General features: G+C 53.0%; 7 protein-coding genes and 4 pseudogenes across 7 annotated transcripts in view; 9 read left to right on the forward strand and 2 right to left on the reverse strand.

The window, feature by feature from the left end:
- The first annotated feature begins 6,747 nt into the window (after positions 1-6,747).
- On the forward strand, positions 6,748-13,738 carry LOC147601507 (coiled-coil domain-containing protein 183-like). The gene is made up of 16 exons (XM_086744685.1): positions 6,748-6,768; positions 8,106-8,239; positions 8,791-9,089; positions 9,191-9,312; positions 9,472-9,549; positions 10,309-10,473; positions 10,610-10,714; positions 10,914-11,036; positions 11,416-11,544; positions 11,688-11,748; positions 11,838-11,938; positions 12,218-12,378; positions 12,718-12,877; positions 13,022-13,147; positions 13,396-13,492; positions 13,629-13,738. The coding sequence occupies exons 1-16, from the start codon at positions 6,748-6,750 to the stop codon at positions 13,736-13,738; spliced, it is 1,992 nt and encodes a 663-aa protein (XP_086600811.1).
- An 8,154-nt stretch (positions 13,739-21,892) lies between these two features.
- On the forward strand, positions 21,893-23,871 carry LOC147601508 (ubiquitin carboxyl-terminal hydrolase 42-like). The gene is made up of 6 exons (XM_086744425.1): positions 21,893-22,034; positions 22,481-22,591; positions 22,667-22,769; positions 22,918-22,985; positions 23,147-23,217; positions 23,785-23,871. The coding sequence occupies exons 1-6, from the start codon at positions 21,893-21,895 to the stop codon at positions 23,869-23,871; spliced, it is 582 nt and encodes a 193-aa protein (XP_086600551.1).
- A 6,254-nt stretch (positions 23,872-30,125) lies between these two features.
- On the forward strand, positions 30,126-38,240 carry LOC147601509 (N-alpha-acetyltransferase 20-like). Its single transcript, XM_086744686.1, has 7 exons — positions 30,126-30,175; positions 30,368-30,392; positions 30,467-30,557; positions 31,741-31,876; positions 36,014-36,159; positions 37,550-37,637; positions 38,085-38,240. The coding sequence occupies exons 1-6, from the start codon at positions 30,126-30,128 to the stop codon at positions 37,633-37,635; spliced, it is 534 nt and encodes a 177-aa protein (XP_086600812.1). The 3' UTR covers positions 37,636-37,637; positions 38,085-38,240.
- A 2,315-nt stretch (positions 38,241-40,555) lies between these two features.
- Positions 40,556-42,403, forward strand: LOC147601510 (fibrinogen-like protein 1-like protein pseudogene; annotated as a pseudogene).
- Positions 42,404-45,775: 3,372 nt separating this feature from the next.
- LOC147601511 (fibrinogen-like protein 1-like protein pseudogene) lies at positions 45,776-48,342 on the reverse strand (annotated as a pseudogene).
- A 15,289-nt stretch (positions 48,343-63,631) lies between these two features.
- On the forward strand, positions 63,632-70,622 carry LOC147601512 (coiled-coil domain-containing protein 183-like). The gene is made up of 16 exons (XM_086744687.1): positions 63,632-63,652; positions 64,990-65,123; positions 65,675-65,973; positions 66,075-66,196; positions 66,356-66,433; positions 67,193-67,357; positions 67,494-67,598; positions 67,798-67,920; positions 68,300-68,428; positions 68,572-68,632; positions 68,722-68,822; positions 69,102-69,262; positions 69,602-69,761; positions 69,906-70,031; positions 70,280-70,376; positions 70,513-70,622. Exons 1-16 carry the CDS (start codon positions 63,632-63,634, stop codon positions 70,620-70,622), a joined length of 1,992 nt encoding a protein of 663 aa, XP_086600813.1.
- An 8,154-nt stretch (positions 70,623-78,776) lies between these two features.
- LOC147601513 (ubiquitin carboxyl-terminal hydrolase 42-like) lies at positions 78,777-80,755 on the forward strand. The gene is made up of 6 exons (XM_086744428.1): positions 78,777-78,918; positions 79,365-79,475; positions 79,551-79,653; positions 79,802-79,869; positions 80,031-80,101; positions 80,669-80,755. The coding sequence occupies exons 1-6, from the start codon at positions 78,777-78,779 to the stop codon at positions 80,753-80,755; spliced, it is 582 nt and encodes a 193-aa protein (XP_086600554.1).
- A 16,684-nt stretch (positions 80,756-97,439) lies between these two features.
- LOC147601514 (fibrinogen-like protein 1-like protein pseudogene) lies at positions 97,440-99,287 on the forward strand (annotated as a pseudogene).
- Positions 99,288-102,659: 3,372 nt separating this feature from the next.
- LOC147601515 (fibrinogen-like protein 1-like protein pseudogene) lies at positions 102,660-105,226 on the reverse strand (annotated as a pseudogene).
- A 15,290-nt stretch (positions 105,227-120,516) lies between these two features.
- On the forward strand, positions 120,517-127,507 carry LOC147601516 (coiled-coil domain-containing protein 183-like). The gene is made up of 16 exons (XM_086744689.1): positions 120,517-120,537; positions 121,875-122,008; positions 122,560-122,858; positions 122,960-123,081; positions 123,241-123,318; positions 124,078-124,242; positions 124,379-124,483; positions 124,683-124,805; positions 125,185-125,313; positions 125,457-125,517; positions 125,607-125,707; positions 125,987-126,147; positions 126,487-126,646; positions 126,791-126,916; positions 127,165-127,261; positions 127,398-127,507. Exons 1-16 carry the CDS (start codon positions 120,517-120,519, stop codon positions 127,505-127,507), a joined length of 1,992 nt encoding a protein of 663 aa, XP_086600815.1.
- An 8,154-nt stretch (positions 127,508-135,661) lies between these two features.
- LOC147601517 (ubiquitin carboxyl-terminal hydrolase 42-like) overlaps positions 135,662-136,994 on the forward strand; it is a 1,979-nt gene continuing 646 nt past the window's right edge. Inside the window, exons 1-5 of the mRNA XM_086743219.1 lie at positions 135,662-135,803; positions 136,250-136,360; positions 136,436-136,538; positions 136,687-136,754; positions 136,916-136,986. Of these exons, the coding sequence (XP_086599345.1) occupies positions 135,662-135,803; positions 136,250-136,360; positions 136,436-136,538; positions 136,687-136,754; positions 136,916-136,986 (495 nt within the window). The remainder of the gene's footprint in view (positions 135,804-136,249; positions 136,361-136,435; positions 136,539-136,686; positions 136,755-136,915; positions 136,987-136,994) is intronic.

Raw genomic sequence — 136,994 nt, forward strand, 5'->3', positions numbered from 1 at the left:
ACAGGTTTTACTTCCATAACTAGGGACAAAGGACAGTCTCTGGATGCCCAGGTATCGTGGTTACTCTAAGGTCTCTTGGGCTATGGCCCCACCATGCATTCTTCTCCCATCTGTAACAGTGACAGTGTCTGGGGTGGGTTGGGTAAGGGCCTGGGTGCTCTGGGCAAATGCAGAGGCCACAAACCTACAGGAGGCCCTTGATTCAACTATAGGATTGTTTTGGAGGGTGTGCTGATCCAGGAGGATGAGGGTAGGGTGTACTGACCTTAATAAATGTGGTCTGACCAGGCCCTCTTTGCTGCCATTGAGGTAAGATGTTTTCCGGCACTGGGGAAACAAGTGGTTTGCTGAGGCAGGTGGCAATGTGATGGCCTCTCTTGCCATCTCATTGGGATGTGATGGCAAGATGTGAAAGGACCTCTGGAGATCTCCTGGTCCAACACCCCCCTCAAGAAATATCAGTGACAGCAGGCCACCCAGGAAAGTGTCTGCTTGGGTTTTGAATATCCCCAAGGATGGAGACTCTAGCCCTGGGCAACCTATGCCAGTGTTTGGTCAGCCTCACAGTGAAAAAGTATTTTCTTGTGTTCAGATGGAACTGCCTATACATCAGTTTGTGGTCATTGCATCTTGTCCTGGCACTGGGCACCAACTGGAAAGAGCCCAGCTCGCACTTCTTTGTTCTGTCCCTTCAGGTATTTATACACACTGATAAGATCCCTCTCTGAGCCTTCTTTTCTCTAAGCTGAACAGTTCCAGCTCTCTCAGCCTTTCCACAAAGGAGAACTGCTCCAGTCCCTTCATCATCTTTGTGGCCCTTTGATGGACTCTGTCTAGCATATCCATGTCTCTCTTACACTGGTGAACCCAGAACTGGACTCCAGGTAAGGTCTCACCAGTGCTGAGCAGAGGGGAAGGCCTCCTTCAACCTGCTAGCAACACTACTCCTAGTGCAGTCCAGGGTGCTGCTGGCATTCTTTAGCATGACCGTACATTGCTGGCTGATGGTCAGTTTCTTGTCCACCAGGATCTCCATGTCCTTCTTCACAGACCTGCTTTGCAGCTGGATGGCCCCAGGGTTGACTCCAGGAGTATACCACTGGTGACTGGTGTCCAGCTGGACTTTATGCCACTGATCAGCACTCTCTGGGCCTGTCCATTCAGCTGTTTTTCAGTCCACCTCCCTGTTCACTTCTCTAATCCATATTTTGCCAGTTTGTCTGTTAGGAGGTTTTGGGAGACAGTGTCAAAAAGCTTACTAAAATCGAGGTGAACAATATCCACTGCTGTCCCCTTATCCATCATGCGAGTGTCATTGTAGAAGGCTAGCAGGTTACTTAAATACAACTTTCCCTTTGTAAATCTATGCTGACTAGTTCAGATCATCTTCTTGTCTTTCATGTGCTTGGAAATGGTTTCCAGGACTAGCTGCTTCATCACCTTCTGAGGATCAAGGTGAGGCAGACTAGCCTGTGGTTCCCTGGGTCCTCCTTCTTGCTCTTGAGTAACATTTACTTTCCTCCAGTCTTCAGACACTTCTCCCAGTGGCCAGGATCAATCAAAGATTATTGAAAGCGGCCTTCCAGTGACACTGGTCAACTCCCTCAGCATTTGCAGGTATATCCTGCCCATGGACTTCTGTATGTCCAGTTTGCTTAAGTATTCCCTAACCTGATCCTCTTCCAGCAAGAGTATGTGTTACTTGCTTCAGCCTTTCCCCTGATCTCTTGGGCTTGGGATTCCTGAAGACTGGTCTCCCCAGAAAAGCAGAAGTGAAGCCTTTTCCATGTCCTGTGTCACCAGGGCCTCTGAATGGAGATTCAGCAGCAGATTCACAGGAATTCCCATTTTCCATAGTATTCCTTTTGTTTATTTACTTGTAGAAATCTTTCTTGCTGCCCCTCACCTCTCTTGCCAGATGCCACTCCAGGCCAGCCTTGGCTTTCCCAGCCCCATCCCTGAATTGCTGGACAGCATCTCCTTATTCCAGCAGCCATCATACTCTGCTTCCATCTGGTGAACGCTTCCTTTATATGTGTAAGTTTACTCAGGAACTCCTTGCTCATCCACACAAGCTTTCTGCAACTTTTGCTTGATCTCTTGCTTGTTTGCAGAAAATATAAGAAAAGCATAATATAAACATATATAATAAAATCATGTCCCCTATCTCCATCTACTTTTTTGCTTTTGGGGTGAGAAGTGTGCTGGTGGTCCCCACTTCCATAGATTCCTCTGCTGGGGGTGGCAAGGTAGATGGTGCAGAGCATGGCAGATCACCTCTCAGGATGCTGGTACACACTCTGATGCACTGCCAGCCTCCTCTCCAAAGTGACAGCCAGGCCTAAGAGCTGCCGCAGTCTCTGGGGAGGGTCCACTCTAGCCATCTCATCACTGAGATTCTCAGTCAGCCCCAACCTGCAGCGGGCCAGAAGGGCTCATTCCCCTTTGGACAGTCTCAGGAACTGGATTTTGTGCTTGGCAGCTGATGGCTTCTGTGCTAGAGCTCCAGCCAGGCTGGTTGAGCTGCTGCTGTACAGCTGGGCCCTGCGCCAAACAGCTCGGAGCATACAATAATGAGTCAGGGTCCTGGAGGACAAGGTCACTGTGCTCTGTGTAGCAAATGACCATGTAGCAAGCCCTCCGCTGTGAGACTGCAGCAAACCAGCTCCCTCTCTGCCCTTGGCTGCTCCATGCTGTGCTGAGCCCCTCCAGCACTTGCCAGGGCCTGCCATGGAGAGGAGAAAAGAGCCCGAGAGGTCTGAGAGGAAGGGAGAGCCTATGCCCAGTGGTGGCATCTTTCTGTCACCCTCCTTTGCCAGCTGTGTATGCTCCTGTTATCAGCATTCAGGGTGGGAACAGCTTCATCCCCTTCCCTTTACTTCACACAGCCATCCACCTGAGGGAAACCTGTAACTGATTGCTTGGGACTGAATGCAACAGTGGGATATGGGACATCTTCGACTAGATCAGGTTGCTCAGAGCCTCATCCAACCTGGCCTTGAACAAGCTGTGTGGTGCTGTTGACACGCTGGAGGGGAGGGATTCCATCCAGAGGGACCCTGACAGGCTGCAGAGGTGGGCCCGTGCCAACCTCATGAAGTTCAACCAGGCCAAGTGCAAGGTCCTGCACCCGGGTCGTGGCAATCCCAGGCACAAATAGAGGCTGGGCAGAGAATGGATCGAGAGCAGCCCTGAGGAGAGGGACTTGGGAGTGATGGTGGACAAGAAGTCTAACATGAGCCGGCAATGTGTGCTTGCAGCCCAGAAGGCCAACCGCATCGTGGGCTGCATCAAAAGAAGCGTGGGCAGCAGGTTGAGGGAGGGGATTCTGGTGCTCTGCTCTGCTCTGGTGAGACCCCCCCCCCCTGCAGTGCTGCGTCCAGCTCTGGAGCCCCCAGCATCAGGAGGACGTGGAGCTGTTGGAGAGGGTCCAGAGGAGGCCACAAAGATGATCAGAGGGTTGGAGCAGCTCTGCTGTGAGGCCAGGCTGAGAAAGTTGGGGCTGTTCAGCCTGGAGAAGAGGAGGCTCTGGGGAGACCTTAGAGCAGCCTTCCAGTGCCTAAAGTCCTGGACAGGACAAGGGGTAATGGTTTCAAAATAGAGGGAGGTAGATTTAGATTGGATATTAGGAAATTTTTTTTTACAATGAAGGTTATAGAACACTGGAACAGGCTTCCCAGAGAGGTGGTGGAAGCCCCATCCCTGGAAACGTTCAAGGCCAGGCTGGATGAGGCTCTGAGCAACCTGATCTGGTTGGAGATGTCCCTGCTCCTTGCAGGGGGGTTGGACTAGATGACCTTTGAAGGTCCCTTCCAACCCTAACCATTCTATGATTCTATGATTCTATGATATAGGCGTACTCTGCATATACTGCGTTTGTTTTTCTGGTAGTTGTTTCTTTCTAACGTAAGTCTAGGTACATATTAAGGCCACACAGAGCACTGGAGACACTGTGATTTTTTTTTTCTTCAAGTAATCATATACCATTCTTCCTTTACTCTTTGGCCATTTTGTTACAGGCATAATGTCTAGAAAATCTCTAGCAATAGTTTATCCAAGTTACTGAATTGAAGTCAGCTGGGTTATAAAGTGGTATCAAAGTAAATATGTGATAAAATGCTTTTAGGCAAACAATCAGAGGAGAAAGTAACTTGGCATTTGGAGTGGCTATGACATCAGAAGGTATCTTTGATACATCAGTATCAAGAGAAAGCTTTCCTACAGGTAGCAGTCTGACCTTCCCTTAGTGCTAGCTGTTGAAATGCAGGGTGAGGAGCATCAAAACTATGTTTTGGACTGCTTATGTGCTGCGTGGTACCCAGTTATTCTGGACGCAACCCCATAGACTTCTATATGCAAGCCCAAGACCCCAGCTCTCTATCTCCAGCCTAATCCAGATTTTATCACTCTCTGGTTCTGTTTTCAGACTGTTCCCATTTGCACATGTCACCTCCAGCGCAAGAAAAGCAATTGCAGAAATGTTGGTCCTCAGGGATGGATCCAGGTGTCAAGCTCCCATAGTCTGAATCCAGGCATCGGGAATCCCCTGGGGGACCCTGTTGTCCATATCTGTGGGGTGTCCGGAGGTCACTGAGATCTGGGATGCTCTGACATTGCCAGGTGGCCCTGGGAGGCAGAAGGAGGAATGAGAAAGAGGAGGAGAGAGGAGGAGACCCTTATATCCCCATCTTAGGAGGGGTGATCATGGGGCATCTAGGGGGACCAAGGGACAATTGATGGCTCCTGGGGGCAACTGATGGGTCTAAAGGTGAAAGTATGTGACCCTGGGGGAAAGTGGGGGCATCTGGGTCAATTGACTGTAACTGGGACCCTGAAAGGCACAGTGAGAGGTCTGGGGAAAAATGGGGAAAAGTGGCAGGGTCTTAGGGGAAATTAGGGAATCTGGGGGAAGCAAGGCAGCCTGGAGTTGTCCTGGATGCAAGGGAGGGGTCCTGGAATGGGCCAGAGGACAATGGGAGTCACAGGGGGAAATAGGAGGCCCTGTGAGTTTAGGAGTCCCGGCAGCCTACAGCTGCCCCTGGACACCTGGGTCCCGTCACATTTGTAGGGAATCTCAAGAGACTGAGGGTCCAGAGGGAGTTCTGGGAGCCCCTGGTCTGCAGGGGGCTCCAGAAGCATGGGGATTTTGAGGGTAAGGTTTACCATGTCAGGAAGACTCACACCAGCAGCAGGACGAGCGCCATGGAGCCAAGTGCCAACACCAGCCTCAGCCATGCTGTGTGGTGTGGGGCCATCCTGCTGTGGGGCAAGCACAGCGCAGCGCTGAACCGAGCCTGGAGTGCCAGCTCTGCTGCCACTCTGACACTGTGGGGACTCAGGCACCTTGGGGCGCTGTGCCCCAGGGACCGGATGTCCCTGCAGCACCTGCTCCAGCCACAGACCTCACTGCCCGCAGAGAAGCCAGGCATTGGGAGCTCCTCCTCCACTCCATCTGTCCACCATGGACACAGGTGTCCTGGCACCCCGCTTACACCCCCATGCACCCCTCTCCCATGGACCCAGGTGTCTGTGGTCCCACTCCACCCCACACTGCTCACTGACCCCAAGGCACTCAGGTGTCTGGGCCCACCGTTGAGGTAGAAGTACTTAAGAACCATGCGCTCAGAAGGGACCCCTCGGGGACAGGCAAGGATTTCCGAAGTAGGGTCCTGAAGGGTCAGACCAAGAGCTCCATCTGCAATCCCATGCAGCTCCTCAAACATTGACAGATCTTGTGTGTGCATCTGAGGCACAGAGGAACACATCAGTGCAGCCTGGTCCTCCGGGTACACGAAACAGCAGACGTGTGCATGCAAAGGCACCCGTGTCCTGCACATGCTCGTCATGTCCCCTCCATGCTTCTTGTCCCCTTTGCTCATGCAGGTGTTGGATACCTGGAGTACCAGGGGCACTTAGTGAACAATCCAGACCGAATGGAATTGTTATGTTTGTGAGCAGCAGGCCTCAAGGACATCACTGAAGCCGCTTGTGAGAAAGTAATGAAGCCGCCTGTAAGAAAGTACTGAAGCCACCTGTGAGAAAATAATGAGGCCGCCTGTGAGAAAGTAATGAAGCTTCCTGTGAGAAAGTAAACGAAGCAACCTTGAGAAGAAGGAAAACAGCTGGCATACGTGACTGGGGGCTGAATGTGAAGCAGGGTGCAGGTGGAGAGAGCCGTGCGTGTGAACATGGAGACTTAACGAATCATATTTTAGCTAGGAGCGCGTGCATGATATAGTTAACCAATTAGTAGAGAGCTTGCGTATGATACGGAATTAGAAGGGCTATATTAACCGGGATGTATCAACAATAAATTGGCATTTGCTTGATCATATTGGTCATCAGCAGTGTCCGTTACTTCCGCGTCAACACGCAGGTGCATGCCCCTCATGTCCCACACATGCTCCTCATGCCCCATGTGTGTGCACACAGAGATGCACAAGCAGAGCATACAGAAAAGTCACTTCCTTCACAGACGCGTACACACAAGTGGACATGGATCTGCAAACACACAAGCGACCTGCCTCTTGCTTGTGTGCACCCTTCACATGCATGAGCATTTGCATGCATCCTGTGCATGCTTATACACATGCTACTTATAGCACACACACCTACTGTAGAAGCAATACCTGCATCTCTTGACAGTCCTCATGCCAAGTGCACAACTGTGTGCGTGCAGGCGGTGGGACCCATGCCCAATCCTCTCATGAATATCTACATACACTTTTGCACATGCATGTGCAACTCATGTCCTTAGCAAACATCCAGGTAATGGGCAGGTGGTGGGGGGTGTCGCAAAGGGTGCGTCGCAGTGCAGCGTAAGGGCTGGGGGGGTGCTGAGCCCAGCTTGGATGCCCATACCTGGGCAGTCCAAGAAAAACTGGCAGTCCATGGGATAGCGGGTCACACGCTGGAAGATGCAGGCACTGGCTGGTACCCAGGGAGGAAGAGACTTGGTGGTCCCAGGGGGATGTTAGATGTAGTAGGGGACAGGGTGTGGCAAGATAGAGGGATAGGCACTCACCACAGGGAGGGACGCACGTTGGAGCTGGTGGGGAGGCAGCAGCTTTAGACTGGGGATCATTGTGGATCCACATCCCTGTGATAAGCCGTAAGGGCTCAGCCTTTGTTCAGCCCAGAAGGGTTCCCTGGGGGCCCAGGCCCTAGGGTGGGCCAGGTTGGGGGTGCCCTAGGGTGTAGATGTCCAGAGTGGGGGGGCCTGTGACAGTCCCTTGAGTGGAGGTCCTGGGTGTTCCCCAGGGTGGGAGTTCTGAATGGGTGATAGCACTGGCCCTGTACCTTTCTACAGCTGGCTCACCTTCACCCAAATTAGAATCAGAGAACCCTAGAATAGTTTGGGTTGGAAGGGACCTTTAAAGGTCATCTCGTGCAACGCCCCCCGCCCCTGCAAGGAGCAGGGACACCTGCAACCAGATCAGGTTTAGGGTGTCTCTGCACACGCCTCGGCCCAGTCGTGCTGACGGGGTCGTCACCTTTGGGGAGGGATGTGTGCATCACCCCTTCCTCCGTCCCACTGCAGCCGCTCACCGCTCCTGCACCTGTTTGGATATTATTGAATACCAGACTAAAGTCCGAGAAGATTTACACGAAGCCCTAGTGTTTGAAGGGAAAAGACTTTTTATAGATGGCTCCTCTAAATATTTTAATGGAAAACACTGTAGTTAGCCGTTAGGGCTTCCCTTTATCGGGAAGAACCTGTTTGTGGATCTTGCTGAAAGTATAGCGGGAGAATTGGAGGTTACCAACTGTTGGGTTTGTGGGGGTCTTCTAATGAGTGAAGAATGGCCATGGAAAGGAATCAGTTCAGGTCCCCTCCAAATTCAAAGGTTTTCACGACACACTAGTCCAGACACACGCAGGGTCTAAGGGAGTGACTGTGAATTACTTGAACCTTCAAGCGCCTGTCATTCAGAACAACCAGCCATGCCTGTGTTTCTATATGCATTCATTCACAAAAGCAACCAACTAGTTTCAATATTTTCTTAACTGGTTGTTTCCTGGGCTGCATCCCCAGCAGCGTGGCCAGCAGGTCGAGGGAGGGGATTCTGCCCCTCTACTCTGCTCTGGTGAGACCCCCCCTGCAGTACTGCATCCAGCTCTGCAGCCCCCAGCATCGGAAGGACGTGGACCAGTTGGAGCGGTGTGAAGCGACAGGGGATGAACTGACCATCACCCCCATTCCCTGTTCTCCCCTGTGCCGCTCGGGGGGAGGAAGGAGGTAAAGTTAAGCCCGGGAAGAGGGAGGGGTGGGGAGGAAGTTTGTTCTCTGTCTCATTCTCCTGCTTTGGTTTTAATATTTTTCCCCGCGTTGAGTCTGTTTTGCCCATAACTGTGACTTTAAGGATCTCTCCCTGACCTTATCTCAAACCTCAAGCCTTTTCTCTTATATTATCTCTCCCTATTCCCTCGGAGGGTGGGGGGAGTGAGAGAGAGACTGCGTAGCTTGGTCCCGAACAGGGCTCAACTATGACGCTAAGGAAGTCCAGTTTCCAAAGCTACATATCTAGGTAGCAATAGACTCCTCTTGGCATTTGAAATAAGCTGGCAGATGGGAGGTGAGCGCTGGTAGTGTGTTTGGGGGTGTGTGTACACATATTGTCCCTGAAATTGCCCTCGCCCTGGTGGGGCTTGGAGGGCTCGCTCGTCTGGGCAGGTGCGACTGCCGTAGCCACGGTGACGGGAAACAGAACTGGGGTCCACGCTGCCCACTCTGCCTTTGTTACCTCAGAGAGCTCAGTGGCTGCTTCTGAATGAACCTGTTGCCTGCAGAAGCAGAGAGGAAGGGCTGTGGGTGTCAATGGCCAAGTGGGAGGCGACGGCTGAGCAGAAGGTGTGCGGCGTGAGGCAGTTGGAGGTGCCACAGCAACGGTTCCACGGCCACCGGGAGCTCAGCTCCGTCCGTGGTGACAGCCCGATGGCGACGTCTCCACGGGGCAGTGGAGCCGCAATGGCTGCCGCGCAGGTAGCCAGGTCGGAGGGCGAAGAGAGGAGTGCCGGTGCCGGGCAGGGCCGGAAAGCAAAGCCCAGCCAGCGTGTCCAGGAGCTGCGCGCCATCTTGGCCTTGCAAGGTGCTGCCCCTTCGGTTTGGCGGGCGTAGCCCAGGGTGAGTGGGGGCTCTTGGTGCGCCCATCGTCCTGCATGGTACCAACACCACCTTAATGTCCTGCAGAGCAAGGGAGGAAGTTTCTCACGCAGTCACGTGAGGAAAAGCTCAGTCAGAACAGAGAGCTGCTCCCCGGCCTGCGTGAGGTTTTGGAGGAGGACGCCCATGCCCTGGGCATTGCCCAGAAGGTACCGACAGGTCCCGTGTGCTGTGTCCCTGCCTGGTGCTGGTCCTGCAGAGCCAGCTCCTGCGCCGGTCCTCTCCGGGAGCAGACTTTGCAGGGCAGCAAGAGGACGTGACCATCCCCAGGCTGGCGGTGATATTCTCTGCCCCTCTCCTGCCCACAGCGCAACAAGCTCACCATCTCCGAGGCTTGCGGAGCGCAGAAGCACTTGGACGTTGCTTTGGCCAGGAAGACAGTGGAGGTAACAGCAGGGTCCGGTGGGCGTGGGCTGCTCGCAGAGGGTCGGGGCTCCGGGAGCGCTGGGAAGAACAGGGTGCACAGCGGAGGGACGTGGTCCTGGCACAAGGACAGCCCCACAGGGCTAGTGTGGTGCGACACAGGGTGTTCACGTCTGTTGCCATAGGTCCCTTTTCACCGTGGGAGCTATCCACACGTGTCCTCCTTTAGCCCCCTCAGCGGATGCTTTGCTCCAGCAGAGCTCCTCGCCTTCCCACTCTGTGTGTCCCCAGGGCTGCTCGAATTCCTGCGGGCTCCAGCTGCACCCCTGGGAGAGAGATGCCGTCTCTGCCCTCGGCTGCCTGTCCCAAGGGTATCACCTGGTCATAAGGCCATGGAAATAGAGGCGCCGGCCCCGCGGAGCTGCCTTTGCCCAGGGGCCTCTTGCAGGGACAGAGTGGCGCCACCGCTCTCTGCCAGCTTCTGCATCTAGGGCACTGGTTGATTTTCTTGACGCCCAGCCCCCGGTCTGCGTTACACGGAGTCCCTAAGCCCGACCCGCCGCTGCCGTCAGCAGATGCCCACCTCTCCCTTATCCCAGTCAGCCCCCCAGAGCAAACCGCTCCCAGATCCCGTCCTGCCAAGGGAGTGACAATGTCCCGGACCAACATCCCAGCGTCCCCGGCTCTACCTTGGGAGGAGTTTTCCAGGCAGGACCCTCTTCTCCCTCGGGTGTCCAGTGAGCCCTGTCTCCAGCCTGGCGGACTCTCGTGCGCCCATCCAGGTGGGCCAGGAGAAGGTCCGGGCCGAAATCTATGACCGAGCAAACGTGTGCAACATGCTGCTGTACCAGATGAGGCAGCGCAGCCAAGTGCTGGACGAGCTGCAGCAGAGGTGGCAGCGGCAGCTGCAGGCTGCCGCCAAGGATGAGAAGCGGCACCAGGCGCAGGTGCAGGTAGCCAGGACCCCTTCCCAGGGTGGCAGCACCCGGCGGGGGGCTCGAACCCAACCCCTCCGTTCCCCGGGTGGGCACTGGGCTCAGCACATGGAGTCATCCCGTGTCCCCCCACCCGTCTCTGCCCCAGGCAATTTGCCAGCTGGAGAACAACATTGAGAAAATGTTCACCGCAGTTCACACGGGACAGACGGTGACCGCCCTGTACTTGGCAGTGCGGGATGTCCTGAGAAAGGTGAGCTCCCCTTCCCTGGGCCATCGGCCCTCCCACTCCCCCTTGCAAAGGCAATGAGGTGCCCCAGGGGCTGCGCTGGTGGGATGTCCTCCTGGCTTGGTGAGGTCCTCCTGCACCCCTCCATCCCCTGTCACAGCGCCAGGGACCCCCAGGGCTCCGTGAGGTGACATGCTGTGGCTCCCTGTGTCCCCTGTCCCAGGAGCTGGCCCACCTGCCTCCGCAGCTGGACCTCCTGTGCGGGATGGCTGAGCTGTGCCACGGGGAGTTGGAAGACATGGAGCTCATAGCCTTGGATGCTCTCAAAGCTGCTGATGTAACCAAGGTGAGATGGGGCAGGGCATCTTGGGGCCCTCTCCCACCCTCCAGAACCCACAGACAGCAGCACGCGCCCGGGCTGGTGAGTCTTCCTGCAATAAAGAGCAAAAGAGACTGAGCTGGGCGTGCCTGCAGCAGCCAGGTGCCTCCATAGCTCCTCCCATGTCTTGCTCTTGGGCCGGGCCGCCCTGGGGTCAGCCAGCCTGAAGCACCAGGCGTGGTGAAGGCAGCATGCTCCATCCTTCAGCCCTCCCCGCCCTCCTTCCACCCCAGTTTCCTACCCAGCCCATTTACACGGGGGGTCATTTTGGACGCTGGCCATCCCAGAAGCTTGGCAGGTCCATGCCAGCTTGGCAGCCACTTCTCCCTTCCCTGATGTGCTCCAGGAGGACATGGCCGAGATGAAAACCCGGTTTCTCGCAGAGAGAGACCACAGGTATCGCTCCCTGGCCACCCTGAAGGAGCACACCAAGAGGCTCTGGCTGAAGGAAGCAATGAAAAGGCACCAGAGAGCGGTGAGCTGGGGGCAGCCGGTGCAGGCAGGGCTGCGGGCAGATGGCAGGCATCAGTGCCAAGCCCCCCGTGGGTGTGGGGGCTGCAGGGCCAGCTCCCCCAGGGTGCTAGCAGCTCGGGGGGGTGACAATGAACATCCTTGCAGCACGGCACTGACGAGTTCACCGTGGACAACTCAACCCTGAACCCAGATGACCCACTGGTGGGTGAGTGCCTGGTGGGGTGCGGGGGGTGGGGGAGCGGGACGAGGGCGCAGCTGCCGGCATCCTTCTGTGCCGCTTTCCTCCCACCACAGGTGCCACACTGGAGGCCACCAAGTCCCGGCTGGGGCACGAGGCCTGGGTGACCGAGAAGATGGAGAAGGCCAAGGCTGCGGCGCAGTGCTCCTGCCTCTGGGTAACGTAAAAACCTGTCTCTGCTAGAGAACCCAGCGCTGCTCGAGCCCCGGGGAGCCAAGACCTCTCTGCTCTCCTTGTTTCATTGCAGGGTTATCTGCTCTGCTCTGTCCCTGGAGCCCCCCAAAGCCCCTCTTGTGCAGGCAGAGATGGAGCTGCCTTTCTCCACGCCACGAGGCTGAAGTGGTCCATGGAGCAGAAACCGCTCCGAGGCCATAGCTCAGATCCTGCACCCTGCAGGAGCACCCTGGGCTGAGTCCTCATGCTTTCCCCTGGCTAGGACATCCCCATCAGGCTCCTGGAACAGCAGAAGTCCTCGGTGGACATGGAGGCCTACCTGAAGGAGTGCAAGGAGAAGAAGCAGGCGCTGGAGCAGACGCTGAAAGAGCTGGAGCTCAAGCAGGCGGAGCTGAAGTTTGGCCAGCCCCCCGGCACAACCAGGTACTGCTGGCCTCGGCCCAGTCGTGCTGACGGGGTCGTCGCCTTTGGGGAGGGACGTGTGCATCACTCATTCCTCCGCCCCACTGCAGCCGCTCACCGCTCCTACACCGGGAGGTTTTCTGAGCAGGGTGCTCCCCCAACTCTGGTCCTGGCAGAGCAGCCAAAGCTGCTGCTGCGGCAGCAGGACCCTTGCTCCTTGCCTGGCGTGGGAAGTTGGGTTGCCAGCAGCATCTCTGCTCTGCAGTTGGAGCGGGGACAACCTGAGCAGCTTTTGCAGCAGGTTTAGGGTGTCTCTGCACACCTGTGCAGTTGTATGGATGTGAATGTGGTTGGCTCCAGGATACTGGAGGAGGAGCTGAGGATGAAGCTGCAGCGGGAAGAGGCCCGGCTGGAGCGAATGCGAGCCCAGATGCTGAGGAATCGGGAGCTCCTGCTGGAGTTTGAAAACGGCATTGACAACCTCTTTGTCCGTCTGCATGGCATCACCATGCCCGGCCAGGTACCCACGTGGCCCTGGGGTGAGCACGACCCCGGCCGGTGCTCGGTGGTGCAACAGCACAGCGCGGTGACACTTGGGGCAGCCACCCTCACCCCAAGTGGTTCATTTTCCCCACCAAGGTTGTTGTTCTCTCTCTGACTCCAGGATGATTCTGTCAAGGCCAGGAGGGTGGAGGAGAAGCTCCAGCACTGTGAGCAGAAGCTGCAGTACCTGGTGCAGCGAGTGGCCGACCTGCCCACACACAGGCAAAGCCCTGACGAGGAGAACGAGGTGCGCCGGGACTCAGTCCTTGCTGTGGTCTTTGGGGACCCACACGGGGTTCTCCCGCATGGCCCATCCCAAGCCGTCCTCCCAGCTGGGAGGATGGAGGTGGCCCCAGGGAAGAGCCATGGAGCAGCTCAGCCCCAGGTGGCCCTGGGCACTGTGGGGCATCCCCCGCAGAGGGGCATGGAGGTGGGGTGCCCCTTGGGTTGTAACTCACCTCCCCGTCAGCAATTACCCCAGGATGTCTTTCACAGACTTTTGTGAAGGTCAGAAACATTCTGGAGCAAGCAACCGCAAACGATGCACAGAACCTGAAGGTTTGCTTGAAGGACATAGGCAGTAGCGTCCAAGGTAGGAGAGCACAGCGGGGACACGTCCCCCAGCGACTGTCGCAGCCCCTGCACGCTGGGATTTCTGAGTGTCTTTGCCTGTCTATCTCCCACTGTCCCAGCAGACCCCAACCGCTCCTCTCCGCTCTCTCCTCCAGACCCCTTTGATTTCGGTGACAAGGACCATGACCTTGTCCTCACGCGGGAAGACATCAAGAAGCAGGGGCTGCACGTGATCGAAAGCAAGAAGAAAAGCAGGAAGAAGTAGCGGTTGCGTCATGAGAGCCTTGGATGCCCGAGACCACCAGTTATACCCTTTTCCTGGCACGTTTAATAGAGCAGATCTTTTTCATTCCTCCCAAGCCTGCGGTAAAACTGGCACAGGGGGCCTAGGTCAGTTCTGTCTCCCGGGACGCATGGGGGTCAGAGCCTGAGGGGTGCTGAGCTGGGTTTGGAGGCAGCCCCATCCTCCTGTCCGTTGCCCAGCTGCTCTCCCCGCAGAGGTGGGGATGGGCTGGGGTGGGGACTGCTTTGCCGGCCAGCGCAAAGCTGAGGGCGAGCTGGCTTTCTCCCCCTTCGTCCTGTGGGGCCAGCACCTTCCTGCGACGTCTGCCCCCCAGGCAGCTCTGGGACACCCATGGGCTGGCGTGTGTTTGAGGCAGCTATGGGGCAACATGGGGCAGTGGCCAAGACCTGGACGGGTATCGGACCCGAGGGTGGGTGTTGTGGTGTCCGTGCATGGGAGGGGAAGGGCAGAGCCTGCCTTGGAACGGAGAGGGAAATCTGAGATGAAGCCCTTAGACTGGGGCTGCCTGACCTGTCATAGCGTCACTGAATCCTAGAATAGTTTGGGTTGGAAGGGACCTTTAAAGGTCATCTCGTGCAACACCTTCAACCAGATCAGGTTGCTCAGAGCGCTGTCCAGCCTGGCCTTGAATGTTTCCAGGGATGGGGGGGATCCACCACCTCTCTGGGCAACCTGGGCCAGCGTTTCACCACCCTCGTTGTAAAAAACGTCTTCCTTATATCCAGTCTAAATCAAACTTCCTTCTAGCTTAAAACCATTACCCCTTGTCCTGTCACAACAGGCCCTGGTAAAAAGTTTCTGCCCATCTTTCTTAGAAGCCCCCTTTAGGCACTGGAAGGCCACCAGAAGGTCTCTGCCGAGCCTCCTCTTCTCCAGGCTGAACAGCCCCAGCTCTCTCAGCCTGGCCTCACAGGAGAGGTGCTCCAGCCCTCTGATCATCTCTGTGGCTCCTCTGGACTCGTGCCAACAGGTCCGTGTTCTTGTGATGCTGGGGGCTCCAACATCAGTGGGAGGCGGTTGGCAAAACGCAGCCAGCGTGTCCAGGAGCTGCGCGCCATCTTGGCCTTGCAAGGTGCTGCCCCTTCGGTTTGGCGGGCGTAGCCCGGGGCGAGTGGGGGCTCTTGGTGCGCCCATCGTCCTGCATGGTACCAACACCACCTTAACGTCCTGCAGAGCAAGGGAGGAGGTTTCTCATGCAGTCACGTGAGGAAAAGCTCAGTCGGAGCAGAGGGCTGCTCCCCGGCCTGCGTGAGGTTTTGGAGGAGGATGCCCATGCCCTTGGCATTGCTCAGAAGGTACCAACAGGTCCCGCGTGCTGTTAGAGGCAGCGGGGCCGAGGGCCCGGCTCTCGCACGTGGGGAGGCGGGAGGGTGAGACCAAAAACCCCACCAGTCAGGCTTAGGGGCCTGCAGGAAAGGATGCAAGAGTCAAGTCATTGGCCCCACCAATCACGCCTGTCGGGAGAGCAGCACACGGATGACTGCTGTGGTCTTTGGGGACCCACACGGGGTTCTCCTGCATGGCCCATCCTGGCCAAGATTCCCCTGCAGCCGGTGGTGATGAGCATGGTGGAGCAGGTTGTCCCCCTGCAGCCCATGGAGTTCCACGGAGGAGCAGAGATCCACCTGGAGCCCGTGGAGGACCCCACACCGGGGTGGGGTCCGTCAGCAACTGGCTGAGTGTGTGGAGTGTGTGGAGCTCTGCCTGGCGATGGAGGAGGAGCTGACAGAGAGCTTATGGGTCAAGATTAGATGATGGGGATGGACAGGGGACATTACGGTGGGGGTCTGTTACAGGCCGCCTGGCCAGGAGGACAGAGCATATAAAGTGCTCTATAGGCAGATAGGAGCAGCCTCACGGTCACAGGCCCTGGTCCTCATGGGGGACTTCAACCACCCTGACATCTGTTGGAGAGACAACACGGCAGGGCACAGGCAGTCCAGGAGGTTCCTGGAATGCGTGGATGACAACTTCCTCCTGCAGGCGATAGAGGAGCCGACAAGGAGGTGTGCCATGCTCGACCTTGCGCTCACCAACAGGGAGGGTGCTCACCAACAGGGAGGGTGCTCACCAACAGGGAGGGGCTGGTGGGGGATGTTAAAGTAAAGGACAGCCTTGGCTGCAGCCACCATGACATGGTGGAGTTCAAGATCCACGGGGCAGCAAGGAAAATACACGGCAAGCTCTCTGCCCTAGACTTCAGGAAGGCGGACTTCGGCCTCTTCAGGGACCTGATGGGCCAAGTGCCATGGGAGGTGGCCCTGGAGGGAAGAGGGGCCCAGGAAAGTTGGTCTATATTCAAGGAGCACCTCCTCCAAGCTCAGCAGAGGTGCATCCCGATGAAAAACAAGTCGGGCAAAAAGGCCAGGAGGCCGGCCGTGGATGAGCAAGGAGCTCCTGGACCAACTGAAAGTAAAAAAGGAAGCCTATAGAGGGTGGAAGCGGGGACAGGTAGCCTGGGAGGACTACAAAGAGGCTGTGCGAGTGGCCAGGGATAAGGTAAGGAAGGCCAATGCCCTGGCAGAACTGAATCTGGCCAGGGGTATAAAATGCAACAAGAAGAGCTTTTATAGGTACATAGGGGACAAAAGAAAGTCCAGGGAAAATGTAGGCCCCCTCCAGAAGGGAACTGGTGTCCTGGTTACCCAGGACATGGAGAAGGCTGAGGTTCTCAATGACTTTTTTGCCTCAGTCTTCACCAACAAGAGTTCCTGTCCCACCGCCCAAGCTGTAGAAGGTGCAAGCAGGGACTGCGAGGATGAAGAACCGCCCATTGTACTCAAAGAGCAGGTTCGGGATCATCTGAGGAACCTAAAGGTGCACAAGTCCATGGGACCTGATGAGATCCATCCGCGGGTCCTGAGGGAACTGGCGGATGAAGTTGCCAAGCCACTGGCTATCATATTTGAGAAGTCGTGACGGTCTGGTGAGGTCCCCGATGACTGGAAGAGAGGGAACATAACCCCAATTTTTAAAAAGGGGAATAAGGAAGACCCAGGTAACTACGGGCCAGTCAGCCTCACCTCTGTGCCTGGCAAGGTCATGGAGCAGATTCTCCTGGAAACCATGCTAAGGCACATGGAGAGCCAGGAGGTGGTTGGTGACAGCCAACATGGCTTCACCAAGGGCAGATCGTGCCTGACCAATTTGGTGGCCTTCTATGACGGGGTGACGGCATCGGTGGACAAGGGACGAGCAACTGACATCATCTACCTGGACTCGTGCAAAGCTTTTGACACTGTCCTACACAACATCCTTCTCTCTCAACTAGAGAGACATGGGTCTGATGGACGGACCACTCGGTGGGTAAGGAGTTGGCTGGATGGCCACACTCAGAGAGTGGTGGTCAACGGCTCAATGTCCATGTGGAGACCGGTCACGAGTGGCGTCCCTCAGGGGTCCATGCTGGGCCCGGCCCTGTTCAACATCTTTGTTGGCGACATGGACAGTGGGATAGAGTGCACCCTCAACAAGTTCGCCGACGACACCAAGTTGTGTGGTGCTGTCGACACGCTGGAAGGGAGGGATGCCACCCAGAGGGACCTTGACAGGCTGGAGAGGTGGGCCCGTGCCAACCTCATGAAGTTCAACCAGGCCAAGTGCAAGGTCCTGCACCTGGGTCACGGCAATCCCAGGCACAAATACAGGCTGGGCGGGGAATGGATGGAGAGCAGCCCTGAGGAGACGGACTTGGGAGTGCTGGTGGATGAGAAGCTTAACATGAGCAGGCAATGCGCCCTTGCGGCCCAAAAGGCCAACAGCATCATGGGCTGCATCAAGAGGAGCGTGGCCAGCAGGTCGAGGGAGGTGATTCTCCCCCTCTACTCTGCCCTGGTGAGACCCCACCTGGAGTACTGTGTCCAGTTCTGGAGCCCCCAACACAAGAAGGACATGGACCAGTTGGGGAAGGTCCAGAGGAAGGCCACGAAGATGATAAAAGGGCTGGAGCACCTCTCTTATGAGGACAGGCTGAGAGAGTTGGGGCTGTTCAGCCTGCAGAAGAGGAGGCTCCGGGGAGACCTGATCGCGGTCTTCCAGTACCTCAAGGGGGCCTACAAGAAAGATGGGGAAAGGCTGTTTAGTAGGGCCTGTTGCGATAGGACGAGTGGTAATGGTTTTAAAATAGAGGGGGGTAGATTTAGATTAGAAATTAGGAAAAAATTTTTTACGATGCGAGTTATAGAACACTGGAACGGGTTGCCCAGAAAGGTGGTGGAGGCCCCATCCCTGGAAACGTTCAAGGCCAGGCTGGATGAGGCTCTGAGCAACCTGATCTAGTCAGGGATGTCCCTGCTCCTTTGCAGGGGGGTTGGACTAGATGACCTTTGAAGGTCCCTTCCAACCCTAACCATTCTATGATTCTATGATTCTATGACCGCAACCCCCATTCCCTCTTCCCCCCTGCGCTGCCCGGGGGGGGAAGGTGGTAGAGATAATGTTAGGCTTGGGAAGAGGGAGGAGTGGGGGAAGGTTATCTTGTTCTCTGTCTCATTATCCTGCTGTTTGTAGTAATAAATTAAGTTTTCCCCAAGTTGAGTCTCTTTGCCTGTAATGTTAACTTTAAGGATTTCTCCCTGTCCTTATCTCAAACCTCGAGCCGTTTTTCTTACATTATCTCCCTCTAGTCTCTTGGAGTGTGGGGGCAGTGAGAGAGACACTGAGCAGTCTGGTCCGGATCAGGCCTGAACTATGACACAAGCCTACACTTAACTAAGATTAATTCTTTGTTGATTTTAATGCTAAAAATTACACTGGCTTATAGATAAGAAGCATTCTAATGAAGAGGGAGTCCCTAAATGTTTAAAACACATGAGCGGTACAAAAAAGTATAGGTAACCAATCAATTATTTTATTGTGGTTATTACTTTGTAGAAAATGCCCCTTGTACTTCTAAGAGGCGTGCTGGCTGTGTTAGATACCTAGCACTCGCCACTGCCACTACAGATTGAAAAGAAATGAGTATCTCAACTCAGTATGTTGATTGGCTCTTGCATAGCGGGTAAAAGAACTTCTGCTTTGGGGAAAACTGATGGCATGAGGCACATCAGTTGTAAGAGAGAAGTCAAATCCACAATAAATTGTAAAAAGAGTGGGTTAATGAAGTGTAATGTTAAATGATACAGTCGTTTAACAAGATTCAATGGCAAGGTACACTGCATTATTTACTGCATACAGGACAAGGTCAGACAAAATTGTCAGGGAGATCTTGCCGTTTAGCGGTGCGTTTCAGAAAGGGCCCCTTACTTTCGAAACTCCTAGTCCCAGACTTTATCAACTGTTAATGTCTAAAAGACTACATATGCACAATGTAGTCTTTATCATCTTAGCAAACCTTTCAATGTTAGGCATCCTGTTAATCCTGTTGTGGCAAGAAATCGCTCAACTCCGAGGAGTAACCTTGAGAGGCATCCCTACTGTTGGCGTGCAGCTCACTCTGCTAGAAAAGAGCTCAATGATTCCTCGGATGCCCCTGATTGATAAAGTATGATTGACTTGCAGCTATAGTTGCATGTCAGCAAGATATCTGGGCCACTTTTCCACAGAGACCTTGGATACCATGTTCCCATCCGTCCCGGTCTCCAGCTTCAGCAGCATGCAGCCATCACAATCCCCACTGGTGTTTATGGCTTAAGTGGGCTGGGGAGCACACAGCCCTAAATTGTCATTCACAGAATGCCAGGTGTATTCCCCGAATCCTGTGTCCCCAGCCTCAGGGTCCTCAGTCATTATTATTGGGGTGGTGTTTTGGTTTTTTTTTGGCAGCCACAGGACTCCCTCCCTCTTTTCCAGGCAAAAGATGCCCTTACAGATGATGATGGTCTTGAAAGGCCTCTTCTTGTGGCTCCCAGTGGCTCTTGGTGAGTTTGCAGGAACAAATACCTGAGAGCAACACCCTAGCTGTCAGCTGTCATCTGGCCAGCTTTACTTGTTGGTTGATACGGCTGGAACTGTGGTGGTCCAAGTGCTTCCTGAGCATGTGCTTGACTGTAACTGGCTTTTGGACTACCAGGAAGATGGACAGTCCCCCAGGTCACGTTGCTGCTCTGGCTACTGGACCAAATGGCTTGCTTAGTGTGCAAGTCTCCAAGAAAAGGGCACGTGCATTTCTGAGCCTGAACTGGGGATTGCCGTACAGGGGGACTGGTGGAGAGGTACATCTCCTGACCTATGCAGCTCAGTGCTCACGGAAGCAGTGAGGGAAAATGGTGGGGCACCGAGTAAACCTCAAGATCATGGCTGTGCCGTCCCCTCAAGCCTGAGGTGATGCCTACCGATGACAAGATGACTCTGGGTGAGATGAACTGCAGGACCCTTACTGCCAGTGTGGATAGAGTGAGCAAAGGGACAGATAGAGGTGGGTAACTCTGGTGTTCCAGCCACCTCCTGCAAGGGAGTCTTGCTGACAGTGCTTGAATAAATTCTGTTGCTTCGCTTTTTAAACACTTAGAACAAACATCTAAATGCCTAATAAATTGTATGCTGCAACTGTAAGATACAGTTTAAGCAGTAAATTATAAAACTTTAACTTTTATAAGTTTTGATTTATTATTTAAAAAAGAGAGACCTAAGACATGCCCCATGTGATTTTACTTTAAGAAACAAAAAAAAATCCCCAGCACTACAATGGAAAGGCTACCAAAAAGACAGGCAAATTTGCTAATGCCTTTGACTGTATCGAAGCATGCAGAGGAACACACTTTTATGGTATCTCAACTCTTAAAAACGGAGAACCCAAAACCATGCACTACGACCAACCGTAGAAGATTTGCATGGGCTGCCATCAACTTTTTGGAGACTGTGCTGACTACGTGAGGTGCCCGGGCTGTGGTAGCTGCGTGGCCACTGTATGTCCCCATGCGCCTCCGTATGGCCCCGTGTCACAAAGAGGCAGTGATGCGGAACCCGCCTGGTGCTTGTGAGCTTGCCTGGCCACACCTTGGTATCCCGGAAAGCAGGCCAGCAAAAGCTAGTTGGACTGAGCTGGCCTTCGGGATAGCTCGGCTCCTTCCTTTGCTACTTGTGTGGCTAGTCTTTTCCAACCGCTTATCGTTTACTGTCCGCTTCTCCTCAACTTCCATCCTCTTCCAAAGGCGATTATCATTTGACTTTCAGGACAGATAGGGGAGAAAAGCATAGGTTGGTCTAGACCTTCCAAGGTGCAGGCTGAGCTAGTACACCCTTATAGGCTGGCCAGATAAGCATATGGGGAGAGTTCCAGTTTGCTAATTGTTATTTCTTTACCGTATCCAAGGATAGTGAAGTGGGGGAGGGGACAGTGTAGTCTGAGGCATTGGGCTGATGACAAGAGGCCCATCCTGAGTGAAGCGGTAGGCAGGGAGAGAGAAAAGGAGCACAGCAAAGGCAGCTGTTAAAGTAATGGCCGAAAGCCGGCCCCTCCTGCGTACAAGGTGGGAAAGTGTGGGCTGGAGAACCAGAGGGCTCTGCTGCTAACCCTGGCAACAGGCAAGCAGCAGGTCCTCGTCAGAGAAGGTGACACGCAGTACAGTCTTTCAAAAGGGCCTTCATCACTGCTGTCAACTGAATTCCCATGACAGGGACAGTAGGGCTGTCAGCCTGTAGCTCTGCTGCAGTTCCAAGTACCACTGAAACACTTTTGATGGTGGTTGCTGTTCTGTGGGTTGCTGTTTTAAATCATTTTCCTGAGGTGCAATCATTTCTTTGCAACCAGGTGACGGGACTGGCACTGATCTTCTCTTTCTGCAGCATGTCCTTTGTCCTCCAGAGCTTTCCCCTCTGTTCCTGAGAGGAGCGATGGCTGCAATGGGAAACGACTCCTGTGAGTAACAGCCTCACCCGCAGGCTTGGACTTTGTGAGTCCCCAAAGGCAACAGACGTAGCTGGTGCCCGATCCCTGAATGCTGATGTGCTGACCAGCCTAGCGTGAATTCTGGGGCATTTCCTGAGAGCAACCATGCTTCTGGGTTGGAGGTTCTAGCTGGTTGTCCTGCGTGCTCCTGTACAGAACTCGACTTTGACCATATGCTTTCGTGCAACAATATCGTCTCATCTCTTTTCAAATGTCATTTCCCTGCAGTTGTTGTGGAGGGAATGGCTCCTCCACAAAGAATCCTCTTTCCTCCGGAGAAGATTTGCATGGGCTGGCAGCAAAGACAGAGAGCTGGAGCAGGACTCAAGAACCTGGGCAATACATGCTTCCTGAACTCCGTCCTGCAGTGCCTGACGTACACACCCCCTCTGGCCAACTACCTGCTCTCTCGGGAGCACAGCCGGTTGTGTGAGTGCTTTTATGAACATCTCCTTGTAAATCTGTTGGGCACTTCCCAAGGAGTCCCACAATCTGGAAGCTGATGGAGGAGAAAAGCAGCCACTTCTCTGGCCATCGCCCAACTTGGTGTTCTTTGGACACTCAAGCCTAGAAGCCACTTGTCGTATCTAGGTGTGTTCATCTTCAGAGAGCCACCTCTTCCTAGCCCTGGGTCTTGGTCCCTATCCCTGCAAGTTATACTCTCCTTGCTTATTGCACAGAAAACTTCTGTCAGTTTAGCATCCCTCTGCAGAACGTTTTCTACGCACGAAAATGTCCCGGGCTTGTTGGGACATTGGCACCCTGGGAGGAGAGGGGCGGAGACTCTTCTTGTAACTTCATGATCTCCGTTAGGTTTCCCATCGCTATGGACATTTTGCTAACCTGAGAAGCTTACTTCCGCCCTCCCTGTTCAGGTCACCAGCAAGGCTTCTGCGTGATGTGCAGAATGGAACAGCACGTTACCAACGTCTTGCATTCCTCAGACAGTGCCATCAGGCCTTTGGCACTCGTCAGTGTTCTCACAAGTAAGTAATTTCAGGTGCTTTGACATGTTTTCTTCCCTTCTTGTAGGACAGAACTACTAACTTCTTCTTTCTTAGGAATAGGAGAACACTTCAGGTTTGGAGTACAGGAAGACGCCCACGAGTTCTTACACTGTACTGTCAATGCCATGCAGAGAGATTGTCTGACTGGAAGCAGCAAGTAAGCAGAAGCAAGTTACCTTTTCAGTGTTCATGAGCCCTTTGGACTCCTTGATGTCCTCCCATCAAGGAAAAGCTTACACCCAGTGCTTTCAGACAAAGCAAAACTCTTGGAGGAGATAACTGTCTGCCTTTCCATTTGTTCCCAGCTTGGACATCTCTTCTCAATCAACTACCATCATTCATCAAATATTTGGGGGCTTTCTGAGATCCAGAGGTACTTTCCCACAGCTATTGCTCTCCTTGCAATTGTCTGTGCCCTTCTGTCTGCCTGTGACAAACAGCTGATCATGTGACTGGCATAGCAGGTATGAAGAGTGCCTACCAACACGGTCAGTCGACCTCCTCTATCGCTGAGCGTTTTGTTTTGCCTTCCAGTCGCGTGCTTGAGCTGCAAAGCGGTTTCCAACTCGTACGAGGCCTTCCTGGATATGCCTTTGGCTATAGAAGTAAGAGGGTTTGTAACTGTGATTCAAGACGTTCCAAGGCCCCTGTAGCTTTCCAGAATCAAGGCAGTTGTCTTAAAAAACGTATACTGCAAACACAAGAGAGCTTGCTGGTGGGGGGGAAGCGGAATGGACGGTGTCCTTCTGGTGCGGCCATGGCAGTGGTCTCCCTGGAGGTGCTGGCTTTAAGCTGGACAAGCACGCATTGTCCTCGCTGCACCCTTGACACACTCTCATCCTTGTTCCCTTTGCCCTCCCTCAACACCCAGTCTGACTCCCAGGCTGATGGGTTGTGTTGTCTTCATTATTGATGACCCTGCACACCATCGGTAGCCGAACCGTGCGGTGCCTCAGAGAGGTAGCTCTTGATAGCCCTGGGAATCCCTGGGAATGGAGGAAAATGTGCATCACCATATCCTCCTTCTGCCACCTGCTGGACGCTGCTTGTGGGTTGACAGTGGGTCTCCTCAGCATCAGCTACCTGGCTCTCCTTGTCTGCTCCTAGTAAGTGTTTGGGCGAGGGCGCAAACACCTACCGCAGCTCAAGGCTCTCCTTTCTCACTCCTCCAGGCAGCCTCGTCTCTCATCGCAGCTCTGGAGGACTTTGTGAAACCCGAGCAGCTGGATGGTGAAAACTGCTTTAAATGTAGCCAGTAAGATGATTACTAACGACATAGTAATACTAGAGCCTACGAGAAGGTGCTCCATGTCATCGAGCATAAGTTATCTTTTCACATTGGTTAGATGCACGAGAATGAGACACGGACGGTTTTTAGTATGGCCTTATGGTACTGAATAGCCTTAAAATCACGTAAGGATGTGTGAGAAGATGTGAGAGCTTGTCTGGCCTTCTGGGGCGGAGAAAGGGTGCATTTCAGCAGCTGGCTCTGTGCTTGGTTTCAAGGTGTGACAAGATGGTTGCCGCCTCCAGGAGGTTTACAATCCATCGCGTGCCCAAGATTCTCACGGTGTGTCTGAAGAGGTTTGAAGCTTTCACCGGCAGGAAGATCAGCAAGGTGTGTACGCAATTGGAGTGCAACCTTCTTTTCCTGGAGCAGGAGATCTCTCAAAGCAGCAGGCTCTTTCAGAAGCTCTCGTGTTCATGAGCCCCAAAGATGCATTTATACCCCTCTGGCCCCTGGTCTTGGAAGGCTATTTCATCTGGTATTTCAGGATCATTTGTGAGCCCTCTTTGTCCCTCCATAGTTTGTGGAGTATCCCGAGTACTTGGATCTTCGGCCGTACACATCTCAGACAGCTGGAGAACCACTCCTCTACTCCTTGTATGCTGTCCTGGTGCATAGCGGTGGCAGCTGCCATGTAGGACACTATTTCTGCTACACAAAGGTAAAGAGCGACTTCCTTCCTAGCAAGGGAAAAATGTGTCCTGGGGAAGACAAACTCTCATGCTAGTGTTACCGGCAGCCCAGGTTTTGGGGGAGAAGGTCTCCTTACCAGCTGGATTGGATTTGTTTTGACGTACTCTTGGTTCTATAGTTTTTCTGCCTGGGGTTTTGTGGGGAAGCCACCTGCAGATACCAATGCCTTCTTTGCAGGCCAGCAATGGGCTGTGGTACAAGATGGACGATGAGAATGTGGTTCTTCACAACATCAACACAGTTCTCAGGCAGCAAGCCTATTTACTGTTCTACGTCAGGTAATGACAAGCGTCAAACTGTGCTCACAATACGTTTCCTTTTCGTGGTGTTGCTCTTCTTCTTCACCTCATCTTCCTGAGTGTTTCTGTCATAGGAGACAAAGACTACCTGCATTGCTCAGTGCCGAGGTCTTGCTCTGACAGGGGCGGACCTGGTGGGAAGACCTCAATCAAATTTTTATTTGTAGTCTTGCTTATGTCTTCTCTTTGTCATAGAAACCACCCCAAGAAAATGACTGAACCCCGGAGGAGACTGTAAGAAAGGCCCTAAATGCAGATAAATTGTTTCCCTGCAGGTGCTCTGATTTGAAAATTGAAGAAAGGGCTTCTCCCTCACCGGCCCCATCACATGCCCGTTCCTTCCTCAGCCAATGGGCAGCCGGCAGCAAGCAGGCGGGACCTGTGGGACCCCAGGCTCTGCCTGGTAGGACTAAGGTACGTCTGAGGGAGGTGGGTCTGGGCACCAGATGGACACTGAGTTTCTTTCTGGGTCCTTGGCATTGCTCTCGTTGCCCTCCAACACTGCAACTTTCTTCCCAGTTGCAACGCTGCTCCCTCTCAAAGCATCCCGCCTAGATCCATCCCGTTTGTGCGCCTTTGGCCCTTCTGCCTTTGCAGCCCTCCAGGAGAGCTTTTGGGAGGCCCTTAGCTGTCCCCTCACACCCACTGTTCTGGTCCTCTCAGGAGGAAAAAGCAGGATGTTTTCACTGCTCTCTTTGCAGGACATGGCGGTGGGCATGGAGGACTCTCCAGAGGACAGCAGCTCCTCCACAACAGCCAGCACCAGCCAGCTAAGCTGGGCAGCTGCACAGGAGGCATCTGCAGGCTGGCCATGCCCCCACCTGGCCACACAGGCTCAACATGGCCTCCTGGTCCATTGCCAGCCATGGGACCGTGTGCTGCACGCTGTGCAAGAAGACGGCAAGAAAGAGGAGCATGCTTTGAGCCCTTCTTCTTGCTGCCAGAGGAACAGGGCCAGGGAGAGGGCCTGGAGCAGATCACCGCAATGGGGCAGGGATCTCTACAGCAGGTTGCTGGTCAGCATGGACTACGAGCATTCAGCAGGGAGGAGGAGAAATAGTCCTCCTAGCCATCTCCGTGCTCGCAGGCATGACACAGCTCCAGGACTGTCCAACGGCAGCTTCCGGTTGGCCCCCATGGACGGTGTTGCTTGGGAGCAAACCCTGCCAATGCAGAGTCAGTGGGGCACATCCCTGCAGTGGGGCTATGATCTCCACAGCCGGTGTGTGGAGTGCAGAGACTACAACCCGTTAGTGAGCAGGAGGAAGAGGAAGTGGAGAACAAGTCCTCCACACTGTGCCCAGGCCCCAGGGGATGATATAGCACCAGGACCCTCCAAAGCCAGCTCGAAGTGGGCTCCTGCACCCAGGGCTGCCAAGGAGAGCACTCAGCTGAAGCAGAGAAGGTGGAGCAGATCCCTGCAGCGGGGCTATGATCTCCGCAGCCGGTTCGTGGAGCACACGGACTACCAGCCGTCAGCCAGGAGGAGGAGGAGCTGCACAACAAGTCCTCCCCATTGTCCCTGAACCTCAAGGGAGGATGCAGCTCCAGAGCCCTTCAACGCCAGCTCCAAGTCGGGTCCTGACCCCAGGGCTGCTCAGGAGCAAACTCAGCTGAGGCAAGAGAGAGTACAGCAGATCCCCGCGGCAGGGCTGTGATCTCCACAGCCACTTTGTGGACACTACGGACTATCCATGTTCCACTTTTGGGATCAACTTGCAAAAATAACACTCGTTTGGTACCAACAGGTAGAAAAGCAAAAGCCAGAATTAAAACCACTTGTTGGCATTGCGTATGTAATTTCTGAGGTGTTTTCTTCCCTGTAGCTTTTGTGGCAGTTGCTGGAAATACCCAGTGTGGGAGATTTATGTCTTGGGATCTGGAAAGCAGTGTGCTTGCCTGTGCCCATCTTGCAGTCTCTTCATTCTAAATATGGAATTCAAGTCAACCTCAGGGAAATGGGCTGGATGAGCCGACAGGGAGGGGGACTTGACACCGGATAAACGTCCAGGCCCAGAGGGTGCTGCTCAGCGGCACCAAGCGTAGCGTGAGGCCAGTAACTGGTGGTGTCAGCCAGGGATCGGTACTGGGTCTCATCAGCGTGCAGAAATTCTGCTCTGAGCCATGGAGGATGCAAGGCTGGCGATTCTGTGAAAGGGATGCCTAGAAGAGGATCCAGCCACCAATGCTGCCCCCCCTCAGGCGGCCATCGACAGCTCCAGCAGGAAGCTGCAGCCCGTGGAGAGGAGCCCAGGCCGCAGGAGGCTCCTGGAGGAGCTGCGGTCCGTTGTGTGAAGCATTTCAGTGGTGGTCCGAGTAGGGCCACTCTGGGCAATTACAAGCTGCACACAGCCGTGGGAACGCGACCTTGGAGAGGGGAGCTAGGAGGGTTGTTATCTCAGAGAGGGGAGCTAGGAAGGTAGTTCTTGAGCAGGATGTTGTATCCGGGAACAGCTGTTCGCCTTTCTACTACGTCGTTTTGTTTGGTTTTTTTTCCTCACCTCCCTTGAGGTGGTGTCAACAAAGTTCTGGCTTGTTTCTCAAGCCAAGTGGCAACCAAGGCAGGAGACTGTTGGCCCCTGCCCGGCCTGTGGCTCAGCTGCACCCAGCAGCCAGGAACGGTGGGGAAAGGGTCTGTGCTGCTCGTACCAGGGGTGCCCTGAACCGGTGCTACACTGGGGGTAACTGTTTTGGGCTGCTGATCAGAGCCTCCTCAGCTGCCTCTGGCCCAGCTCACCTTGCCTTCTCCTCAGCCTGCTTGGGCCTCTGCCCCTCGGGCCCCAGGCCGGCTGTAACTGACAGGCCACCCTCTGGCTCTGCTGATTGGCTCTGCTGTGGCCAATGGCACAGCTGTTGCCAGGCTGCCAGTGAGAGCCCGGGCCTCCCCTCACCAGCAGGAAGATCAGGGGATTCACAAAGTCCAAGCATGCGGGTGAGGCTGTTACTCACAGGAGTCATTTCCCATTGCAGCCATCGCTCCAGTTACGTCATGGTAAAAGTCGGCGTCGCTGTTGCGCCTCCCCGGTGGGCACAGAAGGGCCTCCCGGAGCTCCCCGGAGGTGGGGACGCATCTGTCTGTATTATAGGGTGAGCGGTGACTCGTCCGGAGGGCAGTGTCAACCAAGGGCTGTTAGACGGTGTGCGAGACCGAGGTGGCTGAGGCAGTGAAGGGGCGAAGCACGGTGGCTGTAGTAGCCGGCACTCTAGCGCTGGAAGGCTGGGGCAGCGGCAGACGGCCGAGGAGGCGTGCGGAGCGTGTCCACAGCTCCCCCAGCCCCCAAGAGCCTGATGATGTGGAGCGGGCGAGGCGGCGGCACTGCTGCCTGCTGGTTCTCCGTTTTCCCCCGTGTAAACCCCACGTGGGCGGCCAGCGGGGTGCAGGGTCTCCCGGCTTGCCGGGGTCTGGAGGGCTCGGTGAAGGGACTGCATAGCATGGGCCAAGGTGGTGGCACCTCGTCCCCAGTTTCCCTGGGGCATGTGTTTCCCCACGGGGCAGGGCGAAGACCGGTGGCCAGCAGCGCTTGATCGGCACTCGAACGCTGAAAAGTCCGGGGGGGCAAGGCCTGCTGTGGCTTCCCCCGGGCTCCCCGGCAAGGTCCCCTTCACGGGGACGGGCGGTGGTGGCGGCACCTCGCCCGCTTTTTTTTTTTTTTCCCTGTCACTCTGGCCTTAAGCTGGAAGCCCGCGAAGCAGGGCAGATCGAGACCAAACGCAGATGGCCCCGGCGGCATGTGGAGCCCGCCTGCAGCTTCCCCTCTAAGAGCCCAATGACGGTGCGGGCGAGGCGGCGTCACCTCGCTGTCTTTTTTGCTGGCGTGAGACAAGCCCGGGCAGCCCGTGGCATCTGGCCTGCCCCGGCTTTGCCAGTTGGCCCTGAGGGCTCGGCAATGGGACTGCGTAGCGCCGGCGGTGGGTGTCAGCTGGAAACCGGTCCTTTTGTTTTTCCGCTCATTTTCTGGCCTTAAGCTGCCCGCCGGACCCCGTGGCCAGCAGCCGCGGGCAGACGGGACGGCCGGGGAACATGGAGCCTGCCGCAGCTTCCCCCGGCCCAGGAGAAGCCTGGCGGCGGCACGGGCAAGAGGGGGGACGGTGCCTTGCCTTCCTTTTCCTCCGGCCCTAAGCTGGAGCCCGCCAAGCGGGAAAGAGGCACGGTGGTGGCCAGCAGTTAAATGCAGATGGACCCGGGGTGTCGAGCCTTCAGTGGCTTTCCCCATCTCCCCAATACCGGGCAATGGCACAGGTTTGAGACTCTGTGCCACCTGGTTTTCTGTGTGGTACTTTTTTTTCTTTTTTTCCCACCCCACACTTCTCACTTCTCATAATGCCAGGAAACAGATGATACAAAAAATTTGGAAGCAGTTATGACTTGTAAAAAATAAGCTATTCCATCTTCTCCAATGAACGGTGTTTGACCTTATTAAATACTGAAAAGCAAGAAAAAGATTATAGGTGGTGGTCTCTATTTATTACTCCCTCTTCTTTAGATAGAGAAGTAGCTGGAAACACTAAAGGAAATAAAGCTGGGGCTAGTAAATCCCTAAATCTTACAAATAAAAGAAGTTAAACAGAACAGGTAACACTACATTAGGACAAAAAGTACATCCTGCAGAATGATAGCATGCCACCTGCAGCAGCTAATCAAATCTAACTCTTCATGTTGTTTTTATTTTTCATCTCAAAGGCTGTCATTCTTCCCTGGGGTCTCAGCCTTCCAGGCCCGCCTTACACTCGGTGGCTCCTCCTTTTCTGCTGGCGTTGCAGCATCACGAACCGGGTGAGGATTCGTTACTGGAGTGGGGGAGGCCGTTTCCGTAACTGCAGAAAACGGAATGCCTGCTGTGTGTAAAGGGGCCGGTAGATTAGCCCGACTACAACAGTAAAAAAGTTGCGGTGCTGCTCTCCCAGCTCTTGCCGGGAGGGCAGAGATAAGGCGCGGCGCGGGGGAAAGGGGCGGCCCGCTGGGGCTGCTCGAGCAGAGGAGGCCGCTTTCCGGTACTGCGAGACCGCCCGGTTCCGAAGGGACGATAACGCCCAGGGAACCCAGCTGGCAGCCCCTCGGGGCTGCGGCTGTCCCGGGCCTGGCCCCCGGGCCCTGCTTGGGGTGTCCCCCGGAACCGCCGTCCGAGCGCAGCCCGGCCCCGCCGCTTCCGCTGCCGCCCGTCCGTGGCGGAAAGGGCCGTGTGCGGCGGAGCGCTTCCGGGGCGGCGGGGCCGGCGGGAGAAGCGGCGGCAGCATGACGACGCTCCGCGCCTTCACCTGCGACGACCTCTTCCGCTTCAACATGTGAGCGCCGCCCGCCCGCCTCTCCTCTCCTCTCCCCGCTCCCGCCCGGCCCCGGGGAACGCGCTGGCGGCTCCCCCTTCCCGCCGCCGCCCCCTCCCCTCTCCACCCCTCTCCCGGGGGAGCTCGGGGCGGCCCTCGGCCGGCGGGCGGGTCCCGGGCCCGTGGTGAGCGTCGCTCTCCGCCCCCCCGCAGCAACCTGGACCCGCTGACGGAGACCGTATCCTTCCCGCTGCCGCCGGGGAGGGGGCGCGGGGCCGCGGCGACAGCTTGCTCCTTAACCGAGCGCCGCAGTACGGGACACCCTTCTACCTGCAGTACCTGGCCCACTGGCCCGAGTATTTCATCGTCGCCGAGGCGCCCGGCGGGGAGCTGATGGGTTACAGTGAGTGCGGTGCGGTGCGGCGCCGGGCTGGCCGGCGCGGCCGTCCCGCGGCGTTGCGTGTTTGGGGGGGGATAGCGCGGGAGCTTTTCGTGCTCTTCGCGTTTTCCAAATAGCTGGCGGGGAAGAGGAGCCTTGTGTAGCATCTTCCCGCTTCATACGTGTCTGAGGGTGTCCACAGGCCTCGCAGCAGCAGTTTCTGGTTTGACGTGCCCAGCGCAGCAGGGACTGCGGTAACCTCCGCCCAGGGTCGTGCAGGTGAACGCGTGTGCGCCTTTCTGCCATCCTGGAACTGGGCCCCTGCACCCCGCGCTGGGCTCGCGCGCTGTCAGCCATCAGGGAGTACAGATGCTGGGCTGGGGTTTTGCATGGGCCTGCGAGGGAGAGCTCTGGGTCTGGATGTCAGTTGCTTCTTTGCCGTGGAATACTTGTGTTTCTCAGAAATTATTCCAAATAGAGCTGGTGGTCTGTTTATTCCTTCCAGCATTTGCTGTGCAGAAGGTTTCTCTGTACCCACCACATCAGTTGCTTATTAGCAGTGACTGGGATGTTTATGGGAGTCCCGTGTGGAAGTATGGAATACTCGAGTGAACTAACACTGGTTTGGCTCTGTGTAGAAAGGAGAGGAACTGTAAAGAAGCCCCCCAGAACAATGTCCCTCTTTTTTTATTTTCTTTTTTTTTTCCCCCTCCCTTAAACATACTGTGTTTGCAAGCCTTAGCTTTCTGCTGCCAGCTTGGCAAAATGTCCCAAGCTCTGTTCTCTCTTGGTCACCAAAAGTCTCCAGTAGTTGTCGGGATGGTGAATTAGCTTTGGGCCTCTAGCCCTCCGTTCCTCCGTTACTTTAGTCAGGTCTTGAATTCAGCTCAGGGAAAGACTCATGAGACTTGCTCAAAACTCGGATTTGGAAGTCATTCCTCAAACAATGAATTTGCAAAAAAAGTTTTGTTTTGTTTTGTTTGTTTTTTTTTTACACTGGTCAAGAGACCACTGTAATACTTGAGCAAAATGACATTTTTAATGGTTGCTGAATCGGAGCAATAACATAGAGATCCCTCTCTGAGCCTTTACCACTGTCATTGCAATGTTTGTTTCTACGCTGTTTGGTTCTTTTGTAAAGATGTACAGCTGTGGGTGGTGCATCATTCCAGAGGCGCTACCGCGCTGATGCTCTGTATGTTCACAGTCATGGGTAAAGCGGAAGGCTCTGTGGCTAGGGAAGAATGGCACAGACACGTTACTGCTCTCTCTGTTGCACCAGAATTTCGACGGCTGGGTTTGGCTGCTAAATTGATGGAACTACTGGAAGAAATTTCAGAAAAGTGAGTACTATGCTTATCTTTACATTTGTCTTTTAAAGTGATCTTTCTACAGATGCATGTCTGTGGCATAGATATTTGATTTGCATGAAACAGACCCAGAATTTTGCGTTGAGTAGTGTTCTGATTTGCTGAAATTCCCCATAGCTGGAGAACAAGAATTATGAATGTTGCTTGGTGGTTTAAAATCTCAGGGTTTCTCTGAAAGCTGCCTTGCTAGGATGAGTCGGAAGTAGCCTGAATTCCAATAGAGATACTATATAAAAGATCCTTTTCTTGGCAGGAAAAGAGCTTCACTAAGCATCAGCACTGTTTCCCACAGGGTCTCCAACATAGGTGTTCAGTAATCGTGGGCTTTGTGCAATTCCCTCAGGCACAAGCTTGGAGCAATTTTGTACGGCAGAGAGAATCTGAGCTTAGTTTTCATCTCGTGTGTGGTTACGTGTACCCGCACAAACTTTAATTTAGCGTCAAATGAACCCACAGGGAAATGTCCCCACCTCATGCTAATAGGGCAACAGCACTGTAGTTGGTAAAATCAGAAAATAGTATGATTTTCTGAAAAATCTGCCTTGTGAGGAGAAGGACTGTCTCCTGTTAGGCAACTGAATTTTGTGGCTGATTCCACTGCCCCACCTATGCACTTTGAAGGAGGTGCTCCTTAAGCCGATGCAATCTAAAATGTGGATTTTATAGAATCATAGAATGGTTAGGGTTGGAAGGGACCTTCAAAGGTCATCTAGTCCAACCCCCCTGCAAGGAGCAGGGACATCCCCAACCAGATCAGGTTGCTCAGAGCCTCATCCAGCCTGGCCTTGAACGCTTCCAGAGATGGGGCCTCCACCACCTTTCTGGGCAACCTGTTCCAGTGTTCTATAACTCGCATCGTAAAAAATTTTTTCCTAATTTCTAATCTAAATCTACCCCCCTCTATTTTAAAACCATTACCCCTTGTCCTATCGCAACAGGCCCTACTAAACAGCCTTTCCCCATCTTTCTTGTAGGCCCCCTTGAGGTACTGGAAGACCGCGATCAGGTCTCCCCGGAGCCTCCTCTTCTGCAGGCTGAACAGCCCCAACTCTCTCAGCCTGTCCTCATAAGAGAGGTGCTCCAGCTCTTTTATCATCTTCGTGGCCCTCCTTCCGACCTTCTCCAACTGGTCCATGTCCTTCTTATGTTGGGGGCTCCAGAACTGGACACAGTACTCCAGGTAGGGTCTCACCAGGGCAGAGTAGAGGGGGAGAATCACCTCCCTAGACCTGCTGGCCACACTTCTCTTGATGCAGCCCAGGATGCGGTTGGCCTTCTGGGCCGCAAGGGCGCATTGCCTGCTCATGTTAAGCTTCTCATCCACCAGCACTCCCAAGTCCTTCTCCTCAGGGCTGCTCTCAATCCATTCCCCACCCAGCCTGTATTTGTGCCTGGGATTGCCGTGACCCAGGTGCAGGACCTTGCACTTGGCCTGGTTGAACTTCATGAGGTTGGCACGGGCCCACCTCTCCAGCCTGTCAAGGTCCCTCTGGGTGGCATCCCTCCCTTCCAGCGTGTCGACAGCACCACACAACTTGGTGTTGTCGGCAAACTTGCTGAGGGTGCACTCTATCCCACTGTCCATGTCGCTGACAAAGATGTTGAACAGGGCCGGGCCCAGCACAGACCCCTGAGGGACGCCAGTCGTGACCGGTCTCCACATGGACATTGAGCCGTTGACCACCACTCTCTGAGTGTGGCCATCCAGCCAACTCCTTACCCACCGAGTGGTCCGTCCATCAGACCCATGTCTCTCTAGTTTAGAGAGAAGGATGTCGTGCGGGACAGTGTCATAAGCTTTGCACAAGTCCAGGTAGATGATGTCAGTTGCTCGTCCCTTGTCCACCGATGCCGTCACCCCGTCATAGAAGGCCACCAAATTGGTCAGGCACGATCTGCCCTTGGTGAAGCCATGTTGGCTGTCACCAACCACCTCCTGGCTCTCCATGTGCCTTAGCATGGTTTCCAGGAGAATCTGCTCCATGACCTTGCCAGGCACAGAGGTGAGGCTGACTGGCCTGTAGTTACCTGGGTCTTCCTTATTCCCCTTTTTAAAAATTGGGGTTATGTTCCCTCTCTTCCAGTCATCGGGGACCTCACCAGACCGCCACGACTTCTCAAATATGATGGCCAGTGGCTTGGCAACTTCATCCGCCAGTTCCCTCAGGACCCGCGGATGGATCTCATCAGGACCCATGGACTTGTGCACCTTTAGGTTCCTCAGATGATCCCGAACCTGCTCTTCGAGTACAATGGGCGGTTCTTCATCCTCGCAGTCCCTGCTTGCACCTTCTACAGCTTGGGCGGTGGGACAGGAACTCTTGTTGGTGAAGACTGAGGCAAAAAAGACATTGAGAACCTCAGCCTTCTCCATGTCCTGGGTAACCAGGACACCAGTTCCCTTCTGGAGGGGGCCTACATTTACCCTGGACTTTCTTTTGTCCCCTACGTACCTATAAAAGCTCTTCCTGTTACATTTTATACCCCTGGCCAGATTCAGTTCTGCCAGGGCATTGGCCTTCCTTACCTTATCCCTGGCCACTCGCGCAGCCTCTTTGTAGTCCTCCCAGGCTACCTGTCCCCGCTTCCACCCTCTATAGGCTTCCTTTTTTACTTTCAGTTGGTCCAGGAGCTCCTTGCTCATCCACACCGGCCTCCTGGCCTTTTTGCCCGACTTGTTTTTCATCGGGATGCACCTCTGCTGAGCTTGGAGGAGGTGCTCCTTGAATATGGACCAACTTTCCTGGGCCCCTCTTCCCTCCAGGGCCGCCTCCCATGGCACTTGGCCCATCAGGTCCCTGAAGAGGCCGAAGTCCGCCTTCCTGAAGTCTAGGGCAGAGAGCTTGCCGTGTATTTTCCTTGCTGCCCCGTGGATCTTGAACTCCACCATGTCATGGTGGCTGCAGCCAAGGCTGTCCTTTACTTTAACATCCCCCACCAGCCCCTCCCTGTTGGTGAGTACAAGTTCGAGCATGGCACCCCTCCTTGTCGGCTCCTCTATCGCCTGCAGGAGGAAGTTGTCATCCACGCATTCCAGGAACCTCCTGGACTGCCTGTGCCCTGCCGTGTTGTCTCTCCAACAGATGTCAGGGTGGTTGAAGTCCCCCATGAGGACCAGGGCCTGTGACCGTGAGGCTGCTCCTATCTGCCTATAGAGCACTTCGTCCGCTCTATCCTCCTGGCCAGGCGGCCTGGAACAGACCCCTACCGTGACGTCCCCTGTCCGTCCCCATCCTCTAATCTTGACCCATAAGCTCTCTGTCAGCTCCTCCTCCATCCCCAGGCGGAGCTCCACACACTCCAGCCGGTTGCTGACGTAGAGAGCGACACCCCCTCCTCGTCTCCCCTTCCTGTCCTTTCTAAAAAGCCTATACCCCTCCATGTTGACGCTCCAGTCGTATGTGTCATCCCACCACGTCTCCGTGATGCCAATGAGGTCGTAGCCCTGCTCGTGTGCAAGCATCTCCAGCTCTTCCTGTTTATTCCCCATGCTGCGTGCATTGGTATAGAGACACTTCAGCTGGGCCCCCGACAAAGCCGACTTGCTGGCTGGAGTGACAGGGCTGCTATTGGATCACAGTTTAGGTTTATTTGCACTTTTCTGTGATCCTTCCTCAGCTTCTGGACCCTCGGTGCTGGCACTGGCGCCATGCTGACAGCAGTGGGCTGGACTGTGCTCCCTCTTCCCCAGCAACACCAGTTTAAAGCCCTCCGGATGAGCCTGGCAATATATATATGTGTATATATATATGTACATATAAAAAAATTCTTATGCTAAAATTGAGATTTTTTTTTTTAAATAATTTCTTACAGATATGAGGCTTATGTGGGTGTTTAGCTTGTCCTGTTCTTCCTGTTCGTAATTCTGAACCTACTGGCTAGTGTAGAAGAATGGTCGTGTGACAAAAATAAAATGGGATTTGTGCCTATACAGGATTTGTTCCTCGGTAAAGGAGTGCGCCTGTTGTTATTGCAGCGTGAAAGATGTTTGATTAGCGCACCACGTGATCAGACCTGTCTTGGTCTGATCACGAGTTAGGGGCTATTATTCAGAAATACGTTAATGTACTATTCCTTACTGTGCTTTCTTGTTTTTCATTTTTTTCAAAGAAAGGGTGGATTTTTCGTGGATCTTTTTGTGAGAGTATCAAATCAGGTTGCAGTAAAAATGTATAAGCAACTAGGCTACAGCGTGTACCGTACGGTATTAGAGTACTACCCTGCTAGCAGTGGAGAGCCAGATGAAGATGCTTATGGTAAGTACTTGTTCTGCCTCAAGCTGAATGGAAAGAGTCTCATGTCAAGGTTTCCTGGGCTTGCTTGTATGATTTTTTTTTTCTTTTTCCTTTTTTTTTTTTATGTGAAGCAAGTTCAGATAGTTGTTGATGAAGGGGATTTTGCATACTCCTTTAGATAGCTTTTCATACTGAAGATTACATCAGTTGCAAAACTTAACCTCGCAATTTACACATTTTGTAGCATCTGTGGCAAAATAAACTACAAAACAAGAATAAGTTAGTAAGTACAAAGACACTTATCCTGTAGGTAAGATGAAAATTAAAATGCAGTTTTTAATCTAATTTTTCTTTCTGAGGGGCCCACACCCAGTGGCTGGGCTTTTTGCTGATGTTACTTGGGGAAGGAATTACAGTGCTTTCCTCGTTTCTTCCCATAGCAGCGACTTGAAAGTTTGTTTTACTCAAATGTCTGACTACAAATTTAAAAGTGTCAGTGGTCAACAGTGGCAGAGAATTGGTTGGCCTTTTCAGCTTAAAAGCGAAGGAACATGGAAATTTAAGTATATTAACGTTAATTCTGTCAATAAAACTGAAGTACCAGCTGCTTCCTCTTTCTAGATCTTTCCTTAAAGTATTCTCCCCTCAGAGTTACACGACCATGCTGTGTATCTTTTCTGTTCTTGCACTGTTCATTTGATACGCAGGGGCTGCGGACAGACATCTACTGTTGCTGCAGACACCTTAAGTCACATTTTTGTCCCTTTAGCCTAGCATTTCCTTTCCATTTGGTTGAGTTTCATGCAGTGTTATATTCCAATTGATAATGTAGCCACTGAACATTAAGGTCATCAGACTATCAGAGTGCGTCCAGAGGAAGGCGACCAAGATTGTAAAAGATCTCGAGGGCAAGACTTACAGGGAGCAGCTGAGGTCACTTGCTTTGTTCAACTTGGAGAAGAGAAGGCTGAGGGGTGACCTCACTGCAGCCTACAACTCCCTCAAGGCGGGCAGCGGGGAGGGAAGGGCTGATCTCCATCTCTCTGGTGACCAGCAATAGGACACCAGGAAATGGAATAAAGCTGCATCGGGGGAAATTCACATTGGACATTAGGAAAAGACTGAGAGAGTGGTCAGTCACTGGAACGGGGTTCCCAGGGAAGTGGTCACGACACCACGCCCGTTAGAGTTGAAGGAGTGTCTGGACAATGTTCTTAGTCATATGGTTTAGTTTTAGGTAGTCCTGCAAGGAGCAGGCAGTTGGACTCGATGTTCTTTATGGGTCCCTTCCAACCTGAGATATTCTATGAAATCTTCTTGATTAAAAATGGTCTTATTGTAAGAGAAAATATGGCTTTGCACAATGACTGTCTTATTACAATAGCTTTTTTTTTTTTTTCTTTTGCCACAGATATGAGAAAAGCTCTTTCCAGAGATACGGAGAAGAAATCGATTATACCTCTGCCTCATCCCGTGAGACCAGAAGACATTGAGTAGCTGTAAGCTGTGATTCTCAGGCAACTCACTAAGAGCATCAGGTTCCTTCTCCCCCTAGCCCCCAAGAACTTATGGATAAGAAATCTTTGGGTTGATGTTTTTCACCATGGAATACCAGAAAGCAATACCGAGAAGCGTACTAATGCCACTTCTGTTGGTAATGTCTGCATACTGCTGCACTTTGCCCATTCTTTTTCCTCTCAAATATTGGACCGTGAGAGACTATTAAAATGGGATTACCTCGTGTATGATGTTTTCTTGTTTTTCCTTCAAACCAAAAATACCTGAGGTCAGTAATAATAAAAACTCTTTCTCTTGTTCATGACCAATGAAAGTAGCGTACAATACCCAAGAAGCACAGCAGGAAGAGGACCATGTAATAATACTTGCATAAAAGATAAACCTCTTATACACAATGTAGAAATGTCTTTCCCCCTTTCACGGCACAGGCGCAGTACTAAACGTGGTTCACTGTCGATTTGAAAAAGCCACACAACCAAGGCAGTCACGGCTTTCTGTCCACCCTGGACCAGGTTCAAGATCAATTCTGTGTTCTGGGTACCCATACACACCTTAACATGCTGCGTCCGCTGGAGTAATCTGCGGTAAAGGTTTCTTGTTTTCTCATACTCCTTTTGCTCAATTTCAAAGTCAATGTAGGATTTCCAAAGAACCTGCAAAAGAGAAGTCTCTCATTATGTTCACAGCATCTTCAAACAGCCCTATAACACTGAGATCACTGACATAATGCTTTTTTTTGTTTTCCCCTTGTTTTAATGGAGGAGCATGGATAAATGTGGAATTTGTAGCAATGAAATTCAGACATAAAAGTGTTGACTGTACAGATAGGATTAAGACTAAGTAATATCAAATCTTGTGCACATAATCCATTTAGCTTAGTCCTGTAAGCGTGTTTTATCGTGGGTTTTATAGTCCTGTGTACCCTGTCAAGAAAGACGGTAGCTTAGATGAGACACAGGCTAAGCCACTCTGGTAAGCAGTTCTGTTCAAGATGATAGACTGTTTACATTTTAATTAGCCACACTGTGTAATAAGTACTGTCGTTTTTTTTCCCAATTTTCTTCCATTCTTATATCCTGCTTTCCATCCCTTTTCCCTCTCACTTTCTGTCCAGTGTCCTGTCTCTCATCTTCTCTTACTCTGTCTGCTCCCCATCTGTATCCCATTCCCCATCACTATTCTGCTCTCTCCTTTCTCTCTTTTCTATCTTTTAAAAAAGTTTCCTGTGCCTTTATTTTCTTTTTTTTCACTTCCCCCATTCCTCTGTCTTGTGCCATGTCCCATTTCTGGGTCCATGGAAGTGACATTAGGAGTGACAGGTTGTCTGAAGCATGTCCCTCTGCCCATTTCTGTTTTCTGCATTCTCCGTCTCTTTGTCCCAATCTGCATCTCTCTCTGTTATCACGCAGTCCCTCTCCCCTGTTCTCTGTCCTACTTTTTCTCTCCATATGCCACATTCCCTGTCCCCATCTTTATTCTTCCTTCTTCCTCTCCTTTTTCTGTCCTTTTGTACTGCTCCCTAACCTTATTTCTTCCTTAATCTCAATGTCCTTTTCCCTGTACCTTTCTGTCTCTGCTTCTTAGTCCTCCTCCCTCGTCTTATTTCTATCTTTATAACCCTCTGTCCTGCTCGCCATCCCTCTCTCCCTCCATTCTTCTCTGCTGCTCCTTGCCCGTGTCTTTCTCTCCCCTCCCCAGTCATTATTTATCTCCCTCTGTCCTTGTCTCCCTCTTTGTCTCTCTGTCCCTCTCTACTGCTCTGTCCTGCTTGCTGCCCCTCTTTCTCTCATTCTGTCCCAGTGTCCTGCTCCCTGATCCTCTTTCCCACTGTTGCTGTATCCTTTTGTCTGTCCTCTCCTCACCCCTCACTCTGTTTCTCTCGTGCTCTCTCTTCCTTTTAAATTCTCTCTCTGTCCTGCTGCCCGTGCCATTGTTTCTTACAGCATCCCTCTGTCCTGCTCCTTGCCACTGTTGTTTTTCAGTTCCTCTCCTGTTGTGCTGCCCATCCCTGGTTTTAGTTCATCTCCATCTTGCTTCCTATTCTTATTTTTTTTCTGTCCTGCTCCCACTCGCTCTTTCTGCCTCTCCTCCTCTGTCCTTGCTGCTTCTTTATCTGTCTCTGTCCTGCTGCCTTTTTTTTCTCACTGTGCATCTGTCCTTCTTCTTGTCTGTGTCTTTCTCTTGCCATCCCGTTCCTTGCCTCATGCATTCTCACAATGCCCCCCTGTCCAGCTGGCTGCCACTTTTCTCCTTTCTTCTGATGTCCTGTGCCCTGCTCCTCATTTTTGGCAGCCTCCACCTCTGCCTAGCAGCCCAGCCCAACAGGAGCCAGTCAACCGACCATGCGAGACGAACATAGCTCTGGAAACGGCTGCCGAGGCATTCCAGGGGCTGGGGGAGCGTTGGCTGCACCTCACTTCTGGGGCTGAATAAACACTCGCCGTGTCCTTTGACTTTCCGGCTGCGTTTCTGCTCCCTGTGCCCGGGGCCAGGGGCTGTGAAGAGCCCATGGGAGGAGGTGATGCAGTGTGGGGGTCAGGCGATGGCCCCCAGTTCCTGCCGGGCTCCAGCTGTGGGCTGGGGCTGGAGGAGCCCCAGGTGCGGGCAGTGAGGGTGATGGAGGCGGCCCCTCCCTGTAAAGGGGTGGGTGCTGCTGGAGGGGCTGGTGCTGCCCTGCCCCGGGTGGCTGTGGAGGGGCCAGTGCGAGCCATGGGAGGACTTACTGGCTGTGGACAGGAGCTGCTGCAGCGGGAAGCTGGAGAGGCTGGTGAAAGGTAAGGAAGAAAAAAACAAATGCCGTCTGACTGGTATCTGCCTCCTGCTGCAGCCCAGAGGGAGCCTCCCTCTCCAGGTGAGGAAGAATTCCTCTTCGTAGCCGGCGGCAGGCCAGACTGGCAACATGCACCGCAGGGTCTGTATGCAACCGAAAGCGCAGGACAGGCACGTGTGTGCGCGTGAGGCTGTGTGTCCTCAAAGCCTCCTACTGTAAGAGTGTAAGACGCCAGTCTGTTCTCTTAAGTGGATGACAGTGAAGTGACCAGAGGTACAGAGGAGGAAGGGAGGGTGGGGTGAGAGAGAGAGAGAGAAAAACTCATCCAAACCGTCAAATTCTCGCACCAGATCTGAGAGCAGGAGAAGCAATGGGTCCTGGACCAGCAGCGTTGTTTCATCCCTCTTCTGCATCCTCATCCCTCCCTGCCTCTCCCTCTCTTTCTCTCACTGCTGTAGGTTTTTTTTACTTCCCTATACCTCTCCCTCTCTCCTGCTACCTCTTTGCTTTATTTTTCTCTCTGCTGCCCATTTTTTTTCCATTTATCGGTCTGTCTTCCTATCACAATTTTCAAAATTTCTCCTCATCTGCCTTTTAGCCTTTCACAGTTCCCACCCCCCATCTCTCTATGTCCAGGTCCATGTCCCTGATTTTTCAGTTCCTCTCTCTCTGCCCTGTATCCTACATACACCTTTTCTTTCTTACATTAGATTAAGTTATTCCAGGTCCCTGTCCCTTTGTTTTAATTTCTTCCCTTTCTGTGCCATAGCCCACTTTTGTCTGTATCATTCTCTCTCTGTCTGGCTCCCTTGGTCCCTCCCCTTAGCTCTTTGAGGTTTTTTGGTATTTCTCCGCCCCCCCCCCCCCCCCCAACAACCCCTGCCCTCCTGTCTCATGCCCTCACTCCCCCCTCCACCCCTGTTCTGCCTCCCTATATTCCACCCTGACCCCCATAACCCCCTCTGCCTGCAGACCCTGGGGTGATGCCTGCCCCCCACCACCTGACACCTCCCACCTGCTTCCCTGCACCTCACTCCCATCTCAGTTGTTTTAATTGATAATTTGCAATTGTTTTCAGTTTTATCACTTGTCTTTCTGGGGGTTTATTGTTCTCTATTTGTTATTTTTTTACTCTTTTCCTCACAAGTGGTGGTGGTGGTTTGTTTCCTTTTAATTATTAAACTGTTTTCATCTCAACCCATGAGTTTCCTCACTTCCACCCTTCTCATTCTCTCCCCCTCCCACAAGGGCAGGGGCAGAAGACCAGCCCCAGCGGGGTGTATGTCATCCAGCCAGCAAGGTCACCCCCCCGCGTGGTGTGGTGCGACATGGACACCGAAGGCAAGGGCTGGACTGTTGTCCAGAGGAACTCTCATGACACTGAGATCACGTGGAAGCAATCCTGGACTACATACAAGTATGGCTTCGGGAATGTGCAGGGCGATCACTGGCTGGGCACCGAGTATCTGCACCTGCTGACGCAGCAGGGCACCTACAAAATCCGCTTCATCGTGCGGAACAAGGCCAACGTCACCCATTACGCCGAGTACGACATCTTCAGGGTGGAGAGCGAGGATAGCGGGTACCCGCTGAGGCTGGGCAGGTTTTCTGGTGATGGGGATGACTATCTGACCAGCTATCACCCCAAGAAGGGGGGCATACATGACAACATGAAGTTCAGCACGACCGACAGGGACCAGGACCAGTACAGCGGGAACTGCGCCAACAGCTACGGGGGCTGGTGGTATGACCGGTGCCAGAATGTCCTGCTCAATGCCAAAAAACACATCGTTTGGCCAGGATTCTGTGATAATGGCAACTGCACGTCCTCCCTCATCCTGGTCAAACCCACAGATGTGTGCTGACCGTGCCACAGTGCCCAGCCTCCTGGCAGTTTGTGGGAGTGCTGCCGTCCCCAGCTCAGTGCCCTGTTCCCGTGCCTGCCAACAGCCCTGTGCCAGCCCTGCTGCATGTCCTGCACTGCCTGCGGCTCCCGCACCGTCACCAGCTGAACGACAGCAGCTCTGGGGCTCAGGAGCGATCGCCCAGAGCCCCCAGAACGCGGGTGACTTCACTCAGTGCTGCGGTGGTGCCTGGCACTGGGACACAGGCACTGGTTTGGGGTGGGCGCTCCCGCTCCTGTCCTGGGGAGGGGAGACAGTGCAAGTTCCTTCCCTGTGCGATTGGTGTGTCCCTGCTTTGCTCAGGCCCTGCTCCCTCCCCGGGCCCCATACGCCCCACAGCTCTGCTACCCATGGTGGGAGAAATCATCTGCAATAAACCCTGGAGCCAAACTTTGCTGCCTCATGTCTACCAGCCGTCGTGACACTGCACACACGCGCGGGAGCAGTTGAGGTTGAGGTGGTGGATCTAGGGGAAAGTAGGTGTATGATGCAGATCCTCTCCTAGGCAAGGAGACACGCCTGCTTAAAGGATGCCCCATCTCCCTGGCATGTGCAGAGCTCACCTCTCACAGGGCTGACATGGTGGCTTCTGGTTTCAAGATGGTTTGCTCAGCCAGCTGATTCTGCTCCCTGGCTGAGCTGGTGCAGAGCTGGCATAGAATCATAGAATCATAGAATGGTTAGGGTTGGAAGGGACCTTCAAAGGTCATCTAGTCCAACCCCCCTGCAAGGAACAGGGACATCCACAACTAGATCAGGTTGCTCCAACCTGGCCTTGAACTTTTCCAGGGATGGAGCCTCCACCACCTCTCTGGGAAACCTGTTCCAGTGTTCTATAACCCTCATTGTAAAAAATTTTTTCCTAATATCTAATCTAAATCTACCCCCCTCTGTTTTAAAACCATTTCTCCTTGTCCTATCGCAACAGGCCCTACTAAACAGCCTTTCCCTGTCTTTCTTGTAGGCCCCCTTGAGGTGCTGGAAGACCGCTATCAGGTCTCCCCGGAGCCTCCTCTTCTCCAGGCTGACCAGCCCCAACTCTCTCAGCCTGTCCTCATAAGAGAGGTGCTCCAGCCCTTTTATCATCTTTGTGGCCCTCCTCTGGACCTTCTCCAACTGGTCCACGTCCTTCTTGTGTTGGGGGCTCCAGAACTGGACACAGTACTCCAGGTAGGGTCTCACCAGGGCAGAGTAGAGGGGGAGAATCACCTCCCTAGACCTGCTGGCCATGCTTCTCTTGATGCAGCCCAGGATGCGGTTGGCCTTCTGGGCCACAAGAGCACATTGACTGCTCATGTTGAGCTTCTCGTCCACCAGCACTCCCAAGTCCTTCTCCTCAGGGCTGCTCTCAATCCATTCTCTGCTCAGCCTGTATTTGTGCCTGGGATTGCCATGACCCAGGTGCAGGACCTTGCACTTGGCCTGGTTGAACTTCATGAGGTTGGCACGGGCCCACCTCTGCAGCCTGTCAAGGTCCCTCTGGATGGCATCCCTCCCTTCCAGTGTGGAAGCATAGCATGCAGCGGTTCTGTGCTGCTTTTACTTTTTTTTTTTTTTCCTGAAATATTTCAATGTTCCACAGCACTAGCCTGTACCGTGAGCTTTTCTCCCTTCAGTACGGTTGTTTGTTACAGCTGAGCACAGCTGTTGTACTTAATTCTGTCTGTGGTTTAATTCTTAGGTCTCTGGATGCAATATTGCTTCCAATGGCTTGTTTCAGCCACTGGGCACTGAACTGCGGCTGGAAGATTACGATTAGCCAACAGGGCCAGCAAAGCCCAGCGTTTTGCAAAATCCTTGCCCATAGTTTGCCCCTGTCCATTACTGGGTGGTTGGGGAAAGGGAAGAAACCACGGATTGAGGTGTGGAGAGGGTGGTGGGCTCCATGAGGGTGTGAGAGATGTGGGTCAGTCAGTCCCATAGTACTCTGCTGCACAGGGGGAATGTGGCTATGGATCTCCTTTGCAATGGAGGCAAGTTTCAACTTAGGATTCAAAAGAAGCCACGGTTCCTCTCCTCTTTTTTTTTTTTTGTAAGAAAACATGAGCTTGAGGAAGGCTTGTGGCTGTGAATCCTGAACAACTTGGGACTCTCAGGCCAAGATCTACAGCTGAGGTCCCAGGGCACCCTGCAGAGCTATAGCAGGGTTGCGCCGGCAGCCCTAACTGCCCTGGAGGCCTCTGTGGGCCTGCAGCCCTGATGCATGGGGAGATGAATGTATGAGGGTGCTGCTTGTTAAGAAAGGCTTCCCAGTTTGAGCTATGCAGCACATACAGATATCACCACACTGGAGCAAGCCTCTACAGACCCAAGCTGATCCAGGCCTCTTAAAATTCTGGGATCCCGGCCATGTCAGGCTGCCTCAGCTTTTAAACCTGCCCCAGATGTCCCTGTCATGCAGTGCTGTGTGGCTTTGCAGTGCTGTTGTCCCTTTCTTCCCTGTCCACTCTACCAGTTACCTTCCACGGCCTGGGCCAGCATTCACAAGGTTAACACGGCAGGGTGGTTGGCTCCAGGTCATGGCTGATAGGGCTGAACTGGGCTGATGCCTGCCTCCTACCCTCAGTGCTTGCTCTTGGCCATGTGGTACTGCATTCCCTTTTTGAAAGATGCTCACCTTGAAACACAACTATCTTCTTTAAGTGAAAGTTTTGTCTTTAATTCCTCATTTAAGCCTAATGAAAAATTTTCCCTTTGAAAGTCTTTTCTTACTGCACAGGAGCCTCAGGTCTGCTCCTGGCAAGAAACTGGCAGCAGTTACAAGAAGTTCCCAAGCAAATGAAGGATATTTAGGCATGTCTGTGAAGATTCTGAAAACAATTTTATTCTGCAGGATTGTTGTAGGTTAGCCCTGCTCTGAACCAAGCTACGCAGTCTCTCTCTCACTCCCCCCACCCTCCGAGAGACCGGGGGAGATGATATAAGAAAAAAGGCTTGAGGTTTGAGATAAGGTCAGGGAGAGATCCTTAAAGTTACCGTTATGGGCAAAACAGACTCGACTTGGGGAAAAATAGTCATTTATTTCTCAAACCAAAGCAGGAGAATGAGACAGAGAACAAGATAACCTCCCCCCACCCCCCCTCCCCGGGCTTAACATTATCTCTGCCACCTCCCCCCCCCCCGAATGGCACAGAGGGGGAAGAGGGAATGGGGGTTGCGGTCAGTCCATCACACGTTGTTTCACGCCGCTGCTTCATGGTCGGGGGAAGAACTCCTCACATTCCTCCCCTGCTCCTTCGTGGGGTCTCTCCCATGGGCCACAGTCCTCCGTGAAACTGCTCCGGCGTGGGTCATCTCTTCCACAGGGTGCAGTCTCTCCAGAACGGCTGCCCCAGTGGGGCCTCCATGGGCCACAGCCTCCTTCAGGCACCTGCCTGCTCCGGCATGGGGTCCTCCCCGGGCTGCAGGGGGACCTCTGCTCCTCCATGGGCCTCCCCGGGCTGCAGGGGCACAGCCGGCTCCACCATGTTCATCACCACAGGCTGCAGGGGAATTCTGGCCAGGAGCTGCATTACTGCTCCCCCTCCTTCTGCACTGACCTTAGCGTCTGCAGCCGTTCCTCTCACAAGAAATTCTTCTCAACAGGCTGGCAGACGCCTCTCAGAATCTCATTCACATCCCATCTTCTCTACTCTTTTTTTTCTGTTTTCCCCTTCTTAAATCTGTTATCGCAGAGGCGTTATCAGGGAACATTCTGCTACCAATCGGCTCGGCCTTGGCCAGCAGCGGGTCTGCCCTGGGCCCCGCTGAGTCCACTGGATAAAGGGGAAACAACTTCTAGAAGCTTCTTACAGAAGCTGCCACCGTAGCTCCCCTCACTGAATAAAACCAGGACATTCCACCCCTCACCTCTGTGAATTTGTGCATGTCTGTGCAGATTCTGAAAACAATTTTATTCTGCAGGCTAAAAGCAAAGCAAGAAGAGAATAAGACCTTGCTGGATCAGGAGGGTTTTAGGTTTCTGTGCAGTTTTCTCTCCAGATGGAAAATGTTTGGAAACTGCTGTGTTTGTATAAAGACTTGTTCTACTAATGATCCCTAAAAACCCACCACAGGTGAAAGGCTAGAGACAAAGCAGGGAGCTTTGCTACTTTTCAGGAGAAGAGGAAAAGAAAACAGGTCTTCATATACAGGAACAACTCGATTCACCCCCAGTCCCCCAGCCAGCAAAATGGGTCCCAGCAGGACACTGGTCTGGCCGTGTGCCTGGTGCAGACAGGAGAGGAAAGAGTACTAATGGTAGGGAGCTGGTTTGATGAGGATGGCAGAAGCTTTGCAGTTCCCGTTGCACAGGCTGCCCCACTTTATGGCCCCCTTGACGTTCAGCTGTACGGAATAACATGCCGAGTACCACCACCCGCCCCCAGAGCGGGAAGCGCAGTTCCCTCTATAAGTGTCCTGATCCCAATCTTTTGTGGAGAACTTCATGTTGTTGTGAATGTTCCTGGGATTGTCTGAGTCCATGGCATCCTCCGCTGTCCCCGAGTACGTTCCCAGCCTCAGCCGGTACCCGTGGGACTCATCTTCCACACTGAAGAGGTTGTAGTCTGCAAACTTTGTATTGTTTGCGGCATCCCAGATGACAAACCTGACCTGGTAGACTTTCTGCCTGGAGATCTGATGGATGTACTCAGTGCCCAGCCAGAAATCAGTGTGCACGTTCCCAAAGCCATACTTGTAGGTGCTCCAGGACTCAGCCCAGGTGATCTCCGTGCTCTGCCGGTTCCTCTGGATGACCGTCCAGCCCCCGTCTGTTGTGTTCATCTCGCAGTACACCACGATGGGGTGCAGGCCTGTGGGCTGGATGACGTAGACGCCACTGGGGCTGGCAGCAAGGACCTCACTGCAGTCCTTGGGCAAACCTGCAGTGGGAGAGAAGGTGATATAACAAAAGTCTGTGCAACAGGACAAGACCATGTTTCACCCTGTGGCAGGGAAGAGGGACATCTGGCCAGAGTACCTGGGGGATAATCAGCTGTCCCAGCCCAGAGAGGTGAGTGTGCTTGGCTGGAGGTGAGAGTAGGTTGGCCTCAGCCCTCTGTTCCATTTCCATATGGGACACCTAACAGGAGGCAGCCTCAGTGAAAGGCACCAGACCCACTGGGCTCTGCTGGTATCAGACCAGGAGACTAAGGACACTAGTGGGCTGTTCTGGGTCTCCTGAAAAGGGATTGTGTCGCTAAAACCGGGTCACGCTGAGGAGGAAGGTGAAGAGGACCTTGCCTCTGCCTGTGACTGAGGGAATGGGTGAAAAATGACCCCTTCAAGCACACAGATACCCTTACCAGTCTGCACAGTGCGTGCGCACACACACACACGCACATGCATGCACAAGTGCAGCACTGCAATCTGCATGAGGTACACCTCCTCACATCCACCATCCTCAGTCCTGGAGCGGGGCCAGGGCTAGGGACAGCGTAGGGCCCTTCCCCACCCGGAGTTGGCTGCACATGAGTGCGCAGCACTGGGTCCCCCCTGTGCTGGCAGGTGTGGTCTCCCCATGCCTTCAGCTTGCTTGCTGCAGGACCTCCCACTGCGGTAAGGTCATCCTGACAGGTGGGCAGAGCTCCTCTCCACAGCTGAGCAAAGACTGGGGTTGATGTTGCCTCTCCCCAGCGTGCCTGCCTGTATACACTATGGAGGTGGTTTTTGGATCTGAGGCATGATGACACACCCTCTCCCAAGTGTCGCTTTACCAAGCCTCCACTGGCCCAGAGCATGGGCTGGGGCTGCTCACTAGCCAGGGCTGACCCAGACCGAGGAACTGAAGGGGGTTGGTGAGAGTACTGCGATGCCCATGGGATGCTACATACTGGTTTTCTTCAGAGCACTTGCCGAAGTGTTGGAGGGAGATTTCTTGAAGATGTTTAGGGTTTGTACACGCATGGAGTGGCCTGGGGCAGCCAAGACCAGCATGCAAGCAAGGAGTAGGAGGCACTGGGCTGCTAGAAAGGGAAAAGATGGAGAAAAGATGAAATGTGACCCTCCCTCCCGAGAGACGGGAAATCCCATGGCTCCAGCATTGCACAGTGTAACACGACCATGTGAGATGCAGGAGTGCACCAAGCATGCTGAGCAGCATCAGACTGGTCCATGGAAGCTGGAAAGCTTGCCAAAAGGCTTCAACTCTTTTGCCCTAGGGATAGAGAACCTTGCCTTTTCCCCTTGATTAGCTCCTGAAAAGTCACGCATGAGATAATTTTGGGTGGAGTGCCACTACCCTCCACAGTGCGCAAAGACCAGTGCACAGAGCCTCTCCCTACGGCTGGGCTGCCCCACCTGTGCTCCTCCCGTTGCTAGCAAGGAGCGCCCGCTTCCCAGCCCCGTACTCACCCACGGTGTTCAGAGAGGGATGCCCTCAGGAGCACAGAGCTGTGGAGTGGCAGGTCTCACAGAGGCATTTGTAGAGTTCCCTGCTGTGGGCGGGGTGAGTGGATCCTAACCCCCCGCTCCCGGCTTTCTTCCTTCTGGAGGAGGAAACTGGGCTGGCTTTCCTCTGTGCCCTTAGAAAACACCAGCTGAGATGAAGGTGCCTGTGGCTCTAGATGCATAGTTTTCTGAGCTGCAAAGAAAATAACTCCTGTGCCAGCAAAATTTCTTTGAATGGTCTCTTCTGTGAGTGCTTAGCTGCTTGGATTGAATTTCCCCTGGAAACAGCATATTTGGGACCTTTGAAGAGTGCAGCTCAGTAAATAAACACTTGAATGCCAGTCACCAGCCAGTGTGGAAAGCAAACACTGGGGATGTCCCCGCCTCACACCATTACAGCAGGGTGCTGCCAGGTCAACTGCTTCTTGTCTAATGTGCTTGTGAGAAGCCCAGCCTAGCTCTTGGTGGGGAAGTTAGAGCAGTCTTGAGACTCCCAGAGAGACTGACTGTTGTGGGACAATATTTGGAGTGGCTAGTTTTTTCTAGACTGCATGACAGCAGGCAGGTGGTCCCCATCTGGGGGAAGCAGAAGAGGTCTCTGTTCCACATTCCCGATCTGCAAGGATGCAGCTGAATGGGTCTGCTGACAGTGGCTAAAAGGTTTCTGTAGGCCAGTTGAGATAGCTGTGGTCTCTGGGACACTGGGTTTGGGAGACTGGCCATGCAGGATGGATGGCTGCAGAGTAGAGCAAGTGTCTGCCCAGGAACGGAACTAAACTGGGTAGATGTTGGATACCTGGAGTACCAGGGGCACTTAGTGAACAATCCAGACCAAATGGAATTGTTATGTTTGTGAGCAGCAGGCCTCAAGGACATCACTGAAGCCGCTTGTGAGAAAGTACTGAAGCTGCCTGTAAGAAAGTACTGAAGCCACCTGTGAGAAAATAATGAGGCCGCCTGTGAGAAAGTAATGAAGCTTCCTGTGAGAAAGTAAATGAAGCAACCTTGAGAAGAAGGAAAACAGCTGGCATACGTGACTGGGGGCTGAATGTGAAGCAGGGTGCAGGTGGAGAGGGCCGTGCGCGTGAACATAGAGACTTAACGAATCATATTTTAGCTAGGAGCGCGTGCATGATATAGTTAACCAATTAGTAGAGAGCTTGCGCATGATACGGAATTAGAAGGGCTATATTAACCGGGATGTATCAACAATAAATTGGCATTTGCTTGATCATATTGGTCGTCAGCAGTGTCCGTTACTTCCGCGTCAACAGGTGGCGCCCGAACAGGGACCCTCAGATCGGCGTTGGTCATCCCGACGGAACCGAAATAGGAAAAGAAGAGGGGGCGGAAGCCGGTCGAAGGCGAGTGCTGCCCCGGCACTCGGGAAGTCGCTATAGCGCAAAAAGGTACAAAAGGTACGGAGGGAATCTCGTCTTGGCCAGGCGAGCGGCCGGGGAGGAGATGGGGTCCACACTGACCAAAGAGGAGTCAGCAGTGGTTAAGCTCCTCCAACATATGCTCTCTATGAGAGGACTGAGTTATGACTCGGCCGTCCTAGAAGCTTTGCTGCAGTGGGCAAAGAAAAGGGAATTAATCTCCACAGTTGATGATGCTTTTGAACTCCCGACATGGGAGAAGATAGGAAAAGAGCTGTGGGATGAAAAAAGTAAAGGATCAAAGGAGGCGAGCAAACTCTCCACCGTGTGGAGGCTAATTAACGAAACATTGATAAGCATGAAAGCCGAACGTTCAGTTGCCACATCTGCTTTTGTGGCCTTAACTCCAGCCGGCAGGTCCACCTCCGCTACTAGCATGCCGTTCTCGGGTTTAACGAGCCCTGCCGCCGCCCCGGCTCGTGCTGAGGGTGGGGGGGTTCGAGTCCCAGCAAGGACTGCAGGAGCTGCAGCCACAGCCCCTATAACTATAGATATACAAGCACCAGAAGGAAAAACTGCCGAAAGCCTTTCACCATCAGATGTACCACCACCAGGCACCCCGCCACACTGCGCCAGTGCAGGCTCAGAGTCACGAGCCTTTTCGCCGGCGCCAGCAGCTCCGGTTTATCCCCCGTTACCACCTTCTTCCCTGCCACCACGGCATGAGGAAGAGGGGGATGAACATTCATCCGGCTTGAAGGATGCACAGCTGCAAGAGACACTAAAAAGGCTAGAAGCCCTAGAGGTTCGCCTAGAAGCGTCGCTGGGAAACTTGTCAACTCCTTCGCCTGTGCCACATCGAGACCTGTCAGCATCCAACCTATTCGTTCCGAACGGAGCATCGGGTGAGATCAGTCTTTTTGCACCTTTGCAAGGGACGCCGGCGGGAGGGGCCGGGGTTTTGAATCCGATAGTGCAGTGGAAAGAGGTGATTCGAGGTGCTTTGATAGAAGGAGAGCCTTTGCCCATGGCATTTCCAGTTGTGACCAATAATACTGGGAGAAGTGTGTGGCAAGCATTAGACTGGAAAATATTGAAGGAAGCTAAAAGTGCAGTTACTCAGTATGGGCTAAAATCATCATATACTCAATCTGTGTTGCAGCATATTTTTTTTTGTCACAGTTTTTAACTCCTTATGATATTAGAATGATTGTCCAGATGCTTTTGCTACTGTCACAGCAGCTGCAGTTCTTTCAGTACTGGCAGGCTGCTTGTGATAGGGCACCTGCAACGCCTCGACAACAGGGTGATCCATTATTCGGGGTGCAAACTCAAATGCTGATGGGAGTGGGACCCTACACACGATCTGATTGGCAAGCGCAATTTGCTACCGAAGTGTTACAACTGGGCCAAGATTTGGCTTATAGAGCGCTTGCTAGGGTGTATGATGAAAAGTCCGGACCTGCCGTTACGTCAGTAAGGCAAGGTCCCACAGAACCATATGGGAAATGTATTGATCGGTTGCACACCGCAATTATGGCTCACCCTGATCTGGATGATGACATGAAAGCAAAGTTCTTAGATATGCTTGCCTTTAATAATGCTAACAAAAAAAAAAAAAAAAAAAAAAAAAAAAAAAGCCTAAGAGAGCCCTTAAGAGCCCTTAGTGTGCTGCCAAAAGGATCTAGTACAGGGCAACTGCTGGAAGCTGTCGAGCGAATGTTAGAACAAGAAAAGGCTCCGGTCATGGTTGCTGCTGTAGGTGCAGCCGTTAAACCGTTGATATCAATAAAGCAGTGCGTGATTAACTGTCTGTAACCCCCATTCCCTCTTCCCGCCCCCCATCCCTGTCCCGCTCAGGGGTCAGGGGAGGGAGGTGGAGATGGTGTTGGGCCTGGGAGGAGGGAGGGGTGGGGGGAGGTTGTCTTGTTCCTTTTTTCATTGTCCTGCTTTGGTTTTAGTGATGGTCTGTTTTTTGCCTGTAGCGGTGGCTTTAAGGATCCCTCCCTATTCTTGTCTTAAACCTCGGGTTTTAGTTTTCTTTCCTCCTATATGCCCGGGGCCACAGCCGCCGCCAGGCGCCCCCACCCCCCCGCCCCTGACGTGGTTAACAGATACTCCTGTCTGAGTCGAGCTTTGTATAAGTGGAAGGACCGTTCCCTCTTATAACATGGGGGAAGGGATACGCTCATGTCTTTACAGGAGCAGTAAACAAGTGGATCCCTGTCTGTCTCATCTGCGGGTATTTCAGAACATGTTTGATTGACCTGCCAGATACCGGTCGGACAGCAACTCTGTGTAAAACAGCAGCAACCACGAGTGCTGAGTGCTAAAACTACAAAAGATGGAACTTTTTGGGATCAGTAAAGATGGACTTCTGTCTATTTTTTAACTATTCAAGAACTAATGTTTCTAGAGGGGTAATGACTGTAAATGCTTTAAGATCTACACATTGCAACGACACAGCATGACGTAATCATGCGAGCACATATCAAAATCCAGACAGCATAAAAGACCTAAACGAAGCATACATAGCATTGAATCTGATTGCCAAGACAATACAGAGTTTTGGAAACTAAGTAAAATTATTGCTGCTTCAGTCTTTACACCTGGTGTGGCAAGTGCCTAGGCATTAACTATGCTAAATAAATTGGACTGTTGGCTTGCTAAGCAAATAAATACAACTGCATCGGCACTATTAACGCTGTTAACTGATGTAGATTCTATATACTATGCTACTTTATAAAACAGAATCGCTGTTAGCCTGCAGAGCACATATTTGACAGGCCTTGTTGTATGCACTGGCCATGCATGCAGCAACACCTAGTCAGTACTCTTTCACTGAATCTGCTGAGGGGATAAACAGAGGTGGCTCGGAGCGGAGGGGAGAGGACAGACCCAGAGCACACTTTATTTACAACAGGGGACGCCCTGAAGGTGCTGCGCCTGTCTCCCTTCTCTGCTCTGACCCGGCTGATAAACAGCCTCTTGCTCAGCGGTGTCTTTCGCATAGTTGGGTTAGTAACAGAATAGATCAGCAATAGATTTTTTTATTATTATTAGCACAAAATCATGACTGTCAGGATTTTGATGGGCTTTGCTGCATGAATCTGTCTGATCATTCGGAATCTATTCACAAAAGTATTCAAAACTTGCAAAAAGGAGTACAAAAACAGCAACAAAGTGATGGTTTTGATATTCAGAAATCTTTTGGTGACTTGATATAAGCTTGTTACTAATAGTTGTGGGATGCTTATTCATTCCTTTTATATATGTATTTTGATCTATATTCTGTGTCTTAAAATGTGTGCAGACTTTAACAGATAAAGCGTTGAAACAAGCCTCTTCTCCTAAACAAAGAAGGGGGAGATGTGGTATTTCGCTGAGCCAGTATGGTATCAGTGAAAGCACACCGACCTTGAGGGAGGAATGCAATCATGCTCTCAGGAAGAAAGCCATGGAATGAGAAGGGAAGCTTTAAGATACAAAACATTGTTAGCAGAATTTATGGCTTGTTTCAACAGAGGCCTGCAGAAAACTAGTCATTGCTCTTATAGATAAGTTACTGGAGTTGTTATATCTATAATAGTAGAAGAATGTTATAGTAGAAAATTACTAGAAGGTAGTGAAACTTAGCTTTGCTTCATAATCATGAATATGTATAACGTGTGATCAGTAATTTTATTAACTAAGCTTGTGTGTGGCATAATTGGGTGGTTGCTGTCCTTGGTTAAAATCGGAATTGTGATACTAGGCATCATACTAGGCATAATCATTAACATACCATGCTTGCAAAAAATGATTAACAACTCAATACAGACAATCTGGCTAATAAAAAAAAAAAAAAAAAAAAAAAAAGGGGAGATTCAGTAGAGGCCTACATGAACCTAGTTGATATTGTAGTAAAATAAGGTCAGGAGTACCAAAAAGGGCCATAGGAGGACCATGTTATTTTGGAAAATTGATAGTGTTTGCTCCACCTATGAGAACATTACGGTATCATACGCGAGCAAGAAGATCGCTAAAAGTATTGACTCCCCATTGTGACGGCAATTTAACCCTGTTGGGTACAGCTGAGCGGATAGCATTATCTTTATTTGTTCCTTGGGCAGCAACTGCAAAAACTTTAGCTAACTTAAATAAATTAGCTTGTTGGGCACAAAAGCAAATGAATTTAACCTCTAGCATGTTATCAGGATTATTAGAAGACATGGATAGCATGCGTCATGATATTTTTGCAGAATCTAGCAGCCATTGATTTTTTGTTATTAGCGCATGGACATGAAGATTTTGAAGGTATGTGTTGCATGAATGTTTCTGATCACTCTAAGTCGATACGCTATCAGTTGGCAGAGTTATGATGCAACATGCATGCAATACAAGTGGAAAGCAGGTTAACAGACTGGTTGAAATCCTTGGGGGTCACAGGCTGGCTAAAAGATTTGATAGTTTATGGGTTGGTATTATTGACGGGTTTGCTGTTGACACTGATGATTTTGGGGTATATTTAAAAATGCTTTGTGAAAGCTATGGAACGTATGATGAAAGTGGGTCTGGATTGTTCAAAACAAAAAGGGGGATTTGTTGGATACCTGGAGTACCAGGGGCACTTAGTGAACAATCCAGACCGAATGGAATTGTTATGTTTGTGAGCAGCAGGCCTCAAGGACATCACTGAAGCCGCTTGTGAGAAAGTACTGAAGCTGCCTGTAAGAAAGTACTGAAGCCACCTGTGAGAAAATAATGAGGCCGCCTGTGAGAAAGTAATGAAGCTTCCTGTGAGAAAGTAAACGAAGCAACCTTGAGAAGAAGGAAAACAGCTGGCATACGTGACTGGGGGCTGAATGTGAAGCAGGGTGCAGGTGGAGAGGGCCGTGCGCGTGAACATAGAGACTTAACGAATCATATTTTAGCTAGGAGCGCGTGCATGATATAGTTAACCAATTAGTAGAGAGCTTGCGCATGATACGGAATTAGAAGGGCTATATTAACCGGGATGTATCAACAATAAATTGGCATTTGCTTGATCATATTGGTCGTCAGCAGTGTCCGTTACTTCCGCGTCAACAGGTAGATGCTAGGCAGCAACGGGGATCTGAGCATGTAGGGAGGGGAGTGGAGAGGTCTGAGCATGCACACAGGCGAAAACAGAAAGCTTGACCCTGTGTTCATAGGGAAGGAATGGGGGAGATATGAATGTGCACGGCGGGAAAGTGGAGGGGAACTGAGGGTGCCCAGAGGGACTGGAAGGGATCTGACGTTGGGAATCTTAGGAATGGAGTACCCACAGAAGGGACAAGTGGGACCTGAGTGTTGATGGAGGGCAACACTGGGAATCTGAGGGCACTTGTGGAAAAGAGAGATGTGAGTGTGCAGAGAGGGGAGAAGTCAGCACTAAGCAGGCACTGAAAGGAACAGAGGAAATCCGAGTATTCAAGAAGGGGAACAGAGGACATCTGGGTGCACACAGAGGGAAATGGAGGACACTTGAGTGTACAAGGAGGGGAATGGAGAAGCTATGAAACAGCTGGATAGGAATGGAGAGCATCTGAGAATGCTTGGAAGTGGACAGAATGAGTCTGAGGGGATCTAGAAGCACCCAGAAGGGAACAGAGGGAATCTGAAAGCATGGTTTGGATGTAAGGCACTCAGAAAGGATAGCGGGGACTGGGGGGTGGGGACACAGAGGGGAGTGGAGGAGACCAGAGCATGCATGGGTGGGAACTGTGGGGTTCCAAGGCACAGGTAGGGAAGCAGAAAGGATCTACAAGCACTCAAAAGGGAATGGAAGGTAATCGAGGGTCCACAGAGGGGAACAGAGGAAGCATGAGCATAGAGAAGAATGGAGGGGACCACAGTACCATGTGGGAGAACAGAGTTGCATGGAGGGGATCTGGATGCATGTAGAATTGAATGAATGGTTTTGGTGTACCCTCTGATGCTCCCCAGGGTCTTTTATTTGCCCTCTGGTGCAATGCAGAGGCTTCCATTTGGTCTCTTGTCCCCTAAGAATCATTCCATTTACCTTTTGGTGCACCCAAAAGAAGGTGTATGTTCGGAGGGCTCTGATTTCCCTCCTGTACACCTCAGACTCCTCTGTTTGCATTCTGGTGCTGCCTAGAGCCCCCCATTTTCTTTGCAGTGCATCACAGTGTTCTACATTTGCTTTCCTTTTCATGCCAGAGCCCTCTGTATGCCCTCAGGTGCTCCCCAAGCCCTCACCTGCACTCTGTTTCCCTTTGCAAATCCTTGTCACCCCAGAGGCCCTGGGTGATGCTGAGTAGAAAGTCAGGATAAGACTCCAGTCTGGAGATAGTGACAGTCCATTCCTTGCTGGGGCCACAGACCAAGCCTGCCTGCAGAGATAGGGAAGGTCTGAGGTCAAGCCCAGTTCTGTCCCATCGGGGCAGAACTGGAGGAATGAGGCTTGGCACAGACATAGCTGCTGCACAGCTGCCATGTAGCCAAGAGTAAAGATGCAGCTTAAAAGCAACTCTCGAGGAGGAGTGGGCCGTCTCTTCTAGCTTTTTTCACAACAGTCCTTTTCAGTGAAGGAGCTAACTTTGGACATGGCCGGCTAAACTCCTTAACTCAGCAAACTATGCTCTGAGAAGGTGGAAACGACTCAAGGGCGCTGGCATTGGCCCACTCTCACAAGCAGTAACAGGGGAATCTCTGCAACAACCCCGGCAAAGTCCTGTGGTACGGGAAGCAATGCCTGATGGTTCCTAGGGCCAGCTCCTGCCTCAGGATCTAGGTCTTCCCTTCCAATAGGGAAGCACAAGGATCCCCAGTGCCAGGTAAAGACAGGTTTTACTTCCATAACTAGGGACAAAGGACAGTCTCTGGATGCCCAGGTATCGTGGTTACTCTAAGGTCTCTTGGGCTATGGCCCCACCATGCATTCTTCTCCCATCTGTAACAGTGACAGTGTCTGGGGTGGGTTGGGTAAGGGCCTGGGTGCTCTGGGCAAATGCAGAGGCCACAAACCTACAGGAGGCCCTTGATTCAACTATAGGATTGTTTTGGAGGGTGTGCTGATCCAGGAGGATGAGGGTAGGGTGTACTGACCTTAATAAATGTGGTCTGACCAGGCCCTCTTTGCTGCCATTGAGGTAAGATGTTTTCCGGCACTGGGGAAACAAGTGGTTTGCTGAGGCAGGTGGCAATGTGATGGCCTCTCTTGCCATCTCATTGGGATGTGATGGCAAGATGTGAAAGGACCTCTGGAGATCTCCTGGTCCAACACCCCCCTCAAGAAATATCAGTGACAGCAGGCCACCCAGGAAAGTGTCTGCTTGGGTTTTGAATATCCCCAAGGATGGAGACTCTAGCCCTGGGCAACCTATGCCAGTGTTTGGTCAGCCTCACAGTGAAAAAGTATTTTCTTGTGTTCAGATGGAACTGCCTATACATCAGTTTGTGGTCATTGCATCTTGTCCTGGCACTGGGCACCAACTGGAAAGAGCCCAGCTCGCACTTCTTTGTTCTGTCCCTTCAGGTATTTATACACACTGATAAGATCCCTCTCTGAGCCTTCTTTTCTCTAAGCTGAACAGTTCCAGCTCTCTCAGCCTTTCCACAAAGGAGAACTGCTCCAGTCCCTTCATCATCTTTGTGGCCCTTTGATGGACTCTGTCTAGCATATCCATGTCTCTCTTACACTGGTGAACCCAGAACTGGACTCCAGGTAAGGTCTCACCAGTGCTGAGCAGAGGGGAAGGCCTCCTTCAACCTGCTAGCAACACTACTCCTAGTGCAGTCCAGGGTGCTGCTGGCATTCTTTAGCATGACCGTACATTGCTGGCTGATGGTCAGTTTCTTGTCCACCAGGATCTCCATGTCCTTCTTCACAGACCTGCTTTGCAGCTGGATGGCCCCAGGGTTGACTCCAGGAGTATACCACTGGTGACTGGTGTCCAGCTGGACTTTATGCCACTGATCAGCACTCTCTGGGCCTGTCCATTCAGCTGTTTTTCAGTCCACCTCCCTGTTCACTTCTCTAATCCATATTTTGCCAGTTTGTCTGTTAGGAGGTTTTGGGAGACAGTGTCAAAAAGCTTACTAAAATCGAGGTGAACAATATCCACTGCTGTCCCCTTATCCATCATGCGAGTGTCATTGTAGAAGGCTAGCAGGTTACTTAAATACAACTTTCCCTTTGTAAATCTATGCTGACTAGTTCAGATCATCTTCTTGTCTTTCATGTGCTTGGAAATGGTTTCCAGGACTAGCTGCTTCATCACCTTCTGAGGATCAAGGTGAGGCAGACTAGCCTGTGGTTCCCTGGGTCCTCCTTCTTGCTCTTGAGTAACATTTACTTTCCTCCAGTCTTCAGACACTTCTCCCAGTGGCCAGGATCAATCAAAGATTATTGAAAGCGGCCTTCCAGTGACACTGGTCAACTCCCTCAGCATTTGCAGGTATATCCTGCCCATGGACTTCTGTATGTCCAGTTTGCTTAAGTATTCCCTAACCTGATCCTCTTCCAGCAAGAGTATGTGTTACTTGCTTCAGCCTTTCCCCTGATCTCTTGGGCTTGGGATTCCTGAAGACTGGTCTCCCCAGAAAAGCAGAAGTGAAGCCTTTTCCATGTCCTGTGTCACCAGGGCCTCTGAATGGAGATTCAGCAGCAGATTCACAGGAATTCCCATTTTCCATAGTATTCCTTTTGTTTATTTACTTGTAGAAATCTTTCTTGCTGCCCCTCACCTCTCTTGCCAGATGCCACTCCAGGCCAGCCTTGGCTTTCCCAGCCCCATCCCTGAATTGCTGGACAGCATCTCCTTATTCCAGCAGCCATCATACTCTGCTTCCATCTGGTGAACGCTTCCTTTATATGTGTAAGTTTACTCAGGAACTCCTTGCTCATCCACACAAGCTTTCTGCAACTTTTGCTTGATCTCTTGCTTGTTTGCAGAAAATATAAGAAAAGCATAATATAAACATATATAATAAAATCATGTCCCCTATCTCCATCTACTTTTTTGCTTTTGGGGTGAGAAGTGTGCTGGTGGTCCCCACTTCCATAGATTCCTCTGCTGGGGGTGGCAAGGTAGATGGTGCAGAGCATGGCAGATCACCTCTCAGGATGCTGGTACACACTCTGATGCACTGCCAGCCTCCTCTCCAAAGTGACAGCCAGGCCTAAGAGCTGCCGCAGTCTCTGGGGAGGGTCCACTCTAGCCATCTCATCACTGAGATTCTCAGTCAGCCCCAACCTGCAGCGGGCCAGAAGGGCTCATTCCCCTTTGGACAGTCTCAGGAACTGGATTTTGTGCTTGGCAGCTGATGGCTTCTGTGCTAGAGCTCCAGCCAGGCTGGTTGAGCTGCTGCTGTACAGCTGGGCCCTGCGCCAAACAGCTCGGAGCATACAATAATGAGTCAGGGTCCTGGAGGACAAGGTCACTGTGCTCTGTGTAGCAAATGACCATGTAGCAAGCCCTCCGCTGTGAGACTGCAGCAAACCAGCTCCCTCTCTGCCCTTGGCTGCTCCATGCTGTGCTGAGCCCCTCCAGCACTTGCCAGGGCCTGCCATGGAGAGGAGAAAAGAGCCCGAGAGGTCTGAGAGGAAGGGAGAGCCTATGCCCAGTGGTGGCATCTTTCTGTCACCCTCCTTTGCCAGCTGTGTATGCTCCTGTTATCAGCATTCAGGGTGGGAACAGCTTCATCCCCTTCCCTTTACTTCACACAGCCATCCACCTGAGGGAAACCTGTAACTGATTGCTTGGGACTGAATGCAACAGTGGGATATGGGACATCTTCGACTAGATCAGGTTGCTCAGAGCCTCATCCAACCTGGCCTTGAACAAGCTGTGTGGTGCTGTTGACACGCTGGAGGGGAGGGATTCCATCCAGAGGGACCCTGACAGGCTGCAGAGGTGGGCCCGTGCCAACCTCATGAAGTTCAACCAGGCCAAGTGCAAGGTCCTGCACCCGGGTCGTGGCAATCCCAGGCACAAATAGAGGCTGGGCAGAGAATGGATCGAGAGCAGCCCTGAGGAGAGGGACTTGGGAGTGATGGTGGACAAGAAGTCTAACATGAGCCGGCAATGTGTGCTTGCAGCCCAGAAGGCCAACCGCATCGTGGGCTGCATCAAAAGAAGCGTGGGCAGCAGGTTGAGGGAGGGGATTCTGGTGCTCTGCTCTGCTCTGGTGAGACCCCCCCCCCCTGCAGTGCTGCGTCCAGCTCTGGAGCCCCCAGCATCAGGAGGACGTGGAGCTGTTGGAGAGGGTCCAGAGGAGGCCACAAAGATGATCAGAGGGTTGGAGCAGCTCTGCTGTGAGGCCAGGCTGAGAAAGTTGGGGCTGTTCAGCCTGGAGAAGAGGAGGCTCTGGGGAGACCTTAGAGCAGCCTTCCAGTGCCTAAAGTCCTGGACAGGACAAGGGGTAATGGTTTCAAAATAGAGGGAGGTAGATTTAGATTGGATATTAGGAAATTTTTTTTTACAATGAAGGTTATAGAACACTGGAACAGGCTTCCCAGAGAGGTGGTGGAAGCCCCATCCCTGGAAACGTTCAAGGCCAGGCTGGATGAGGCTCTGAGCAACCTGATCTGGTTGGAGATGTCCCTGCTCCTTGCAGGGGGGTTGGACTAGATGACCTTTGAAGGTCCCTTCCAACCCTAACCATTCTATGATTCTATGATTCTATGATATAGGCGTACTCTGCATATACTGCGTTTGTTTTTCTGGTAGTTGTTTCTTTCTAACGTAAGTCTAGGTACATATTAAGGCCACACAGAGCACTGGAGACACTGTGATTTTTTTTTTCTTCAAGTAATCATATACCATTCTTCCTTTACTCTTTGGCCATTTTGTTACAGGCATAATGTCTAGAAAATCTCTAGCAATAGTTTATCCAAGTTACTGAATTGAAGTCAGCTGGGTTATAAAGTGGTATCAAAGTAAATATGTGATAAAATGCTTTTAGGCAAACAATCAGAGGAGAAAGTAACTTGGCATTTGGAGTGGCTATGACATCAGAAGGTATCTTTGATACATCAGTATCAAGAGAAAGCTTTCCTACAGGTAGCAGTCTGACCTTCCCTTAGTGCTAGCTGTTGAAATGCAGGGTGAGGAGCATCAAAACTATGTTTTGGACTGCTTATGTGCTGCGTGGTACCCAGTTATTCTGGACGCAACCCCATAGACTTCTATATGCAAGCCCAAGACCCCAGCTCTCTATCTCCAGCCTAATCCAGATTTTATCACTCTCTGGTTCTGTTTTCAGACTGTTCCCATTTGCACATGTCACCTCCAGCGCAAGAAAAGCAATTGCAGAAATGTTGGTCCTCAGGGATGGATCCAGGTGTCAAGCTCCCATAGTCTGAATCCAGGCATCGGGAATCCCCTGGGGGACCCTGTTGTCCATATCTGTGGGGTGTCCGGAGGTCACTGAGATCTGGGATGCTCTGACATTGCCAGGTGGCCCTGGGAGGCAGAAGGAGGAATGAGAAAGAGGAGGAGAGAGGAGGAGACCCTTATATCCCCATCTTAGGAGGGGTGATCATGGGGCATCTAGGGGGACCAAGGGACAATTGATGGCTCCTGGGGGCAACTGATGGGTCTAAAGGTGAAAGTATGTGACCCTGGGGGAAAGTGGGGGCATCTGGGTCAATTGACTGTAACTGGGACCCTGAAAGGCACAGTGAGAGGTCTGGGGAAAAATGGGGAAAAGTGGCAGGGTCTTAGGGGAAATTAGGGAATCTGGGGGAAGCAAGGCAGCCTGGAGTTGTCCTGGATGCAAGGGAGGGGTCCTGGAATGGGCCAGAGGACAATGGGAGTCACAGGGGGAAATAGGAGGCCCTGTGAGTTTAGGAGTCCCGGCAGCCTACAGCTGCCCCTGGACACCTGGGTCCCGTCACATTTGTAGGGAATCTCAAGAGACTGAGGGTCCAGAGGGAGTTCTGGGAGCCCCTGGTCTGCAGGGGGCTCCAGAAGCATGGGGATTTTGAGGGTAAGGTTTACCATGTCAGGAAGACTCACACCAGCAGCAGGACGAGCGCCATGGAGCCAAGTGCCAACACCAGCCTCAGCCATGCTGTGTGGTGTGGGGCCATCCTGCTGTGGGGCAAGCACAGCGCAGCGCTGAACCGAGCCTGGAGTGCCAGCTCTGCTGCCACTCTGACACTGTGGGGACTCAGGCACCTTGGGGCGCTGTGCCCCAGGGACCGGATGTCCCTGCAGCACCTGCTCCAGCCACAGACCTCACTGCCCGCAGAGAAGCCAGGCATTGGGAGCTCCTCCTCCACTCCATCTGTCCACCATGGACACAGGTGTCCTGGCACCCCGCTTACACCCCCATGCACCCCTCTCCCATGGACCCAGGTGTCTGTGGTCCCACTCCACCCCACACTGCTCACTGACCCCAAGGCACTCAGGTGTCTGGGCCCACCGTTGAGGTAGAAGTACTTAAGAACCATGCGCTCAGAAGGGACCCCTCGGGGACAGGCAAGGATTTCCGAAGTAGGGTCCTGAAGGGTCAGACCAAGAGCTCCATCTGCAATCCCATGCAGCTCCTCAAACATTGACAGATCTTGTGTGTGCATCTGAGGCACAGAGGAACACATCAGTGCAGCCTGGTCCTCCGGGTACACGAAACAGCAGACGTGTGCATGCAAAGGCACCCGTGTCCTGCACATGCTCGTCATGTCCCCTCCATGCTTCTTGTCCCCTTTGCTCATGCAGGTGTTGGATACCTGGAGTACCAGGGGCACTTAGTGAACAATCCAGACCGAATGGAATTGTTATGTTTGTGAGCAGCAGGCCTCAAGGACATCACTGAAGCCGCTTGTGAGAAAGTAATGAAGCCGCCTGTAAGAAAGTACTGAAGCCACCTGTGAGAAAATAATGAGGCCGCCTGTGAGAAAGTAATGAAGCTTCCTGTGAGAAAGTAAACGAAGCAACCTTGAGAAGAAGGAAAACAGCTGGCATACGTGACTGGGGGCTGAATGTGAAGCAGGGTGCAGGTGGAGAGAGCCGTGCGTGTGAACATGGAGACTTAACGAATCATATTTTAGCTAGGAGCGCGTGCATGATATAGTTAACCAATTAGTAGAGAGCTTGCGTATGATACGGAATTAGAAGGGCTATATTAACCGGGATGTATCAACAATAAATTGGCATTTGCTTGATCATATTGGTCATCAGCAGTGTCCGTTACTTCCGCGTCAACACGCAGGTGCATGCCCCTCATGTCCCACACATGCTCCTCATGCCCCATGTGTGTGCACACAGAGATGCACAAGCAGAGCATACAGAAAAGTCACTTCCTTCACAGACGCGTACACACAAGTGGACATGGATCTGCAAACACACAAGCGACCTGCCTCTTGCTTGTGTGCACCCTTCACATGCATGAGCATTTGCATGCATCCTGTGCATGCTTATACACATGCTACTTATAGCACACACACCTACTGTAGAAGCAATACCTGCATCTCTTGACAGTCCTCATGCCAAGTGCACAACTGTGTGCGTGCAGGCGGTGGGACCCATGCCCAATCCTCTCATGAATATCTACATACACTTTTGCACATGCATGTGCAACTCATGTCCTTAGCAAACATCCAGGTAATGGGCAGGTGGTGGGGGGTGTCGCAAAGGGTGCGTCGCAGTGCAGCGTAAGGGCTGGGGGGGTGCTGAGCCCAGCTTGGATGCCCATACCTGGGCAGTCCAAGAAAAACTGGCAGTCCATGGGATAGCGGGTCACACGCTGGAAGATGCAGGCACTGGCTGGTACCCAGGGAGGAAGAGACTTGGTGGTCCCAGGGGGATGTTAGATGTAGTAGGGGACAGGGTGTGGCAAGATAGAGGGATAGGCACTCACCACAGGGAGGGACGCACGTTGGAGCTGGTGGGGAGGCAGCAGCTTTAGACTGGGGATCATTGTGGATCCACATCCCTGTGATAAGCCGTAAGGGCTCAGCCTTTGTTCAGCCCAGAAGGGTTCCCTGGGGGCCCAGGCCCTAGGGTGGGCCAGGTTGGGGGTGCCCTAGGGTGTAGATGTCCAGAGTGGGGGGGCCTGTGACAGTCCCTTGAGTGGAGGTCCTGGGTGTTCCCCAGGGTGGGAGTTCTGAATGGGTGATAGCACTGGCCCTGTACCTTTCTACAGCTGGCTCACCTTCACCCAAATTAGAATCAGAGAACCCTAGAATAGTTTGGGTTGGAAGGGACCTTTAAAGGTCATCTCGTGCAACGCCCCCCGCCCCTGCAAGGAGCAGGGACACCTGCAACCAGATCAGGTTTAGGGTGTCTCTGCACACGCCTCGGCCCAGTCGTGCTGACGGGGTCGTCACCTTTGGGGAGGGATGTGTGCATCACCCCTTCCTCCGTCCCACTGCAGCCGCTCACCGCTCCTGCACCTGTTTGGATATTATTGAATACCAGACTAAAGTCCGAGAAGATTTACACGAAGCCCTAGTGTTTGAAGGGAAAAGACTTTTTATAGATGGCTCCTCTAAATATTTTAATGGAAAACACTGTAGTTAGCCGTTAGGGCTTCCCTTTATCGGGAAGAACCTGTTTGTGGATCTTGCTGAAAGTATAGCGGGAGAATTGGAGGTTACCAACTGTTGGGTTTGTGGGGGTCTTCTAATGAGTGAAGAATGGCCATGGAAAGGAATCAGTTCAGGTCCCCTCCAAATTCAAAGGTTTTCACGACACACTAGTCCAGACACACGCAGGGTCTAAGGGAGTGACTGTGAATTACTTGAACCTTCAAGCGCCTGTCATTCAGAACAACCAGCCATGCCTGTGTTTCTATATGCATTCATTCACAAAAGCAACCAACTAGTTTCAATATTTTCTTAACTGGTTGTTTCCTGGGCTGCATCCCCAGCAGCGTGGCCAGCAGGTCGAGGGAGGGGATTCTGCCCCTCTACTCTGCTCTGGTGAGACCCCCCCTGCAGTACTGCATCCAGCTCTGCAGCCCCCAGCATCGGAAGGACGTGGACCAGTTGGAGCGGTGTGAAGCGACAGGGGATGAACTGACCATCACCCCCATTCCCTGTTCTCCCCTGTGCCGCTCGGGGGGAGGAAGGAGGTAAAGTTAAGCCCGGGAAGAGGGAGGGGTGGGGAGGAAGTTTGTTCTCTGTCTCATTCTCCTGCTTTGGTTTTAATATTTTTCCCCGCGTTGAGTCTGTTTTGCCCATAACTGTGACTTTAAGGATCTCTCCCTGACCTTATCTCAAACCTCAAGCCTTTTCTCTTATATTATCTCTCCCTATTCCCTCGGAGGGTGGGGGGAGTGAGAGAGAGACTGCGTAGCTTGGTCCCGAACAGGGCTCAACTATGACGCTAAGGAAGTCCAGTTTCCAAAGCTACATATCTAGGTAGCAATAGACTCCTCTTGGCATTTGAAATAAGCTGGCAGATGGGAGGTGAGCGCTGGTAGTGTGTTTGGGGGTGTGTGTACACATATTGTCCCTGAAATTGCCCTCGCCCTGGTGGGGCTTGGAGGGCTCGCTCGTCTGGGCAGGTGCGACTGCCGTAGCCACGGTGACGGGAAACAGAACTGGGGTCCACGCTGCCCACTCTGCCTTTGTTACCTCAGAGAGCTCAGTGGCTGCTTCTGAATGAACCTGTTGCCTGCAGAAGCAGAGAGGAAGGGCTGTGGGTGTCAATGGCCAAGTGGGAGGCGACGGCTGAGCAGAAGGTGTGCGGCGTGAGGCAGTTGGAGGTGCCACAGCAACGGTTCCACGGCCACCGGGAGCTCAGCTCCGTCCGTGGTGACAGCCCGATGGCGACGTCTCCACGGGGCAGTGGAGCCGCAATGGCTGCCGCGCAGGTAGCCAGGTCGGAGGGCGAAGAGAGGAGTGCCGGTGCCGGGCAGGGCCGGAAAGCAAAGCCCAGCCAGCGTGTCCAGGAGCTGCGCGCCATCTTGGCCTTGCAAGGTGCTGCCCCTTCGGTTTGGCGGGCGTAGCCCAGGGTGAGTGGGGGCTCTTGGTGCGCCCATCGTCCTGCATGGTACCAACACCACCTTAATGTCCTGCAGAGCAAGGGAGGAAGTTTCTCACGCAGTCACGTGAGGAAAAGCTCAGTCAGAACAGAGAGCTGCTCCCCGGCCTGCGTGAGGTTTTGGAGGAGGACGCCCATGCCCTGGGCATTGCCCAGAAGGTACCGACAGGTCCCGTGTGCTGTGTCCCTGCCTGGTGCTGGTCCTGCAGAGCCAGCTCCTGCGCCGGTCCTCTCCGGGAGCAGACTTTGCAGGGCAGCAAGAGGACGTGACCATCCCCAGGCTGGCGGTGATATTCTCTGCCCCTCTCCTGCCCACAGCGCAACAAGCTCACCATCTCCGAGGCTTGCGGAGCGCAGAAGCACTTGGACGTTGCTTTGGCCAGGAAGACAGTGGAGGTAACAGCAGGGTCCGGTGGGCGTGGGCTGCTCGCAGAGGGTCGGGGCTCCGGGAGCGCTGGGAAGAACAGGGTGCACAGCGGAGGGACGTGGTCCTGGCACAAGGACAGCCCCACAGGGCTAGTGTGGTGCGACACAGGGTGTTCACGTCTGTTGCCATAGGTCCCTTTTCACCGTGGGAGCTATCCACACGTGTCCTCCTTTAGCCCCCTCAGCGGATGCTTTGCTCCAGCAGAGCTCCTCGCCTTCCCACTCTGTGTGTCCCCAGGGCTGCTCGAATTCCTGCGGGCTCCAGCTGCACCCCTGGGAGAGAGATGCCGTCTCTGCCCTCGGCTGCCTGTCCCAAGGGTATCACCTGGTCATAAGGCCATGGAAATAGAGGCGCCGGCCCCGCGGAGCTGCCTTTGCCCAGGGGCCTCTTGCAGGGACAGAGTGGCGCCACCGCTCTCTGCCAGCTTCTGCATCTAGGGCACTGGTTGATTTTCTTGACGCCCAGCCCCCGGTCTGCGTTACACGGAGTCCCTAAGCCCGACCCGCCGCTGCCGTCAGCAGATGCCCACCTCTCCCTTATCCCAGTCAGCCCCCCAGAGCAAACCGCTCCCAGATCCCGTCCTGCCAAGGGAGTGACAATGTCCCGGACCAACATCCCAGCGTCCCCGGCTCTACCTTGGGAGGAGTTTTCCAGGCAGGACCCTCTTCTCCCTCGGGTGTCCAGTGAGCCCTGTCTCCAGCCTGGCGGACTCTCGTGCGCCCATCCAGGTGGGCCAGGAGAAGGTCCGGGCCGAAATCTATGACCGAGCAAACGTGTGCAACATGCTGCTGTACCAGATGAGGCAGCGCAGCCAAGTGCTGGACGAGCTGCAGCAGAGGTGGCAGCGGCAGCTGCAGGCTGCCGCCAAGGATGAGAAGCGGCACCAGGCGCAGGTGCAGGTAGCCAGGACCCCTTCCCAGGGTGGCAGCACCCGGCGGGGGGCTCGAACCCAACCCCTCCGTTCCCCGGGTGGGCACTGGGCTCAGCACATGGAGTCATCCCGTGTCCCCCCACCCGTCTCTGCCCCAGGCAATTTGCCAGCTGGAGAACAACATTGAGAAAATGTTCACTGCAGTTCACACGGGACAGACGGTGACCGCCCTGTACTTGGCAGTGCGGGATGTCCTGAGAAAGGTGAGCTCCCCTTCCCTGGGCCATCGGCCCTCCCACTCCCCCTTGCAAAGGCAATGAGGTGCCCCAGGGGCTGCGCTGGTGGGATGTCCTCCTGGCTTGGTGAGGTCCTCCTGCACCCCTCCATCCCCTGTCACAGCGCCAGGGACCCCCAGGGCTCCGTGAGGTGACATGCTGTGGCTCCCTGTGTCCCCTGTCCCAGGAGCTGGCCCACCTGCCTCCGCAGCTGGACCTCCTGTGCGGGATGGCTGAGCTGTGCCACGGGGAGTTGGAAGACATGGAGCTCATAGCCTTGGATGCTCTCAAAGCTGCTGATGTAACCAAGGTGAGATGGGGCAGGGCATCTTGGGGCCCTCTCCCACCCTCCAGAACCCACAGACAGCAGCACGCGCCCGGGCTGGTGAGTCTTCCTGCAATAAAGAGCAAAAGAGACTGAGCTGGGCGTGCCTGCAGCAGCCAGGTGCCTCCATAGCTCCTCCCATGTCTTGCTCTTGGGCCGGGCCGCCCTGGGGTCAGCCAGCCTGAAGCACCAGGCGTGGTGAAGGCAGCATGCTCCATCCTTCAGCCCTCCCCGCCCTCCTTCCACCCCAGTTTCCTACCCAGCCCATTTACACGGGGGGTCATTTTGGACGCTGGCCATCCCAGAAGCTTGGCAGGTCCATGCCAGCTTGGCAGCCACTTCTCCCTTCCCTGATGTGCTCCAGGAGGACATGGCCGAGATGAAAACCCGGTTTCTCGCAGAGAGAGACCACAGGTATCGCTCCCTGGCCACCCTGAAGGAGCACACCAAGAGGCTCTGGCTGAAGGAAGCAATGAAAAGGCACCAGAGAGCGGTGAGCTGGGGGCAGCCGGTGCAGGCAGGGCTGCGGGCAGATGGCAGGCATCAGTGCCAAGCCCCCCGTGGGTGTGGGGGCTGCAGGGCCAGCTCCCCCAGGGTGCTAGCAGCTCGGGGGGGTGACAATGAACATCCTTGCAGCACGGCACTGACGAGTTCACCGTGGACAACTCAACCCTGAACCCAGATGACCCACTGGTGGGTGAGTGCCTGGTGGGGTGCGGGGGGTGGGGGAGCGGGACGAGGGCGCAGCTGCCGGCATCCTTCTGTGCCGCTTTCCTCCCACCACAGGTGCCACACTGGAGGCCACCAAGTCCCGGCTGGGGCACGAGGCCTGGGTGACCGAGAAGATGGAGAAGGCCAAGGCTGCGGCGCAGTGCTCCTGCCTCTGGGTAACGTAAAAACCTGTCTCTGCTAGAGAACCCAGCGCTGCTCGAGCCCCGGGGAGCCAAGACCTCTCTGCTCTCCTTGTTTCATTGCAGGGTTATCTGCTCTGCTCTGTCCCTGGAGCCCCCCAAAGCCCCTCTTGTGCAGGCAGAGATGGAGCTGCCTTTCTCCACGCCACGAGGCTGAAGTGGTCCATGGAGCAGAAACCGCTCCGAGGCCATAGCTCAGATCCTGCACCCTGCAGGAGCACCCTGGGCTGAGTCCTCATGCTTTCCCCTGGCTAGGACATCCCCATCAGGCTCCTGGAACAGCAGAAGTCCTCGGTGGACATGGAGGCCTACCTGAAGGAGTGCAAGGAGAAGAAGCAGGCGCTGGAGCAGACGCTGAAAGAGCTGGAGCTCAAGCAGGCGGAGCTGAAGTTTGGCCAGCCCCCCGGCACAACCAGGTACTGCTGGCCTCGGCCCAGTCGTGCTGACGGGGTCGTCGCCTTTGGGGAGGGACGTGTGCATCACTCATTCCTCCGCCCCACTGCAGCCGCTCACCGCTCCTACACCGGGAGGTTTTCTGAGCAGGGTGCTCCCCCAACTCTGGTCCTGGCAGAGCAGCCAAAGCTGCTGCTGCGGCAGCAGGACCCTTGCTCCTTGCCTGGCGTGGGAAGTTGGGTTGCCAGCAGCATCTCTGCTCTGCAGTTGGAGCGGGGACAACCTGAGCAGCTTTTGCAGCAGGTTTAGGGTGTCTCTGCACACCTGTGCAGTTGTATGGATGTGAATGTGGTTGGCTCCAGGATACTGGAGGAGGAGCTGAGGATGAAGCTGCAGCGGGAAGAGGCCCGGCTGGAGCGAATGCGAGCCCAGATGCTGAGGAATCGGGAGCTCCTGCTGGAGTTTGAAAACGGCATTGACAACCTCTTTGTCCGTCTGCATGGCATCACCATGCCCGGCCAGGTACCCACGTGGCCCTGGGGTGAGCACGACCCCGGCCGGTGCTCGGTGGTGCAACAGCACAGCGCGGTGACACTTGGGGCAGCCACCCTCACCCCAAGTGGTTCATTTTCCCCACCAAGGTTGTTGTTCTCTCTCTGACTCCAGGATGATTCTGTCAAGGCCAGGAGGGTGGAGGAGAAGCTCCAGCACTGTGAGCAGAAGCTGCAGTACCTGGTGCAGCGAGTGGCCGACCTGCCCACACACAGGCAAAGCCCTGACGAGGAGAACGAGGTGCGCCGGGACTCAGTCCTTGCTGTGGTCTTTGGGGACCCACACGGGGTTCTCCCGCATGGCCCATCCCAAGCCGTCCTCCCAGCTGGGAGGATGGAGGTGGCCCCAGGGAAGAGCCATGGAGCAGCTCAGCCCCAGGTGGCCCTGGGCACTGTGGGGCATCCCCCGCAGAGGGGCATGGAGGTGGGGTGCCCCTTGGGTTGTAACTCACCTCCCCGTCAGCAATTACCCCAGGATGTCTTTCACAGACTTTTGTGAAGGTCAGAAACATTCTGGAGCAAGCAACCGCAAACGATGCACAGAACCTGAAGGTTTGCTTGAAGGACATAGGCAGTAGCGTCCAAGGTAGGAGAGCACAGCGGGGACACGTCCCCCAGCGACTGTCGCAGCCCCTGCACGCTGGGATTTCTGAGTGTCTTTGCCTGTCTATCTCCCACTGTCCCAGCAGACCCCAACCGCTCCTCTCCGCTCTCTCCTCCAGACCCCTTTGATTTCGGTGACAAGGACCATGACCTTGTCCTCACGCGGGAAGACATCAAGAAGCAGGGGCTGCACGTGATCGAAAGCAAGAAGAAAAGCAGGAAGAAGTAGCGGTTGCGTCATGAGAGCCTTGGATGCCCGAGACCACCAGTTATACCCTTTTCCTGGCACGTTTAATAGAGCAGATCTTTTTCATTCCTCCCAAGCCTGCGGTAAAACTGGCACAGGGGGCCTAGGTCAGTTCTGTCTCCCGGGACGCATGGGGGTCAGAGCCTGAGGGGTGCTGAGCTGGGTTTGGAGGCAGCCCCATCCTCCTGTCCGTTGCCCAGCTGCTCTCCCCGCAGAGGTGGGGATGGGCTGGGGTGGGGACTGCTTTGCCGGCCAGCGCAAAGCTGAGGGCGAGCTGGCTTTCTCCCCCTTCGTCCTGTGGGGCCAGCACCTTCCTGCGACGTCTGCCCCCCAGGCAGCTCTGGGACACCCATGGGCTGGCGTGTGTTTGAGGCAGCTATGGGGCAACATGGGGCAGTGGCCAAGACCTGGACGGGTATCGGACCCGAGGGTGGGTGTTGTGGTGTCCGTGCATGGGAGGGGAAGGGCAGAGCCTGCCTTGGAACGGAGAGGGAAATCTGAGATGAAGCCCTTAGACTGGGGCTGCCTGACCTGTCATAGCGTCACTGAATCCTAGAATAGTTTGGGTTGGAAGGGACCTTTAAAGGTCATCTCGTGCAACACCTTCAACCAGATCAGGTTGCTCAGAGCGCTGTCCAGCCTGGCCTTGAATGTTTCCAGGGATGGGGGGGATCCACCACCTCTCTGGGCAACCTGGGCCAGCGTTTCACCACCCTCGTTGTAAAAAACGTCTTCCTTATATCCAGTCTAAATCAAACTTCCTTCTAGCTTAAAACCATTACCCCTTGTCCTGTCACAACAGGCCCTGGTAAAAAGTTTCTGCCCATCTTTCTTAGAAGCCCCCTTTAGGCACTGGAAGGCCACCAGAAGGTCTCTGCCGAGCCTCCTCTTCTCCAGGCTGAACAGCCCCAGCTCTCTCAGCCTGGCCTCACAGGAGAGGTGCTCCAGCCCTCTGATCATCTCTGTGGCTCCTCTGGACTCGTGCCAACAGGTCCGTGTTCTTGTGATGCTGGGGGCTCCAACATCAGTGGGAGGCGGTTGGCAAAACGCAGCCAGCGTGTCCAGGAGCTGCGCGCCATCTTGGCCTTGCAAGGTGCTGCCCCTTCGGTTTGGCGGGCGTAGCCCGGGGCGAGTGGGGGCTCTTGGTGCGCCCATCGTCCTGCATGGTACCAACACCACCTTAACGTCCTGCAGAGCAAGGGAGGAGGTTTCTCATGCAGTCACGTGAGGAAAAGCTCAGTCGGAGCAGAGGGCTGCTCCCCGGCCTGCGTGAGGTTTTGGAGGAGGATGCCCATGCCCTTGGCATTGCTCAGAAGGTACCAACAGGTCCCGCGTGCTGTTAGAGGCAGCGGGGCCGAGGGCCCGGCTCTCGCACGTGGGGAGGCGGGAGGGTGAGACCAAAAACCCCACCAGTCAGGCTTAGGGGCCTGCAGGAAAGGATGCAAGAGTCAAGTCATTGGCCCCACCAATCACGCCTGTCGGGAGAGCAGCACACGGATGACTGCTGTGGTCTTTGGGGACCCACACGGGGTTCTCCTGCATGGCCCATCCTGGCCAAGATTCCCCTGCAGCCGGTGGTGATGAGCATGGTGGAGCAGGTTGTCCCCCTGCAGCCCATGGAGTTCCACGGAGGAGCAGAGATCCACCTGGAGCCCGTGGAGGACCCCACACCGGGGTGGGGTCCGTCAGCAACTGGCTGAGTGTGTGGAGTGTGTGGAGCTCTGCCTGGCGATGGAGGAGGAGCTGACAGAGAGCTTATGGGTCAAGATTAGATGATGGGGATGGACAGGGGACATTACGGTGGGGGTCTGTTACAGGCCGCCTGGCCAGGAGGACAGAGCATATAAAGTGCTCTATAGGCAGATAGGAGCAGCCTCACGGTCACAGGCCCTGGTCCTCATGGGGGACTTCAACCACCCTGACATCTGTTGGAGAGACAACACGGCAGGGCACAGGCAGTCCAGGAGGTTCCTGGAATGCGTGGATGACAACTTCCTCCTGCAGGCGATAGAGGAGCCGACAAGGAGGTGTGCCATGCTCGACCTTGCGCTCACCAACAGGGAGGGTGCTCACCAACAGGGAGGGTGCTCACCAACAGGGAGGGGCTGGTGGGGGATGTTAAAGTAAAGGACAGCCTTGGCTGCAGCCACCATGACATGGTGGAGTTCAAGATCCACGGGGCAGCAAGGAAAATACACGGCAAGCTCTCTGCCCTAGACTTCAGGAAGGCGGACTTCGGCCTCTTCAGGGACCTGATGGGCCAAGTGCCATGGGAGGTGGCCCTGGAGGGAAGAGGGGCCCAGGAAAGTTGGTCTATATTCAAGGAGCACCTCCTCCAAGCTCAGCAGAGGTGCATCCCGATGAAAAACAAGTCGGGCAAAAAGGCCAGGAGGCCGGCCGTGGATGAGCAAGGAGCTCCTGGACCAACTGAAAGTAAAAAAGGAAGCCTATAGAGGGTGGAAGCGGGGACAGGTAGCCTGGGAGGACTACAAAGAGGCTGTGCGAGTGGCCAGGGATAAGGTAAGGAAGGCCAATGCCCTGGCAGAACTGAATCTGGCCAGGGGTATAAAATGCAACAAGAAGAGCTTTTATAGGTACATAGGGGACAAAAGAAAGTCCAGGGAAAATGTAGGCCCCCTCCAGAAGGGAACTGGTGTCCTGGTTACCCAGGACATGGAGAAGGCTGAGGTTCTCAATGACTTTTTTGCCTCAGTCTTCACCAACAAGAGTTCCTGTCCCACCGCCCAAGCTGTAGAAGGTGCAAGCAGGGACTGCGAGGATGAAGAACCGCCCATTGTACTCAAAGAGCAGGTTCGGGATCATCTGAGGAACCTAAAGGTGCACAAGTCCATGGGACCTGATGAGATCCATCCGCGGGTCCTGAGGGAACTGGCGGATGAAGTTGCCAAGCCACTGGCTATCATATTTGAGAAGTCGTGACGGTCTGGTGAGGTCCCCGATGACTGGAAGAGAGGGAACATAACCCCAATTTTTAAAAAGGGGAATAAGGAAGACCCAGGTAACTACGGGCCAGTCAGCCTCACCTCTGTGCCTGGCAAGGTCATGGAGCAGATTCTCCTGGAAACCATGCTAAGGCACATGGAGAGCCAGGAGGTGGTTGGTGACAGCCAACATGGCTTCACCAAGGGCAGATCGTGCCTGACCAATTTGGTGGCCTTCTATGACGGGGTGACGGCATCGGTGGACAAGGGACGAGCAACTGACATCATCTACCTGGACTCGTGCAAAGCTTTTGACACTGTCCTACACAACATCCTTCTCTCTCAACTAGAGAGACATGGGTCTGATGGACGGACCACTCGGTGGGTAAGGAGTTGGCTGGATGGCCACACTCAGAGAGTGGTGGTCAACGGCTCAATGTCCATGTGGAGACCGGTCACGAGTGGCGTCCCTCAGGGGTCCATGCTGGGCCCGGCCCTGTTCAACATCTTTGTTGGCGACATGGACAGTGGGATAGAGTGCACCCTCAACAAGTTCGCCGACGACACCAAGTTGTGTGGTGCTGTCGACACGCTGGAAGGGAGGGATGCCACCCAGAGGGACCTTGACAGGCTGGAGAGGTGGGCCCGTGCCAACCTCATGAAGTTCAACCAGGCCAAGTGCAAGGTCCTGCACCTGGGTCACGGCAATCCCAGGCACAAATACAGGCTGGGCGGGGAATGGATGGAGAGCAGCCCTGAGGAGACGGACTTGGGAGTGCTGGTGGATGAGAAGCTTAACATGAGCAGGCAATGCGCCCTTGCGGCCCAAAAGGCCAACAGCATCATGGGCTGCATCAAGAGGAGCGTGGCCAGCAGGTCGAGGGAGGTGATTCTCCCCCTCTACTCTGCCCTGGTGAGACCCCACCTGGAGTACTGTGTCCAGTTCTGGAGCCCCCAACACAAGAAGGACATGGACCAGTTGGGGAAGGTCCAGAGGAAGGCCACGAAGATGATAAAAGGGCTGGAGCACCTCTCTTATGAGGACAGGCTGAGAGAGTTGGGGCTGTTCAGCCTGCAGAAGAGGAGGCTCCGGGGAGACCTGATCGCGGTCTTCCAGTACCTCAAGGGGGCCTACAAGAAAGATGGGGAAAGGCTGTTTAGTAGGGCCTGTTGCGATAGGACGAGTGGTAATGGTTTTAAAATAGAGGGGGGTAGATTTAGATTAGAAATTAGGAAAAAATTTTTTACGATGCGAGTTATAGAACACTGGAACGGGTTGCCCAGAAAGGTGGTGGAGGCCCCATCCCTGGAAACGTTCAAGGCCAGGCTGGATGAGGCTCTGAGCAACCTGATCTAGTCAGGGATGTCCCTGCTCCTTTGCAGGGGGGTTGGACTAGATGACCTTTGAAGGTCCCTTCCAACCCTAACCATTCTATGATTCTATGATTCTATGACCGCAACCCCCATTCCCTCTTCCCCCCTGCGCTGCCCGGGGGGGGAAGGTGGTAGAGATAATGTTAGGCTTGGGAAGAGGGAGGAGTGGGGGAAGGTTATCTTGTTCTCTGTCTCATTATCCTGCTGTTTGTAGTAATAAATTAAGTTTTCCCCAAGTTGAGTCTCTTTGCCTGTAATGTTAACTTTAAGGATTTCTCCCTGTCCTTATCTCAAACCTCGAGCCGTTTTTCTTACATTATCTCCCTCTAGTCTCTTGGAGTGTGGGGGCAGTGAGAGAGACACTGAGCAGTCTGGTCCGGATCAGGCCTGAACTATGACACAAGCCTACACTTAACTAAGATTAATTCTTTGTTGATTTTAATGCTAAAAATTACACTGGCTTATAGATAAGAAGCATTCTAATGAAGAGGGAGTCCCTAAATGTTTAAAACACATGAGCGGTACAAAAAAGTATAGGTAACCAATCAATTATTTTATTGTGGTTATTACTTTGTAGAAAATGCCCCTTGTACTTCTAAGAGGCGTGCTGGCTGTGTTAGATACCTAGCACTCGCCACTGCCACTACAGATTGAAAAGAAATGAGTATCTCAACTCAGTATGTTGATTGGCTCTTGCATAGCGGGTAAAAGAACTTCTGCTTTGGGGAAAACTGATGGCATGAGGCACATCAGTTGTAAGAGAGAAGTCAAATCCACAATAAATTGTAAAAAGAGTGGGTTAATGAAGTGTAATGTTAAATGATACAGTCGTTTAACAAGATTCAATGGCAAGGTACACTGCATTATTTACTGCATACAGGACAAGGTCAGACAAAATTGTCAGGGAGATCTTGCCGTTTAGCGGTGCGTTTCAGAAAGGGCCCCTTACTTTCGAAACTCCTAGTCCCAGACTTTATCAACTGTTAATGTCTAAAAGACTACATATGCACAATGTAGTCTTTATCATCTTAGCAAACCTTTCAATGTTAGGCATCCTGTTAATCCTGTTGTGGCAAGAAATCGCTCAACTCCGAGGAGTAACCTTGAGAGGCATCCCTACTGTTGGCGTGCAGCTCACTCTGCTAGAAAAGAGCTCAATGATTCCTCGGATGCCCCTGATTGATAAAGTATGATTGACTTGCAGCTATAGTTGCATGTCAGCAAGATATCTGGGCCACTTTTCCACAGAGACCTTGGATACCATGTTCCCATCCGTCCCGGTCTCCAGCTTCAGCAGCATGCAGCCATCACAATCCCCACTGGTGTTTATGGCTTAAGTGGGCTGGGGAGCACACAGCCCTAAATTGTCATTCACAGAATGCCAGGTGTATTCCCCGAATCCTGTGTCCCCAGCCTCAGGGTCCTCAGTCATTATTATTGGGGTGGTGTTTTGGTTTTTTTTTGGCAGCCACAGGACTCCCTCCCTCTTTTCCAGGCAAAAGATGCCCTTACAGATGATGATGGTCTTGAAAGGCCTCTTCTTGTGGCTCCCAGTGGCTCTTGGTGAGTTTGCAGGAACAAATACCTGAGAGCAACACCCTAGCTGTCAGCTGTCATCTGGCCAGCTTTACTTGTTGGTTGATACGGCTGGAACTGTGGTGGTCCAAGTGCTTCCTGAGCATGTGCTTGACTGTAACTGGCTTTTGGACTACCAGGAAGATGGACAGTCCCCCAGGTCACGTTGCTGCTCTGGCTACTGGACCAAATGGCTTGCTTAGTGTGCAAGTCTCCAAGAAAAGGGCACGTGCATTTCTGAGCCTGAACTGGGGATTGCCGTACAGGGGGACTGGTGGAGAGGTACATCTCCTGACCTATGCAGCTCAGTGCTCACGGAAGCAGTGAGGGAAAATGGTGGGGCACCGAGTAAACCTCAAGATCATGGCTGTGCCGTCCCCTCAAGCCTGAGGTGATGCCTACCGATGACAAGATGACTCTGGGTGAGATGAACTGCAGGACCCTTACTGCCAGTGTGGATAGAGTGAGCAAAGGGACAGATAGAGGTGGGTAACTCTGGTGTTCCAGCCACCTCCTGCAAGGGAGTCTTGCTGACAGTGCTTGAATAAATTCTGTTGCTTCGCTTTTTAAACACTTAGAACAAACATCTAAATGCCTAATAAATTGTATGCTGCAACTGTAAGATACAGTTTAAGCAGTAAATTATAAAACTTTAACTTTTATAAGTTTTGATTTATTATTTAAAAAAGAGAGACCTAAGACATGCCCCATGTGATTTTACTTTAAGAAACAAAAAAAAATCCCCAGCACTACAATGGAAAGGCTACCAAAAAGACAGGCAAATTTGCTAATGCCTTTGACTGTATCGAAGCATGCAGAGGAACACACTTTTATGGTATCTCAACTCTTAAAAACGGAGAACCCAAAACCATGCACTACGACCAACCGTAGAAGATTTGCATGGGCTGCCATCAACTTTTTGGAGACTGTGCTGACTACGTGAGGTGCCCGGGCTGTGGTAGCTGCGTGGCCACTGTATGTCCCCATGCGCCTCCGTATGGCCCCGTGTCACAAAGAGGCAGTGATGCGGAACCCGCCTGGTGCTTGTGAGCTTGCCTGGCCACACCTTGGTATCCCGGAAAGCAGGCCAGCAAAAGCTAGTTGGACTGAGCTGGCCTTCGGGATAGCTCGGCTCCTTCCTTTGCTACTTGTGTGGCTAGTCTTTTCCAACCGCTTATCGTTTACTGTCCGCTTCTCCTCAACTTCCATCCTCTTCCAAAGGCGATTATCATTTGACTTTCAGGACAGATAGGGGAGAAAAGCATAGGTTGGTCTAGACCTTCCAAGGTGCAGGCTGAGCTAGTACACCCTTATAGGCTGGCCAGATAAGCATATGGGGAGAGTTCCAGTTTGCTAATTGTTATTTCTTTACCGTATCCAAGGATAGTGAAGTGGGGGAGGGGACAGTGTAGTCTGAGGCATTGGGCTGATGACAAGAGGCCCATCCTGAGTGAAGCGGTAGGCAGGGAGAGAGAAAAGGAGCACAGCAAAGGCAGCTGTTAAAGTAATGGCCGAAAGCCGGCCCCTCCTGCGTACAAGGTGGGAAAGTGTGGGCTGGAGAACCAGAGGGCTCTGCTGCTAACCCTGGCAACAGGCAAGCAGCAGGTCCTCGTCAGAGAAGGTGACACGCAGTACAGTCTTTCAAAAGGGCCTTCATCACTGCTGTCAACTGAATTCCCATGACAGGGACAGTAGGGCTGTCAGCCTGTAGCTCTGCTGCAGTTCCAAGTACCACTGAAACACTTTTGATGGTGGTTGCTGTTCTGTGGGTTGCTGTTTTAAATCATTTTCCTGAGGTGCAATCATTTCTTTGCAACCAGGTGACGGGACTGGCACTGATCTTCTCTTTCTGCAGCATGTCCTTTGTCCTCCAGAGCTTTCCCCTCTGTTCCTGAGAGGAGCGATGGCTGCAATGGGAAACGACTCCTGTGAGTAACAGCCTCACCCGCAGGCTTGGACTTTGTGAGTCCCCAAAGGCAACAGACGTAGCTGGTGCCCGATCCCTGAATGCTGATGTGCTGACCAGCCTAGCGTGAATTCTGGGGCATTTCCTGAGAGCAACCATGCTTCTGGGTTGGAGGTTCTAGCTGGTTGTCCTGCGTGCTCCTGTACAGAACTCGACTTTGACCATATGCTTTCGTGCAACAATATCGTCTCATCTCTTTTCAAATGTCATTTCCCTGCAGTTGTTGTGGAGGGAATGGCTCCTCCACAAAGAATCCTCTTTCCTCCGGAGAAGATTTGCATGGGCTGGCAGCAAAGACAGAGAGCTGGAGCAGGACTCAAGAACCTGGGCAATACATGCTTCCTGAACTCCGTCCTGCAGTGCCTGACGTACACACCCCCTCTGGCCAACTACCTGCTCTCTCGGGAGCACAGCCGGTTGTGTGAGTGCTTTTATGAACATCTCCTTGTAAATCTGTTGGGCACTTCCCAAGGAGTCCCACAATCTGGAAGCTGATGGAGGAGAAAAGCAGCCCCTTCTCTGGCCATCGCCCAACTTGGTGTTCTTTGGACACTCAAGCCTAGAAGCCACTTGTCGTATCTAGGTGTGTTCATCTTCAGAGAGCCACCTCTTCCTAGCCCTGGGTCTTGGTCCCTATCCCTGCAAGTTATACTCTCCTTGCTTATTGCACAGAAAACTTCTGTCAGTTTAGCATCCCTCTGCAGAACGTTTTCTACGCACGAAAATGTCCCGGGCTTGTTGGGACATTGGCACCCTGGGAGGAGAGGGGCGGAGACTCTTCTTGTAACTTCATGATCTCCGTTAGGTTTCCCATCGCTATGGACATTTTGCTAACCTGAGAAGCTTACTTCCGCCCTCCCTGTTCAGGTCACCAGCAAGGCTTCTGCGTGATGTGCAGAATGGAACAGCACGTTACCAACGTCTTGCATTCCTCAGACAGTGCCATCAGGCCTTTGGCACTCGTCAGTGTTCTCACAAGTAAGTAATTTCAGGTGCTTTGACATGTTTTCTTCCCTTCTTGTAGGACAGAACTACTAACTTCTTCTTTCTTAGGAATAGGAGAACACTTCAGGTTTGGAGTACAGGAAGACGCCCACGAGTTCTTACACTGTACTGTCAATGCCATGCAGAGAGATTGTCTGACTGGAAGCAGCAAGTAAGCAGAAGCAAGTTACCTTTTCAGTGTTCATGAGCCCTTTGGACTCCTTGATGTCCTCCCATCAAGGAAAAGCTTACACCCAGTGCTTTCAGACAAAGCAAAACTCTTGGAGGAGATAACTGTCTGCCTTTCCATTTGTTCCCAGCTTGGACATCTCTTCTCAATCAACTACCATCATTCATCAAATATTTGGGGGCTTTCTGAGATCCAGAGGTACTTTCCCACAGCTATTGCTCTCCTTGCAATTGTCTGTGCCCTTCTGTCTGCCTGTGACAAACAGCTGATCATGTGACTGGCATAGCAGGTATGAAGAGTGCCTACCAACACGGTCAGTCGACCTCCTCTATCGCTGAGCGTTTTGTTTTGCCTTCCAGTCGCGTGCTTGAGCTGCAAAGCGGTTTCCAACTCGTACGAGGCCTTCCTGGATATGCCTTTGGCTATAGAAGTAAGAGGGTTTGTAACTGTGATTCAAGACGTTCCAAGGCCCCTGTAGCTTTCCAGAATCAAGGCAGTTGTCTTAAAAAACGTATACTGCAAACACAAGAGAGCTTGCTGGTGGGGGGGAAGCGGAATGGACGGTGTCCTTCTGGTGCGGCCATGGCAGTGGTCTCCCTGGAGGTGCTGGCTTTAAGCTGGACAAGCACGCATTGTCCTCGCTGCACCCTTGACACACTCTCATCCTTGTTCCCTTTGCCCTCCCTCAACACCCAGTCTGACTCCCAGGCTGATGGGTTGTGTTGTCTTCATTATTGATGACCCTGCACACCATCGGTAGCCGAACCGTGCGGTGCCTCAGAGAGGTAGCTCTTGATAGCCCTGGGAATCCCTGGGAATGGAGGAAAATGTGCATCACCATATCCTCCTTCTGCCACCTGCTGGACGCTGCTTGTGGGTTGACAGTGGGTCTCCTCAGCATCAGCTACCTGGCTCTCCTTGTCTGCTCCTAGTAAGTGTTTGGGCGAGGGCGCAAACACCTACCGCAGCTCAAGGCTCTCCTTTCTCACTCCTCCAGGCAGCCTCGTCTCTCATCGCAGCTCTGGAGGACTTTGTGAAACCCGAGCAGCTGGATGGTGAAAACTGCTTTAAATGTAGCCAGTAAGATGATTACTAACGACATAGTAATACTAGAGCCTACGAGAAGGTGCTCCATGTCATCGAGCATAAGTTATCTTTTCACATTGGTTAGATGCACGAGAATGAGACACGGACGGTTTTTAGTATGGCCTTATGGTACTGAATAGCCTTAAAATCACGTAAGGATGTGTGAGAAGATGTGAGAGCTTGTCTGGCCTTCTGGGGCGGAGAAAGGGTGCATTTCAGCAGCTGGCTCTGTGCTTGGTTTCAAGGTGTGACAAGATGGTTGCCGCCTCCAGGAGGTTTACAATCCATCGCGTGCCCAAGATTCTCACGGTGTGTCTGAAGAGGTTTGAAGCTTTCACCGGCAGGAAGATCAGCAAGGTGTGTACGCAATTGGAGTGCAACCTTCTTTTCCTGGAGCAGGAGATCTCTCAAAGCAGCAGGCTCTTTCAGAAGCTCTCGTGTTCATGAGCCCCAAAGATGCATTTATACCCCTCTGGCCCCTGGTCTTGGAAGGCTATTTCATCTGGTATTTCAGGATCATTTGTGAGCCCTCTTTGTCCCTCCATAGTTTGTGGAGTATCCCGAGTACTTGGATCTTCGGCCGTACACATCTCAGACAGCTGGAGAACCACTCCTCTACTCCTTGTATGCTGTCCTGGTGCATAGCGGTGGCAGCTGCCATGTAGGACACTATTTCTGCTACACAAAGGTAAAGAGCGACTTCCTTCCTAGCAAGGGAAAAATGTGTCCTGGGGAAGACAAACTCTCATGCTAGTGTTACCGGCAGCCCAGGTTTTGGGGGAGAAGGTCTCCTTACCAGCTGGATTGGATTTGTTTTGACGTACTCTTGGTTCTATAGTTTTTCTGCCTGGGGTTTTGTGGGGAAGCCACCTGCAGATACCAATGCCTTCTTTGCAGGCCAGCAATGGGCTGTGGTACAAGATGGACGATGAGAATGTGGTTCTTCACAACATCAACACAGTTCTCAGGCAGCAAGCCTATTTACTGTTCTACGTCAGGTAATGACAAGCGTCAAACTGTGCTCACAATACGTTTCCTTTTCGTGGTGTTGCTCTTCTTCTTCACCTCATCTTCCTGAGTGTTTCTGTCATAGGAGACAAAGACTACCTGCATTGCTCAGTGCCGAGGTCTTGCTCTGACAGGGGCGGACCTGGTGGGAAGACCTCAATCAAATTTTTATTTGTAGTCTTGCTTATGTCTTCTCTTTGTCATAGAAACCACCCCAAGAAAATGACTGAACCCCGGAGGAGACTGTAAGAAAGGCCCTAAATGCAGATAAATTGTTTCCCTGCAGGTGCTCTGATTTGAAAATTGAAGAAAGGGCTTCTCCCTCACCGGCCCCATCACATGCCCGTTCCTTCCTCAGCCAATGGGCAGCCGGCAGCAAGCAGGCGGGACCTGTGGGACCCCAGGCTCTGCCTGGTAGGACTAAGGTACGTCTGAGGGAGGTGGGTCTGGGCACCAGATGGACACTGAGTTTCTTTCTGGGTCCTTGGCATTGCTCTCGTTGCCCTCCAACACTGCAACTTTCTTCCCAGTTGCAACGCTGCTCCCTCTCAAAGCATCCCGCCTAGATCCATCCCGTTTGTGCGCCTTTGGCCCTTCTGCCTTTGCAGCCCTCCAGGAGAGCTTTTGGGAGGCCCTTAGCTGTCCCCTCACACCCACTGTTCTGGTCCTCTCAGGAGGAAAAAGCAGGATGTTTTCACTGCTCTCTTTGCAGGACATGGCGGTGGGCATGGAGGACTCTCCAGAGGACAGCAGCTCCTCCACAACAGCCAGCACCAGCCAGCTAAGCTGGGCAGCTGCACAGGAGGCATCTGCAGGCTGGCCATGCCCCCACCTGGCCACACAGGCTCAACATGGCCTCCTGGTCCATTGCCAGCCATGGGACCGTGTGCTGCACGCTGTGCAAGAAGACGGCAAGAAAGAGGAGCATGCTTTGAGCCCTTCTTCTTGCTGCCAGAGGAACAGGGCCAGGGAGAGGGCCTGGAGCAGATCACCGCAATGGGGCAGGGATCTCTACAGCAGGTTGCTGGTCAGCATGGACTACGAGCATTCAGCAGGGAGGAGGAGAAATAGTCCTCCTAGCCATCTCCGTGCTCGCAGGCATGACACAGCTCCAGGACTGTCCAACGGCAGCTTCCGGTTGGCCCCCATGGACGGTGTTGCTTGGGAGCAAACCCTGCCAATGCAGAGTCAGTGGGGCACATCCCTGCAGTGGGGCTATGATCTCCACAGCCGGTGTGTGGAGTGCAGAGACTACAACCCGTTAGTGAGCAGGAGGAAGAGGAAGTGGAGAACAAGTCCTCCACACTGTGCCCAGGCCCCAGGGGATGATATAGCACCAGGACCCTCCAAAGCCAGCTCGAAGTGGGCTCCTGCACCCAGGGCTGCCAAGGAGAGCACTCAGCTGAAGCAGAGAAGGTGGAGCAGATCCCTGCAGCGGGGCTATGATCTCCGCAGCCGGTTCGTGGAGCACACGGACTACCAGCCGTCAGCCAGGAGGAGGAGGAGCTGCACAACAAGTCCTCCCCATTGTCCCTGAACCTCAAGGGAGGATGCAGCTCCAGAGCCCTTCAACGCCAGCTCCAAGTCGGGTCCTGACCCCAGGGCTGCTCAGGAGCAAACTCAGCTGAGGCAAGAGAGAGTACAGCAGATCCCCGCGGCAGGGCTGTGATCTCCACAGCCACTTTGTGGACACTACGGACTATCCATGTTCCACTTTTGGGATCAACTTGCAAAAATAACACTCGTTTGGTACCAACAGGTAGAAAAGCAAAAGCCAGAATTAAAACCACTTGTTGGCATTGCGTATGTAATTTCTGAGGTGTTTTCTTCCCTGTAGCTTTTGTGGCAGTTGCTGGAAATACCCAGTGTGGGAGATTTATGTCTTGGGATCTGGAAAGCAGTGTGCTTGCCTGTGCCCATCTTGCAGTCTCTTCATTCTAAATATGGAATTCAAGTCAACCTCAGGGAAATGGGCTGGATGAGCCGACAGGGAGGGGGACTTGACACCGGATAAACGTCCAGGCCCAGAGGGTGCTGCTCAGCGGCACCAAGCGTAGCGTGAGGCCAGTAACTGGTGGTGTCAGCCAGGGATCGGTACTGGGTCTCATCAGCGTGCAGAAATTCTGCTCTGAGCCATGGAGGATGCAAGGCTGGCGATTCTGTGAAAGGGATGCCTAGAAGAGGATCCAGCCACCAATGCTGCCCCCCCTCAGGCGGCCATCGACAGCTCCAGCAGGAAGCTGCAGCCCGTGGAGAGGAGCCCAGGCCGCAGGAGGCTCCTGGAGGAGCTGCGGTCCGTTGTGTGAAGCATTTCAGTGGTGGTCCGAGTAGGGCCACTCTGGGCAATTACAAGCTGCACACAGCCGTGGGAACGCGACCTTGGAGAGGGGAGCTAGGAGGGTTGTTATCTCAGAGAGGGGAGCTAGGAAGGTAGTTCTTGAGCAGGATGTTGTATCCGGGAACAGCTGTTCGCCTTTCTACTACGTCGTTTTGTTTGGTTTTTTTTCCTCACCTCCCTTGAGGTGGTGTCAACAAAGTTCTGGCTTGTTTCTCAAGCCAAGTGGCAACCAAGGCAGGAGACTGTTGGCCCCTGCCCGGCCTGTGGCTCAGCTGCACCCAGCAGCCAGGAACGGTGGGGAAAGGGTCTGTGCTGCTCGTACCAGGGGTGCCCTGAACCGGTGCTACACTGGGGGTAACTGTTTTGGGCTGCTGATCAGAGCCTCCTCAGCTGCCTCTGGCCCAGCTCACCTTGCCTTCTCCTCAGCCTGCTTGGGCCTCTGCCCCTCGGGCCCCAGGCCGGCTGTAACTGACAGGCCACCCTCTGGCTCTGCTGATTGGCTCTGCTGTGGCCAATGGCACAGCTGTTGCCAGGCTGCCAGTGAGAGCCCGGGCCTCCCCTCACCAGCAGGAAGATCAGGGGATTCACAAAGTCCAAGCATGCGGGTGAGGCTGTTACTCACAGGAGTCATTTCCCATTGCAGCCATCGCTCCAGTTACGTCATGGTAAAAGTCGGCGTCGCTGTTGCGCCTCCCCGGTGGGCACAGAAGGGCCTCCCGGAGCTCCCCGGAGGTGGGGACGCATCTGTCTGTATTATAGGGTGAGCGGTGACTCGTCCGGAGGGCAGTGTCAACCAAGGGCTGTTAGACGGTGTGCGAGACCGAGGTGGCTGAGGCAGTGAAGGGGCGAAGCACGGTGGCTGTAGTAGCCGGCACTCTAGCGCTGGAAGGCTGGGGCAGCGGCAGACGGCCGAGGAGGCGTGCGGAGCGTGTCCACAGCTCCCCCAGCCCCCAAGAGCCTGATGATGTGGAGCGGGCGAGGCGGCGGCACTGCTGCCTGCTGGTTCTCCGTTTTCCCCCGTGTAAACCCCACGTGGGCGGCCAGCGGGGTGCAGGGTCTCCCGGCTTGCCGGGGTCTGGAGGGCTCGGTGAAGGGACTGCATAGCATGGGCCAAGGTGGTGGCACCTCGTCCCCAGTTTCCCTGGGGCATGTGTTTCCCCACGGGGCAGGGCGAAGACCGGTGGCCAGCAGCGCTTGATCGGCACTCGAACGCTGAAAAGTCCGGGGGGGCAAGGCCTGCTGTGGCTTCCCCCGGGCTCCCCGGCAAGGTCCCCTTCACGGGGACGGGCGGTGGTGGCGGCACCTCGCCCGCTTTTTTTTTTTTTTCCCTGTCACTCTGGCCTTAAGCTGGAAGCCCGCGAAGCAGGGCAGATCGAGACCAAACGCAGATGGCCCCGGCGGCATGTGGAGCCCGCCTGCAGCTTCCCCTCTAAGAGCCCAATGACGGTGCGGGCGAGGCGGCGTCACCTCGCTGTCTTTTTTGCTGGCGTGAGACAAGCCCGGGCAGCCCGTGGCATCTGGCCTGCCCCGGCTTTGCCAGTTGGCCCTGAGGGCTCGGCAATGGGACTGCGTAGCGCCGGCGGTGGGTGTCAGCTGGAAACCGGTCCTTTTGTTTTTCCGCTCATTTTCTGGCCTTAAGCTGCCCGCCGGACCCCGTGGCCAGCAGCCGCGGGCAGACGGGACGGCCGGGGAACATGGAGCCTGCCGCAGCTTCCCCCGGCCCAGGAGAAGCCTGGCGGCGGCACGGGCAAGAGGGGGGACGGTGCCTTGCCTTCCTTTTCCTCCGGCCCTAAGCTGGAGCCCGCCAAGCGGGAAAGAGGCACGGTGGTGGCCAGCAGTTAAATGCAGATGGACCCGGGGTGTCGAGCCTTCAGTGGCTTTCCCCATCTCCCCAATACCGGGCAATGGCACAGGTTTGAGACTCTGTGCCACCTGGTTTTCTGTGTGGTACTTTTTTTTCTTTTTTTCCCACCCCACACTTCTCACTTCTCATAATGCCAGGAAACAGATGATACAAAAAATTTGGAAGCAGTTATGACTTGTAAAAAATAAGCTATTCCATCTTCTCCAATGAACGGTGTTTGACCTTATTAAATACTGAAAAGCAAGAAAAAGATTATAGGTGGTGGTCTCTATTTATTACTCCCTCTTCTTTAGATAGAGAAGTAGCTGGAAACACTAAAGGAAATAAAGCTGGGGCTAGTAAATCCCTAAATCTTACAAATAAAAGAAGTTAAACAGAACAGGTAACACTACATTAGGACAAAAAGTACATCCTGCAGAATGATAGCATGCCACCTGCAGCAGCTAATCAAATCTAACTCTTCATGTTGTTTTTATTTTTCATCTCAAAGGCTGTCATTCTTCCCTGGGGTCTCAGCCTTCCAGGCCCGCCTTACACTCGGTGGCTCCTCCTTTTCTGCTGGCGTTGCAGCATCACGAACCGGGTGAGGATTCGTTACTGGAGTGGGGGAGGCCGTTTCCGTAACTGCAGAAAACGGAATGCCTGCTGTGTGTAAAGGGGCCGGTAGATTAGCCCGACTACAACAGTAAAAAAGTTGCGGTGCTGCTCTCCCAGCTCTTGCCGGGAGGGCAGAGATAAGGCGCGGCGCGGGGGAAAGGGGCGGCCCGCTGGGGCTGCTCGAGCAGAGGAGGCCGCTTTCCGGTACTGCGAGACCGCCCGGTTCCGAAGGGACGATAACGCCCAGGGAACCCAGCTGGCAGCCCCTCGGGGCTGCGGCTGTCCCGGGCCTGGCCCCCGGGCCCTGCTTGGGGTGTCCCCCGGAACCGCCGTCCGAGCGCAGCCCGGCCCCGCCGCTTCCGCTGCCGCCCGTCCGTGGCGGAAAGGGCCGTGTGCGGCGGAGCGCTTCCGGGGCGGCGGGGCCGGCGGGAGAAGCGGCGGCAGCATGACGACGCTCCGCGCCTTCACCTGCGACGACCTCTTCCGCTTCAACATGTGAGCGCCGCCCGCCCGCCTCTCCTCTCCTCTCCCCGCTCCCGCCCGGCCCCGGGGAACGCGCTGGCGGCTCCCCCTTCCCGCCGCCGCCCCCTCCCCTCTCCACCCCTCTCCCGGGGGAGCTCGGGGCGGCCCTCGGCCGGCGGGCGGGTCCCGGGCCCGTGGTGAGCGTCGCTCTCCGCCCCCCCGCAGCAACCTGGACCCGCTGACGGAGACCGTATCCTTCCCGCTGCCGCCGGGGAGGGGGCGCGGGGCCGCGGCGACAGCTTGCTCCTTAACCGAGCGCCGCAGTACGGGACACCCTTCTACCTGCAGTACCTGGCCCACTGGCCCGAGTATTTCATCGTCGCCGAGGCGCCCGGCGGGGAGCTGATGGGTTACAGTGAGTGCGGTGCGGTGCGGCGCCGGGCTGGCCGGCGCGGCCGTCCCGCGGCGTTGCGTGTTTGGGGGGGGATAGCGCGGGAGCTTTTCGTGCTCTTCGCGTTTTCCAAATAGCTGGCGGGGAAGAGGAGCCTTGTGTAGCATCTTCCCGCTTCATACGTGTCTGAGGGTGTCCACAGGCCTCGCAGCAGCAGTTTCTGGTTTGACGTGCCCAGCGCAGCAGGGACTGCGGTAACCTCCGCCCAGGGTCGTGCAGGTGAACGCGTGTGCGCCTTTCTGCCATCCTGGAACTGGGCCCCTGCACCCCGCGCTGGGCTCGCGCGCTGTCAGCCATCAGGGAGTACAGATGCTGGGCTGGGGTTTTGCATGGGCCTGCGAGGGAGAGCTCTGGGTCTGGATGTCAGTTGCTTCTTTGCCGTGGAATACTTGTGTTTCTCAGAAATTATTCCAAATAGAGCTGGTGGTCTGTTTATTCCTTCCAGCATTTGCTGTGCAGAAGGTTTCTCTGTACCCACCACATCAGTTGCTTATTAGCAGTGACTGGGATGTTTATGGGAGTCCCGTGTGGAAGTATGGAATACTCGAGTGAACTAACACTGGTTTGGCTCTGTGTAGAAAGGAGAGGAACTGTAAAGAAGCCCCCCAGAACAATGTCCCTCTTTTTTTATTTTCTTTTTTTTTTCCCCCTCCCTTAAACATACTGTGTTTGCAAGCCTTAGCTTTCTGCTGCCAGCTTGGCAAAATGTCCCAAGCTCTGTTCTCTCTTGGTCACCAAAAGTCTCCAGTAGTTGTCGGGATGGTGAATTAGCTTTGGGCCTCTAGCCCTCCGTTCCTCCGTTACTTTAGTCAGGTCTTGAATTCAGCTCAGGGAAAGACTCATGAGACTTGCTCAAAACTCGGATTTGGAAGTCATTCCTCAAACAATGAATTTGCAAAAAAAGTTTTGTTTTGTTTTGTTTGTTTTTTTTTTACACTGGTCAAGAGACCACTGTAATACTTGAGCAAAATGACATTTTTAATGGTTGCTGAATCGGAGCAATAACATAGAGATCCCTCTCTGAGCCTTTACCACTGTCATTGCAATGTTTGTTTCTACGCTGTTTGGTTCTTTTGTAAAGATGTACAGCTGTGGGTGGTGCATCATTCCAGAGGCGCTACCGCGCTGATGCTCTGTATGTTCACAGTCATGGGTAAAGCGGAAGGCTCTGTGGCTAGGGAAGAATGGCACAGACACGTTACTGCTCTCTCTGTTGCACCAGAATTTCGACGGCTGGGTTTGGCTGCTAAATTGATGGAACTACTGGAAGAAATTTCAGAAAAGTGAGTACTATGCTTATCTTTACATTTGTCTTTTAAAGTGATCTTTCTACAGATGCATGTCTGTGGCATAGATATTTGATTTGCATGAAACAGACCCAGAATTTTGCGTTGAGTAGTGTTCTGATTTGCTGAAATTCCCCATAGCTGGAGAACAAGAATTATGAATGTTGCTTGGTGGTTTAAAATCTCAGGGTTTCTCTGAAAGCTGCCTTGCTAGGATGAGTCGGAAGTAGCCTGAATTCCAATAGAGATACTATATAAAAGATCCTTTTCTTGGCAGGAAAAGAGCTTCACTAAGCATCAGCACTGTTTCCCACAGGGTCTCCAACATAGGTGTTCAGTAATCGTGGGCTTTGTGCAATTCCCTCAGGCACAAGCTTGGAGCAATTTTGTACGGCAGAGAGAATCTGAGCTTAGTTTTCATCTCGTGTGTGGTTACGTGTACCCGCACAAACTTTAATTTAGCGTCAAATGAACCCACAGGGAAATGTCCCCACCTCATGCTAATAGGGCAACAGCACTGTAGTTGGTAAAATCAGAAAATAGTATGATTTTCTGAAAAATCTGCCTTGTGAGGAGAAGGACTGTCTCCTGTTAGGCAACTGAATTTTGTGGCTGATTCCACTGCCCCACCTATGCACTTTGAAGGAGGTGCTCCTTAAGCCGATGCAATCTAAAATGTGGATTTTATAGAATCATAGAATGGTTAGGGTTGGAAGGGACCTTCAAAGGTCATCTAGTCCAACCCCCCTGCAAGGAGCAGGGACATCCCCAACCAGATCAGGTTGCTCAGAGCCTCATCCAGCCTGGCCTTGAACGCTTCCAGAGATGGGGCCTCCACCACCTTTCTGGGCAACCTGTTCCAGTGTTCTATAACTCGCATCGTAAAAAATTTTTTCCTAATTTCTAATCTAAATCTACCCCCCTCTATTTTAAAACCATTACCCCTTGTCCTATCGCAACAGGCCCTACTAAACAGCCTTTCCCCATCTTTCTTGTAGGCCCCCTTGAGGTACTGGAAGACCGCGATCAGGTCTCCCCGGAGCCTCCTCTTCTGCAGGCTGAACAGCCCCAACTCTCTCAGCCTGTCCTCATAAGAGAGGTGCTCCAGCTCTTTTATCATCTTCGTGGCCCTCCTTCCGACCTTCTCCAACTGGTCCATGTCCTTCTTATGTTGGGGGCTCCAGAACTGGACACAGTACTCCAGGTAGGGTCTCACCAGGGCAGAGTAGAGGGGGAGAATCACCTCCCTAGACCTGCTGGCCACACTTCTCTTGATGCAGCCCAGGATGCGGTTGGCCTTCTGGGCCGCAAGGGCGCATTGCCTGCTCATGTTAAGCTTCTCATCCACCAGCACTCCCAAGTCCTTCTCCTCAGGGCTGCTCTCAATCCATTCCCCACCCAGCCTGTATTTGTGCCTGGGATTGCCGTGACCCAGGTGCAGGACCTTGCACTTGGCCTGGTTGAACTTCATGAGGTTGGCACGGGCCCACCTCTCCAGCCTGTCAAGGTCCCTCTGGGTGGCATCCCTCCCTTCCAGCGTGTCGACAGCACCACACAACTTGGTGTTGTCGGCAAACTTGCTGAGGGTGCACTCTATCCCACTGTCCATGTCGCTGACAAAGATGTTGAACAGGGCCGGGCCCAGCACAGACCCCTGAGGGACGCCAGTCGTGACCGGTCTCCACATGGACATTGAGCCGTTGACCACCACTCTCTGAGTGTGGCCATCCAGCCAACTCCTTACCCACCGAGTGGTCCGTCCATCAGACCCATGTCTCTCTAGTTTAGAGAGAAGGATGTCGTGCGGGACAGTGTCATAAGCTTTGCACAAGTCCAGGTAGATGATGTCAGTTGCTCGTCCCTTGTCCACCGATGCCGTCACCCCGTCATAGAAGGCCACCAAATTGGTCAGGCACGATCTGCCCTTGGTGAAGCCATGTTGGCTGTCACCAACCACCTCCTGGCTCTCCATGTGCCTTAGCATGGTTTCCAGGAGAATCTGCTCCATGACCTTGCCAGGCACAGAGGTGAGGCTGACTGGCCTGTAGTTACCTGGGTCTTCCTTATTCCCCTTTTTAAAAATTGGGGTTATGTTCCCTCTCTTCCAGTCATCGGGGACCTCACCAGACCGCCACGACTTCTCAAATATGATGGCCAGTGGCTTGGCAACTTCATCCGCCAGTTCCCTCAGGACCCGCGGATGGATCTCATCAGGACCCATGGACTTGTGCACCTTTAGGTTCCTCAGATGATCCCGAACCTGCTCTTCGAGTACAATGGGCGGTTCTTCATCCTCGCAGTCCCTGCTTGCACCTTCTACAGCTTGGGCGGTGGGACAGGAACTCTTGTTGGTGAAGACTGAGGCAAAAAAGACATTGAGAACCTCAGCCTTCTCCATGTCCTGGGTAACCAGGACACCAGTTCCCTTCTGGAGGGGGCCTACATTTACCCTGGACTTTCTTTTGTCCCCTACGTACCTATAAAAGCTCTTCCTGTTACATTTTATACCCCTGGCCAGATTCAGTTCTGCCAGGGCATTGGCCTTCCTTACCTTATCCCTGGCCACTCGCGCAGCCTCTTTGTAGTCCTCCCAGGCTACCTGTCCCCGCTTCCACCCTCTATAGGCTTCCTTTTTTACTTTCAGTTGGTCCAGGAGCTCCTTGCTCATCCACACCGGCCTCCTGGCCTTTTTGCCCGACTTGTTTTTCATCGGGATGCACCTCTGCTGAGCTTGGAGGAGGTGCTCCTTGAATATGGACCAACTTTCCTGGGCCCCTCTTCCCTCCAGGGCCGCCTCCCATGGCACTTGGCCCATCAGGTCCCTGAAGAGGCCGAAGTCCGCCTTCCTGAAGTCTAGGGCAGAGAGCTTGCCGTGTATTTTCCTTGCTGCCCCGTGGATCTTGAACTCCACCATGTCATGGTGGCTGCAGCCAAGGCTGTCCTTTACTTTAACATCCCCCACCAGCCCCTCCCTGTTGGTGAGTACAAGTTCGAGCATGGCACCCCTCCTTGTCGGCTCCTCTATCGCCTGCAGGAGGAAGTTGTCATCCACGCATTCCAGGAACCTCCTGGACTGCCTGTGCCCTGCCGTGTTGTCTCTCCAACAGATGTCAGGGTGGTTGAAGTCCCCCATGAGAACCAGGGCCTGTGACCGTGAGGCTGCTCCTATCTGCCTATAGAGCACTTCGTCCGCTCTATCCTCCTGGCCAGGCGGCCTGGAACAGACCCCTACCGTGACGTCCCCTGTCCGTCCCCATCCTCTAATCTTGACCCATAAGCTCTCTGTCAGCTCCTCCTCCATCCCCAGGCGGAGCTCCACACACTCCAGCCGGTTGCTGACGTAGAGAGCGACACCCCCTCCTCGTCTCCCCTTCCTGTCCTTTCTAAAAAGCCTATACCCCTCCATGTTGACGCTCCAGTCGTATGTGTCATCCCACCACGTCTCCGTGATGCCAATGAGGTCGTAGCCCTGCTCGTGTGCAAGCATCTCCAGCTCTTCCTGTTTATTCCCCATGCTGCGTGCATTGGTATAGAGACACTTCAGCTGGGCCCCCGACAAAGCCGACTTGCTGGCTGGAGTGACAGGGCTGCTATTGGATCACAGTTTAGGTTTATTTGCACTTTTCTGTGATCCTTCCTCAGCTTCTGGACCCTCGGTGCTGGCACTGGCGCCATGCTGACAGCAGTGGGCTGGACTGTGCTCCCTCTTCCCCAGCAACACCAGTTTAAAGCCCTCCGGATGAGCCTGGCAATATATATATGTGTATATATATATGTACATATAAAAAAATTCTTATGCTAAAATTGAGATTTTTTTTTTTAAATAATTTCTTACAGATATGAGGCTTATGTGGGTGTTTAGCTTGTCCTGTTCTTCCTGTTCGTAATTCTGAACCTACTGGCTAGTGTAGAAGAATGGTCGTGTGACAAAAATAAAATGGGATTTGTGCCTATACAGGATTTGTTCCTCGGTAAAGGAGTGCGCCTGTTGTTATTGCAGCGTGAAAGATGTTTGATTAGCGCACCACGTGATCAGACCTGTCTTGGTCTGATCACGAGTTAGGGGCTATTATTCAGAAATACGTTAATGTACTATTCCTTACTGTGCTTTCTTGTTTTTCATTTTTTTCAAAGAAAGGGTGGATTTTTCGTGGATCTTTTTGTGAGAGTATCAAATCAGGTTGCAGTAAAAATGTATAAGCAACTAGGCTACAGCGTGTACCGTACGGTATTAGAGTACTACCCTGCTAGCAGTGGAGAGCCAGATGAAGATGCTTATGGTAAGTACTTGTTCTGCCTCAAGCTGAATGGAAAGAGTCTCATGTCAAGGTTTCCTGGGCTTGCTTGTATGATTTTTTTTTTCTTTTTCCTTTTTTTTTTTTATGTGAAGCAAGTTCAGATAGTTGTTGATGAAGGGGATTTTGCATACTCCTTTAGATAGCTTTTCATACTGAAGATTACATCAGTTGCAAAACTTAACCTCGCAATTTACACATTTTGTAGCATCTGTGGCAAAATAAACTACAAAACAAGAATAAGTTAGTAAGTACAAAGACACTTATCCTGTAGGTAAGATGAAAATTAAAATGCAGTTTTTAATCTAATTTTTCTTTCTGAGGGGCCCACACCCAGTGGCTGGGCTTTTTGCTGATGTTACTTGGGGAAGGAATTACAGTGCTTTCCTCGTTTCTTCCCATAGCAGCGACTTGAAAGTTTGTTTTACTCAAATGTCTGACTACAAATTTAAAAGTGTCAGTGGTCAACAGTGGCAGAGAATTGGTTGGCCTTTTCAGCTTAAAAGCGAAGGAACATGGAAATTTAAGTATATTAACGTTAATTCTGTCAATAAAACTGAAGTACCAGCTGCTTCCTCTTTCTAGATCTTTCCTTAAAGTATTCTCCCCTCAGAGTTACACGACCATGCTGTGTATCTTTTCTGTTCTTGCACTGTTCATTTGATACGCAGGGGCTGCGGACAGACATCTACTGTTGCTGCAGACACCTTAAGTCACATTTTTGTCCCTTTAGCCTAGCATTTCCTTTCCATTTGGTTGAGTTTCATGCAGTGTTATATTCCAATTGATAATGTAGCCACTGAACATTAAGGTCATCAGACTATCAGAGTGCGTCCAGAGGAAGGCGACCAAGATTGTAAAAGATCTCGAGGGCAAGACTTACAGGGAGCAGCTGAGGTCACTTGCTTTGTTCAACTTGGAGAAGAGAAGGCTGAGGGGTGACCTCACTGCAGCCTACAACTCCCTCAAGGCGGGCAGCGGGGAGGGAAGGGCTGATCTCCATCTCTCTGGTGACCAGCAATAGGACACCAGGAAATGGAATAAAGCTGCATCGGGGGAAATTCACATTGGACATTAGGAAAAGACTGAGAGAGTGGTCAGTCACTGGAACGGGGTTCCCAGGGAAGTGGTCACGACACCACGCCCGTTAGAGTTGAAGGAGTGTCTGGACAATGTTCTTAGTCATATGGTTTAGTTTTAGGTAGTCCTGCAAGGAGCAGGCAGTTGGACTCGATGTTCTTTATGGGTCCCTTCCAACCTGAGATATTCTATGAAATCTTCTTGATTAAAAATGGTCTTATTGTAAGAGAAAATATGGCTTTGCACAATGACTGTCTTATTACAATAGCTTTTTTTTTTTTTTCTTTTGCCACAGATATGAGAAAAGCTCTTTCCAGAGATACGGAGAAGAAATCGATTATACCTCTGCCTCATCCCGTGAGACCAGAAGACATTGAGTAGCTGTAAGCTGTGATTCTCAGGCAACTCACTAAGAGCATCAGGTTCCTTCTCCCCCTAGCCCCCAAGAACTTATGGATAAGAAATCTTTGGGTTGATGTTTTTCACCATGGAATACCAGAAAGCAATACCGAGAAGCGTACTAATGCCACTTCTGTTGGTAATGTCTGCATACTGCTGCACTTTGCCCATTCTTTTTCCTCTCAAATATTGGACCGTGAGAGACTATTAAAATGGGATTACCTCGTGTATGATGTTTTCTTGTTTTTCCTTCAAACCAAAAATACCTGAGGTCAGTAATAATAAAAACTCTTTCTCTTGTTCATGACCAATGAAAGTAGCGTACAATACCCAAGAAGCACAGCAGGAAGAGGACCATGTAATAATACTTGCATAAAAGATAAACCTCTTATACACAATGTAGAAATGTCTTTCCCCCTTTCACGGCACAGGCGCAGTACTAAACGTGGTTCACTGTCGATTTGAAAAAGCCACACAACCAAGGCAGTCACGGCTTTCTGTCCACCCTGGACCAGGTTCAAGATCAATTCTGTGTTCTGGGTACCCATACACACCTTAACATGCTGCGTCCGCTGGAGTAATCTGCGGTAAAGGTTTCTTGTTTTCTCATACTCCTTTTGCTCAATTTCAAAGTCAATGTAGGATTTCCAAAGAACCTGCAAAAGAGAAGTCTCTCATTATGTTCACAGCATCTTCAAACAGCCCTATAACACTGAGATCACTGACATAATGCTTTTTTTTGTTTTCCCCTTGTTTTAATGGAGGAGCATGGATAAATGTGGAATTTGTAGCAATGAAATTCAGACATAAAAGTGTTGACTGTACAGATAGGATTAAGACTAAGTAATATCAAATCTTGTGCACATAATCCATTTAGCTTAGTCCTGTAAGCGTGTTTTATCGTGGGTTTTATAGTCCTGTGTACCCTGTCAAGAAAGACGGTAGCTTAGATGAGACACAGGCTAAGCCACTCTGGTAAGCAGTTCTGTTCAAGATGATAGACTGTTTACATTTTAATTAGCCACACTGTGTAATAAGTACTGTCGTTTTTTTTCCCAATTTTCTTCCATTCTTATATCCTGCTTTCCATCCCTTTTCCCTCTCACTTTCTGTCCAGTGTCCTGTCTCTCATCTTCTCTTACTCTGTCTGCTCCCCATCTGTATCCCATTCCCCATCACTATTCTGCTCTCTCCTTTCTCTCTTTTCTATCTTTTAAAAAAGTTTCCTGTGCCTTTATTTTCTTTTTTTTCACTTCCCCCATTCCTCTGTCTTGTGCCATGTCCCATTTCTGGGTCCATGGAAGTGACATTAGGAGTGACAGGTTGTCTGAAGCATGTCCCTCTGCCCATTTCTGTTTTCTGCATTCTCCGTCTCTTTGTCCCAATCTGCATCTCTCTCTGTTATCACGCAGTCCCTCTCCCCTGTTCTCTGTCCTACTTTTTCTCTCCATATGCCACATTCCCTGTCCCCATCTTTATTCTTCCTTCTTCCTCTCCTTTTTCTGTCCTTTTGTACTGCTCCCTAACCTTATTTCTTCCTTAATCTCAATGTCCTTTTCCCTGTACCTTTCTGTCTCTGCTTCTTAGTCCTCCTCCCTCGTCTTATTTCTATCTTTATAACCCTCTGTCCTGCTCGCCATCCCTCTCTCCCTCCATTCTTCTCTGCTGCTCCTTGCCCGTGTCTTTCTCTCCCCTCCCCAGTCATTATTTATCTCCCTCTGTCCTTGTCTCCCTCTTTGTCTCTCTGTCCCTCTCTACTGCTCTGTCCTGCTTGCTGCCCCTCTTTCTCTCATTCTGTCCCAGTGTCCTGCTCCCTGATCCTCTTTCCCACTGTTGCTGTATCCTTTTGTCTGTCCTCTCCTCACCCCTCACTCTGTTTCTCTCGTGCTCTCTCTTCCTTTTAAATTCTCTCTCTGTCCTGCTGCCCGTGCCATTGTTTCTTACAGCATCCCTCTGTCCTGCTCCTTGCCACTGTTGTTTTTCAGTTCCTCTCCTGTTGTGCTGCCCATCCCTGGTTTTAGTTCATCTCCATCTTGCTTCCTATTCTTATTTTTTTTCTGTCCTGCTCCCACTCGCTCTTTCTGCCTCTTCTCCTCTGTCCTTGCTGCTTCTTTATCTGTCTCTGTCCTGCTGCCTTTTTTTTCTCACTGTGCATCTGTCCTTCTTCTTGTCTGTGTCTTTCTCTTGCCATCCCGTTCCTTGCCTCATGCATTCTCACAATGCCCCCCTGTCCAGCTGGCTGCCACTTTTCTCCTTTCTTCTGATGTCCTGTGCCCTGCTCCTCATTTTTGGCAGCCTCCACCTCTGCCTAGCAGCCCAGCCCAACAGGAGCCAGTCAACCGACCATGCGAGACGAACATAGCTCTGGAAACGGCTGCCGAGGCATTCCAGGGGCTGGGGGAGCGTTGGCTGCACCTCACTTCTGGGGCTGAATAAACACTCGCCGTGTCCTTTGACTTTCCGGCTGCGTTTCTGCTCCCTGTGCCCGGGGCCAGGGGCTGTGAAGAGCCCATGGGAGGAGGTGATGCAGTGTGGGGGTCAGGCGATGGCCCCCAGTTCCTGCCGGGCTCCAGCTGTGGGCTGGGGCTGGAGGAGCCCCAGGTGCGGGCAGTGAGGGTGATGGAGGCGGCCCCTCCCTGTAAAGGGGTGGGTGCTGCTGGAGGGGCTGGTGCTGCCCTGCCCCGGGTGGCTGTGGAGGGGCCAGTGCGAGCCATGGGAGGACTTACTGGCTGTGGACAGGAGCTGCTGCAGCGGGAAGCTGGAGAGGCTGGTGAAAGGTAAGGAAGAAAAAAACAAATGCCGTCTGACTGGTATCTGCCTCCTGCTGCAGCCCAGAGGGAGCCTCCCTCTCCAGGTGAGGAAGAATTCCTCTTCGTAGCCGGCGGCAGGCCAGACTGGCAACATGCACCGCAGGGTCTGTATGCAACCGAAAGCGCAGGACAGGCACGTGTGTGCGCGTGAGGCTGTGTGTCCTCAAAGCCTCCTACTGTAAGAGTGTAAGACGCCAGTCTGTTCTCTTAAGTGGATGACAGTGAAGTGACCAGAGGTACAGAGGAGGAAGGGAGGGTGGGGTGAGAGAGAGAGAGAGAAAAACTCATCCAAACCGTCAAATTCTCGCAGCAGATCTGAGAGCAGGAGAAGCAATGGGTCCTGGACCAGCAGCGTTGTTTCATCCCTCTTCTGCATCCTCATCCCTCCCTGCCTCTCCCTCTCTTTCTCTCACTGCTGTAGGTTTTTTTTACTTCCCTATACCTCTCCCTCTCTCCTGCTACCTCTTTGCTTTATTTTTCTCTCTGCTGCCCATTTTTTTTCCATTTATCGGTCTGTCTTCCTATCACAATTTTCAAAATTTCTCCTCATCTGCCTTTTAGCCTTTCACAGTTCCCACCCCCCATCTCTCTATGTCCAGGTCCATGTCCCTGATTTTTCAGTTCCTCTCTCTCTGCCCTGTATCCTACATACACCTTTTCTTTCTTACATTAGATTAAGTTATTCCAGGTCCCTGTCCCTTTGTTTTAATTTCTTCCCTTTCTGTGCCATAGCCCACTTTTGTCTGTATCATTCTCTCTCTGTCTGGCTCCCTTGGTCCCTCCCCTTAGCTCTTTGAGGTTTTTTGGTATTTCTCCGCCCCCCCCCCCCCCCCCAACAACCCCTGCCCTCCTGTCTCATGCCCTCACTCCCCCCTCCACCCCTGTTCTGCCTCCCTATATTCCACCCTGACCCCCATAACCCCCTCTGCCTGCAGACCCTGGGGTGATGCCTGCCCCCCACCACCTGACACCTCCCACCTGCTTCCCTGCACCTCACTCCCATCTCAGTTGTTTTAATTGATAATTTGCAATTGTTTTCAGTTTTATCACTTGTCTTTCTGGGGGTTTATTGTTCTCTATTTGTTATTTTTTTACTCTTTTCCTCACAAGTGGTGGTGGTGGTTTGTTTCCTTTTAATTATTAAACTGTTTTCATCTCAACCCATGAGTTTCCTCACTTCCACCCTTCTCATTCTCTCCCCCTCCCACAAGGGCAGGGGCAGAAGACCAGCCCCAGCGGGGTGTATGTCATCCAGCCAGCAAGGTCACCCCCCCGCGTGGTGTGGTGCGACATGGACACCGAAGGCAAGGGCTGGACTGTTGTCCAGAGGAACTCTCATGACACTGAGATCACGTGGAAGCAATCCTGGACTACATACAAGTATGGCTTCGGGAATGTGCAGGGCGATCACTGGCTGGGCACCGAGTATCTGCACCTGCTGACGCAGCAGGGCACCTACAAAATCCGCTTCATCGTGCGGAACAAGGCCAACGTCACCCATTACGCCGAGTACGACATCTTCAGGGTGGAGAGCGAGGATAGCGGGTACCCGCTGAGGCTGGGCAGGTTTTCTGGTGATGGGGATGACTATCTGACCAGCTATCACCCCAAGAAGGGGGGCATACATGACAACATGAAGTTCAGCACGACCGACAGGGACCAGGACCAGTACAGCGGGAACTGCGCCAACAGCTACGGGGGCTGGTGGTATGACCGGTGCCAGAATGTCCTGCTCAATGCCAAAAAACACATCGTTTGGCCAGGATTCTGTGATAATGGCAACTGCACGTCCTCCCTCATCCTGGTCAAACCCACAGATGTGTGCTGACCGTGCCACAGTGCCCAGCCTCCTGGCAGTTTGTGGGAGTGCTGCCGTCCCCAGCTCAGTGCCCTGTTCCCGTGCCTGCCAACAGCCCTGTGCCAGCCCTGCTGCATGTCCTGCACTGCCTGCGGCTCCCGCACCGTCACCAGCTGAACGACAGCAGCTCTGGGGCTCAGGAGCGATCGCCCAGAGCCCCCAGAACGCGGGTGACTTCACTCAGTGCTGCGGTGGTGCCTGGCACTGGGACACAGGCACTGGTTTGGGGTGGGCGCTCCCGCTCCTGTCCTGGGGAGGGGAGACAGTGCAAGTTCCTTCCCTGTGCGATTGGTGTGTCCCTGCTTTGCTCAGGCCCTGCTCCCTCCCCGGGCCCCATACGCCCCACAGCTCTGCTACCCATGGTGGGAGAAATCATCTGCAATAAACCCTGGAGCCAAACTTTGCTGCCTCATGTCTACCAGCCGTCGTGACACTGCACACACGCGCGGGAGCAGTTGAGGTTGAGGTGGTGGATCTAGGGGAAAGTAGGTGTATGATGCAGATCCTCTCCTAGGCAAGGAGACACGCCTGCTTAAAGGATGCCCCATCTCCCTGGCATGTGCAGAGCTCACCTCTCACAGGGCTGACATGGTGGCTTCTGGTTTCAAGATGGTTTGCTCAGCCAGCTGATTCTGCTCCCTGGCTGAGCTGGTGCAGAGCTGGCATAGAATCATAGAATCATAGAATGGTTAGGGTTGGAAGGGACCTTCAAAGGTCATCTAGTCCAACCCCCCTGCAAGGAACAGGGACATCCACAACTAGATCAGGTTGCTCCAACCTGGCCTTGAACTTTTCCAGGGATGGAGCCTCCACCACCTCTCTGGGAAACCTGTTCCAGTGTTCTATAACCCTCATTGTAAAAAATTTTTTCCTAATATCTAATCTAAATCTACCCCCCTCTGTTTTAAAACCATTTCTCCTTGTCCTATCGCAACAGGCCCTACTAAACAGCCTTTCCCTGTCTTTCTTGTAGGCCCCCTTGAGGTGCTGGAAGACCGCTATCAGGTCTCCCCGGAGCCTCCTCTTCTCCAGGCTGACCAGCCCCAACTCTCTCAGCCTGTCCTCATAAGAGAGGTGCTCCAGCCCTTTTATCATCTTTGTGGCCCTCCTCTGGACCTTCTCCAACTGGTCCACGTCCTTCTTGTGTTGGGGGCTCCAGAACTGGACACAGTACTCCAGGTAGGGTCTCACCAGGGCAGAGTAGAGGGGGAGAATCACCTCCCTAGACCTGCTGGCCATGCTTCTCTTGATGCAGCCCAGGATGCGGTTGGCCTTCTGGGCCACAAGAGCACATTGACTGCTCATGTTGAGCTTCTCGTCCACCAGCACTCCCAAGTCCTTCTCCTCAGGGCTGCTCTCAATCCATTCTCTGCTCAGCCTGTATTTGTGCCTGGGATTGCCATGACCCAGGTGCAGGACCTTGCACTTGGCCTGGTTGAACTTCATGAGGTTGGCACGGGCCCACCTCTGCAGCCTGTCAAGGTCCCTCTGGATGGCATCCCTCCCTTCCAGTGTGGAAGCATAGCATGCAGCGGTTCTGTGCTGCTTTTACTTTTTTTTTTTTTTCCTGAAATATTTCAATGTTCCACAGCACTAGCCTGTACCGTGAGCTTTTCTCCCTTCAGTACGGTTGTTTGTTACAGCTGAGCACAGCTGTTGTACTTAATTCTGTCTGTGGTTTAATTCTTAGGTCTCTGGATGCAATATTGCTTCCAATGGCTTGTTTCAGCCACTGGGCACTGAACTGCGGCTGGAAGATTACGATTAGCCAACAGGGCCAGCAAAGCCCAGCGTTTTGCAAAATCCTTGCCCATAGTTTGCCCCTGTCCATTACTGGGTGGTTGGGGAAAGGGAAGAAACCACGGATTGAGGTGTGGAGAGGGTGGTGGGCTCCATGAGGGTGTGAGAGATGTGGGTCAGTCAGTCCCATAGTACTCTGCTGCACAGGGGGAATGTGGCTATGGATCTCCTTTGCAATGGAGGCAAGTTTCAACTTAGGATTCAAAAGAAGCCACGGTTCCTCTCCTCTTTTTTTTTTTTTGTAAGAAAACATGAGCTTGAGGAAGGCTTGTGGCTGTGAATCCTGAACAACTTGGGACTCTCAGGCCAAGATCTACAGCTGAGGTCCCAGGGCACCCTGCAGAGCTATAGCAGGGTTGCGCCGGCAGCCCTAACTGCCCTGGAGGCCTCTGTGGGCCTGCAGCCCTGATGCATGGGGAGATGAATGTATGAGGGTGCTGCTTGTTAAGAAAGGCTTCCCAGTTTGAGCTATGCAGCACATACAGATATCACCACACTGGAGCAAGCCTCTACAGACCCAAGCTGATCCAGGCCTCTTAAAATTCTGGGATCCCGGCCATGTCAGGCTGCCTCAGCTTTTAAACCTGCCCCAGATGTCCCTGTCATGCAGTGCTGTGTGGCTTTGCAGTGCTGTTGTCCCTTTCTTCCCTGTCCACTCTACCAGTTACCTTCCACGGCCTGGGCCAGCATTCACAAGGTTAACACGGCAGGGTGGTTGGCTCCAGGTCATGGCTGATAGGGCTGAACTGGGCTGATGCCTGCCTCCTACCCTCAGTGCTTGCTCTTGGCCATGTGGTACTGCATTCCCTTTTTGAAAGATGCTCACCTTGAAACACAACTATCTTCTTTAAGTGAAAGTTTTGTCTTTAATTCCTCATTTAAGCCTAATGAAAAATTTTCCCTTTGAAAGTCTTTTCTTACTGCACAGGAGCCTCAGGTCTGCTCCTGGCAAGAAACTGGCAGCAGTTACAAGAAGTTCCCAAGCAAATGAAGGATATTTAGGCATGTCTGTGAAGATTCTGAAAACAATTTTATTCTGCAGGATTGTTGTAGGTTAGCCCTGCTCTGAACCAAGCTACGCAGTCTCTCTCTCACTCCCCCCACCCTCCGAGAGACCGGGGGAGATGATATAAGAAAAAAGGCTTGAGGTTTGAGATAAGGTCAGGGAGAGATCCTTAAAGTTACCGTTATGGGCAAAACAGACTCGACTTGGGGAAAAATAGTCATTTATTTCTCAAACCAAAGCAGGAGAATGAGACAGAGAACAAGATAACCTCCCCCCACCCCCCCTCCCCGGGCTTAACATTATCTCTGCCACCTCCCCCCCCCCCGAATGGCACAGAGGGGGAAGAGGGAATGGGGGTTGCGGTCAGTCCATCACACGTTGTTTCACGCCGCTGCTTCATGGTCGGGGGAAGAACTCCTCACATTCCTCCCCTGCTCCTTCGTGGGGTCTCTCCCATGGGCCACAGTCCTCCGTGAAACTGCTCCGGCGTGGGTCATCTCTTCCACAGGGTGCAGTCTCTCCAGAACGGCTGCCCCAGTGGGGCCTCCATGGGCCACAGCCTCCTTCAGGCACCTGCCTGCTCCGGCATGGGGTCCTCCCCGGGCTGCAGGGGGACCTCTGCTCCTCCATGGGCCTCCCCGGGCTGCAGGGGCACAGCCGGCTCCACCATGTTCATCACCACAGGCTGCAGGGGAATTCTGGCCAGGAGCTGCATTACTGCTCCCCCTCCTTCTGCACTGACCTTAGCGTCTGCAGCCGTTCCTCTCACAAGAAATTCTTCTCAACAGGCTGGCAGACGCCTCTCAGAATCTCATTCACATCCCATCTTCTCTACTCTTTTTTTTCTGTTTTCCCCTTCTTAAATCTGTTATCGCAGAGGCGTTATCAGGGAACATTCTGCTACCAATCGGCTCGGCCTTGGCCAGCAGCGGGTCTGCCCTGGGCCCCGCTGAGTCCACTGGATAAAGGGGAAACAACTTCTAGAAGCTTCTTACAGAAGCTGCCACCGTAGCTCCCCTCACTGAATAAAACCAGGACATTCCACCCCTCACCTCTGTGAATTTGTGCATGTCTGTGCAGATTCTGAAAACAATTTTATTCTGCAGGCTAAAAGCAAAGCAAGAAGAGAATAAGACCTTGCTGGATCAGGAGGGTTTTAGGTTTCTGTGCAGTTTTCTCTCCAGATGGAAAATGTTTGGAAACTGCTGTGTTTGTATAAAGACTTGTTCTACTAATGATCCCTAAAAACCCACCACAGGTGAAAGGCTAGAGACAAAGCAGGGAGCTTTGCTACTTTTCAGGAGAAGAGGAAAAGAAAACAGGTCTTCATATACAGGAACAACTCGATTCACCCCCAGTCCCCCAGCCAGCAAAATGGGTCCCAGCAGGACACTGGTCTGGCCGTGTGCCTGGTGCAGACAGGAGAGGAAAGAGTACTAATGGTAGGGAGCTGGTTTGATGAGGATGGCAGAAGCTTTGCAGTTCCCGTTGCACAGGCTGCCCCACTTTATGGCCCCCTTGACGTTCAGCTGTACGGAATAACATGCCGAGTACCACCACCCGCCCCCAGAGCGGGAAGCGCAGTTCCCTCTATAAGTGTCCTGATCCCAATCTTTTGTGGAGAACTTCATGTTGTTGTGAATGTTCCTGGGATTGTCTGAGTCCATGGCATCCTCCGCTGTCCCCGAGTACGTTCCCAGCCTCAGCCGGTACCCGTGGGACTCATCTTCCACACTGAAGAGGTTGTAGTCTGCAAACTTTGTATTGTTTGCGGCATCCCAGATGACAAACCTGACCTGGTAGACTTTCTGCCTGGAGATCTGATGGATGTACTCAGTGCCCAGCCAGAAATCAGTGTGCACGTTCCCAAAGCCATACTTGTAGGTGCTCCAGGACTCAGCCCAGGTGATCTCCGTGCTCTGCCGGTTCCTCTGGATGACCGTCCAGCCCCCGTCTGTTGTGTTCATCTCGCAGTACACCACGATGGGGTGCAGGCCTGTGGGCTGGATGACGTAGACGCCACTGGGGCTGGCAGCAAGGACCTCACTGCAGTCCTTGGGCAAACCTGCAGTGGGAGAGAAGGTGATATAACAAAAGTCTGTGCAACAGGACAAGACCATGTTTCACCCTGTGGCAGGGAAGAGGGACATCTGGCCAGAGTACCTGGGGGATAATCAGCTGTCCCAGCCCAGAGAGGTGAGTGTGCTTGGCTGGAGGTGAGAGTAGGTTGGCCTCAGCCCTCTGTTCCATTTCCATATGGGACACCTAACAGGAGGCAGCCTCAGTGAAAGGCACCAGACCCACTGGGCTCTGCTGGTATCAGACCAGGAGACTAAGGACACTAGTGGGCTGTTCTGGGTCTCCTGAAAAGGGATTGTGTCGCTAAAACCGGGTCACGCTGAGGAGGAAGGTGAAGAGGACCTTGCCTCTGCCTGTGACTGAGGGAATGGGTGAAAAATGACCCCTTCAAGCACACAGATACCCTTACCAGTCTGCACAGTGCGTGCGCACACACACACACGCACATGCATGCACAAGTGCAGCACTGCAATCTGCATGAGGTACACCTCCTCACATCCACCATCCTCAGTCCTGGAGCGGGGCCAGGGCTAGGGACAGCGTAGGGCCCTTCCCCACCCGGAGTTGGCTGCACATGAGTGCGCAGCACTGGGTCCCCCCTGTGCTGGCAGGTGTGGTCTCCCCATGCCTTCAGCTTGCTTGCTGCAGGACCTCCCACTGCGGTAAGGTCATCCTGACAGGTGGGCAGAGCTCCTCTCCACAGCTGAGCAAAGACTGGGGTTGATGTTGCCTCTCCCCAGCGTGCCTGCCTGTATACACTATGGAGGTGGTTTTTGGATCTGAGGCATGATGACACACCCTCTCCCAAGTGTCGCTTTACCAAGCCTCCACTGGCCCAGAGCATGGGCTGGGGCTGCTCACTAGCCAGGGCTGACCCAGACCGAGGAACTGAAGGGGGTTGGTGAGAGTACTGCGATGCCCATGGGATGCTACATACTGGTTTTCTTCAGAGCACTTGCCGAAGTGTTGGAGGGAGATTTCTTGAAGATGTTTAGGGTTTGTACACGCATGGAGTGGCCTGGGGCAGCCAAGACCAGCATGCAAGCAAGGAGTAGGAGGCACTGGGCTGCTAGAAAGGGAAAAGATGGAGAAAAGATGAAATGTGACCCTCCCTCCCGAGAGACGGGAAATCCCATGGCTCCAGCATTGCACAGTGTAACACGACCATGTGAGATGCAGGAGTGCACCAAGCATGCTGAGCAGCATCAGACTGGTCCATGGAAGCTGGAAAGCTTGCCAAAAGGCTTCAACTCTTTTGCCCTAGGGATAGAGAACCTTGCCTTTTCCCCTTGATTAGCTCCTGAAAAGTCACGCATGAGATAATTTTGGGTGGAGTGCCACTACCCTCCACAGTGCGCAAAGACCAGTGCACAGAGCCTCTCCCTACGGCTGGGCTGCCCCACCTGTGCTCCTCCCGTTGCTAGCAAGGAGCGCCCGCTTCCCAGCCCCGTACTCACCCACGGTGTTCAGAGAGGGATGCCCTCAGGAGCACAGAGCTGTGGAGTGGCAGGTCTCACAGAGGCATTTGTAGAGTTCCCTGCTGTGGGCGGGGTGAGTGGATCCTAACCCCCCGCTCCCGGCTTTCTTCCTTCTGGAGGAGGAAACTGGGCTGGCTTTCCTCTGTGCCCTTAGAAAACACCAGCTGAGATGAAGGTGCCTGTGGCTCTAGATGCATAGTTTTCTGAGCTGCAAAGAAAATAACTCCTGTGCCAGCAAAATTTCTTTGAATGGTCTCTTCTGTGAGTGCTTAGCTGCTTGGATTGAATTTCCCCTGGAAACAGCATATTTGGGACCTTTGAAGAGTGCAGCTCAGTAAATAAACACTTGAATGCCAGTCACCAGCCAGTGTGGAAAGCAAACACTGGGGATGTCCCCGCCTCACACCATTACAGCAGGGTGCTGCCAGGTCAACTGCTTCTTGTCTAATGTGCTTGTGAGAAGCCCAGCCTAGCTCTTGGTGGGGAAGTTAGAGCAGTCTTGAGACTCCCAGAGAGACTGACTGTTGTGGGACAATATTTGGAGTGGCTAGTTTTTTCTAGACTGCATGACAGCAGGCAGGTGGTCCCCATCTGGGGGAAGCAGAAGAGGTCTCTGTTCCACATTCCCGATCTGCAAGGATGCAGCTGAATGGGTCTGCTGACAGTGGCTAAAAGGTTTCTGTAGGCCAGTTGAGATAGCTGTGGTCTCTGGGACACTGGGTTTGGGAGACTGGCCATGCAGGATGGATGGCTGCAGAGTAGAGCAAGTGTCTGCCCAGGAACGGAACTAAACTGGGTAGATGTTGGATACCTGGAGTACCAGGGGCACTTAGTGAACAATCCAGACCAAATGGAATTGTTATGTTTGTGAGCAGCAGGCCTCAAGGACATCACTGAAGCCGCTTGTGAGAAAGTACTGAAGCTGCCTGTAAGAAAGTACTGAAGCCACCTGTGAGAAAATAATGAGGCCGCCTGTGAGAAAGTAATGAAGCTTCCTGTGAGAAAGTAAACGAAGCAACCTTGAGAAGAAGGAAAACAGCTGGCATACGTGACTGGGGGCTGAATGTGAAGCAGGGTGCAGGTGGAGAGGGCCGTGCGCGTGAACATAGAGACTTAACGAATCATATTTTAGCTAGGAGCGCGTGCATGATATAGTTAACCAATTAGTAGAGAGCTTGCGCATGATACGGAATTAGAAGGGCTATATTAACCGGGATGTATCAACAATAAATTGGCATTTGCTTGATCATATTGGTCGTCAGCAGTGTCCGTTACTTCCGCGTCAACAGGTGGCGCCCGAACAGGGACCCTCAGATCGGCGTTGGTCATCCCGACGGAACCGAAATAGGAAAAGAAGAGGGGGCGGAAGCCGGTCGAAGGCGAGTGCTGCCCCGGCACTCGGGAAGTCGCTATAGCGCAAAAAGGTACAAAAGGTACGGAGGGAATCTCGTCTTGGCCAGGCGAGCGGCCGGGGAGGAGATGGGGTCCACACTGACCAAAGAGGAGTCAGCAGTGGTTAAGCTCCTCCAACATATGCTCTCTATGAGAGGACTGAGTTATGACTCGGCCGTCCTAGAAGCTTTGCTGCAGTGGGCAAAGAAAAGGGAATTAATCTCCACAGTTGATGATGCTTTTGAACTCCCGACATGGGAGAAGATAGGAAAAGAGCTGTGGGATGAAAAAAGTAAAGGATCAAAGGAGGCGAGCAAACTCTCCACCGTGTGGAGGCTAATTAACGAAACATTGATAAGCATGAAAGCCGAACGTTCAGTTGCCACATCTGCTTTTGTGGCCTTAACTCCAGCCGGCAGGTCCACCTCCGCTACTAGCATGCCGTTCTCGGGTTTAACGAGCCCTGCCGCCGCCCCGGCTCGTGCTGAGGGTGGGGGGGTTCGAGTCCCAGCAAGGACTGCAGGAGCTGCAGCCACAGCCCCTATAACTATAGATATACAAGCACCAGAAGGAAAAACTGCCGAAAGCCTTTCACCATCAGATGTACCACCACCAGGCACCCCGCCACACTGCGCCAGTGCAGGCTCAGAGTCACGAGCCTTTTCGCCGGCGCCAGCAGCTCCGGTTTATCCCCCGTTACCACCTTCTTCCCTGCCACCACGGCATGAGGAAGAGGGGGATGAACATTCATCCAGCTTGAAGGATGCACAGCTGCAAGAGACACTAAAAAGGCTAGAAGCCCTAGAGGTTCGCCTAGAAGCGTCGCTGGGAAACTTGTCAACTCCTTCGCCTGTGCCACATCGAGACCTGTCAGCATCCAACCTATTCGTTCCGAACGGAGCATCGGGTGAGATCAGTCTTTTTGCACCTTTGCAAGGGACGCCGGCGGGAGGGGCCGGGGTTTTGAATCCGATAGTGCAGTGGAAAGAGGTGATTCGAGGTGCTTTGATAGAAGGAGAGCCTTTGCCCATGGCATTTCCAGTTGTGACCAATAATACTGGGAGAAGTGTGTGGCAAGCATTAGACTGGAAAATATTGAAGGAAGCTAAAAGTGCAGTTACTCAGTATGGGCTAAAATCATCATATACTCAATCTGTGTTGCAGCATATTTTTTTTTGTCACAGTTTTTAACTCCTTATGATATTAGAATGATTGTCCAGATGCTTTTGCTACTGTCACAGCAGCTGCAGTTCTTTCAGTACTGGCAGGCTGCTTGTGATAGGGCACCTGCAACGCCTCGACAACAGGGTGATCCATTATTCGGGGTGCAAACTCAAATGCTGATGGGAGTGGGACCCTACACACGATCTGATTGGCAAGCGCAATTTGCTACCGAAGTGTTACAACTGGGCCAAGATTTGGCTTATAGAGCGCTTGCTAGGGTGTATGATGAAAAGTCCGGACCTGCCGTTACGTCAGTAAGGCAAGGTCCCACAGAACCATATGGGAAATGTATTGATCGGTTGCACACCGCAATTATGGCTCACCCTGATCTGGATGATGACATGAAAGCAAAGTTCTTAGATATGCTTGCCTTTAATAATGCTAACAAAAAAAAAAAAAAAAAAAAAAAAAAAAAAAAGCCTAAGAGAGCCCTTAAGAGCCCTTAGTGTGCTGCCAAAAGGATCTAGTACAGGGCAACTGCTGGAAGCTGTCGAGCGAATGTTAGAACAAGAAAAGGCTCCGGTCATGGTTGCTGCTGTAGGTGCAGCCGTTAAACCGTTGATATCAATAAAGCAGTGCGTGATTAACTGTCTGTAACCCCCATTCCCTCTTCCCGCCCCCCATCCCTGTCCCGCTCAGGGGTCAGGGGAGGGAGGTGGAGATGGTGTTGGGCCTGGGAGGAGGGAGGGGTGGGGGGAGGTTGTCTTGTTCCTTTTTTCATTGTCCTGCTTTGGTTTTAGTGATGGTCTGTTTTTTGCCTGTAGCGGTGGCTTTAAGGATCCCTCCCTATTCTTGTCTTAAACCTCGGGTTTTAGTTTTCTTTCCTCCTATATGCCCGGGGCCACAGCCGCCGCCAGGCGCCCCCACCCCCCCGCCCCTGACGTGGTTAACAGATACTCCTGTCTGAGTCGAGCTTTGTATAAGTGGAAGGACCGTTCCCTCTTATAACATGGGGGAAGGGATACGCTCATGTCTTTACAGGAGCAGTAAACAAGTGGATCCCTGTCTGTCTCATCTGCGGGTATTTCAGAACATGTTTGATTGACCTGCCAGATACCGGTCGGACAGCAACTCTGTGTAAAACAGCAGCAACCACGAGTGCTGAGTGCTAAAACTACAAAAGATGGAACTTTTTGGGATCAGTAAAGATGGACTTCTGTCTATTTTTTAACTATTCAAGAACTAATGTTTCTAGAGGGGTAATGACTGTAAATGCTTTAAGATCTACACATTGCAACGACACAGCATGACGTAATCATGCGAGCACATATCAAAATCCAGACAGCATAAAAGACCTAAACGAAGCATACATAGCATTGAATCTGATTGCCAAGACAATACAGAGTTTTGGAAACTAAGTAAAATTATTGCTGCTTCAGTCTTTACACCTGGTGTGGCAAGTGCCTAGGCATTAACTATGCTAAATAAATTGGACTGTTGGCTTGCTAAGCAAATAAATACAACTGCATCGGCACTATTAACGCTGTTAACTGATGTAGATTCTATATACTATGCTACTTTATAAAACAGAATCGCTGTTAGCCTGCAGAGCACATATTTGACAGGCCTTGTTGTATGCACTGGCCATGCATGCAGCAACACCTAGTCAGTACTCTTTCACTGAATCTGCTGAGGGGATAAACAGAGGTGGCTCGGAGCGGAGGGGAGAGGACAGACCCAGAGCACACTTTATTTACAACAGGGGACGCCCTGAAGGTGCTGCGCCTGTCTCCCTTCTCTGCTCTGACCCGGCTGATAAACAGCCTCTTGCTCAGCGGTGTCTTTCGCATAGTTGGGTTAGTAACAGAATAGATCAGCAATAGATTTTTTTATTATTATTAGCACAAAATCATGACTGTCAGGATTTTGATGGGCTTTGCTGCATGAATCTGTCTGATCATTCGGAATCTATTCACAAAAGTATTCAAAACTTGCAAAAAGGAGTACAAAAACAGCAACAAAGTGATGGTTTTGATATTCAGAAATCTTTTGGTGACTTGATATAAGCTTGTTACTAATAGTTGTGGGATGCTTATTCATTCCTTTTATATATGTATTTTGATCTATATTCTGTGTCTTAAAATGTGTGCAGACTTTAACAGATAAAGCGTTGAAACAAGCCTCTTCTCCTAAACAAAGAAGGGGGAGATGTGGTATTTCGCTGAGCCAGTATGGTATCAGTGAAAGCACACCGACCTTGAGGGAGGAATGCAATCATGCTCTCAGGAAGAAAGCCATGGAATGAGAAGGGAAGCTTTAAGATACAAAACATTGTTAGCAGAATTTATGGCTTGTTTCAACAGAGGCCTGCAGAAAACTAGTCATTGCTCTTATAGATAAGTTACTGGAGTTGTTATATCTATAATAGTAGAAGAATGTTATAGTAGAAAATTACTAGAAGGTAGTGAAACTTAGCTTTGCTTCATAATCATGAATATGTATAACGTGTGATCAGTAATTTTATTAACTAAGCTTGTGTGTGGCATAATTGGGTGGTTGCTGTCCTTGGTTAAAATCGGAATTGTGATACTAGGCATCATACTAGGCATAATCATTAACATACCATGCTTGCAAAAAATGATTAACAACTCAATACAGACAATCTGGCTAATAAAAAAAAAAAAAAAAAAAAAAAAAGGGGAGATTCAGTAGAGGCCTACATGAACCTAGTTGATATTGTAGTAAAATAAGGTCAGGAGTACCAAAAAGGGCCATAGGAGGACCATGTTATTTTGGAAAATTGATAGTGTTTGCTCCACCTATGAGAACATTACGGTATCATACGCGAGCAAGAAGATCGCTAAAAGTATTGACTCCCCATTGTGACGGCAATTTAACCCTGTTGGGTACAGCTGAGCGGATAGCATTATCTTTATTTGTTCCTTGGGCAGCAACTGCAAAAACTTTAGCTAACTTAAATAAATTAGCTTGTTGGGCACAAAAGCAAATGAATTTAACCTCTAGCATGTTATCAGGATTATTAGAAGACATGGATAGCATGCGTCATGATATTTTTGCAGAATCTAGCAGCCATTGATTTTTTGTTATTAGCGCATGGACATGAAGATTTTGAAGGTATGTGTTGCATGAATGTTTCTGATCACTCTAAGTCGATACGCTATCAGTTGGCAGAGTTATGATGCAACATGCATGCAATACAAGTGGAAAGCAGGTTAACAGACTGGTTGAAATCCTTGGGGGTCACAGGCTGGCTAAAAGATTTGATAGTTTATGGGTTGGTATTATTGACGGGTTTGCTGTTGACACTGATGATTTTGGGGTATATTTAAAAATGCTTTGTGAAAGCTATGGAACGTATGATGAAAGTGGGTCTGGATTGTTCAAAACAAAAAGGGGGATTTGTTGGATACCTGGAGTACCAGGGGCACTTAGTGAACAATCCAGACCGAATGGAATTGTTATGTTTGTGAGCAGCAGGCCTCAAGGACATCACTGAAGCCGCTTGTGAGAAAGTACTGAAGCTGCCTGTAAGAAAGTACTGAAGCCACCTGTGAGAAAATAATGAGGCCGCCTGTGAGAAAGTAATGAAGCTTCCTGTGAGAAAGTAAACGAAGCAACCTTGAGAAGAAGGAAAACAGCTGGCATACGTGACTGGGGGCTGAATGTGAAGCAGGGTGCAGGTGGAGAGGGCCGTGCGCGTGAACATAGAGACTTAACGAATCATATTTTAGCTAGGAGCGCGTGCATGATATAGTTAACCAATTAGTAGAGAGCTTGCGCATGATACGGAATTAGAAGGGCTATATTAACCGGGATGTATCAACAATAAATTGGCATTTGCTTGATCATATTGGTCGTCAGCAGTGTCCGTTACTTCCGCGTCAACAGGTAGATGCTAGGCAGCAACGGGGATCTGAGCATGTAGGGAGGGGAGTGGAGAGGTCTGAGCATGCACACAGGCGAAAACAGAAAGCTTGACCCTGTGTTCATAGGGAAGGAATGGGGGAGATATGAATGTGCACGGCGGGAAAGTGGAGGGGAACTGAGGGTGCCCAGAGGGACTGGAAGGGATCTGACGTTGGGAATCTTAGGAATGGAGTACCCACAGAAGGGACAAGTGGGACCTGAGTGTTGATGGAGGGCAACACTGGGAATCTGAGGGCACTTGTGGAAAAGAGAGATGTGAGTGTGCAGAGAGGGGAGAAGTCAGCACTAAGCAGGCACTGAAAGGAACAGAGGAAATCCGAGTATTCAAGAAGGGGAACAGAGGACATCTGGGTGCACACAGAGGGAAATGGAGGACACTTGAGTGTACAAGGAGGGGAATGGAGAAGCTATGAAACAGCTGGATAGGAATGGAGAGCATCTGAGAATGCTTGGAAGTGGACAGAATGAGTCTGAGGGGATCTAGAAGCACCCAGAAGGGAACAGAGGGAATCTGAAAGCATGGTTTGGATGTAAGGCACTCAGAAAGGATAGCGGGGACTGGGGGGTGGGGACACAGAGGGGAGTGGAGGAGACCAGAGCATGCATGGGTGGGAACTGTGGGGTTCCAAGGCACAGGTAGGGAAGCAGAAAGGATCTACAAGCACTCAAAAGGGAATGGAAGGTAATCGAGGGTCCACAGAGGGGAACAGAGGAAGCATGAGCATAGAGAAGAATGGAGGGGACCACAGTACCATGTGGGAGAACAGAGTTGCATGGAGGGGATCTGGATGCATGTAGAATTGAATGAATGGTTTTGGTGTACCCTCTGATGCTCCCCAGGGTCTTTTATTTGCCCTCTGGTGCAATGCAGAGGCTTCCATTTGGTCTCTTGTCCCCTAAGAATCATTCCATTTACCTTTTGGTGCACCCAAAAGAAGGTGTATGTTCGGAGGGCTCTGATTTCCCTCCTGTACACCTCAGACTCCTCTGTTTGCATTCTGGTGCTGCCTAGAGCCCCCCATTTTCTTTGCAGTGCATCACAGTGTTCTACATTTGCTTTCCTTTTCATGCCAGAGCCCTCTGTATGCCCTCAGGTGCTCCCCAAGCCCTCACCTGCACTCTGTTTCCCTTTGCAAATCCTTGTCACCCCAGAGGCCCTGGGTGATGCTGAGTAGAAAGTCAGGATAAGACTCCAGTCTGGAGATAGTGACAGTCCATTCCTTGCTGGGGCCACAGACCAAGCCTGCCTGCAGAGATAGGGAAGGTCTGAGGTCAAGCCCAGTTCTGTCCCATCGGGGCAGAACTGGAGGAATGAGGCTTGGCACAGACATAGCTGCTGCACAGCTGCCATGTAGCCAAGAGTAAAGATGCAGCTTAAAAGCAACTCTCGAGGAGGAGTGGGCCGTCTCTTCTAGCTTTTTTCACAACAGTCCTTTTCAGTGAAGGAGCTAACTTTGGACATGGCCGGCTAAACTCCTTAACTCAGCAAACTATGCTCTGAGAAGGTGGAAACGACTCAAGGGCGCTGGCATTGGCCCACTCTCACAAGCAGTAACAGGGGAATCTCTGCAACAACCCCGGCAAAGTCCTGTGGTACGGGAAGCAATGCCTGATGGTTCCTAGGGCCAGCTCCTGCCTCAGGATCTAGGTCTTCCCTTCCAATAGGGAAGCACAAGGATCCCCAGTGCCAGGTAAAGACAGGTTTTACTTCCATAACTAGGGACAAAGGACAGTCTCTGGATGCCCAGGTATCGTGGTTACTCTAAGGTCTCTTGGGCTATGGCCCCACCATGCATTCTTCTCCCATCTGTAACAGTGACAGTGTCTGGGGTGGGTTGGGTAAGGGCCTGGGTGCTCTGGGCAAATGCAGAGGCCACAAACCTACAGGAGGCCCTTGATTCAACTATAGGATTGTTTTGGAGGGTGTGCTGATCCAGGAGGATGAGGGTAGGGTGTACTGACCTTAATAAATGTGGTCTGACCAGGCCCTCTTTGCTGCCATTGAGGTAAGATGTTTTCCGGCACTGGGGAAACAAGTGGTTTGCTGAGGCAGGTGGCAATGTGATGGCCTCTCTTGCCATCTCATTGGGATGTGATGGCAAGATGTGAAAGGACCTCTGGAGATCTCCTGGTCCAACACCCCCCTCAAGAAATATCAGTGACAGCAGGCCACCCAGGAAAGTGTCTGCTTGGGTTTTGAATATCCCCAAGGATGGAGACTCTAGCCCTGGGCAACCTATGCCAGTGTTTGGTCAGCCTCACAGTGAAAAAGTATTTTCTTGTGTTCAGATGGAACTGCCTATACATCAGTTTGTGGTCATTGCATCTTGTCCTGGCACTGGGCACCAACTGGAAAGAGCCCAGCTCGCACTTCTTTGTTCTGTCCCTTCAGGTATTTATACACACTGATAAGATCCCTCTCTGAGCCTTCTTTTCTCTAAGCTGAACAGTTCCAGCTCTCTCAGCCTTTCCACAAAGGAGAACTGCTCCAGTCCCTTCATCATCTTTGTGGCCCTTTGATGGACTCTGTCTAGCATATCCATGTCTCTCTTACACTGGTGAACCCAGAACTGGACTCCAGGTAAGGTCTCACCAGTGCTGAGCAGAGGGGAAGGCCTCCTTCAACCTGCTAGCAACACTACTCCTAGTGCAGTCCAGGGTGCTGCTGGCATTCTTTAGCATGACCGTACATTGCTGGCTGATGGTCAGTTTCTTGTCCACCAGGATCTCCATGTCCTTCTTCACAGACCTGCTTTGCAGCTGGATGGCCCCAGGGTTGACTCCAGGAGTATACCACTGGTGACTGGTGTCCAGCTGGACTTTATGCCACTGATCAGCACTCTCTGGGCCTGTCCATTCAGCTGTTTTTCAGTCCACCTCCCTGTTCACTTCTCTAATCCATATTTTGCCAGTTTGTCTGTTAGGAGGTTTTGGGAGACAGTGTCAAAAAGCTTACTAAAATCGAGGTGAACAATATCCACTGCTGTCCCCTTATCCATCATGCGAGTGTCATTGTAGAAGGCTAGCAGGTTACTTAAATACAACTTTCCCTTTGTAAATCTATGCTGACTAGTTCAGATCATCTTCTTGTCTTTCATGTGCTTGGAAATGGTTTCCAGGACTAGCTGCTTCATCACCTTCTGAGGATCAAGGTGAGGCAGACTAGCCTGTGGTTCCCTGGGTCCTCCTTCTTGCTCTTGAGTAACATTTACTTTCCTCCAGTCTTCAGACACTTCTCCCAGTGGCCAGGATCAATCAAAGATTATTGAAAGCGGCCTTCCAGTGACACTGGTCAACTCCCTCAGCATTTGCAGGTATATCCTGCCCATGGACTTCTGTATGTCCAGTTTGCTTAAGTATTCCCTAACCTGATCCTCTTCCAGCAAGAGTATGTGTTACTTGCTTCAGCCTTTCCCCTGATCTCTTGGGCTTGGGATTCCTGAAGACTGGTCTCCCCAGAAAAGCAGAAGTGAAGCCTTTTCCATGTCCTGTGTCACCAGGGCCTCTGAATGGAGATTCAGCAGCAGATTCACAGGAATTCCCATTTTCCATAGTATTCCTTTTGTTTATTTACTTGTAGAAATCTTTCTTGCTGCCCCTCACCTCTCTTGCCAGATGCCACTCCAGGCCAGCCTTGGCTTTCCCAGCCCCATCCCTGAATTGCTGGACAGCATCTCCTTATTCCAGCAGCCATCATACTCTGCTTCCATCTGGTGAACGCTTCCTTTATATGTGTAAGTTTACTCAGGAACTCCTTGCTCATCCACACAAGCTTTCTGCAACTTTTGCTTGATCTCTTGCTTGTTTGCAGAAAATATAAGAAAAGCATAATATAAACATATATAATAAAATCATGTCCCCTATCTCCATCTACTTTTTTGCTTTTGGGGTGAGAAGTGTGCTGGTGGTCCCCACTTCCATAGATTCCTCTGCTGGGGGTGGCAAGGTAGATGGTGCAGAGCATGGCAGATCACCTCTCAGGATGCTGGTACACACTCTGATGCACTGCCAGCCTCCTCTCCAAAGTGACAGCCAGGCCTAAGAGCTGCCGCAGTCTCTGGGGAGGGTCCACTCTAGCCATCTCATCACTGAGATTCTCAGTCAGCCCCAACCTGCAGCGGGCCAGAAGGGCTCATTCCCCTTTGGACAGTCTCAGGAACTGGATTTTGTGCTTGGCAGCTGATGGCTTCTGTGCTAGAGCTCCAGCCAGGCTGGTTGAGCTGCTGCTGTACAGCTGGGCCCTGCGCCAAACAGCTCGGAGCATACAATAATGAGTCAGGGTCCTGGAGGACAAGGTCACTGTGCTCTGTGTAGCAAATGACCATGTAGCAAGCCCTCCGCTGTGAGACTGCAGCAAACCAGCTCCCTCTCTGCCCTTGGCTGCTCCATGCTGTGCTGAGCCCCTCCAGCACTTGCCAGGGCCTGCCATGGAGAGGAGAAAAGAGCCCGAGAGGTCTGAGAGGAAGGGAGAGCCTATGCCCAGTGGTGGCATCTTTCTGTCACCCTCCTTTGCCAGCTGTGTATGCTCCTGTTATCAGCATTCAGGGTGGGAACAGCTTCATCCCCTTCCCTTTACTTCACACAGCCATCCACCTGAGGGAAACCTGTAACTGATTGCTTGGGACTGAATGCAACAGTGGGATATGGGACATCTTCGACTAGATCAGGTTGCTCAGAGCCTCATCCAACCTGGCCTTGAACAAGCTGTGTGGTGCTGTTGACACGCTGGAGGGGAGGGATTCCATCCAGAGGGACCCTGACAGGCTGCAGAGGTGGGCCCGTGCCAACCTCATGAAGTTCAACCAGGCCAAGTGCAAGGTCCTGCACCCGGGTCGTGGCAATCCCAGGCACAAATAGAGGCTGGGCAGAGAATGGATCGAGAGCAGCCCTGAGGAGAGGGACTTGGGAGTGATGGTGGACAAGAAGTCTAACATGAGCCGGCAATGTGTGCTTGCAGCCCAGAAGGCCAACCGCATCGTGGGCTGCATCAAAAGAAGCGTGGGCAGCAGGTTGAGGGAGGGGATTCTGGTGCTCTGCTCTGCTCTGGTGAGACCCCCCCCCCCTGCAGTGCTGCGTCCAGCTCTGGAGCCCCCAGCATCAGGAGGACGTGGAGCTGTTGGAGAGGGTCCAGAGGAGGCCACAAAGATGATCAGAGGGTTGGAGCAGCTCTGCTGTGAGGCCAGGCTGAGAAAGTTGGGGCTGTTCAGCCTGGAGAAGAGGAGGCTCTGGGGAGACCTTAGAGCAGCCTTCCAGTGCCTAAAGTCCTGGACAGGACAAGGGGTAATGGTTTCAAAATAGAGGGAGGTAGATTTAGATTGGATATTAGGAAATTTTTTTTTACAATGAAGGTTATAGAACACTGGAACAGGCTTCCCAGAGAGGTGGTGGAAGCCCCATCCCTGGAAACGTTCAAGGCCAGGCTGGATGAGGCTCTGAGCAACCTGATCTGGTTGGAGATGTCCCTGCTCCTTGCAGGGGGGTTGGACTAGATGACCTTTGAAGGTCCCTTCCAACCCTAACCATTCTATGATTCTATGATTCTATGATATAGGCGTACTCTGCATATACTGCGTTTGTTTTTCTGGTAGTTGTTTCTTTCTAACGTAAGTCTAGGTACATATTAAGGCCACACAGAGCACTGGAGACACTGTGATTTTTTTTTTCTTCAAGTAATCATATACCATTCTTCCTTTACTCTTTGGCCATTTTGTTACAGGCATAATGTCTAGAAAATCTCTAGCAATAGTTTATCCAAGTTACTGAATTGAAGTCAGCTGGGTTATGAAGTGGTATCAAAGTAAATATGTGATAAAATGCTTTTAGGCAAACAATCAGAGGAGAAAGTAACTTGGCATTTGGAGTGGCTATGACATCAGAAGGTATCTTTGATACATCAGTATCAAGAGAAAGCTTTCCTACAGGTAGCAGTCTGACCTTCCCTTAGTGCTAGCTGTTGAAATGCAGGGTGAGGAGCATCAAAACTATGTTTTGGACTGCTTATGTGCTGCGTGGTACCCAGTTATTCTGGACGCAACCCCATAGACTTCTATATGCAAGCCCAAGACCCCAGCTCTCTATCTCCAGCCTAATCCAGATTTTATCACTCTCTGGTTCTGTTTTCAGACTGTTCCCATTTGCACATGTCACCTCCAGCGCAAGAAAAGCAATTGCAGAAATGTTGGTCCTCAGGGATGGATCCAGGTGTCAAGCTCCCATAGTCTGAATCCAGGCATCGGGAATCCCCTGGGGGACCCTGTTGTCCATATCTGTGGGGTGTCCGGAGGTCACTGAGATCTGGGATGCTCTGACATTGCCAGGTGGCCCTGGGAGGCAGAAGGAGGAATGAGAAAGAGGAGGAGAGAGGAGGAGACCCTTATATCCCCATCTTAGGAGGGGTGATCATGGGGCATCTAGGGGGACCAAGGGACAATTGATGGCTCCTGGGGGCAACTGATGGGTCTAAAGGTGAAAGTATGTGACCCTGGGGGAAAGTGGGGGCATCTGGGTCAATTGACTGTAACTGGGACCCTGAAAGGCACAGTGAGAGGTCTGGGGAAAAATGGGGAAAAGTGGCAGGGTCTTAGGGGAAATTAGGGAATCTGGGGGAAGCAAGGCAGCCTGGAGTTGTCCTGGATGCAAGGGAGGGGTCCTGGAATGGGCCAGAGGACAATGGGAGTCACAGGGGGAAATAGGAGGCCCTGTGAGTTTAGGAGTCCCGGCAGCCTACAGCTGCCCCTGGACACCTGGGTCCCGTCACATTTGTAGGGAATCTCAAGAGACTGAGGGTCCAGAGGGAGTTCTGGGAGCCCCTGGTCTGCAGGGGGCTCCAGAAGCATGGGGATTTTGAGGGTAAGGTTTACCATGTCAGGAAGACTCACACCAGCAGCAGGACGAGCGCCATGGAGCCAAGTGCCAACACCAGCCTCAGCCATGCTGTGTGGTGTGGGGCCATCCTGCTGTGGGGCAAGCACAGCGCAGCGCTGAACCGAGCCTGGAGTGCCAGCTCTGCTGCCACTCTGACACTGTGGGGACTCAGGCACCTTGGGGCGCTGTGCCCCAGGGACCGGATGTCCCTGCAGCACCTGCTCCAGCCACAGACCTCACTGCCCGCAGAGAAGCCAGGCATTGGGAGCTCCTCCTCCACTCCATCTGTCCACCATGGACACAGGTGTCCTGGCACCCCGCTTACACCCCCATGCACCCCTCTCCCATGGACCCAGGTGTCTGTGGTCCCACTCCACCCCACACTGCTCACTGACCCCAAGGCACTCAGGTGTCTGGGCCCACCGTTGAGGTAGAAGTACTTAAGAACCATGCGCTCAGAAGGGACCCCTCGGGGACAGGCAAGGATTTCCGAAGTAGGGTCCTGAAGGGTCAGACCAAGAGCTCCATCTGCAATCCCATGCAGCTCCTCAAACATTGACAGATCTTGTGTGTGCATCTGAGGCACAGAGGAACACATCAGTGCAGCCTGGTCCTCCGGGTACACGAAACAGCAGACGTGTGCATGCAAAGGCACCCGTGTCCTGCACATGCTCGTCATGTCCCCTCCATGCTTCTTGTCCCCTTTGCTCATGCAGGTGTTGGATACCTGGAGTACCAGGGGCACTTAGTGAACAATCCAGACCGAATGGAATTGTTATGTTTGTGAGCAGCAGGCCTCAAGGACATCACTGAAGCCGCTTGTGAGAAAGTAATGAAGCCGCCTGTAAGAAAGTACTGAAGCCACCTGTGAGAAAATAATGAGGCCGCCTGTGAGAAAGTAATGAAGCTTCCTGTGAGAAAGTAAACGAAGCAACCTTGAGAAGAAGGAAAACAGCTGGCATACGTGACTGGGGGCTGAATGTGAAGCAGGGTGCAGGTGGAGAGAGCCGTGCGTGTGAACATGGAGACTTAACGAATCATATTTTAGCTAGGAGCGCGTGCATGATATAGTTAACCAATTAGTAGAGAGCTTGCGTATGATACGGAATTAGAAGGGCTATATTAACCGGGATGTATCAACAATAAATTGGCATTTGCTTGATCATATTGGTCATCAGCAGTGTCCGTTACTTCCGCGTCAACACGCAGGTGCATGCCCCTCATGTCCCACACATGCTCCTCATGCCCCATGTGTGTGCACACAGAGATGCACAAGCAGAGCATACAGAAAAGTCACTTCCTTCACAGACGCGTACACACAAGTGGACATGGATCTGCAAACACACAAGCGACCTGCCTCTTGCTTGTGTGCACCCTTCACATGCATGAGCATTTGCATGCATCCTGTGCATGCTTATACACATGCTACTTATAGCACACACACCTACTGTAGAAGCAATACCTGCATCTCTTGACAGTCCTCATGCCAAGTGCACAACTGTGTGCGTGCAGGCGGTGGGACCCATGCCCAATCCTCTCATGAATATCTACATACACTTTTGCACATGCATGTGCAACTCATGTCCTTAGCAAACATCCAGGTAATGGGCAGGTGGTGGGGGGTGTCGCAAAGGGTGCGTCGCAGTGCAGCGTAAGGGCTGGGGGGGTGCTGAGCCCAGCTTGGATGCCCATACCTGGGCAGTCCAAGAAAAACTGGCAGTCCATGGGATAGCGGGTCACACGCTGGAAGATGCAGGCACTGGCTGGTACCCAGGGAGGAAGAGACTTGGTGGTCCCAGGGGGATGTTAGATGTAGTAGGGGACAGGGTGTGGCAAGATAGAGGGATAGGCACTCACCACAGGGAGGGACGCACGTTGGAGCTGGTGGGGAGGCAGCAGCTTTAGACTGGGGATCATTGTGGATCCACATCCCTGTGATAAGCCGTAAGGGCTCAGCCTTTGTTCAGCCCAGAAGGGTTCCCTGGGGGCCCAGGCCCTAGGGTGGGCCAGGTTGGGGGTGCCCTAGGGTGTAGATGTCCAGAGTGGGGGGGCCTGTGACAGTCCCTTGAGTGGAGGTCCTGGGTGTTCCCCAGGGTGGGAGTTCTGAATGGGTGATAGCACTGGCCCTGTACCTTTCTACAGCTGGCTCACCTTCACCCAAATTAGAATCAGAGAACCCTAGAATAGTTTGGGTTGGAAGGGACCTTTAAAGGTCATCTCGTGCAACGCCCCCCGCCCCTGCAAGGAGCAGGGACACCTGCAACCAGATCAGGTTTAGGGTGTCTCTGCACACGCCTCGGCCCAGTCGTGCTGACGGGGTCGTCACCTTTGGGGAGGGATGTGTGCATCACCCCTTCCTCCGTCCCACTGCAGCCGCTCACCGCTCCTGCACCTGTTTGGATATTATTGAATACCAGACTAAAGTCCGAGAAGATTTACACGAAGCCCTAGTGTTTGAAGGGAAAAGACTTTTTATAGATGGCTCCTCTAAATATTTTAATGGAAAACACTGTAGTTAGCCGTTAGGGCTTCCCTTTATCGGGAAGAACCTGTTTGTGGATCTTGCTGAAAGTATAGCGGGAGAATTGGAGGTTACCAACTGTTGGGTTTGTGGGGGTCTTCTAATGAGTGAAGAATGGCCATGGAAAGGAATCAGTTCAGGTCCCCTCCAAATTCAAAGGTTTTCACGACACACTAGTCCAGACACACGCAGGGTCTAAGGGAGTGACTGTGAATTACTTGAACCTTCAAGCGCCTGTCATTCAGAACAACCAGCCATGCCTGTGTTTCTATATGCATTCATTCACAAAAGCAACCAACTAGTTTCAATATTTTCTTAACTGGTTGTTTCCTGGGCTGCATCCCCAGCAGCGTGGCCAGCAGGTCGAGGGAGGGGATTCTGCCCCTCTACTCTGCTCTGGTGAGACCCCCCCTGCAGTACTGCATCCAGCTCTGCAGCCCCCAGCATCGGAAGGACGTGGACCAGTTGGAGCGGTGTGAAGCGACAGGGGATGAACTGACCATCACCCCCATTCCCTGTTCTCCCCTGTGCCGCTCGGGGGGAGGAAGGAGGTAAAGTTAAGCCCGGGAAGAGGGAGGGGTGGGGAGGAAGTTTGTTCTCTGTCTCATTCTCCTGCTTTGGTTTTAATATTTTTCCCCGCGTTGAGTCTGTTTTGCCCATAACTGTGACTTTAAGGATCTCTCCCTGACCTTATCTCAAACCTCAAGCCTTTTCTCTTATATTATCTCTCCCTATTCCCTCGGAGGGTGGGGGGAGTGAGAGAGAGACTGCGTAGCTTGGTCCCGAACAGGGCTCAACTATGACGCTAAGGAAGTCCAGTTTCCAAAGCTACATATCTAGGTAGCAATAGACTCCTCTTGGCATTTGAAATAAGCTGGCAGATGGGAGGTGAGCGCTGGTAGTGTGTTTGGGGGTGTGTGTACACATATTGTCCCTGAAATTGCCCTCGCCCTGGTGGGGCTTGGAGGGCTCGCTCGTCTGGGCAGGTGCGACTGCCGTAGCCACGGTGACGGGAAACAGAACTGGGGTCCACGCTGCCCACTCTGCCTTTGTTACCTCAGAGAGCTCAGTGGCTGCTTCTGAATGAACCTGTTGCCTGCAGAAGCAGAGAGGAAGGGCTGTGGGTGTCAATGGCCAAGTGGGAGGCGACGGCTGAGCAGAAGGTGTGCGGCGTGAGGCAGTTGGAGGTGCCACAGCAACGGTTCCACGGCCACCGGGAGCTCAGCTCCGTCCGTGGTGACAGCCCGATGGCGACGTCTCCACGGGGCAGTGGAGCCGCAATGGCTGCCGCGCAGGTAGCCAGGTCGGAGGGCGAAGAGAGGAGTGCCGGTGCCGGGCAGGGCCGGAAAGCAAAGCCCAGCCAGCGTGTCCAGGAGCTGCGCGCCATCTTGGCCTTGCAAGGTGCTGCCCCTTCGGTTTGGCGGGCGTAGCCCAGGGTGAGTGGGGGCTCTTGGTGCGCCCATCGTCCTGCATGGTACCAACACCACCTTAATGTCCTGCAGAGCAAGGGAGGAAGTTTCTCACGCAGTCACGTGAGGAAAAGCTCAGTCAGAACAGAGAGCTGCTCCCCGGCCTGCGTGAGGTTTTGGAGGAGGACGCCCATGCCCTGGGCATTGCCCAGAAGGTACCGACAGGTCCCGTGTGCTGTGTCCCTGCCTGGTGCTGGTCCTGCAGAGCCAGCTCCTGCGCCGGTCCTCTCCGGGAGCAGACTTTGCAGGGCAGCAAGAGGACGTGACCATCCCCAGGCTGGCGGTGATATTCTCTGCCCCTCTCCTGCCCACAGCGCAACAAGCTCACCATCTCCGAGGCTTGCGGAGCGCAGAAGCACTTGGACGTTGCTTTGGCCAGGAAGACAGTGGAGGTAACAGCAGGGTCCGGTGGGCGTGGGCTGCTCGCAGAGGGTCGGGGCTCCGGGAGCGCTGGGAAGAACAGGGTGCACAGCGGAGGGACGTGGTCCTGGCACAAGGACAGCCCCACAGGGCTAGTGTGGTGCGACACAGGGTGTTCACGTCTGTTGCCATAGGTCCCTTTTCACCGTGGGAGCTATCCACACGTGTCCTCCTTTAGCCCCCTCAGCGGATGCTTTGCTCCAGCAGAGCTCCTCGCCTTCCCACTCTGTGTGTCCCCAGGGCTGCTCGAATTCCTGCGGGCTCCAGCTGCACCCCTGGGAGAGAGATGCCGTCTCTGCCCTCGGCTGCCTGTCCCAAGGGTATCACCTGGTCATAAGGCCATGGAAATAGAGGCGCCGGCCCCGCGGAGCTGCCTTTGCCCAGGGGCCTCTTGCAGGGACAGAGTGGCGCCACCGCTCTCTGCCAGCTTCTGCATCTAGGGCACTGGTTGATTTTCTTGACGCCCAGCCCCCGGTCTGCGTTACACGGAGTCCCTAAGCCCGACCCGCCGCTGCCGTCAGCAGATGCCCACCTCTCCCTTATCCCAGTCAGCCCCCCAGAGCAAACCGCTCCCAGATCCCGTCCTGCCAAGGGAGTGACAATGTCCCGGACCAACATCCCAGCGTCCCCGGCTCTACCTTGGGAGGAGTTTTCCAGGCAGGACCCTCTTCTCCCTCGGGTGTCCAGTGAGCCCTGTCTCCAGCCTGGCGGACTCTCGTGCGCCCATCCAGGTGGGCCAGGAGAAGGTCCGGGCCGAAATCTATGACCGAGCAAACGTGTGCAACATGCTGCTGTACCAGATGAGGCAGCGCAGCCAAGTGCTGGACGAGCTGCAGCAGAGGTGGCAGCGGCAGCTGCAGGCTGCCGCCAAGGATGAGAAGCGGCACCAGGCGCAGGTGCAGGTAGCCAGGACCCCTTCCCAGGGTGGCAGCACCCGGCGGGGGGCTCGAACCCAACCCCTCCGTTCCCCGGGTGGGCACTGGGCTCAGCACATGGAGTCATCCCGTGTCCCCCCACCCGTCTCTGCCCCAGGCAATTTGCCAGCTGGAGAACAACATTGAGAAAATGTTCACCGCAGTTCACACGGGACAGACGGTGACCGCCCTGTACTTGGCAGTGCGGGATGTCCTGAGAAAGGTGAGCTCCCCTTCCCTGGGCCATCGGCCCTCCCACTCCCCCTTGCAAAGGCAATGAGGTGCCCCAGGGGCTGCGCTGGTGGGATGTCCTCCTGGCTTGGTGAGGTCCTCCTGCACCCCTCCATCCCCTGTCACAGCGCCAGGGACCCCCAGGGCTCCGTGAGGTGACATGCTGTGGCTCCCTGTGTCCCCTGTCCCAGGAGCTGGCCCACCTGCCTCCGCAGCTGGACCTCCTGTGCGGGATGGCTGAGCTGTGCCACGGGGAGTTGGAAGACATGGAGCTCATAGCCTTGGATGCTCTCAAAGCTGCTGATGTAACCAAGGTGAGATGGGGCAGGGCATCTTGGGGCCCTCTCCCACCCTCCAGAACCCACAGACAGCAGCACGCGCCCGGGCTGGTGAGTCTTCCTGCAATAAAGAGCAAAAGAGACTGAGCTGGGCGTGCCCGCAGCAGCCAGGTGCCTCCATAGCTCCTCCCATGTCTTGCTCTTGGGCCGGGCCGCCCTGGGGTCAGCCAGCCTGAAGCACCAGGCGTGGTGAAGGCAGCATGCTCCATCCTTCAGCCCTCCCCGCCCTCCTTCCACCCCAGTTTCCTACCCAGCCCATTTACACGGGGGGTCATTTTGGACGCTGGCCATCCCAGAAGCTTGGCAGGTCCATGCCAGCTTGGCAGCCACTTCTCCCTTCCCTGATGTGCTCCAGGAGGACATGGCCGAGATGAAAACCCGGTTTCTCGCAGAGAGAGACCACAGGTATCGCTCCCTGGCCACCCTGAAGGAGCACACCAAGAGGCTCTGGCTGAAGGAAGCAATGAAAAGGCACCAGAGAGCGGTGAGCTGGGGGCAGCCGGTGCAGGCAGGGCTGCGGGCAGATGGCAGGCATCAGTGCCAAGCCCCCCGTGGGTGTGGGGGCTGCAGGGCCAGCTCCCCCAGGGTGCTAGCAGCTCGGGGGGGTGACAATGAACATCCTTGCAGCACGGCACTGACGAGTTCACCGTGGACAACTCAACCCTGAACCCAGATGACCCACTGGTGGGTGAGTGCCTGGTGGGGTGCGGGGGGTGGGGGAGCGGGACGAGGGCGCAGCTGCCGGCATCCTTCTGTGCCGCTTTCCTCCCACCACAGGTGCCACACTGGAGGCCACCAAGTCCCGGCTGGGGCACGAGGCCTGGGTGACCGAGAAGATGGAGAAGGCCAAGGCTGCGGCGCAGTGCTCCTGCCTCTGGGTAACGTAAAAACCTGTCTCTGCTAGAGAACCCAGCGCTGCTCGAGCCCCGGGGAGCCAAGACCTCTCTGCTCTCCTTGTTTCATTGCAGGGTTATCTGCTCTGCTCTGTCCCTGGAGCCCCCCAAAGCCCCTCTTGTGCAGGCAGAGATGGAGCTGCCTTTCTCCACGCCACGAGGCTGAAGTTGTCCATGGAGCAGAAACCGCTCCGAGGCCATAGCTCAGATCCTGCACCCTGCAGGAGCACCCTGGGCTGAGTCCTCATGCTTTCCCCTGGCTAGGACATCCCCATCAGGCTCCTGGAACAGCAGAAGTCCTCGGTGGACATGGAGGCCTACCTGAAGGAGTGCAAGGAGAAGAAGCAGGCGCTGGAGCAGACGCTGAAAGAGCTGGAGCTCAAGCAGGCGGAGCTGAAGTTTGGCCAGCCCCCCGGCACAACCAGGTACTGCTGGCCTCGGCCCAGTCGTGCTGACGGGGTCGTCGCCTTTGGGGAGGGACGTGTGCATCACTCATTCCTCCGTCCCACTGCAGCCGCTCACCGCTCCTACACCGGGAGGTTTTCTGAGCAGGGTGCTCCCCCAACTCTGGTCCTGGCAGAGCAGCCAAAGCTGCTGCTGCGGCAGCAGGACCCTTGCTCCTTGCCTGGCGTGGGAAGTTGGGTTGCCAGCAGCATCTCTGCTCTGCAGTTGGAGCGGGGACAACCTGAGCAGCTTTTGCAGCAGGTTTAGGGTGTCTCTGCACACCTGTGCAGTTGTATGGATGTGAATGTGGTTGGCTCCAGGATACTGGAGGAGGAGCTGAGGATGAAGCTGCAGCGGGAAGAGGCCCGGCTGGAGCGAATGCGAGCCCAGATGCTGAGGAATCGGGAGCTCCTGCTGGAGTTTGAAAACGGCATTGACAACCTCTTTGTCCGTCTGCATGGCATCACCATGCCCGGCCAGGTACCCACGTGGCCCTGGGGTGAGCACGACCCCGGCCGGTGCTCGGTGGTGCAACAGCACAGCGCGGTGACACTTGGGGCAGCCACCCTCACCCCAAGTGGTTCATTTTCCCCACCAAGGTTGTTGTTCTCTCTCTGACTCCAGGATGATTCTGTCAAGGCCAGGAGGGTGGAGGAGAAGCTCCAGCACTGTGAGCAGAAGCTGCAGTACCTGGTGCAGCGAGTGGCCGACCTGCCCACACACAGGCAAAGCCCTGACGAGGAGAACGAGGTGCGCCGGGACTCAGTCCTTGCTGTGGTCTTTGGGGACCCACACGGGGTTCTCCCGCATGGCCCATCCCAAGCCGTCCTCCCAGCTGGGAGGATGGAGGTGGCCCCAGGGAAGAGCCATGGAGCAGCTCAGCCCCAGGTGGCCCTGGGCACTGTGGGGCATCCCCCGCAGAGGGGCATGGAGGTGGGGTGCCCCTTGGGTTGTAACTCACCTCCCCGTCAGCAATTACCCCAGGATGTCTTTCACAGACTTTTGTGAAGGTCAGAAACATTCTGGAGCAAGCAACCGCAAACGATGCACAGAACCTGAAGGTTTGCTTGAAGGACATAGGCAGTAGCGTCCAAGGTAGGAGAGCACAGCAGGGACACGTCCCCCAGCGACTGTCGCAGCCCCTGCACGCTGGGATTTCTGAGTGTCTTTGCCTGTCTATCTCCCACTGTCCCAGCAGACCCCAACCGCTCCTCTCCGCTCTCTCCTCCAGACCCCTTTGATTTCGGTGACAAGGACCATGACCTTGTCCTCACGCGGGAAGACATCAAGAAGCAGGGGCTGCACGTGATCGAAAGCAAGAAGAAAAGCAGGAAGAAGTAGCGGTTGCGTCATGAGAGCCTTGGATGCCCGAGACCACCAGTTATACCCTTTTCCTGGCACGTTTAATAGAGCAGATCTTTTTCATTCCTCCCAAGCCTGCGGTAAAACTGGCACAGGGGGCCTAGGTCAGTTCTGTCTCCCGGGACGCATGGGGGTCAGAGCCTGAGGGGTGCTGAGCTGGGTTTGGAGGCAGCCCCATCCTCCTGTCCGTTGCCCAGCTGCTCTCCCCGCAGAGGTGGGGATGGGCTGGGGTGGGGACTGCTTTGCCGGCCAGCGCAAAGCTGAGGGCGAGCTGGCTTTCTCCCCCTTCGTCCTGTGGGGCCAGCACCTTCCTGCGACGTCTGCCCCCCAGGCAGCTCTGGGACACCCATGGGCTGGCGTGTGTTTGAGGCAGCTATGGGGCAACATGGGGCAGTGGCCAAGACCTGGACGGGTATCGGACCCGAGGGTGGGTGTTGTGGTGTCCGTGCATGGGAGGGGAAGGGCAGAGCCTGCCTTGGAACGGAGAGGGAAATCTGAGATGAAGCCCTTAGACTGGGGCTGCCTGACCTGTCATAGCGTCACTGAATCCTAGAATAGTTTGGGTTGGAAGGGACCTTTAAAGGTCATCTCGTGCAACACCTTCAACCAGATCAGGTTGCTCAGAGCGCTGTCCAGCCTGGCCTTGAATGTTTCCAGGGATGGGGGGGATCCACCACCTCTCTGGGCAACCTGGGCCAGCGTTTCACCACCCTCGTTGTAAAAAACGTCTTCCTTATATCCAGTCTAAATCAAACTTCCTTCTAGCTTAAAACCATTACCCCTTGTCCTGTCACAACAGGCCCTGGTAAAAAGTTTCTGCCCATCTTTCTTAGAAGCCCCCTTTAGGCACTGGAAGGCCACCAGAAGGTCTCTGCCGAGCCTCCTCTTCTCCAGGCTGAACAGCCCCAGCTCTCTCAGCCTGGCCTCACAGGAGAGGTGCTCCAGCCCTCTGATCATCTCTGTGGCTCCTCTGGACTCGTGCCAACAGGTCCGTGTTCTTGTGATGCTGGGGGCTCCAACATCAGTGGGAGGCGGTTGGCAAAACGCAGCCAGCGTGTCCAGGAGCTGCGCGCCATCTTGGCCTTGCAAGGTGCTGCCCCTTCGGTTTGGCGGGCGTAGCCCGGGGCGAGTGGGGGCTCTTGGTGCGCCCATCGTCCTGCATGGTACCAACACCACCTTAACGTCCTGCAGAGCAAGGGAGGAGGTTTCTCATGCAGTCACGTGAGGAAAAGCTCAGTCGGAGCAGAGGGCTGCTCCCCGGCCTGCGTGAGGTTTTGGAGGAGGATGCCCATGCCCTTGGCATTGCTCAGAAGGTACCAACAGGTCCCGCGTGCTGTTAGAGGCAGCGGGGCCGAGGGCCCGGCTCTCGCACGTGGGGAGGCGGGAGGGTGAGACCAAAAACCCCACCAGTCAGGCTTAGGGGCCTGCAGGAAAGGATGCAAGAGTCAAGTCATTGGCCCCACCAATCACGCCTGTCGGGAGAGCAGCACACGGATGACTGCTGTGGTCTTTGGGGACCCACACGGGGTTCTCCTGCATGGCCCATCCTGGCCAAGATTCCCCTGCAGCCGGTGGTGATGAGCATGGTGGAGCAGGTTGTCCCCCTGCAGCCCATGGAGTTCCACGGAGGAGCAGAGATCCACCTGGAGCCCGTGGAGGACCCCACACCAGGGTGGGGTCCGTCAGCAACTGGCTGAGTGTGTGGAGTGTGTGGAGCTCCGCCTGGCGATGGAGGAGGAGCTGACAGAGAGCTTATGGGTCAAGATTAGATGATGGGGATGGACAGGGGACATTACGGTGGGGGTCTGTTACAGGCCGCCTGGCCAGGAGGACAGAGCATATAAAGTGCTCTATAGGCAGATAGGAGCAGCCTCACGGTCACAGGCCCTGGTCCTCATGGGGGACTTCAACCACCCTGACATCTGTTGGAGAGACAACACGGCAGGGCACAGGCAGTCCAGGAGGTTCCTGGAATGCGTGGATGACAACTTCCTCCTGCAGGCGATAGAGGAGCCGACAAGGAGGTGTGCCATGCTCGACCTTGCGCTCACCAACAGGGAGGGTGCTCACCAACAGGGAGGGTGCTCACCAACAGGGAGGGGCTGGTGGGGGATGTTAAAGTAAAGGACAGCCTTGGCTGCAGCCACCATGACATGGTGGAGTTCAAGATCCACGGGGCAGCAAGGAAAATACACGGCAAGCTCTCTGCCCTAGACTTCAGGAAGGCGGACTTCGGCCTCTTCAGGGACCTGATGGGCCAAGTGCCATGGGAGGTGGCCCTGGAGGGAAGAGGGGCCCAGGAAAGTTGGTCTATATTCAAGGAGCACCTCCTCCAAGCTCAGCAGAGGTGCATCCCGATGAAAAACAAGTCGGGCAAAAAGGCCAGGAGGCCGGCCGTGGATGAGCAAGGAGCTCCTGGACCAACTGAAAGTAAAAAAGGAAGCCTATAGAGGGTGGAAGCGGGGACAGGTAGCCTGGGAGGACTACAAAGAGGCTGTGCGAGTGGCCAGGGATAAGGTAAGGAAGGCCAATGCCCTGGCAGAACTGAATCTGGCCAGGGGTATAAAATGCAACAAGAAGAGCTTTTATAGGTACATAGGGGACAAAAGAAAGTCCAGGGAAAATGTAGGCCCCCTCCAGAAGGGAACTGGTGTCCTGGTTACCCAGGACATGGAGAAGGCTGAGGTTCTCAATGACTTTTTTGCCTCAGTCTTCACCAACAAGAGTTCCTGTCCCACCGCCCAAGCTGTAGAAGGTGCAAGCAGGGACTGCGAGGATGAAGAACCGCCCATTGTACTCGAAGAGCAGGTTCGGGATCATCTGAGGAACCTAAAGGTGCACAAGTCCATGGGACCTGATGAGATCCATCCGCGGGTCCTGAGGGAACTGGCGGATGAAGTTGCCAAGCCACTGGCTATCATATTTGAGAAGTCGTGGCGGTCTGGTGAGGTCCCCGATGACTGGAAGAGAGGGAACATAACCCCAATTTTTAAAAAGGGGAATAAGGAAGACCCAGGTAACTACGGGCCAGTCAGCCTCACCTCTGTGCCTGGCAAGGTCATGGAGCAGATTCTCCTGGAAACCATGCTAAGGCACATGGAGAGCCAGGAGGTGGTTGGTGACAGCCAACATGGCTTCACCAAGGGCAGATCGTGCCTGACCAATTTGGTGGCCTTCTATGACGGGGTGACGGCATCGGTGGACAAGGGACGAGCAACTGACATCATCTACCTGGACTCGTGCAAAGCTTTTGACACTGTCCTACACAACATCCTTCTCTCTCAACTAGAGAGACATGGGTCTGATGGACGGACCACTCGGTGGGTAAGGAGTTGGCTGGATGGCCACACTCAGAGAGTGGTGGTCAACGGCTCAATGTCCATGTGGAGACCGGTCACGAGTGGCGTCCCTCAGGGGTCCATGCTGGGCCCGGCCCTGTTCAACATCTTTGTTGGCGACATGGACAGTGGGATAGAGTGCACCCTCAACAAGTTCGCCGACGACACCAAGTTGTGTGGTGCTGTCGACACGCTGGAAGGGAGGGATGCCACCCAGAGGGACCTTGACAGGCTGGAGAGGTGGGCCCGTGCCAACCTCATGAAGTTCAACCAGGCCAAGTGCAAGGTCCTGCACCTGGGTCACGGCAATCCCAGGCACAAACACAGGCTGGGCGGGGAATGGATGGAGAGCAGCCCTGAGGAGACGGACTTGGGAGTGCTGGTGGATGAGAAGCTTAACATGAGCAGGCAATGCGCCCTTGCGGCCCAAAAGGCCAACAGCATCATGGGCTGCATCAAGAGGAGCGTGGCCAGCAGGTCGAGGGAGGTGATTCTCCCCCTCTACTCTGCCCTGGTGAGACCCCACCTGGAGTACTGTGTCCAGTTCTGGAGCCCCCAACACAAGAAGGACATGGACCAGTTGGGGAAGGTCCAGAGGAAGGCCACGAAGATGATAAAAGGGCTGGAGCACCTCTCTTATGAGGACAGGCTGAGAGAGTTGGGGCTGTTCAGCCTGCAGAAGAGGAGGCTCCGGGGAGACCTGATCGCGGTCTTCCAGTACCTCAAGGGGGCCTACAAGAAAGATGGGGAAAGGCTGTTTAGTAGGGCCTGTTGCGATAGGACGAGTGGTAATGGTTTTAAAATAGAGGGGGGTAGATTTAGATTAGAAATTAGGAAAAAATTTTTTACGATGCGAGTTATAGAACACTGGAACGGGTTGCCCAGAAAGGTGGTGGAGGCCCCATCCCTGGAAACGTTCAAGGCCAGGCTGGATGAGGCTCTGAGCAACCTGATCTAGTCAGGGATGTCCCTGCTCCTTTGCAGGGGGGTTGGACTAGATGACCTTTGAAGGTCCCTTCCAACCCTAACCATTCTATGATTCTATGATTCTATGACCGCAACCCCCATTCCCTCTTCCCCCCTGCGCTGCCCGGGGGGGGAAGGTGGTAGAGATAATGTTAGGCTTGGGAAGAGGGAGGAGTGGGGGAAGGTTATCTTGTTCTCTGTCTCATTATCCTGCTGTTTGTAGTAATAAATTAAGTTTTCCCCAAGTTGAGTCTCTTTGCCTGTAATGTTAACTTTAAGGATTTCTCCCTGTCCTTATCTCAAACCTCGAGCCGTTTTTCTTACATTATCTCCCTCTAGTCTCTTGGAGTGTGGGGGCAGTGAGAGAGACACTGAGCAGTCTGGTCCGGATCAGGCCTGAACTATGACACAAGCCTACACTTAACTAAGATTAATTCTTTGTTGATTTTAATGCTAAAAATTACACTGGCTTATAGATAAGAAGCATTCTAATGAAGAGGGAGTCCCTAAATGTTTAAAACACATGAGCGGTACAAAAAAGTATAGGTAACCAATCAATTATTTTATTGTGGTTATTACTTTGTAGAAAATGCCCCTTGTACTTCTAAGAGGCGTGCTGGCTGTGTTAGATACCTAGCACTCGCCACTGCCACTACAGATTGAAAAGAAATGAGTATCTCAACTCAGTATGTTGATTGGCTCTTGCATAGCGGGTAAAAGAACTTCTGCTTTGGGGAAAACTGATGGCATGAGGCACATCAGTTGTAAGAGAGAAGTCAAATCCACAATAAATTGTAAAAAGAGTGGGTTAATGAAGTGTAATGTTAAATGATACAGTCGTTTAACAAGATTCAATGGCAAGGTACACTGCATTATTTACTGCATACAGGACAAGGTCAGACAAAATTGTCAGGGAGATCTTGCCGTTTAGCGGTGCGTTTCAGAAAGGGCCCCTTACTTTCGAAACTCCTAGTCCCAGACTTTATCAACTGTTAATGTCTAAAAGACTACATATGCACAATGTAGTCTTTATCATCTTAGCAAACCTTTCAATGTTAGGCATCCTGTTAATCCTGTTGTGGCAAGAAATCGCTCAACTCCGAGGAGTAACCTTGAGAGGCATCCCTACTGTTGGCGTGCAGCTCACTCTGCTAGAAAAGAGCTCAATGATTCCTCGGATGCCCCTGATTGATAAAGTATGATTGACTTGCAGCTATAGTTGCATGTCAGCAAGATATCTGGGCCACTTTTCCACAGAGACCTTGGATACCATGTTCCCATCCGTCCCGGTCTCCAGCTTCAGCAGCATGCAGCCATCACAATCCCCACTGGTGTTTATGGCTTAAGTGGGCTGGGGAGCACACAGCCCTAAATTGTCATTCACAGAATGCCAGGTGTATTCCCCGAATCCTGTGTCCCCAGCCTCAGGGTCCTCAGTCATTATTATTGGGGTGGTGTTTTGGTTTTTTTTTGGCAGCCACAGGACTCCCTCCCTCTTTTCCAGGCAAAAGATGCCCTTACAGATGATGATGGTCTTGAAAGGCCTCTTCTTGTGGCTCCCAGTGGCTCTTGGTGAGTTTGCAGGAACAAATACCTGAGAGCAACACCCTAGCTGTCAGCTGTCATCTGGCCAGCTTTACTTGTTGGTTGATACGGCTGGAACTGTGGTGGTCCAAGTGCTTCCTGAGCATGTGCTTGACTGTAACTGGCTTTTGGACTACCAGGAAGATGGACAGTCCCCCAGGTCACGTTGCTGCTCTGGCTACTGGACCAAATGGCTTGCTTAGTGTGCAAGTCTCCAAGAAAAGGGCACGTGCATTTCTGAGCCTGAACTGGGGATTGCCGTACAGGGGGACTGGTGGAGAGGTACATCTCCTGACCTATGCAGCTCAGTGCTCACGGAAGCAGTGAGGGAAAATGGTGGGGCACCGAGTAAACCTCAAGATCATGGCTGTGCCGTCCCCTCAAGCCTGAGGTGATGCCTACCGATGACAAGATGACTCTGGGTGAGATGAACTGCAGGACCCTTACTGCCAGTGTGGATAGAGTGAGCAAAGGGACAGATAGAGGTGGGTAACTCTGGTGTTCCAGCCACCTCCTGCAAGGGAGTCTTGCTGACAGTGCTTGAATAAATTCTGTTGCTTCGCTTTTTAAACACTTAGAACAAACATCTAAATGCCTAATAAATTGTATGCTGCAACTGTAAGATACAGTTTAAGCAGTAAATTATAAAACTTTAACTTTTATAAGTTTTGATTTATTATTTAAAAAAGAGAGACCTAAGACATGCCCCATGTGATTTTACTTTAAGAAACAAAAAAAAATCCCCAGCACTACAATGGAAAGGCTACCAAAAAGACAGGCAAATTTGCTAATGCCTTTGACTGTATCGAAGCATGCAGAGGAACACACTTTTATGGTATCTCAACTCTTAAAAACGGAGAACCCAAAACCATGCACTACGACCAACCGTAGAAGATTTGCATGGGCTGCCATCAACTTTTTGGAGACTGTGCTGACTACGTGAGGTGCCCGGGCTGTGGTAGCTGCGTGGCCACTGTATGTCCCCATGCGCCTCCGTATGGCCCCGTGTCACAAAGAGGCAGTGATGCGGAACCCGCCTGGTGCTTGTGAGCTTGCCTGGCCACACCTTGGTATCCCGGAAAGCAGGCCAGCAAAAGCTAGTTGGACTGAGCTGGCCTTCGGGATAGCTCGGCTCCTTCCTTTGCTACTTGTGTGGCTAGTCTTTTCCAACCGCTTATCGTTTACTGTCCGCTTCTCCTCAACTTCCATCCTCTTCCAAAGGCGATTATCATTTGACTTTCAGGACAGATAGGGGAGAAAAGCATAGGTTGGTCTAGACCTTCCAAGGTGCAGGCTGAGCTAGTACACCCTTATAGGCTGGCCAGATAAGCATATGGGGAGAGTTCCAGTTTGCTAATTGTTATTTCTTTACCGTATCCAAGGATAGTGAAGTGGGGGAGGGGACAGTGTAGTCTGAGGCATTGGGCTGATGACAAGAGGCCCATCCTGAGTGAAGCGGTAGGCAGGGAGAGAGAAAAGGAGCACAGCAAAGGCAGCTGTTAAAGTAATGGCCGAAAGCCAGCCCCTCCTGCGTACAAGGTGGGAAAGTGTGGGCTGGAGAACCAGAGGGCTCTGCTGCTAACCCTGGCAACAGGCAAGCAGCAGGTCCTCGTCAGAGAAGGTGACACGCAGTACAGTCTTTCAAAAGGGCCTTCATCACTGCTGTCAACTGGATTCCCATGACAGGGACAGTAGGGCTGTCAGCCTGTAGCTCTGCTGCAGTTCCAAGTACCACTGAAACACTTTTGATGGTGGTTGCTGTTCTGTGGGTTGCTGTTTTAAATCATTTTCCTGAGGTGCAATCATTTCTTTGCAACCAGGTGACGGGACTGGCGCTGATCTTCTCTTTCTGCAGCATGTCCTTTGTCCTCCAGAGCTTTCCCCTCTGTTCCTGAGAGGAGCGATGGCTGCAATGGGAAACGACTCCTGTGAGTAACAGCCTCACCCGCAGGCTTGGACTTTGTGAGTCCCCAAAGGCAACAGACGTAGCTGGTGCCCGATCCCTGAATGCTGATGTGCTGACCAGCCTAGCGTGAATTCTGGGGCATTTCCTGAGAGCAACCATGCTTCTGGGTTGGAGGTTCTAGCTGGTTGTCCTGCGTGCTCCTGTACAGAACTCGACTTTGACCATATGCTTTCGTGCAACAATATCGTCTCATCTCTTTTCAAATGTCATTTCCCTGCAGTTGTTGTGGAGGGAATGGCTCCTCCACAAAGAATCCTCTTTCCTCCGGAGAAGATTTGCATGGGCTGGCAGCAAAGACAGAGAGCTGGAGCAGGACTCAAGAACCTGGGCAATACATGCTTCCTGAACTCCGTCCTGCAGTGCCTGACGTACACACCCCCTCTGGCCAACTACCTGCTCTCTCGGGAGCACAGCCGGTTGTGTGAGTGCTTTTATGAACATCTCCTTGTAAATCTGTTGGGCACTTCCCAAGGAGTCCCACAATCTGGAAGCTGATGGAGGAGAAAAGCAGCCACTTCTCTGGCCATCGCCCAACTTGGTGTTCTTTGGACACTCAAGCCTAGAAGCCACTTGTCGTATCTAGGTGTGTTCATCTTCAGAGAGCCACCTCTTCCTAGCCCTGGGTCTTGGTCCCTATCCCTGCAAGTTATACTCTCCTTGCTTATTGCACAGAAAACTTCTGTCAGTTTAGCATCCCTCTGCAGAACGTTTTCTACGCACGAAAATGTCCCGGGCTTGTTGGGACATTGGCACCCTGGGAGGAGAGGGGCGGAGACTCTTCTTGTAACTTCATGATCTCCGTTAGGTTTCCCATCGCTATGGACATTTTGCTAACCTGAGAAGCTTACTTCCGCCCTCCCTGTTCAGGTCACCAGCAAGGCTTCTGCGTGATGTGCAGAATGGAACAGCACGTTACCAACGTCTTGCATTCCTCAGACAGTGCCATCAGGCCTTTGGCACTCGTCAGTGTTCTCACAAGTAAGTAATTTCAGGTGCTTTGACATGTTTTCTTCCCTTCTTGTAGGACAGAACTACTAACTTCTTCTTTCTTAGGAATAGGAGAACACTTCAGGTTTGGAGTGCAGGAAGACGCCCACGAGTTCTTACACTGTACTGTCAATGCCATGCAGAGAGATTGTCTGACTGGAAGCAGCAAGTAAGCAGAAGCAAGTTACCTTTTCAGTGTTCATGAGCCCTTTGGACTCCTTGATGTCCTCCCATCAAGGAAAAGCTTACACCCAGTGCTTTCAGACAAAGCAAAACTCTTGGAGGAGATAACTGTCTGCCTTTCCATTTGTTCCCAGCTTGGACATCTCTTCTCAATCAACTACCATCATTCATCAAATATTTGGGGGCTTTCTGAGATCCAGAGGTACTTTCCCACAGCTATTGCTCTCCTTGCAATTGTCTGTGCCCTTCTGTCTGCCTGTGACAAACAGCTGATCATGTGACTGGCATAGCAGGTATGAAGAGTGCCTACCAACACGGTCAGTCGACCTCCTCTATCGCTGAGCGTTTTGTTTTGCCTTCCAGTCGCGTGCTTGAGCTGCAAAGCGGTTTCCAACTCGTACGAGGCCTTCCTGGATATGCCTTTGGCTATAGAAGTAAGAGG

Source organism: Chlamydotis macqueenii, chromosome 3 (assembly GCF_036417535.1).
Source record: "Chlamydotis macqueenii isolate bChlMac1 chromosome 3, bChlMac1.mat, whole genome shotgun sequence".
Lineage (NCBI taxonomy): Eukaryota > Metazoa > Chordata > Aves > Otidiformes > Otididae > Chlamydotis > Chlamydotis macqueenii.

What these genes read in the sequence shown, in the direction of transcription:
- LOC147601512 (XM_086744687.1), top strand. Translation starts at nt 63,632, where the DNA reads ATGTCCTTAGCAAACATCCAG. An exon ending in CGCTCGGGGGGAGGAAGGAG is followed by an intron (nt 65,124 to 65,674) that starts GTAAAGTTAAGC and finishes TGTTGCCTGCAG; the next exon opens with AAGCAGAGAGGAAGGGCTGT. An exon ending in TGGCCAGGAAGACAGTGGAG is followed by an intron (nt 66,434 to 67,192) that starts GTAACAGCAGGG and finishes GCGCCCATCCAG; the next exon opens with GTGGGCCAGGAGAAGGTCCG.
- LOC147601507 (XM_086744685.1), top strand. Translation starts at nt 6,748, where the DNA reads ATGTCCTTAGCAAACATCCAG. An exon ending in CCCTGGGCATTGCCCAGAAG is followed by an intron (nt 9,313 to 9,471) that starts GTACCGACAGGT and finishes TCCTGCCCACAG; the next exon opens with CGCAACAAGCTCACCATCTC. An exon ending in GCATCACCATGCCCGGCCAG is followed by an intron (nt 12,878 to 13,021) that starts GTACCCACGTGG and finishes CTCTGACTCCAG; the next exon opens with GATGATTCTGTCAAGGCCAG.
- LOC147601508 (XM_086744425.1), top strand. Translation starts at nt 21,893, where the DNA reads ATGGGCTGGCAGCAAAGACAGAGAGCTGGAGCAGGACTCAAGAACCTG. An exon ending in ACTCGTCAGTGTTCTCACAA is followed by an intron (nt 22,592 to 22,666) that starts GTAAGTAATTTC and finishes CTTCTTTCTTAG; the next exon opens with GAATAGGAGAACACTTCAGG. An exon ending in ATATGCCTTTGGCTATAGAA is followed by an intron (nt 23,218 to 23,784) that starts GTAAGAGGGTTT and finishes TCACTCCTCCAG; the next exon opens with GCAGCCTCGTCTCTCATCGC.
- LOC147601516 (XM_086744689.1), top strand. Translation starts at nt 120,517, where the DNA reads ATGTCCTTAGCAAACATCCAG. An exon ending in AAGCTGCTGATGTAACCAAG is followed by an intron (nt 124,806 to 125,184) that starts GTGAGATGGGGC and finishes GATGTGCTCCAG; the next exon opens with GAGGACATGGCCGAGATGAA. An exon ending in TGAAAAGGCACCAGAGAGCG is followed by an intron (nt 125,314 to 125,456) that starts GTGAGCTGGGGG and finishes ACATCCTTGCAG; the next exon opens with CACGGCACTGACGAGTTCAC.
- LOC147601513 (XM_086744428.1), top strand. Translation starts at nt 78,777, where the DNA reads ATGGGCTGGCAGCAAAGACAGAGAGCTGGAGCAGGACTCAAGAACCTG. An exon ending in TCGGGAGCACAGCCGGTTGT is followed by an intron (nt 78,919 to 79,364) that starts GTGAGTGCTTTT and finishes CTCCCTGTTCAG; the next exon opens with GTCACCAGCAAGGCTTCTGC. An exon ending in ACTCGTCAGTGTTCTCACAA is followed by an intron (nt 79,476 to 79,550) that starts GTAAGTAATTTC and finishes CTTCTTTCTTAG; the next exon opens with GAATAGGAGAACACTTCAGG.
- LOC147601509 (XM_086744686.1), top strand. Translation starts at nt 30,126, where the DNA reads ATGACGACGCTCCGCGCCTTCACCTGCGACGACCTCTTCCGCTTCAAC. An exon ending in CTGGAAGAAATTTCAGAAAA is followed by an intron (nt 31,877 to 36,013) that starts GTGAGTACTATG and finishes TTTTTTTCAAAG; the next exon opens with AAAGGGTGGATTTTTCGTGG. An exon ending in GCCAGATGAAGATGCTTATG is followed by an intron (nt 36,160 to 37,549) that starts GTAAGTACTTGT and finishes CTTTTGCCACAG; the next exon opens with ATATGAGAAAAGCTCTTTCC.